Source organism: Molothrus aeneus, unplaced genomic scaffold (assembly GCF_037042795.1).
Source record: "Molothrus aeneus isolate 106 unplaced genomic scaffold, BPBGC_Maene_1.0 scaffold_57, whole genome shotgun sequence".
NCBI lineage: Eukaryota > Metazoa > Chordata > Aves > Passeriformes > Icteridae > Molothrus > Molothrus aeneus.
This window is the reverse complement of record NW_027099209.1, coordinates 378,853-522,676: the sequence shown is the minus strand read 5'-3', so window position 1 is coordinate 522,676 and position 143,824 is coordinate 378,853. Positions and strand designations below refer to the sequence as shown.

General features: G+C 46.8%; 1 protein-coding gene, 2 long non-coding RNA genes and 1 pseudogene across 9 annotated transcripts; 2 read left to right on the top strand and 2 right to left on the bottom strand.

The window, feature by feature from the left end:
* Window positions 1–4,129: 4,129 nt before the first annotated feature.
* LOC136571049 (SWI/SNF-related matrix-associated actin-dependent regulator of chromatin subfamily A member 5-like) lies at window positions 4,130–19,059 on the top strand (annotated as a pseudogene).
* A 6,296-nt stretch (window positions 19,060–25,355) lies between these two features.
* LOC136571048 (uncharacterized) lies at window positions 25,356–34,052 on the top strand. Of its 7 annotated transcripts, none has more exons than XR_010785616.1 (7): window positions 25,356–25,604; window positions 28,813–28,937; window positions 30,281–30,406; window positions 31,020–31,293; window positions 31,646–31,800; window positions 32,904–33,029; window positions 33,369–34,052. It is a non-coding gene; the product is annotated as an uncharacterized lncRNA (long non-coding RNA). The 7 variants fall into 7 exon arrangements; XR_010785615.1 differs by having other exon boundaries at window positions 30,101–30,406; XR_010785613.1 differs by having other exon boundaries at window positions 28,813–30,178.
* Window positions 34,053–60,309: 26,257 nt separating this feature from the next.
* LOC136571050 (uncharacterized) lies at window positions 60,310–61,318 on the bottom strand. Its single transcript, XR_010785619.1, has 3 exons — window positions 61,288–61,318; window positions 60,848–61,052; window positions 60,310–60,770 (listed from the first exon to the last, which is right to left on the bottom strand). It is a non-coding gene; the product is annotated as an uncharacterized lncRNA (long non-coding RNA).
* Window positions 61,319–68,302: 6,984 nt separating this feature from the next.
* Window positions 68,303–117,207, bottom strand: LOC136571046 (polypeptide N-acetylgalactosaminyltransferase 12-like). The gene is made up of 10 exons (XM_066571441.1): window positions 116,715–117,207; window positions 114,602–114,681; window positions 113,863–113,930; window positions 113,321–113,475; window positions 108,624–108,807; window positions 107,556–107,753; window positions 104,702–104,816; window positions 85,397–85,561; window positions 69,497–69,621; window positions 68,303–68,782 (listed from the first exon to the last, which is right to left on the bottom strand). The coding sequence occupies exons 1-10, from the start codon at window positions 117,205–117,207 to the stop codon at window positions 68,665–68,667; spliced, it is 1,701 nt and encodes a 566-aa protein (XP_066427538.1). The 3' UTR covers window positions 68,303–68,664.
* Between the last annotated feature and the right edge of the window lie 26,617 nt (window positions 117,208–143,824).

The following is a 143,824-nucleotide window of genomic DNA, read 5'->3' as shown; positions in this document are numbered from 1 at the left end:
AAACATCTGCAAAGTGTTTCTTATAATAGGTCAGAAGATTCTTAATACCATATTTGACAATTAGGTCAGACTTAGAGATCGGCCTGTAGTATACATTGATGCAAATTACATTAAAATATATATTCTATAATATAATAGGCATCAAGCCTGTCAGAATTCAGGAGGCATCCAGACAATGCTCCAGTCATGCTGCTTAACTTTAGGTGCTCCTGTGAGGAGCACAGAACTGGACTTGATCCTTCTGTGTCCCTTCCAATGTGAGATATTCCATGGTAACAAAATACCACGTCACATAACAGCAACCTGAGAAAGGACAATGGGTGACTGAGAGTTGAACATAATTTTTTCACATGTACAATCATATGGTTTTTAGTCCTACTACTTGAGAGAAGCAAAATTAGAGGACAATGTTTCAGTTTTATTTAAAATGCCGTGAAAATCAGTATCAGAACTGGTAAAACTAATGGCAGCTTCATGATAGGTATTACTGAAAAATAAAAATTTTTACTGATGGAAACCAGGAACATTTGAGATTTGACTTTGGATGCTTTGGAAGGTCTGTGTTGCAGGATCATGCTTTTTTCAGAATAATTCCTGTATTTTTATATGAAAGAAAAAATGTCTTTGATGTAAAATTCTGCAAATGTTCAGGTGGAGCTTTATAAATCAATCAGTAGATTATGATTATGAGCAGTAGCAAACTCACTTTCATAGCAGTGTGCTCCCTTTATAATCATGTCAGCGGGGAAAAGCTTTGCTGCTGGCCATCTGCTGTTCAGGCAGGCTGCACTAACCTTCCACCTGCCTGAAAGAATAAAGGTGTTCTTTAGAAAGAGACACCAGAATTGTATTTAAAATTATTATTCAGAGCTGCAAAAAATTGTCAAAGTCTGAACCAGCAATGGAATAGAATATAACTTAGAATTACTGAGTTATGTTGCATTGAAGAGAAATATATGATATGGTTCTCAATTTCTTACAAAATCTGTTATCCCTTATGGAACAAACAAACAAATGAACAAGCAGACCCAAGAAAACAAAAAAATTGTCTGAAAAATAGATAAATTTCTATTGAATGTTTTTTACATTGCTGATTTCACTAAATCTGTTTTAAATATGTAAGCTACTAATTATCTCTGGTTATCAAACCAGATTCAGTGGCTAGGAGCTGAAGTCCAATGTATTCAGACTTTAAATGCAAACCATGAAATTTTTACTATTCCCAGTTTGGTGAGAAACAACAAAAATCAATAAATAAATTTCAGTTGTAAGAGACTTATACAGAAGAGACTGGGGTTAGGATTTTCAAGTTTATCTGTTAGAAAGGGCAGAAAACTACAAAGGGCAGAAAACTTATTGAGCTTCACTTTTTGCTGCACATAAATATCTGATGGTTTAAATACCACTCCTCCCAAGATTCCTTGCTCCCAATGATGAAATGTATTTTTAGCTCAGCAGAACATCTCCTGGTGTGGGATAGGTAGCTGTAAACTGGACCAAGACTTAAAATAATGGCCCTGTCATTTTTAATTGTTCAGTAATAATATGAATCATTGTGAACTCATTTCGTATTAATTTGGTTGTTATAAAATGCTTCTATAGATCCTCTCAACTAATTAGCTTGACCTTCCTTTTGAAGGGTAACCAGTGACTGTCTGGTGTTCAAGCTTGACTTGGAGCAGAAGGCAGGCTGGGAGCAGATTCCTGAGCCCCAAGTTCAGCCTTTCCAAGTTTCCTTCCCACCCTTTGACAAGAACTTGGTTGGATAAATGCAACAATGACCTGGTTTGCTGATTGCATATGAATAATGAGACTTGATGTTCAAAATGAAAAGCTTTTCTGGATCTCCTTAATTGCTGTGATGTTTGAGGTAGTTAAAACTTCTCCACTCTTCTGGGAGTAATGATGCTTGTGCATCAGCACAGGAATGTTTAATGAAGAGTGTCTGGGATGCAAGCATATGCCATAACAGCAAGTTTAAAGAGAAAGAAAATAAACTGTATTTAAGATACATTTCTTCAAAAGGGGCAACATCACACCAAGAGGGAGAGACAAATAATTCCCTGAAAAAACAGTGATTTCATTTGTCCTACATGACTTCAATGAGATCATAACTTTTTTTTTTGAGAAATAGTGATGATTTTGCTAAACTGAGCTTTTAATGCAGAAGCCAGTGACCCATCCTACTGACAGAGATGGATGCTGCAAGTGCAATAATTTGATTGCCAGAATATGACACAAAGTAGATAAGGTATTTTATCTTTTTCATACACTAGATTATGCATTCTCCTTACTTTGGTATTTCTGATATATTTTCTGAGAATCAGTTTTGCCTCATGTAAATGGTTCTCTGGAGAATTTCATAACTAGAGGCAGCAGAAATAAAAAATAAAATCTGTCATTAAGGCAAAAATATTTTCCATTGTTGGCACAAAAATAATCCAAATATGCACATGGCCAGGCAAAGCAGTGGTTGAGTTTGTTCAGAAAAATGTCACGCTGTTCTGTCAAAAGCAGCACATGTATCTCATGTCATTGGGCAAGATGAGCAGTCCAAGCCGTAGACACTTGGTAAATCACTCCTGTTCTTAACCAAAGGAGTCTCAGGCTGAGAGCTGTATGCATTTTAAAATCAAGAAGCAGTAGGGGTGATGATCATTTGCTAACAGATATGGATGCATCTCAAACCCATTGAAAAGCCAAACATTCCCTGTCTGCCAAGAGTCACGAAAGAATTTTGAGCACAGTTGAAACTTTTAAAGGACAACAGCAATTAATCCTCTTCATTCATTCCCAGGTAATGGCTGGAAATAATAATTGCACTGAAAGCAGTGACCACACAGTGAATAGAGAACGTTCCACAAGTAATGACTGCTTCAGTAAATTCCTGAGTGCTTTTGGTCAGGATAAAACTAAACTCAGTCATTTCCAGCCCTCTTTCTCATTACCCAGCCAGGGCAATTTTTATCAAATCCCACCAGAGGTTCACATCCCACATCACTGTTGTGCAAACTCAGGCTGCATTGATGCAACTGATAAAATTTACTCACCACCTTCCAAGAAAGAAAGACATGAGAGATCCATGGTAGAAGGTTCCTTCCTTCTACAGAAGGTTTAGAAGAATGCAGGGGAAAAAATTACCTGACATTATATAGGGCTCACAGCATTACAGGGCTCATTCTGCTTTCTCAAAATCCAGGTTATATTTCTTGGCATCTCCTCAGACTTTTTCCGAATAGAGATTCTGACTCTGTTCTGTTCCTTTTCACTGCAGCCCAGATTTTCTCCTGTCACCACATGTACCATTGCTTTCCTGCTTTACACCTTCCCTCCCGTGGAAACTTCTCATTTCCATTTGGCATTTCTGTTCCCTGCCCTGCTTCAGAAAACCTTCCTCTTTCATCCTACTTCTGCAAAATGCTACAGTTCTGTACTTGAGCTACTTTCAGGTGGTTTTGACCACCATCAAGCCTCCACACATCTACAGCCCCAGACTAGATAGATCTCTTCTTGTGCCCGATATAGAGACAGGAACTGAAAGCAGCTGCTGTCAGGTTTGGCTTCAGGTCTGGCATTGTGACTGGAATTTAAAATCCATGTAATCCATGTTAGCAGACACTGTCAAAATTTCCTCAGATCTAGGTGTTCTGCTTTCCCCTTTCAGCTACCTTTTGTTTCCAAGGTGATACATTTTTCTAGTTAGAAACTAGTTCAGATTTCCCTGATTTGTGTTAAAATACCCAAAGAAGAGGTGCAAGTCTAGGATGTCCTTCCAGGAAATTTTAAATCTATGTGCAAGAAAGAGGAAAATACTGTCTATTTTTTTATTTTTCTAAGGTGATGTGTTAATATTAACTGTTTTCCTGTTTCTGCTGCTGTGCTTCCCCCTTCTGTGCAAATGTGTGCAGAGTTGCTGCTGTTACATAAAGAATGCAAAGCAGTAGTTTATTTTCTTCTTGCAAATTAAATATTCTGTACATTTTTTCTGGTGTTTTTTCCCCTTTCCTGAACATCCTTGTTGCTGTTATTGTAGGCAACATAACCCTGGTTGAAAAGAAATCATCTGTACAGAAACAAGAAGACTGGATTTGGGCAGAAATTGCTGCAAAGAATAAATGCTAGACTGATGTTTTCAAAAGAATAAATGCTATTTTCAACATTTTTGGCATTTTTGGTAAGTGCACAAGTAATATTCTGCTGTAACCTATTTCCAGAAATCTTTTGCTTTGTGTAAGTCACTCCTTTGAATGTCTGTGGCTGGGCAGATCACAATATTGTCAAAAGGTGTTCAAATATGATTATTATTTCAAATGTAATGGATATTTTCTGAGCAAGTGGATTCTTGAAAATCAGAGATATTAAAGATATATGAAGCCTGAACCCAGTAACCTGCATCCAGATTTTGATGTTTAGTCAGAAACATGTCATAAGTCAAGAGACATTGTAATTACCAATGGATATTCTTTACCAAGGTGCGATTATTAGTTTAATTTTTAATTTTTTCAACTTTCCTCATTCTTACTTAAAGGAGTTTAAGTCTTTTCATTTTCTTTTTGTAACTAACATTTAATATTTCACATCTGGTTGCCAAAATGGAAAATGTGTATTATTTGCTTACAGTAGAGGTGGGAATTATTCCTTGCCATAGCACTGGTATGAAGTTTGTTTTAAAACATGAAAGATCCATTTTAGATCCCTGAAAAGAGGTATTAAAATTTCTTGTTAGATATTGCTGATTGTGATTGAAAACCACTCCATTAAATTACAGTAGAGGGAGATGAAGGACATCTTGCAGCAATGAAAATGGTTGCAAATTTAATTAAAATATTAAATTATTGTTGGAATAAAGGTCATAATCATAAAACCTAATTGAAGGAAGTACATTAGCATGTACCCTAAGGTATCCTTTCCATTTCCAAATATCTATTACATATTTGACATTTGAAGAGGAAAGAGGTTCCATTTTATCTGGATGGATGAACGGCGATGGGGAGAAGTGTTATACATAATACAGTATAAGAGCCCCATTTTTCAAAACATCATTTGCTCCTTGCATAGGTGCAACACTCTGATTTTATGTCTCTGACTGAGGAAATTCCCCTTATTTATTGAGCATCATGGACCTGCATAGGGCAGAGGACATCATATCATGTACTTAGACTTCTCCCTGTGGAAAAAGTGGAACTTAACTCCCTTTAAATTTGACAAAGCCTCAGTAACCAGCTGTCACCTTGTTACCTAGGCTGCCTTTGTGAGAGATGTGTTGCTGCCTGGAGAATGGGATGTCTGTGTAACATCATATGAAATGCTTATCAAAGAGAAGTCAGTATTCAAAAAGTTCAACTGGAGATACCTTGTTATAGATGAGGCCCACAGGATTAAAAATGAAAAATCAAAGGTAATTTATTTTACACTAAGCAAGAGATCTGTGTGGGTTATTTAGGTGGTGGTGTAGGGACTAGTAATGTTTATATATATGTGTGTGATATTTGGTCATGTCTCACTGTCCTTCAGTTATCAGAAATTGTAAGGGAATTCAAGACTACCAACCGACTGCTATTAACTGGAACTCCACTTCAGAACAATTTACATGAACTCTGGGCACTTCTCAACTTCCTTTTGCCAGATGTCTTTAACTCAGCTGAAGTAAGTCTTTTGTTTCTGAATCAAATTAATTTTGCTGGTTTTCCCAATTTGAAAGTAGACCTGGATATGTATAGTTAGTGGTGTCAGTTACTGATAAGTGATAGATTGAGTTGGAAATGTTTGTTATAAAGCTTTTCATAAAATAGGCCAAATAAGGTAATTTGTTCTTTTACTTCCTGACCATATGAGAGTTGTATTTGTTCACCATTGTGATGCTATTGTACCTTGAAAGGAAGCCTCTTATAAACCAATGATTTTGTTGATACAGGCTTTTGATTCGTGGTTTGATACCAACAACTGTCTAGGGGATCAAAAACTGGTGGAGCGCCTTCATATGGTGAGTCCTTTTGCCTTTAATACAAGGGTTACATTTACCTAAGTTAAATCCCAAACAGTTCTTCTCATGCTTCCTATGATAGACTATTAGGATGAGAGAGATTATTCCACAACTTTTCAGTCAAGCAAAATTAAGTCCAAGGACACAGAACCATGTCAAAGATCATTTTGACCTAATCTTTGAGTCTTTCAAATAAAGCACATGTATATCCTATGTATAGCAAATAATTTCTCCATATAGGTTGCGCTTTTTTTTTTCAGATTGTCTAACACTAGATCATGTATCTGTGATAGAGAATATCTGCTCTTTGATTCATCTATTGACCTGATCAGTGTTTCAGTTTCCAAAATGCATTTAATGATGAACCTCTTTCAGGTGCTACGACCATTCCTTCTCCGTCGTATCAAGGCTGATGTGGAGAAAAGCTTGCCTCCAAAGAAGGAAGTTAAAATTTATGTGGGCCTCAGCAAAATGCAGCGAGAATGGTAATTAATGCATGTGCTTGACTGGGCTGTGGTTCAGGCTCAGAAGGAATGTGCTGTCTGTGACTTGGAGGTTGTGTAGAACTCAATTTATTCTCTCTGGTATACTCCCAGTTTATACCTGTTTCTTTCTGACACTGCTATGACAGAACCATGCATGTCAGGGAGATTTACCTGATTAAATGAAGGGTAGGGTGAGCTTTAGACAGTATTTGTAGCCTAAAGACTTAGGAAAGCTTGCTTAACTTCTTGCTCAAAGGAGAGGAGGTTCAGGAGGAACCTTTTTGCTCTGCACAACTCCTGGATGGGAGGGTGCAGCCGAGGGGGTCATCAGCCTCTTCTCCCAGGCAACAGAACAAGAAGAAATGGCCTCAAACTACACCAAGGGAGGTTCAGGTCAAACATCAGGAGGAATCTCTTAATGGAAAGGGTTGTCAAGCATTGGAATAGGCTGCTCAGACAGGTGGTGGATTCACCATCTCTGGAGGTATTTAGGAAACAGCTGGACGTGGCACCCAGTGGATGGTGGTGTTTAGCCTAAGGTTGGAACTGATGATCTCAGAGTTCTCTTCCAACCCAATCAATTCTGTGAGTCTGTGCTACATTTCTGACTTGCCCAGAGGCAGAAGAATGACACCCAAACCATGTCCCATGGCTGCCATGATGCTGAGGGCAGGTTCTGTCTCCCACAGGCTTTTCCTGGCTTACATGTATTCAAACCTTTCCTCCTCCTCCCCCTGCACCAGCGAAAGATGCAGCTTGTAAATCATCCCCCAGCTTCTTTTTAGACTTCATTTGAGAGTGAACAGAAGGGTTTTGTTCTTTCCCTGCTGTAGGTATACCCGAATCCTGATGAAGGATATAGATATCCTGAACTCAGCTGGGAAGCTGGACAAGATGAGACTGCTGAACATCCTGATGCAGCTGCGGAAATGCTGCAATCACCCGTACCTCTTTGATGGAGCAGAGCCTGGCCCACCTTACACAACAGACATGCATTTGGTCACTAACAGTGGCAAAATGGTAGTTCTAGACAAATTGCTACCTAAGTTGAAAGAACAAGGTATGCATCTCCTTTCTGGGGTTTTGAGAGTTTTTTGGTTCAGTAACGTTTTTGTGTATTCTGAGCAAAACCCAGCAGACTTTAGCCAGGATTACTGTTGGTTTCTAGTATGATACCAGCTTGGATCAATAGTCCATTATGGCTTTTTGTGCTGAAGTGTTTTGATTTCTTTTTTTTTCCCATTTTTTCATCCCAGCTAAGTTCACACCATAAAAACATCATTTGATTGGGGCTTTAGATTTTCTTTCATAGTTTTCTTAGCTATCTGAAATATAATTATGTAGTATTTTAGCTACACCTTTGATTTGCCATGAAGGACCATTTCAGATTCAGAGTCCTCATACATAGTTCAAGTCAAATCCTGTGTGAAACGTTGGTCTTTCTTGCTGGATGTGATTTTGAACGGTACCTGAGGTTTTTCTGTGTATTCTATAAACACTCAGACATGGGGGAACTCATGAGTTGTTTTAAAGTTATTTGAGCTTTGAAATGGGTTACTGTAAAGGTCACTTGCAACAGAGTTTTTGACACTGGAATAAATTTTTAGCTCACTATTTTTTGAGTATGCTTACAGTAGTAACTTTGCTGAAGAAGTTGGATGCAGGTTTGTGAGTGGGGACACTTTGCAGAAAAACAAAACCACGTCCAAACCTCAACCTTCTGTAGTATAGAAGTAAACTGTACTTTCTATCTAGGTATCATCCAGGCAGCTGTGACTGTATAACTCAAGACTAAAACCCAAGCAATTCAGTGGTTACTGTGCTTTTTTGATCTTGGTTTCTTCCTGATATCAGGTTTATTGATGAGGTGTTGTAATTAATACTGGACTGGTCTCAAATCAAATTAGCATCTTAAACAAGAGAGTTCAGTATTAACCCTTGAGTCCAAAGGACAAAAGGAAGTAGAAACTTTGTTATATCCTGTGTTTTACTTAAATTTCTCCAGTAGACTGGAAATGGTTGAGTGTATATGCATAAAGTACTGAACCTTTTTTTTTAAATTTAAGTTGTTCTTGGCAGGTAAGTAAACTGACAAGTACTTAAGAAGAATTCACTTTATTTCTAGAGATCTTAAATCCAAAACAATCAAATACTTCAAAATTTTATTATTTATACTTGATGATGTTTTTATGTTTGTGTTACCATCTTACTCTGCCATGTCTGGGAACTTTTTCTTGAGGAGTACAACACAAAATGAAAAGGAGAAGCCAGCCATTAATTAGACAGTGACATATCAGGGTAAGACAAAGGTGTCCTATGGCATGGATGTGCTGTGGCAGCAGCAGCTGCAGCCCTGCATTGTAGTTTGGGTCTGAAATTCAAACGACTTTTCTTCTTAGTACATGGAATTGCCCTCCTTCCTTTTCTGGTAGTGCAGACTTGGAGAGTTTGTTTAATCTTGTATTTTGGTGAAAGCATAAGAAACCTTTTTACCCAAACAGGCTCAAGGGTTCTAATCTTCAGTCAGATGACAAGAGTTCTAGATATTTTGGAAGATTACTGTATGTGGAGAAATTACGAATATTGCAGACTGGATGGACAAACTCCTCACAATGAGCGACAGGTATTTACAACTTCAGGGATTGTATTTATGTAAAAATACTACTTGTAAAACATTTTGTTTAACTGATACATTCTTTTCATTTATTTAGGCTTCCATTAATGCATTCAACGATCCTGACAGCTCAAAATTTGTGTTCATGTTGAGTACACGAGCAGGAGGTCTTGGAATCAATCTGGCTACTGCTGATGTTGTAATTCTCTATGATTCAGACTGGAATCCACAAGTAGATCTCCAGGCTATGGTAAGATTCCAGATGGAAATTATGGGGTTTTGTTTTTCTTTTTCTCACAGTACTTTGCTAGAAATGTGTACTTCCAAAATAAATTGGTATTTTCCCATTTTAGCACAGGAGCAGGATTTGTAAGACTAATTTTCAGTTCAAGTGCAGCTTCCACTGTGTGGAACCAGTAGTCCTCAGTCACATTTGGGTTATACAGTGTTTTATGTAGTGGGAAATGCTGGGTGTGTGCTACACCTCATAGTATTGTTTAATGCAAATAGCCTACTTGAGTAAGCAGAAATGAATTAAATCTAGGTTGTTAATCCCAAAACTATAAAGCTGTTGTGGGGAGTGGAGGTGAATGTGTTTTCACTGTTTTTCCTGCGATCTTGAAAATGAGATAAAGAAAAGTTGAATTAAAGTTTTCAAAAACTGCTTTTATGGTGATGGTAATGAAAGGATCTCATTTTAGCGACTATCCTTAGGGGTTTTTTTAAGTACATGTGGATGCATCTCCATCCTGGATACATGTCAAGGACATTAGTGACCACCTAAGAAAGCAAAGCTGTCTAAAAACTGCCAGTGGATTTTTGGATTTTTGGTTGGGTTTTTTTTGTTGGTTTTTTTTTTTTTGACAAATGAGGCCTTTCAGAGACAAGTCTTGGAAATGTCTTAAATTATTTCAGTTAACCTGTGGGTCTCAAGGACTCTAGCAAAAATCACTTCAAAAGAATGATGGAACTGGTGTCTAATAGCTCAAATGAGGCAGTACCAGCTACCACTACAGGTGTGTGTTGAGAATACTGATTCTCACAGTGGTTCATGTTTCACTAGTCAGGAGAGGCAGGGTATTGTATTTTTCTTGAACTATTCATGGCACTACTGAAGGATTTTGAGAAAGGCAGCTTTTGGTCAGCAGAGAGATGATTTCTTCATGCTTTGATTCTACAGAAGGTTGCTTAAGGTCAGAAGCATCCAAATCTTCTCCTCTGTGCGATTTAATGAAAAACCCCAAATCCTGCTGGTTTTTAGCTATGACACATAGAGACACACTCACTGTCAGTGTTATTGAAAAAAAAACCCCAAACCTGCAATGTAGATAAAAATGTAATATCTTGGGTAGCCATGGATGGCTGTAAACATTTAAGTAACCTGTGCTGTTGTGTTTTGTAAATTTGTGTGCTGTAAATAATGAAAATCTTAAACCTCATTATGTAGTCATGCTGGAAGGCAAGTGCTGAATTTTTTGTTACTGTTTTGGGCAGGATCGAGCGCACAGAATTGGGCAGACCAAGACTGTCCGTGTGTTCAGGTTTATTACAGACAATACCGTGGAGGAAAGGATAGTGGAGCGTGCAGAAATGAAACTGCGCCTGGATTCCATAGTCATCCAGCAAGGCAAGTATAGGAAGGCACTTCGGATCTAGGATGAAATTCCCTTCTTCTCCCATTGTAAATCATGGTGCAATCAGCCAGTAAGAACCAGTGGGAGTGTTGCTTTTGCCTCATCTGAGCTCTGAAGGGAGTTCATGTGCAAAGGCCTCATCCACTTGGAAATTTGTTTTACTGTAGGAGTAGGCATTTCCTCACTAACTTTTTGCTTACCTGCCTAGTGGGATATAGTCAGATTTGACTTTTTAAAGCACTCAGTTTCTTCTTTCACTTTAAATTTAAATGAATGCCTTTCCTTTTTCTAATAGACAGAGAAAAGTAAGGTAACCTTAGTTGACTTGCTTGGAATCAGTAATATGTAGTTTGTATGTGGAAATATAAGTGGGAGAAAATCCTGTATTGCTCCTTCCATAACATAAACTCTTTAGTGAGTTGCTATCCTCAAGCATTTTTATCTTTAGGAAGATTGGTGGATCAAAACCTGAATAAACTTGGAAAGGATGAAATGCTGTAAATGATCAGACATGGAGCAACACACGTGTTTGCTTCAAAGGATAGTGAGATTACAGATGAAGATATTGATCACATTTTGGAAAGAGGGGCAAAGAAGGTGAGAAAGTTTGAAAAGGGGAAGCTCACCTGTAGATTTAAATGTGATGGCAAGATAGTGAGTCTCTGGATGATAACTTGGTTCCAAGCTGGAGAGAAAAGGGGTTTTTGCTGTAGAGGGTTTTTGTGTTACTCAATCGTGTCTGTTTTTTCTATGTTGTCAATAAGATGTTTTATAGTCAAGTACCTTCTAGAATGGCTCCTCTTCTTTCTGGCAATGGGATGTTTTAAAATGAAGTACCTTTCAGAGTGGCTCCTTTCTGGAATGAGGTGTTTAATAATGACGTGCCTTCCAAAATGGCTCCCGTTCTATCTGGGAATGAGATGTTAAATAATGAAGTACCATCCAAATGGCTGCTATTCTTTTCTGTATCCCCTGTCCAAGACTGCGGAAATGAACGAAAAACTTTCAAAGATGGGTGAAAGCTCCCTTAGGAATTTTACTATGGATACTGAATCTAGCGTGTATAATTTTGAAGGTGAAGACTACAGAGAAAAACAGAAGGTAATGTTTTAAGTTTCTTTTGGAGGAATGCACTGAATTGCATGTTTTAGTCATACTTATTTAAGAGGTATTGGGTAAAATACAGTGTCATCTATGAAAATAGTTTAAATAACACTTATAACACTTATAATGAAGTAGATGTAGATCTAATTTTACATAAAACTTGTAGCTGGTCTCATGATCTTGCAAGACTTAATTTTTGGTTTTGGGGGTGATGGGTTTTGTTTTTATAGTTGGCATTTACAGAGTGGATTGAACCACCTAAAAGAGAAAGAAAAGCCAATTATGCTGTGGATGCTTACTTCAGAGAGGCTCTTCGAGTCAGTGAACCAAAAGCACCCAAGGTGAGTTGACTAATCAAAAGAAGTAAATTTTTTCAATATGTATGGTAAATGGCTAAAGCTCTAAGCAACAAATAGGTCTTGAGTCATAAAAACTGCTCTGTTCACTTTTATAAAGTGGAGGGACTATCTAAATTTAGAAAAAATTTCCAAAAGACTTGAGACAAACTTCTGTGAGAAAAAATAAGAACAGTATGAAACTTGTAAGACGTTAGGGAGGCTAAGATCAAGTTTTTTCTAGTTCTTATTTAAGCAGCTGTAAATTTTCCTGTGCAAGATTAATGCTTTAAACACGTGTGACTTTTTCACCAGCCACCTCCTCCCAAAAGACCTCTCTTCCCCTTCTCTCACTGCTCTTTTACTTTTAGAATTCTTTGTGGTGGTTGGTGTGTCTTGCATGGTGTGACTTTTTTCCCCCCAAGTTAAGACAGTGCATTTTTGTAACAATAATGCTTTTTGTTTGCTCATAAACTTAAATTACTTCTTACAAGCAAGCAGATTCTGTATGTGAAAGGGAGCAAATGCAAACTTTGTGTTTCAGGCTCCACGGCCTCCAAAACAGCCAAATGTACAGGACTTCCAGTTCTTTCCTCCTCGCCTGTTGAACTATTGGAAAAAGAGATTCTCTACTACAGGAAAACAATTGCAAGGTAACTGAAGAATTTCCTTGACCAGAGGGATGGAGCACCTCTCTTAAGAGCAAAGGCTGAGAGTTGGGATTGTTCAGTCTGGAGAAGCAAAGGCTCTGGAGCAACCTGATTGCAGCCTTTCAGTACCTAGAGGGGGCTTGCAGGGAAGCTGAAAAGGGACTTTTTACAAGGGAGCAGCTTTAAACTGACAGAGGGCAAGTTTAGGTTGGATATTGGAAGGAAATTCTTCACTGTGAGTGTGGTGAGGCACTGGCACAATTTGCCCAGAGAAGCTGTGGATGACCCACATTCCACTTGCTTGGAAGTGTTCAAGGCCACGTTGGATGAGCCTTTGAGCATCCTTGTCTAAGCAGAAGGTGGCCCTGCCCATAGCAGGGGCTTGGAAAAGAGGTGATCTTTAAGGTCCAGTTCCTTCTGTGTTATTCCCTAAATTCTTGCAATGGAGCAGTTTAATGCAACAGTAGGAGAATATGTACTTTTCCAGCCTTTCACAGTAATTTAAATGAAATAAAATCATGTTCAGCTGTAGAAGCTATTAGGTTATATTAACAGAAAGGTGACAATTAGTAATTATCTGTGAAAAATTAATTCAGTTTTACGAAGTGCAAAACCTTTCAGGTACCTCGTAATCCTGATCTCCCAAATGCAGCCCAAGCACAAAAGGAAGAGCAGCTTAAGATTGATGAGGCTGAACCTCTTAATGATGAAGAACTGGAAGAAAAAGAGAAACTTCTAACCCAGGTATTGTTGGGTCTTCAGTGAGACTGAAATCAGCCAAAGCTTGTTTTGTGTTTCACAGCATTATGGGAACATTTCTTGGTCACTGTGCCGTAGTTACCACATCTGCAAAGTTTGGTTCTGACTGAAAAGAGTTTCTAGCATTAGGTTTGTCATAGGCCTATGTCATAGGATATCTTTGAGGAATGTGCACCAAGGATTCTCCTGAATCCTAGTCTGGCATTCACTATAGACTGTGATGTCTTTCCATGAGACCTTGCAGAATGGCTGCAGAGCTGGGTGTGCTGCATTCCACATTATTTAATGCACATATTCTGCCTCACTTTCACACCCATATGGAAGTGAATCTTGGAGTCTGAACAGTCAATTTTCCTAAACCACATCTGGTAGTGGATAGTTCCCCTCACTGAAAGAGGGTGTGAGCTGAATAGGTATATAATTAGGAAGCCTGTATATTTAAATAATTTAAAACCAGGTGAATGCTTGATATGCCTTATTTGGATATTTTATTTACACATTGTATTTTGGCAGGGGATCGGAATTACAGGACAGGATTTCTTGCTTGCGTAGTAATGAGCTGGAACAGCTCACTGTGGAGACACCAGAATCACAGAGGTCAGGAATCAATACAGTCCAGTAAGCTGTGGCTAAATCACAACATGGCTGGCAGAACTTGCTACTTCCCACTACTTGTAAAAGCTACTGGTAATATGAAATGAACCTACTTTGGCTCATGACTTCAGCAGTGCTACTTGTGTCTCTGCTGAAAATCAGCATCACGAGATGGCTTTAGTCCTTCTGAGGGAGAGTGACCATGCAGTGGTCACTGCAATGATGCAATGGCTGAGGGTGTCTGTGAGGCACTTGGGGGGCCTTTTTGACAAAACAAAAGCCATTACACTACTTTCACTTGAGCAATTTTTTTTTCTTAGAAAGTAATCCCACAGAGAGACTATTAGGAGGAGGGATTAATTTTTCAGCTGAAAACTTACCAGAAATTACTAGGTAAATAAAGAAGTAGTGCTAGTCATTTTGCAGTATTTAAATAGGGAGACTACAGTGACTGCAGCATAAAAAGAGTTCTACTAAATTAAACTGCAGAGAAAGAAAAGGTTTAACACTGTGGAATGATGGAAGTGTTACAGGCAATTTCAAGAAACCAGTTGAATCAAATTCGGAGATGGACAAATCCTGAACCTCTGTGCAATGTTTCCTCTTGATTGCTGTATAGGGCTTCACTAACTGGAATAAGAGAGATTTCAACCAGTTCATCAAAGCCAATGAGAAATGGGGCTGTGATGACATTGAAAATATAGCACGAGAAGTCGAAGGAAAAACCCCAGAGGAAGTCATTGAGTATTCAGGTAACTTAATTCTGTACTCAGCTCTGAGAGTATCTAACTCTGCTTGGCTCATTTGAACTGCCTGAGAACATGGTAACATCCTACAGCTGACAATTTCTTACACTGCTGTTTTAAGATTTTTGGGGTAGAATTATATTGATGTATTTTGGATCTGCTGCTCTGTTTTTTACCATCATTACCCCCTGCACAACTAAGGCTGTACTAAAATGCACACATAAACTCCTGCTGAGCCATTTCACTATATCCTGAATCTAACTGGGTAGCACTGTCTTCAGTTCTTGTTAATTTTTGCAAAGGGAAATGCTGAGAAACACTGCTTAGCTGAAGAGATTTCCCTTTTCCTTGTATTCATTAATGAGAAGTTAACCTTTACCTGCTCCTCGAGAGCAGAACACAGTAGATACATCACGATTGAACCTACAGCCACCACTGGTAACCTGAGTCTTAACCTCGCATTAGAAGAGATTTTTTTTCCACTGTAGTGCAGCTGCAAAGTCCTGGCACTACATTTCTAGAGGTATAGAGCAAGTTGAAAATGTGAAAAAATCTTGTACAAAAACCCCTTATTTAAACACCTAATGGTCTTTCAGGCACTTGCTTGTCTTTGGGCACTCAGTTGCCCTCTTGCTTCTCTTGATAAAACTGTATTCTGTTACATCCGTTTTCATTTGAAGAAGCTTTGTTTTCTTTGAGGAGACTGAAACACAAAAGTCTTACTGGCCTGTATTGTACCTCACTTAAACTGAAGATTCCTATATCTACCCTCTTCAAAACAGCATTTTTACTACTGCAGCACATGGTAGCTGGAAGGGAAGGTTTCTTACCAGCTCAAGGCGTGTCTGTTGTCACACAGCAGTAAGCTCTGGTAAAAGGAAGGAACAGCTAACATCCTTTTTTTAAGGTTAAACCTCTGACTTTTACAATGCATGATAAGATACTAAGAAGTTGTTCTTTTCTTAGCTGTGTTCTGGGAAAGATGCAATGAACTCCAAGACATAGAGAAGATCATGGCTCAGATTGAAAGAGGAGAAGCTAGAATTCAGAGACGAATCAGCATAAAAAAGGCTCTCGATACAAAGGTGGGTTTGCTCAGTTTCTTTTTTTTTTTCCTGGTGCCAGTGAGGGGAGATGCATGACCCCTGTCTGGCCAGTGCTGCTGATGTATGAAGACATCTTGGGCATGACAGTGGCCTCTTTGCTTAACACTCAGCAATTTCTTCCTATGGCTTTTCCATCCCACGGAAGTGCTGTGATGACACCCTTAGCTATGGTCTACCCTGGTGTTTGTAACAGTCTTCTGTATTACAGCACACAGTTCAGAGTGCTGTGTAACTCCACATAGTACAGGCTTTGGGAGGAGCACAGTTCCTTCTGGACACATGGAACTGAAATTAAGAGAGAGAGAGAGAAATGGAGAGAGGGGGATGGAGAGAGGGAGAAATGGGGGAGATAGAGGGATGGAGAGAAAAATGGAGAGGGATGGAGAGAGAGAAATGGAGGAAGAGAAGGGAGAGAGGTAGGTGGGTAGAGCAGTGGGGGAGAGAGAAACATAGGAAAACAGGTGGAGAGAATTGGAGTAAAGTAGAAACAGGTAGAGATGGCAGAAGACAGAGGGAGTTAGAAACATGAGATTAGAGAGCACTTAAAAAAGACTAATCCAACAGAGGAAGCTTTTGTTCTTTGTGTTTCACCAAGTAGTTGGTAGTGAAGAGATTTATAGTTAATTAAGACACTTTGTCGCAATTTTCTCCCCACTTCAGGTTTGCTGAGTTAGTTGTCTTCTAGGGAAGAAGTGTCAGAGTCAATAAACCAGAAGGCAGCCAAACCACGTGCCAGCTGTCATGTACCTTTTTACTCTTACTCTGACTTTACCGGTTCCTGAAGATTTTTGTCCAAAAGGATCGTTGCCACTTGAATCCTGACCAGTCTTGCCTGTTTTTAAGTGTAGTGAAAGCCTGCCATTAGTCAGAAGATGACAAAGCTGTCTATTGTCGAAACCAGAATTTGCCTGTTTAGATAGCTTTGATAAATGCACTGTTCTGAACCTAAAGTCATTTTCTTGTGAAGACTTAGCATGGGAGATGCTTAAAGTTATAGTTTTCTGTCTTCATGTGATTTAATGCTTTTATACAAAAGACTTCCATGCTAATTCTGACCTATTTCTTAGCTTTATGTGGTCTTACTTGTTTTGTTCAGATTGGGAGATATAAAGCCCCTTTCCACCAACTAAGAATATCCTATGGTACTAATAAAGGGAAGAATTACACCGAAGAGGAGGATCGCTTCCTAATCTGTATGCTTCACAAACTAGGATTTGAAAATGTCTATGATGAATTAAGACAATGTATCCGAAACTCGCCGCAATTCAGATTTGACTGGTTTCTCAAGTCCAGAACTGCAATGGTGTGTATATATATATATATATCTACATATATATATATATATATATAGCTCCTTTTTGTTCATGAATGCCTATCACAATATTAAATTAAGTTAATTAAATTGCTGCTGAAATACTGAGGTAGGTGCATGGGAACAAGGTTTTACCTCTTAATAACTTTCTGACAACTGTACGGGTGTCAAATGTAGCCGTGGCAAATGGGAGGAGAAGTTCAAAATTCTAAGGTATGCTTTTCCAATTTGAGTTAAATATAAATGTCTTTTACAAAGCAAACATCTGCAATCAAATCCATCCCTGTGAAGCCAGCCAGGAAGTAAGTAGCATGAAACATTTAATTGTTTCTTTGTTATTCTGACAAGATCCAGCAAACTACTTACCTACTCACCAGCATTTTTAATATTCTAAGAGGATTTTTACATTAAGTGGCTGCCTAAGGTACTGATTGAATATGTTGTGTAATGCAGGAGCTACAAAGGAGGTGTAATACTTTAATCACACTCATTGAAAGAGAAAACATGGAACTGGAAGAAAAGGAAAAGGCAGAAAAGAAGAAACGTGGACCAAAACCATCTTCAGTAAGATTTAAAAAGGCATTTCTGTGAAAAAGCTCACTTGAAAACAGCGTTTTTCCAAGTGTCTAGGACAAGTGATATCTAAAGTTATTTGAAACCAGCAACTTAGAGAGCAATGTTAAAAGCTGCCTAAAGTTCATGTCAGTGTTCATCTAGTCCAGTTGAGGATGTCAAATAGAAGAAAAAAGGTTCTTAAGTGTAGCTCACATGCTTTGGAGCAGATAAACTTGTTAGGTTTTGGATCACTGGGTTGGTACACTGTATAGATTTACCCTGGTAAGTACATCAGGGATGTATTTGGCATTTTGATTTATAGAATCTGCTAAATCATCCACAGATCTATTTACAAATGGGCCTGTAGAGCTAGATTTGGGAAAATAGCACAAATGCTTGACAGCGCTCTTTGCTGACTAAATTCAAAGTATTCCTAATATGCAAATAGGCCTATTTTGTAAATAAAATATCACCTTTATGTATTTTCCTACCTCCATTTGTTCAGGTTGTTGCCTAGAGCTGTTGAAGCAAAAACTTAGAAGCACAACTTAGTTGACAGATGTGCAGAAATCAGTAAGGTTAATAGTGATGGAATATTAAGTTTCTTAGACGTGTTCACAGAATATTTAAATGGGTATTTAGAAATACCTTTTCATAATAGGAAGCTTTATACCATCCTTACTTGTTTTTTATACACTTTCTTCCAGATTTGGAGCATGAAAAACAACAGAAAAGATGTGCATATTTGCTAAATGCCACATTTGCAATTGATCATATTTTAAAGCTGCCAGGGTGTTGATCTTCTCCATCTGCTTTGTTTTGAAACACATTGCTTGCTCACAGCCTTTCTGTATGACAACAACTTAGTATAAAATCTTACCTTGCAGGCACAGAAGCGCAAAATGGATGGCACTCCTGATGGGCGTGGGAGAAAAAAGAAGCTAAAGTTGTGAATGCAGAATTTTTTTAATCTCTAAATTTAAGAAGTAGTTCTTTAATTTACGGGTCTTCATAAGATGTACTGTATAATGCTTAACTGTTTTGAAGAACATTGGGTTCATCTGTTTATTGAACTAGAACATAGTACTTAATTGTAGTTTCACTTTTTTAAATGCAACAGCTGTGCTGAATTTTTTTTACCATTAACACTTGAAGTAATAAATTGTCTTCATTTATTAATAAGGCTTCTTGTGGCCTTTTTTTCACTACTGTTTCCACTTCAATGCATAGTTATTTAGTCATCCCCCAGTTTGTTTCATCTTGGGTTGCTGTGAACATGATGATAAACAGAACTGTTTAGTGGTGTTTTCTTGGTACCAGCCGCCACTCAAACTCTATTTCTGGAAATTTTGTGGCTCTGACTTTACCTTTACTGAACTTATGGTACCAATATATTCAGTTCCTTGAAATTTGTGGAAAGGCTGGTTATTTACTTTTAGAATAATGATTGGAACAAAACTGTTAACACTTTTTGCTTAACATCTGAGCCAGAAGAAAGGTAGGTGAGTCAGGCTGAGGTCTGCATTTCATTAGAATGGCCTAAGCATGGCAGAATTGGGTCTGTTGGCAAACAACCACCAGGACAGAACAAGGAAAATGTGGGAAACAACCCCTTCTCTCACACACTCAGCTGTGGTAAGTGCAGTGACGGTTGTGACTGGAGTGAAAGGAACTGGTGCTGACTCCAGCTGTGCACAGTTGTAGTTTGCAACTCTCATTCTGCCCTGAGCCAGTCAAACAGTGCCATGCATGAGTGATCCCTACATTGTCCCTTCCTGATGCTGTATCTGGCATCTGCTGACTGAGATGCCATCATCTAACGTAGCATAATTTTGGAATCTACTAAGAAAACAAACAAACCAAAATGGAGCGAATGCTCATAAGCTCTGCTCAGTTTTGGCCTGGTAAGAACCCAAATCTAAAAGGCAGCAGCTTTGTGTAAACAGAAATTATGAAAAGTCTGTTTTGCTGAGGAGTCCCAGATGCAGCACAGTTCTTACTGGCACGAGACATGAGTTTCTGTTTGTCTGTGACTGGTTTGCAAACCTGCTGCAAACAGGATGAGTAATCACACTTGCTCTTCAAATAGTCCAACAACATGATAACGTGTAGCAGTGTTAACAGCCAGGCCACAGCATCTCACACATTGAATTGTCCTGGCAGCCCTTGAAGAAATCAGTTTACCTGCTTGCACTTAGCATACCCTAAAGAAAAATGCTTTAATGCTGAAGCCTTCCTTTAAAAGCATCCATTTTCACCAAAAAAACGCCAACCAAATACTATCAAAAAAACTCCAAAAGAAACCATGAGCATTTGTTTTAAATTAGTCTAAATAAAAACTTTAGGAGCAAACAGAAGGGAAAGATTTATTATGTAGTTAAGCAGCACTTCATTTGTAATGATTGTCAAGTTCCACATGCAGGAAGTGAAAGGAACTAAACTTTACTCTCCCAAGTGGTGTTCTACAAGTTAGAGAAAATGTGTTTGCTTTCAATAAGTAAGGAAAACAATGAAAATATTTGGCTTGTAGGTTATTTAAGTGTTTTCCGAGTGTCATCTGGAAAAAAAAACCTGCCTTTTCATAAGTATTTGCCTGTATTTTGATGTTATTGTCAAGCAAACAAACAGACATCCATCCCTATTCCTGGTGGTCTGACTGTACTTAGGCACTGCCCAGGGCAGAGGAACACCTCCGTGTTGCAGCTGAAGGAGTCACAGAGATTCTGAACTGGATCCACCCACAGATCTCAGATCCTGGTAAAGCAGATTAACACCCTTCACCTTATGCCAGTCAATCTAAAATTACTAAATCAAGTTGTTACCAAGCTGTTATCAAAAACTCTCAGGAGAGGAATTGCCTAACTTTAGGTGTATTTATTTTTGTATGTGAAAACAGTGTGTTCCATGACTATCACTACTGGTTTATCATGGGTTTTAGGCTCAGTTTTAGTCTCATTTTCTGTTACAATTCATCCTAAATTATTGCCCTTATAGTGCAGTTCTTTTTAAGCAAAGTTCTCCTCTTCACTAGAGGGCACCCCACAACCATACATATGCAACTACCAATCTGCTAACATTACAGCAAGTAAAATAAAGTTCTTGACAGGACAACTGAGTTTTAGACTGATAAATGAGGGACTAATTAAAACCAAATTATTTCTGGTCCAATACTGCCATTACCAGAAGTTTCCCTGATTACAGTTCCCATCAGTGAGTGAGTTCAGTGGCTGTGAGCACCTGCCCTGGGCCAGAATCAAACCGAGATCAAGAACTATTTTCATTTTTAGGTGAGTTATTCTGCATCCAGTCTGCAACTGAGAATAATCCAAGTCAAGGAGCCTCGGTGTACAAGTGTTCTATCCAGCAAATTCAACTGCTGCAGTTGCAGCTGAACTTGGTGGCCAAGTCTGTTCTGACAGTGTCTGGCCTGGAATGCTCAATCTCTTTTCCCCCCAGAAAGTTCCCTACTCTCTTGGTATTTCTCCTTTTATATGATCATGCTTTTGTTAAAACTTAGAGTAGCCATTCAGAAAAATCCCTTTTCCTTTTCCCTCTCTTTGGGCAGGATGTCCTCCTGAGGATGATGGGTCACCACTTGAAGACTGATCTCAGGAAGGACAAATCAATTCTGCAGTGAGTCCTGGTGCTCCTTTTAACAATCAGCATTCCTGGTTCCCAGGGCTCTTCCTTTTCAGTAAGGCCTAAACACCTCAAGTTGTTCCTGCATATTCCCTGGAGTATTTCACTGTCTCAAGACAGACGAAGGGATCTTCAAAACTTTCTGAATTGGTTCAGCATGAGGTAACAATGCACATTTTATCCCCAAAACACCACTCTAAAGGCAGTGTCTGATTGCCCATTTCTGAGGGACTCCAGGGCCACAGGGTGGGGTCACTGCCCATGTGTTGTACAGGGGCTGAGCCTGAACCATCTGATGATCCTGGGCCCAGAAAATCTCTTACTCTGCATAATCCCCGTGACCTTTTCCTGTGCCACTCACAGGGGCTGAATAATTTCAGACTCATCGGAGATGGAAATGTTTTGATAGCAAGCACTCTCACAGGGTCCAGCCACGGTCAGACAGGAAAAGTCTCCTCCTCCCACCTTACTTTTCTTTGCTCAGATATAAACCTGTCCCTCTCTCCCCATCTCTGGGAGTCAGCACCCACATTCCTTCGTGCACAGTGAAGGAAAAAGGAAAGAAAGGTCTGGTTCCCAGTCCCTCCACAGGCAGAGTTTGAGTTGTTTACATGAGGAATTCAGGGAGCAGAGATCTTCACTTCCATCAGATCTGTCCTGTCAAGAACAAGCTGACACCCTGGGCACCAAAACAGATCACAGGAGCTACAGCAAAAAGCAGAGCTCTGCCAAAGCTGCAGGCAGGAGTCTGGCAGGGAGAGTGATGGAGCAGGAGAGTGGTGTTCTAGCAGACACAGGGGGAAGGAAGGAAGGAAGGAAGGAAGGAAGGAAGGAAGGAAGGAAGGAAGGAAGGAAGGAAGGAAGGAAGGAAGGAAGGAAGGAAGGAAGGAAGGAAGGAAGGAAGGAAGGAAGGAAGGAAGGAAGGAAGGAAGGAAGGAAGGAAGGAAGGAAGGAAGGAAGGAAGGAAGGAAGGAAGGAAGGAAGGAAGGAAGGAAGGAAGGAAGGAAGGAAGGAAGGAACTGGAAGGAAGGAAGGAACTGGAAGGAAGGAAGGAACTGGAAGGAAGGAAGGAAGGAAGGAACTGGAAGGAAGGAAGGAAGGAACTGGAAGGAAGGAACTGGAAGAGACTTCAAGGGACACAACGCTGTTTAATGGGGCAGAAGCTGAGAGACAAGTGAGCTGCAGTGCAGGGTGATTTGCATTCTTCCAAGGTGATTTGTAAAAGGGGAGAAGTTGTAGATAAAATGTTTTGATTTGCCTTTATCTCACTCTGCCTGTGCACTTGTGTCATTCATTTCATGTAGTAACCTCTACTAAACAGTCAGAGGCTGCAGCATAATTTTGTTGACCCTAAATTAAGGCAAAAAGCTGCAGTTCTGGAATTTGGAGCTCATAGTACCTAATTGGCTGAAGGGCAAAATAAAGAAGCAAAGATCAATCACAGCTTTTCGTGTCACGTGAAAAGTCAAGGCTCATGCATCAGGGAACTTGAAAACAATCAGATTCATCTAAGTTCAACCTATGTCTCAATCCTAAAATTGCATTAAAATTAAACTCCCTGTTTCTAATTCTCATTCAGTGGAGCTTAGATGAGCCTCAGATTTTTGGTGTTGCCACGATGGGAGTTACGGGAATTGATTGATTTCTTTGCAATGTGAAGTGCCAAAAATGGGAAACAGTGGCATGTTTGGGGGCTCTTTCTGCTTTCTTTCCTTTCTATTCCTGTCTATCCAACATGGCAGAAATGCAATCTAATTGAGTAGCAGGAAGGGTGACCTCCATGAAGTTATCAAGTGAGGGAAAAAAAAGTTAATCTTTCAGGCTTTGAAGGAGCTGATACCAGGAGAAAAACTGTGCCTGCAATACAAAGCCAGAAGTTATCAACTATCCCGAGAGATGTTTTCACAAATCAACAAAGAGCAAAGGCCAGGAAAAAGAAAAGAGCATTGCTCTGCTCTGTGTCCCTAAGATGGGAAACTGAAAAGCTGTGAGCATAGAGCAGGTAGGAGCTGCCTGTCAGAGGAATGTCAGCTTCCAGCTGAACAGGAATAACTCAGACGTCTCGGGATGAGTCTCTGCTGCCTTGCACACTGTGCAGTGTTTCAGTCAAAGCCCAGAAGGAGCAGAGTTTCCAGGCAGCCACAGAACACCACGTCAGGCCGTGCAGGAAGAGGATTGCAGCAGAAATGGGGCTCCTCCAGATCTACCTAAGACCCAGAAGTGACACTAGATGAGGCTCAGCTGGAATAATTGTCTTAGTTCCTTCTTTTGTCCTCTCACCCCAAATATGTTTAGCTTGTATTTTGCTTCAGCATGCTTCTATAAATCTTCCAAGGATCCATCTGGGAAGCACTTCCAGGATGGAAATGCTCTGACCTTTAGATGTTGACAGGTGAGGTGCATATTCTCATGTTCTGTATTATTGACAGTAATGGCAGTGCTTCCTTTTTTTTCTGTGGGCAGTGTAAGTTTTACGTGTTTGTATGACTTCAGTATATAGTTACCCTCCTACAAAACAGAATTTATATGCCAATGCTTTTATTCCAGGGATGTAGATGCCGTTCCCCATATGGATAAGCACATGACACCATTTAAGCCAGTGTCTGCAATGGCACCCATCCAAGTCCTCTGCAGCACAAGGCCATGGATGTGCCCACAGAGGCAGGAGCCCAGGCACGGCCAGACTGCTCAGGCAGCTCCTGTCTCCTCTGCTCAGGGTGATTCCTTTTCCAGACCAGCTCTGTGCCAGACCTTGCTCCTGCAGATGTGCCCGCTGGCACCTGATGTGTGGCAGCTTTTAAGGGCGAGTCTCCACTGATGAGGGCTGCACAGCACTGCCACTCATCCCACTCAGCACTTGGACAAAATGTAGGACTGAACTCCAGAGGTAGGAACCAGTTCTTTGTTATTTCATTGTCTGAAACTTTTTCCTTGGAGCGTGTTTGGGGAAGGATGGGAGATAGACCTTTTAACCTTTCTGCTTTTGTCTCTTTCTGTGGTGCATCATATCCATCCCTTCCATAGCTGTGGGTCTGGACTTTCTGACAGGAATTCAAGAGAAATCTTTTTCAATCTTTTGAAAGAAGCAGCCCAAGTGTTTGGGGCAATTCGTCTCAAAACATTTCTGTAAAATTTCCTTTTGGTTCTTGATGCTGCTCAGGGCCATCAGACTGACACAAAACCCCCTCAGTCATGTCCCCAGCCCCGGTGGAACGGCTGAGCTCTCTGAACTCCAGCCTTGCACTGTCCCACCGTAATTACATTGCAATTGTAGATAGAATTGTGTCAGGTTCTGGGCCACTGGCTCTGAATCCTCCTGAATCCTCAGGGCTGACCATGGCATTTGTCTGTACTTTCCTGTCCCTGGGGCTGATCACTCCGTGCTTCCCAAGGGACCAAGCGCTCGCTCTGCACAGCTCCTTGGAGCTGAGGGTGCCTGCCGACACTGAGAGATGGGTGAGTGAGCGACCCTGTAATGTTCAGGTGGGTTCGGCTGATCTCGCGTTGGTTCGGCTTATCTAGTTCGGTCGGGCTTATCTAGTTCGGTCGGGCTTATCTAGTTCGGTTGGGCTGAACGCGGTTCCGTCGCGTTCCGTTCAGTTCACCTCAGCTAAGGTCGGATGGATTCGGCAAATCGCGGCCAGAGTCGGCCGTTCGGGTAGGCTCGGCTGTTATCGGCTCCACTCGGCTGTTGTCGGCTCCACTCGGCCACACTCGGCTGTTGTCGGCCACACTCGGCTGTTGTCGGCTCCACTCGGCCACACTCGGCTGTTGTCGGCCACACTCGGCCACACTCGGCCACACTCGGCTGTTGTCGGCTCCACTCGGCCACACTCGGCTCTTCGGCCCTGCCTGACTCTGCTCCGCGCTGCAATGGCGGCCGCTGGCAGGGCTCCGCTCCCCGGCCTGAGCCCCGGGAGGGGACAGAGCGCCGGGACAGCCGCCTCAGCCCGGGTCACCCTGTCCCTGCCCGCCCCCGCGTCCCCCGGAGCGCGCCCTGCAGCGCAGAACGTGGCCTTTGGGCCAGGAGCGGGGACAATGCCCTCGGCTCGGCAGCAGCGCCGGGAGGCAGCGGGCGGTGCCCTCAGGTGAGCGGCCGGAGGGGAGGGAGCTGGGCCGGGGGCACCGGGGCCGGGGGCACCCACAGGGGGCCGGGGCTGCTTTGGGCGCTGCTGCGTGGGACCCGCTGCGGGTGGCACGGCTCTGTCCCGGGCCTTGCGGCTCTCTGGGATCGTGTGCCGTGGAATAAAGCTGGGGCTCGTCCCAGCTGCGGGAACAGCGTTTTATTGGGTGAGAAACAGAGTTCACTCTCTAGAATTTTTACACGTTTGTTAAGGGATAAAAGGCAGCGCTGGGGTGCTTGGCGGTTTGCCAGGAGCACCCGGTTCCCTTAAACCGTGTTCTCTAGATTCTGTTCCATTGCAGTGGTGTGTGCATATTCATTAGAGTTTATACATATTCAAAGAGTCCTTTTCAGTTTAGATGTTCTTTTGCTTGGTTTGAACCTTCGTGCCATCTTGTGGATTACACCAATATACTTTATTTCTTCCTGTGGTGCCATCCTGTTTTATTTTCACTCCCTCGTTATTTGATAACGAGGGTCAGTAAATTTTTCCTTTTTTTTTCAGTGCTCTGGTTTCTGTTTCTGTTATCTTGTGTTTCAGATAAGATTGTCCCCAACTGTGGGAAATCACCTCATTATCTGACACCATTTTCTGAGTTCCTTACATGTAACAGCATTTGAACATTTCACAGTCTCTATGATGCTGCAGTCTAAACTAGTGTCTGTTACAGTGCTGTTTATGAAAGCTGTGCAGTGCATACACGAACTGACAGATTATCCTTGATCCAGAGCAGTAGTTACAGACTGTCCCCTCTCAGGAGTTTTGTGGTCAATAACACCGTGCCAGAGCTCAGACATGAATGGCAAGGGCAAGAACTGCATTTGTTATGTTTCATTCTGGGCTGGGCTGAGCTCTGTTTGCCGGGAAGCAGCGGGATGGCTGTCCCTGTGCCCACCCCCCTGGGTCCCAGAGAGAAGCCGCTCCTGTGGCTGCAGCTGAGGGGCACTGGGAAACCTGAACAGTCCTGATGGAAACCGATGCCAAACCGGGTTTGGTTGGGTTTGGGACTTGCCATTTTCCCCTGATCCGTGGGTTTTGCCTTAGGAAGCAGGAACTGGGCACCAGGACATTTTGTTAGCCTAGAAGGGACGAGTTTGTTTGTATTTATTTCCTGAGGCACCTGGATCGATTTGGGTCTCAGTTGGCACCCGAGAGCCTCCTCTGTGTCCTGGGCGGGGTGGTGGCTACCAAAGGGGTAAAAGCTGGAGCAGGAGGGTGGGTGGAGAGGAGAGCAGTGGCTCTGTGGGGATTTGCATCTGGAAAGGGCCCTCAGTTTCCTGGCGGGAGTCCTGGAATCAGAGCTGAGAGTCGCTGAGCAGTGAGGATCGTGCAGCTGCAGTGCCGAGAGTGCAGAGGCTGCAGTGGGCGTTGTCTGCTCGCTCTCCTGATGTCCCATCTCTCATGCTGGGCTGGCACCCAGGCACCTGCAAGGCTGCACACCCTCAGGGCAGGGGTGGTTTGTAAATGTTTTAAATGCTGCAGCAGCTCCCTCAGGCTGGATGAGTGTGAGGATATCCAGCTCTGCCTTAGGGCTTGGAGCACGGCAAGGGTGCAGGGCTCACGGTCAGTCTTGTTTAAACACTTGTAATAGCAAAATATTTTAAAGCAGAGACTGTGAGGCAATAACAAAGGCGAGTCTGTGGCAAGGATAGGTCCGAGCTGTCTTTATTAAAGATCCACACTGCTGGATGTTGTGTCAGAGCCCTCTGGGGACAGAAGGTGTCCCCAAAGCTTCATGAAGCCCTTGTTTCCTGCTGGCAGGGCAGGGTGTGAGCCCAGCCTCGGGGGCTGTGTGGCTCCTCCTGCCTGGAGCAGGGACAGCCCGCGGGGCTGAGCCCCAGAGGTTCAGTTGCTGGAGCAGGTGGGGATCTCTTTGTGCCTGGGAATTGTCGCTGCTGCGTTCCTGGCCCAGCTGCAGGGTTCCCTCAGAGCCCGTGCCCTGCAGCAGCACTGGGAGCTCCTGGGCTGGGCAGGGAGCAGCTCTGGCCTGGGGCTCTCAGTCCCATCAGTGCCCATGGAAACCCAGCGTTTGTTCTGCTGCCATCAGCCTCTCTGCTGTGCCAGCCTCGGTGCCAGGGCACAGAGCTGTGGGAAGGCTCCATCCCATCTGTGCCAAGCGCTGCCAGCGCTTCCAGCAGTGCTGCTGGGGCACCAAGGGCTGCCTTTGGAGCCTGGCTGGCACAGAGGGTGATACACTCTGCCCTGCAGCACCCAGCTGCATCCCACAGCTGCACAGTTCAGCCAGCAGGGAGCAGAGTCAGCTCTGGGCCCAAACTAGGTTTTGTCCCCCAGAGAGCCACTGAGCTTCCTGAGGCAGCACACAGATGTGCCCTGGCCTTTGGGGCTCATGGTGAGGGCTGCCAGGGGATTGTGATAAGGCTGAGCTGGAGCTTTCTTAGAAAAGCCATCAGCTGTAAGGAGAATCTCTGGCAAACAGGTGGCTGGGGCACTGGCTGGGAGCAGGTCCTGGCCTTTTCTCTTCTTTTCTTTAACCTGTTCTTAAGAGGAGCCCAAAACTGCAAAATGGAAAGGAAGGGGGCTGTGGGGGTGAAAGTTGCTTGGCATTTTTTGAAGTGTTGCTGTGGATTTTGGTGTGTCAAGTGGCACTACCAAAACAGCATTGGAATAACCAAACTTCAGGACTCTGCGCTTAATTCCTTGAATGTGTTTGTGTGGGTGCAGGAAATGCCAAATCCCAAAGCAATTCCATGTCTGTAACTTCAAGTGCAACATCTTTAAAAGCAAGTGCTCAGTGTGGGCTTTCCATGTGGGTGCAAATGGCCCAAGGCCTTTCTTGTGTCCCAAAAGCAAAGAACCTTTCCCTGGGAGGTTTTGGAGGGGATTCTCTTTGGGATTTCTTGTGGTGCAGCATCCCGGGTGTCCCTTCCTTTGTGCAAAGTCCAATGGGAAAGGATGGAATGGCTGCCACGTGGGCTCTGGGATAAAAATGGTTCTGTTCAAATGAGGCAGAGAATGCAAGATGAAAAATGAGCATCCTTTCATTGTCTGAAATAGTCAGGAATAAAAGTGCTGGCAAAGGACACGTTTGTGTTTGAATTGGTGTCACCTCTCATGGGTAAAACCCCATAGTGAGCCAGCAGAGCAGAGCTATGAGAGCTGGGATCCTTGGACTTCCACAGTGGACTTAATTTTCTTTTCTCCTCTCTTTCAGGGCAGGAAAAATCATCCAACTCCTCCCATCTTTGCCCGAAGCTTTGGTGTGGGAGCAGCCAAAGGCAAGAGGCCTCAGGAGCAGGGCTCTGCGCTGGAGGGCTCTGGTCCTGCCCACGCTGTGGGGTGAGTCAGAGGGACACAGGGCTCCCCTTTTCCTCTCTGCTGGCATGAGCTGCCATGGCAATGCCATTGCTGCCAGCCCAGCCCCAGCTGTGCCTGCTGGAGAAGGGCAGAGGTGCAGAGGCAGTGCCAGAGTTCCCTGGGGATGCTGGAGCTGTGGTGCTGGCTATGCCCTGAGGGCAGCTTGGGCACTGTCTGTGCAGCCCAGGGCTGCTCTGGGCCCTCCTTCGGGAGCTCTCAGTGCATGCCCAGCTCTGCCAGGGCTGGCAGCCGCTGCAGGGCTGGGTGACAGCCTCTGCTGGGGCTGGGGGCAGGCACGGCCCTGGCACAGGGGCAGGGGCAGGGCTGGCAGCATTTGGGAGCCATGGGAGCAGAGTGAGGGGTGGTGCTGGGCACAGGGGTCAGCCTGTGCTGGTGTCAGCACAGCCCTGCAGGGCCCTGGCATCTGGGAGCAGCTCCAGCTCTCCTGGGGCCCAGGGATGGGCTCTGAGGGACTGGGTTTGCCTGTGCCTTTCCAGGGCAGCAGGAACAAGGGCAATGTGGTGCCAGAGCTGGGGCCCAGCAGGCTGTATTTCCCTCTGGGAAAGCAGAACAGACTCTGGGCTGAGCTGAGTTTCCTGCAAGGGCTCAGAATCCAGGGAAAAGGGAGTTCAGGAATTGCATCTGCTGCTGGGAACATTGCCTTAGGCTTGCTCAGTTTGTGTCTGTGAGCAGTGGGCTCTGGGCTGGAGAGGTGCTGTTGGCAGCAAAAGATGGAGTCAATGCTCTGCAGGGATGTGCAGGGAAGGACTGAGTGGGAGGAAGTGCAGTGTTTAGAAATGAGATCAGCATTTCTCCCAGAATTGGGGTGCAGCAGTGATGGGGGTGGTTGCGTTTGCTCTGGGCCTTGTTATTCCTTGTGCAATTTGCAAATTCTGCTGCATGAGTTACTGTCCAGTATCTTTCTAACAAAAACTGACAGAAATTGAGGTTTAGGATTAGAACTGAGGTCCATTCACTGCACAATCTTGCCAAGGCTGGAGGACTGGGATGATGGCTGCTCTCAGCAAAGGTCACTTCTCAATGCTGTGTCAGATTTGCCTCAGTGCTGGGCAGGAAAGGTGAGGGTTTGGATCAGGAATTGTGCAAACAAGGCCTGGGTGTGGTTGATTTGTTTTGTTTTTCAGTGAGCTGGGGCTGGCACAGGGAATGGTGCAGGTGCTGCTCTGGCACCAGAGCTGCTGCCCTTTGGAGCCATGTTAAAGGTGTGACCATAGAACACTTTGGGGGCTGTTTTCAGCACTCTGGGTTTCAGAGCTGCTGTCCCCAGCCCGTTGCCAGCCCCGGGACATCTGCTCTGGTTCCAGGCTGTCCTTGCTGGAGCAGCCTGGTCCCTGCCGTGCCCAAGCCCTGAGACACAGAGGGAGCCCTGTGCCCAGGGGCCTTTGGCACCTTGTCAGGAACGTGGCAGCAGCCCCGGGAGCAGGCTGGAGGTGAGAACTGGGTGTTGGGAACTGAGGAGTGCTCATCTGGGCTGGGGGGAAGGGGCAGGAGTTTCGATGCCCCTGGAGCTTTCCTGCTGGCATGGGGCAGCACAGGGAGCAGAATTCATTGTGCCCCTGCCACGGGCAGTGCTGGCCTGGGTGTCTGTGCTGTGCCACCAGAGCGTGGCACTTTGCTGCTGTCACTGCCACTGCCAGCCCAGCTGGGGGCTGTGCCCTCCTGCCAGCCCCAGCCAGGAGCTCCAGGGGTGCCTCTGTGCCCTGCTGGGAGCGTTTGCTGGGAATGTGCCCCATCCCTGGGAGCGTCCCTTTGTCCCTAGGCTGCCAGCCAGAGCTTTGGGCTGCTCAGGCTCAGGCTGGGATTGCCAAAGGCACCGAGAGGGAGCAGCACAGGGAGGGGGCTCAGAGAGGGGCTGGCAGAGCCCAGCTGGCAGGCTGGGCTGGCTGCTGCAGGTGGGGCTGTGTGCCCTGCAGGCAGGGAATGTCCCCTTCCCTCAGCAGCCCTGCAGATCCCAAGGGCTCCCAGAGCAGGATTTTATTCCTTGCCTCCCTTTATGGAGATTGATTCTCCACATTGCCATGAGCAATTCTTGGATTTCTCTAGGAGCAAACCTCCCAGCAGAGCCAGATTGCAGTGGAGACCAGAGCTGTGTTTGGAGTAGGGAGTGCTGAGAGCTGCGTCTGCCTGTGCTGCCCCAGCCTGAGCACAGGCACAGGGAACAGCCTGGACAAAGGGATTGGGGCAATGGCTGATGCCCAGGGAGAAGAGCACAAACCCACAGCCATTCAGCCTGACAGTCCCCTCCACCCAGAGCTCAGCACACATCCTCACAGGGAAGCCCAGCAGCTGAAGGGAAAAAAACCCACAGAAGAAAAAGGTGAGTTATTTTGCTGTAAAGTTATTTCAAGTTGTTATTAAAGCCCAACCAACATTTGCTCTTGATTTTGGTTGGGTCAATAACAAGCAGTGGGCACAGGTGATGCCATTCATGTGGCTGAAAACCTGGTGTGATCTAGAGGGGATCCAAGAACTGTTTGTATAGGGCAATGGAATGTGAGGGGATGTCAGGGGCAGTGAGGTGGCATTTTGGAGGGAATTGCTGAGGTCATTGAAGGGAGACCAGCAGACAATTTCCCTGGGAAATCCCAGGCCCCTCGGGCCCACAGCCAGGACTCTCCAGGGCTGAGGGGGCAGCACTGGAGAGTCCCTGTGTCCTCCTTCCTTGGCAGCAGCCAGCAGGGAAGGGGGAAGAGGATCCCTGTGGGATGAGACTGCAGAGAGCAAGCAGAGGAGCAGCCTCGGGCTGGAGAAAGGCAAAGGGACCAACACGGTGGCACCAGGGCACCTGTGAGGAACAGAATGGACACTTGGAGGCCACATGGAGGTGAGGAGTGCATGGTTTGGGCAAAATGTCAGTCAATCTCCAGAGAGATAAGGAGGGGATATTTAGGAGGGAAACGCTGAGGTGATGAGTTCACCCAGCCTGGCACAAGGTGTGTTTGCACAGGCTGGGGCCAGAGGTGGAGGTCAATCCAAAGCCAGCCCTGCTCAGCCTCTAAATCCCAGGATAAGTTGTACAGGCTGCCCACTGAGGGATTAAAAATACATGAAAATGAAACCAAGAGCATTAATGAGATTCCTGGGAATCCCATTAACTTGTTGGCAGAGCTCCTGACACAGTTTTGAGCTTTGATGACAAGAATGCATTTCTTTATTTGGATTATTCACTGTGTGGGATATGGGGTTTGTTTGGATTTTAAAGCCCTCATGGTGGCTCTGACACTGCTCAGGAGCTGGTAGAGAAGCAGAGTCAGAGCTCCTGGCAGGCACAGGGTGTTTTCCCCCATAGTGGATTGTGGAGCAATTGTCTGGGACCTGGATTGTCCCTCTGGGTGATGCCACTTGCTGTGGTTTGTATCATTCCATCCATTTAATTTCCAAAACTTCTCAGCCCAGGAGTTGGAGCTGACAGGGCAGGACAAAGATTGTTCTCTGTGTGGTGCCCAGATTTGGGGTTCCCTGTCAGCTGTGCCAGTTCTGATGAGTTATACCCATAGCCCCAAATTCCCTGCTCCATTCCCGCTGCAGTAACCTCCCAGTGCCCCATGGAGTGTGGGCATTCCCATGCAGAGCTGCTGCCTTGGACAGCAGCTGTGTCAGGAGCCAGCAGAGCTTCCAAGGAAGCTCAGCAGCACAGGGACAAGGCCAGGGTTCTATTCCATAGAAGTGGCTGTTGGGAACCCTCAGCCCAATGGTGTCCCTGGGCTCACTGGCCAGAGCTGCCTGGAATGGAGCCCATTTCACCCCCCTGAGCTCCAGGACGGAGAACATCCAGTGGATGGTTTAGAGCAGGAGAAGGCAGTGGCCAGATGTGCTCCCAGCCTGAGCTGAGGCAGCCCCTGTGCCCAGGGGGGGACATCTCTCCCTGCAGAAGTTCAGCTCCTTTCAGAGCCTCAGCAGGGGCCTCTACAAATTCTTTTCTCTCAGGAAAGGGATGCACAGCTTTGTCTTCAGCACACCTCCAGTGGCACCTACCTGGGAAAGCTTTCCATCACTTCTGCACTTCCAGCTGGATCCCTGGAAAACTCCAAACTCCATCCCACTGATTTTCAGGTACCTCTGAGGGCTGCTGCCTGGGATTGAACATCTGTGGGGGAAGATGGCCTTGGCTTTGATGCTGCTGATGGCCGATGGCCTCAGGCTGGGGAGGAGGGAAGGGATTTGGGGTGGCTGGGCCACAGCTGGCAGCTGTGTGGGAGCTCTGACCCCAGAGTTGCTGCATGAGCCCCTCTGCAAAGGGCCCGTGCCTCCATTCCCAGCAATGCCAGCTGCTCCTTGGGGTCCTGCTGGGCTGCTGGTGTGGCTTTGTCCAGGCTGAAGCATTTCCAGGGGCCTGCTCAGAGCAGCCCCTGGCCCAGGAGCCACGGTGCAGGCACAGTTCCTCCCCTGCAGATGCCAAAGACACGAGGGGCTGCTGCCTTTCAGGAGCTCCTGGCCTCCTCCTGCCCTGCGCTCCCAGCCAGCTGGGACACAGCCAGGGAACACCAAGGAGCATGGCTGGCAGCCAGCAGGAGACACCGAGGCCCCTGGGCCAGAAAAACAGCCCTGGCCTCAGCAGCCAGCATCGTTTGGAGCTGGCAGCACTCACCTGCAGGCAACGCCCCCCAGCACTCTCCAGAAGAGCTTTGGCCACGGAGCAAGGTAACCCTCAGGGCTTGTCTTGTTCGCTTCTTCCTGGCGAAACAAAGGGACATTGTGGGAGCACATTTACAGCTGCTGGGGAAATCCTGGCAAGGGCAGAACAATCAGGGCTATGGGGAAGAGTTTGGTGCTGACATGTTGAGTGCCAGCCAGTTCTGCCCCACAGCTATTGCAGGGGCTGCTGTGTAAAGCAGCAGTAGCAGAAGGGAAGGAGCTGCATTTGTAGAGGAGTTCTCTTAGTGGCAGCAGTCATTCCCATCCCACACAGGGCCTTTGGAACAGCCCTGGGATTGGCTCAGGTGTTTGGAGCAGGGTGCTGAGAAGGCCAAAATTCTGGGTTTGATGCACAGCTGGGCCGGTCACTTCTCAGCATTTGACTTGATGATTCTCACGGCTCTGGAAATAAAGAACAAAGAGTTACCACTGGTTTTTTAACCCATGGGGTTTTTCCTAGCGTTTCCCTGGGGCTCCAGTCGCACCCCAGGCACAACGGGAGCGGGAGCATCAACGCCTCGGCCCCAGCGGCCGTCCCAGAGCGGCTGCTCCTGGCTGGGAAGCTGCAGCCCCCAGCAGGGGCTGCGGGCACGGAGCAGGGGCTGCGGGCGCTGTGGCTCGTAGGGGAGCGCGGCGCTCGAGGCGTTACCGGGCCGGGGGGCTGCGGGGCGGCGCCGTGTCCGCCAGGGGGCGCCCCGCGGGGCGGGCGGCGGCGCTGAGCGAGCGGCGATGCCCATGGGGTCCCGGGGCCGGTACGGGCGGTCTCGGTGTCCTTCCCGCTGCCAGCCGCGATCCAGAGGCTGCTCCGGGGAAGCGTCGTCCTCCTGGCGAGCACGGCAGCGGCACAGCACCGGCTCCCTGCTGCCGCAGCCGGAGCGTGCCTGGAGCCCCGGCGGGACCCAGCCCCGCGCTGGCCGTAGCCGGAGCGGCAGCGCCTGTCCCGGAGCGGCTTTTCCCCAGCGCGGCGGTGGTGGTCCCGATCCCAGCCCCAATCCCACCTCGATCCTCCGGCCCTGGCACTCATACCCTGCCCGCCGAGGAAGAAGCGGCTCGGCCCAGCTCCCATGGGAAATACCAGCAGGACTAGGATGCTAATCCCCAGGCCTAGATCCCGATCCCAGTCCCACCCGAGCGCCTTGGATCCCGCGCAGCACCAGCAGCAGCCCCCGATCCGGATCTCCGCACAGCGCTCCGACCGCCGCTCCCGCCGCAAGCCAAGATGAGCATCCCCCGCAGAAAACGGGACAGGCGCCGATCGGCCGGGATTTATGGGCGGGCGGGGGGCGGGGGGAAGGTGGGGCCCCGAGGGCGGGGCCGGCACAGGTGCGAGGGGCGGGGCCTGCACAGGTGTGAGGTACCCCAGTGCGGCTGCGCGGGGCGGGGCCTTGGGGGATTTAAGGCGCGGGGAGGGCACGGCGGAGCAATTTGCTCCTGGGCGTTGGGTGAGGGAGGTTGCTGCCGGCCGGGGCCCTATATCTCTTTTTCTCTGCGTTTCTTTTCTTCTGCGTTTCTGTTGTGTTGTATTTCTGTGTACTTCTCCTTTCCACCCCTCCCCCACCCCCTACACCCTCCCCCCCCCAAACCCCCCCCCTCCCTCTCCCCCCTAGCCCTCCCCTCCCTCCCCCCCTACGGCCGCCCCTCTCTCGTTCTCTACCCTACATACCCTACCCTGCTTTCCCATCCTCGGCCTCCCTCCCCAGCCGGACTCCCCCCTGCCCCCTCTCCCTGCTCCCCTTCCCCCCCACCAGTCGCTCCCCACCCGCCCTCAATCCTGCTCCTTCCTCCACCCTTCCTTTCCCCCAGCCCCGTCCCCTGCTGTCCTGCACACCCCGATTTCTCCCCAACTTCTCCTCCGTTGCCCTGTTCTCGTTCTCCATTCCCCACTCTCCTCCTTTCCTCGCAACCGCGGGGCTCGGGGTGCCGGGCAATAATAAAGCCCTGAGGGCCGGAGCCCGGCGCCCCCGGCCTCGCTGGGGTCCCCACACGGGGCCGGAGCCGCTCTGCGGGTCCCCCCATTGCAGTCCAACACACCGCCCGACACCGCCGGGGCTCCGGCTTTCCCAACATCACACTGGGGGGGTCCTGGGGCGGGGGGCCCGAGTTACAGGGGCCCCCTCATTAGGAGGGGGTCCCAGGGGGGAGGGGGGCATAGGAAGGGCCCCCTCATTAGGAGGGGGTCCCTGGGGGGAGGGGGGGGGATAGGAGGGGCCCCCTCCAGAGGAGGGGGTCCCTTGGGGGGGGTGGGGGCGGGCCCCCTCCAGAGGAGGGGGTCCAGGGGAGGGGGCGGGGCTTGGAGGGGGAATTACCCCGCCCCAAGCCCCGCCCCCTCCCCTGGACGCCCTCCTCCGGACGGAGTGCCGCCCCGGCCCCTCCAGGGACCGCCCCCCTCCTCCGGACCGGGGCCCGGTGGGGAGGGTGGGGCGGGCGGGGACAGGACGGCAGGGGACGGTCGTGTGTCTGACAATTTTTTTTTTTTTTTTTTTTTACGTGTGTTCACGCTGCACAGTGACATGCCCCCCTCGGCTTCCCCCCCCACCCCACCCGACCCTCCCTCCCCCCCGGACCCCGGTCCGGAGGAGGGGGTCCCTGGAGGGGGCCGGGGTGGGACCCCGTCCGGAGGAGGGGGTCCGGGGAAGGGGGCGGAGCCTGGAGGGGGAATCATTCCCCCCAGGCCCCGCCCCCTCCCCTGGACCCCCTCCTCCGGAGGGGGCCCTCCCCAACCCCCCCCAAGGACCCCCTCCTCCGGAGGGGGCCCCTCCTAAACCCCCCTCCCCCCTGGGACCCCCTCCTAATGAGGGGGCCCCTGTAACTCGGGCCCCCCGCCCCAGGACCCCCCCAGTGTGATGTTGGGAAAGCCGGAGCCCCGGCGGTGTCGGGCGGTGTGTTGGACTGCAATGGGGGGACCCGCAGAGCGGCTCCGGCCCCGTGTGGGGACCCCAGCGAGGCCGGGGGCGCCGGGCTCCGGCCCTCAGGGCTTTATTATTGCCCGGCACCCCGAGCCCCGCGGCTGCGAGAAAAGGAGGAAACGGGAGGACGGGGAGACAGGAGAGATGAGGGTGGTGAGGACAAGGAGGGAGAGGGGTCGGAGTGACGAGGGAAGCGGGACAGGAAGGGAAAGACCGAGGGGGGACAAGAGGGACGGTGGAAAGAGGAGGAATAGAAGGGAGTAGTGGGGAAGGGACACGACAGGAACGAGTGGGGGGAGTCAGGTTTGGGAGGAGAGGAGCGTTTTAGGGCGAGAGGGAAGGGGGAGAAAGAAACGGAATACGCGGGGAAGGAAGGAGGGGGGGTAGAGAGAGGGACAGAAGGGGAGGCCGAAGCCTCCGCGCCTTACCGGCGGAGCCCGCACACGGAGCTCCCGTCCGCACCGTGCTCTGAGTGAGCAAATGGCGGCCGAGGCGATTTCCGGGGTCTAAAACACCTCGGCCCCGCCCCGCGCAGCCGCTCTGGGGCCCCGCACACCTGAGCCGCGCCCGCCGTGCACACCTGAGCCGGCCCCGCCCCTGGTCCCGCCCTTTGTGCCGCCTGGCCCCGCCCCCGTTCTCTCAGGCCTCGTCCCTTGTGCCGCCCGGCCCCGCCCCTGTCCCCGCCCCCTGTTTTCAGGCTCCGCCCCCCACACCGCTGTCCCCCGCCAGGCGGGGGCGCCGCGCTCGCACCGCGCTCCGTGTCCGCCAGAGGGCGCCCTGCGTGGTGCCGGCCCCACACGGCGGCTCCGCACCGGGGAACGGCCGCGATCCCGCACCCGGCAGCGCCCCGTGCCCGCGGCCATCCCGGGCCCCAAACCGGTCCCGGGCCCGCTGCCGCTTCCATCCGCCCAACGGGGGAGAGGCGGCACCGCCCGGCACACCCCAGCGGCGCTCTGCCCCCCACCCCCGGCCGCGGTGGCACCGTCGCATCGCCCCGTGCCCGCGCTCCGTGGCCCCGCCCCTCGCACCTGTGCCGGCCCCGCCCCCCTGTCCCCCCCGGTCCCGGGGCTATCGCTCGGGAGCCTCGCTCGGCGCTGTGCGAGCCCCGCCCGACGGCTGCTCCCGCCGGGGACCGCTCGGAGCCCGGGGCGCTGCGGCGGGGCCGTGACCGCGGCCTGGGCTGCGGGGGCCGAGCGCTGCCTGGCTCTGCCGGGGGGCCCCGGGCGGTGCCGCCTCTCCCCCGTCGCCATCAGGACTGGCATCGCTATGGGGCGGGAGGGGCCTGGCTCTCCTGAGCCCGCAGAGCCCCGTCCCGGTGTCACCTTCCGTGTCCCGGCGCCGCGGGCGGGAGTGGCGTCCAGGGAGCGGCAACCGCCGGCCCCACCTTCCCGTCCCGCTCCGTCGGGCCCGGGCTCGCCGAGCCCCGGCCGGGACCCGCCCAGGCCCGGGGACACAGCAGCTCCCGCCCCGCCTCCTGCCCCCGGCACCTCCCCGCCCGCCCGGCAACGGCCCCGGGGCCTCCGGCACCCGAGACCGCGGCGGGGGCTGGGCCCGAGCCCCCGAACGCCGGCCCCACGCGCCCCGCAACGCCGCGCTCCCGGCTCCTCACCCCCCGCCCATCGGCACCGGGGAGAGGCCCCACGAGTGTCCCGGCTCCGGGAAGAGCCTCGGCCGCAGCTCGGCCTCCGCTGCCGAGCGCCACGAGGGAGCGCCTGAGTGCTTCTCTCAGCCCCGAAGCCGCCCCCGTCAGGCCGGGGCCGAGCCCGGGCCCCAAAATGCAGGACTCGGCCTCTGTGCTCGAGGCCTGGGCGAGCCTCGTTCTGCACCCCCGAAACACAGGGCTCAAGTCCCGGCTTCACAGCCCTCGGCCTGGCCGGCTGGGACTGGGTCCAAGTGCCAGCAGCGGAGGACTTTGTCTCTGAGCCCTCCTCACCTTCACCACCACAAAAAAAAAACCAAAAAACACAAAAAACAAAAAACAAAAAACAAAAACAAACAAAAAAAAAACCAAAAAAAACCCCCAACCAACCAAACAAACAAAAAAACAACAACAACCCAAAACAAGCAAACAACCCACAGGACTCCCGATTCTGAGACCAGAAAAATGCCCAATTTATTAGTCTCAGTTCACAGGCTCGTGGAATTGACTGCAGACATCCCCACAGATGGTCACAGGGAATGGACCTCTCACACATTTGATTCTCCTGGGAGAACTGCCTCAGGCTGGCAAAAAACCCACCCGTGGCATTAGAAGGTAGGAAGCCTGCCCTGAAAGGATGCCATAAAATGCAGCCTGTCTGCAATACCGCGTTATCCCAGCACTGTGATATCCCATTATCCCCAGCCGGGTTTGTTGCGCCGCCTCCGGCTCACGGAGCGATGCCGCTCGTGGCTCCAGGCGCTGCCGCGGCGCGGGGAGCAGCCCCGGATCCGCTCGGCCCGGGGGAACCGAAGGGGTGCCCGGTGCCCGGGCCGGAGCGGGCAGCAGCGGGTGACGATCTAGGCGCTCCTGCCCGGCTCCTGAGCTCAGGCTGAGGCAGCTCCCAGCTGCCGCCGCCGGGAAGGAGCAGCTCCCCAAGGATGGCCGCGCTCCCGGGCCATGGCAGCTGCCCCGCCTCTCTCAGGGACAGCGGCAGCTTTGGCAGAGGAAGCGGAGCCCCAGCGGCCGGGGCTCGGCAGCAGCCGGCACCGAGCCCCTTGCACTGAGCGGGAGCAGAGGGACGGGCCCGAGCCCGGGACTCGCATCCCGCCCGGGGACTCGGGGACGCGGGCTCTCTGCTCGGGCTCCGCCAGGAGGAGGAGGCGGATGGGAGTGCCCGGGAGGAGCCGGCACTGCCGGCCGACAGGGCTGCTCCTGAAGGGAGAACTCGCTCTGTGCTCCTTGGGCGGGATCAAGGCATGGCCAGAAGCTTTCATATTCATTTTACAGACTCTCGCACACCGACTGCTACCAACGTGCACTGTGCAAAGCAGCCACAATGGCTGCAGGCTCCAAAACAAAGATAAACAACGCTGTTCTCCTTTCCTTCTTAACGCAATCACACCTAGCTAAGATTCCTAACACTGATGCCATTTTCTTTTGAAAACTCTGGCCAATACCATGCCACTGACTAGGTCTCAAAAGCGGAAAGATGACAGCCATCAATTAAAGCTGATGCCAGATCTTTGCCTATTTAGCTTTCCATGACAGAAATCCCTGGATGGATCCACGTGCTCCTCTGCTCCTATCAGCTGAGCTTTTGTCTCACTCTAATCTCATTAGGATGCCCTAAATCCAACCTGTTCTGCTTCTCAGAGCAAAGCCTGCTGCCATCTCTGCTCGTGACCTTTGCATGGCACACATTGTTAGCACACTGATAATGGCAAAACAAATTGCCTCTCCTTCTTTCTGCAGTGAACAGTTCAGCTTCTGGGGAGCTGCAGCTGTGACACTCATGAGCAGCTCTCAACATGATCTCAGTGTGGAGCTGCTCTTTTCCAAGTCTGCCCCTGTAGAAAATCCACGTTGTTGGAAAATGTCACCAAAGTGGGAATTGCTGCTGAAGCTCTCTTAGCGCACAAGGGCAGAGCCATTCCTGGGGCTACAAGTGCCTCATTCCCACTTTTCACTGCTCTTGGATCAACCTATGTGTTCATTTCCATCTTCCTGAGAAGCCTTGATCTTTTGTAGTGGAATCAAAGTGAAGCAGAGCTGAGCAAAACCCCACCTGTTGCTATGATCCTTCCCACTGCTTTTATTGATGTTGTTCCAGCTGGATTTATTTCATTATGAAAAGGTAAATTCAAGAGTCTTTTTATCTCCACGGTTTACGTTGTCTTTTGCTGGCTTGGACTTTTGCTTTCTGCCCTTTGCCGGTCTGGGCACGTTCACCTTTCAGGATTCCCATCCTCTGCCCTGCCCGGGCTGCCTCTGGCTCAGCTCCCTTGGCAGCCGCTGCTTCCACCTGAGCTCTCGGCCTTTAGCTCGCGTCCCTTTCCATGGGCCACGCCTCCCAGCTGCTCCAGCCCGGGCATTCCCGCCTGGGAACAAGCAGGGATTCCCTGCCCTGGCCCAGGGAAGCCTCCGGCCCTGCAGGCATTGCCGAGGCTCAGGGGCCGCTCCAAACCTTTGGTGTCCCAGAGCTCCCGGATCAGTGCCAGGGCAGAGCTGGGAGCCTGTCCTAAGGAGCGGGACTGACGCACGCGGTGCCTGCAAAGTCCCCCATGGATATTGGATCCAGCTGGCAGGAGCAGGTGCGGCCAAGGCAGCCCATTCCATTTCCTGCCCACCGAGAGATCTCCAACACTTCAGCCTGCTAAGGCTGGCACACAAATCCCTGCCCTGGGGCATGGCACCGACTGCAGCGCACCCAGGAGAAGGCAAACGCAACGACCGGGGCTCAGTTCTGAGGCTGGGATCGAGATTCATTCTCAGCCATTTCAAACAAGGATTGCACCCCACTGCTCAGTTCTTTCTGCAGCTGGGACTCCAGGAAGAGGAGAAAGGAGGCAGTTTACTGGAGCCCCTTTCCTGCCAAACACTGAGGGTCATTCAGGTGCTGAGAGAAAGCACAGCCAGGGAGAGCTGCCCCTGCTCTGCTGGGATTGCACCCTGCACTCACGAGGGACAGGTGGCTCTGTGAAATCGGTCTCAGCATTTTTGTGCCTCATAGCTCCCACTGAAATGATTTTGACCAGAACTGAGACTGCTGAGCGTCACTGAGCAGCACAGGAGACATCCAGCAATGCCCATGAGCTGGCAGAGATGATTGCTGGCGCTGGCCTGAGCCCTGGGCTGAGAGTTCCAGTGGCAGCAGCAGTGACAGCCACCCCGGCATTGCCCAGAAACAGGAGAAACCGCCCCTGCCCTGCCTTTGGGGAGAATGTCTGCTGTGCATCTCCCAGTTACAGCCCCAGCGCTCCCTGGGCTCCTGCAGACATTAATTCCTTCTGCCTTCCTCACAAGGCATCTCCACTCATTCCATCGTCTGCCTGCTGGGCAATGCTCCCCTCCTTATTGCACAGGGGAGAGCGAGGAACTCTGCAATTGCCTGCACTGAGCTCCTCTCCCATCATCTCCCACTCCTTTCATGGCCTCACCAGCCAGGAGAAACATTCAAGGGGGAAAAAGTGTGCTGTGCTCTAGGCAAGGGCAGAAAGGGGCCTGAAGAGACAGATTTTGGATTAACTCTGGCTGGAGAAAACCAAAGTCAATCAGGATTGCCTCAAAATGAAAACAAGAAAGGAGGGGATTGTTAAAGCCATTTATAGAGTCACATTAAGGTCTGTTCCTCAAGGTTTTGGCTTTTGGCACTTCCGTAAGCAGCACGACAGACTGTGGGCAACTGTGACAGACTGCACAGAGGAGGGGGTTTTTTATAAATAATATAAATAATAAAAAATAGAGATATTATTTTTATATTGTATATTTCTTATATTTATTTGTAATACATATTTATAGATATGGGTGTATATAATATATATTTGTATATTTCTATTTCTATTTTTATATTATTTATATTATTTATAAAAAAACCCAGCCTATAACCAAATAAAATCAAAAAATCCCCAATTTATTTTAACTATATTTAAATACTTTTAGATTTACAATCTAGATTTATATGTCATTGGATATATATAAAATAGACTATCATTTATATATATTATGGTATGTTACAATAATATACTATATATTATAGTTTTACATATTTATCTATTTGTTTTCTATATTTATGTTTACCACTATCATTTAATATTTATTTTTATATTTATATTTATTTCTACTTTAATCTATATATTAGACCATATCAATTCATTGACCCAACGCATCAGAACCACAAAAATCCTGCGCCTTCGTCAGCACCGGTACGCAGCCCACGCTCATCCCATCGCAGCATATCCAAACAAAACCTATTTCTAGGACTAACAGAACAAAGACCCCACAACATTTAACCCTAAGAAAAACTCAAATCAACCGAACTGTCAAGAAATTTGAAATCCCACTATAACTAGCCCAAAAGCTCCGTACATTCTCATCATAAACTTCCTCCTAAACCAATGGCTCAAAACCCCAAAAAACTCAGATACACATTGAAAATGACAGAACTGCTAGTAAAAACAAACACCAATTAAAAAAATCAAACCAACTCACTAAACTCAAAACCCTACAACTGACCCTAAACATTACTATAAAAACCCCCAAAGCTCTACATTTATGCTAACCCACAAATAATAACCAATCATCTATAAAAATTATTTTAAAATATTAAAAAAGCATTAAAATAAAAAATCTAAACTATTAAAATACTAAAAAATATCACTACCCAAATTTAAAAACATATTGCCTATAAAAACCCACCATATAAATGCCCCTGTCTCAAAAAATAAAACTAAAAAAAAAAAATCAAACCAGAAAGAAATCGGAACTTAGGAACACTAAAACCAGAACGTTCAAGAAGTTCCACCATATCCCTGATCATACACCAACTACAAACAACGTGAAACAATACAAACAATTCTTAAAAACCGCCTTAAAACCACTACATTAAAAACCCTTTCAACAATTCAAAACTGCAGTGAACAAAAGCCATCTAATAAATTAACACCCAAAACTCCAGCAGCCCAGCTGGCCCTACCAAATCTCTCTGTTGATACATACAGTAAACAAAACCAAAATCCCAGGAATACCTGTCAGAAGTCTAGGAAAGAAACCTCTTGAAATTAATCCTACCTCAAATACAAACCAACCCGTCCAGAAAGTGAGCTTCACTCAAAAAACTATTTACACAGAGTTAATAAGACCAAGAAATAAAACAACACACCATATACCACCAACAAATACAACAGTGAAGGAAAAAAAATCTACTTTTTTTTCTTTTTTATTTTTTAAACTAACTTCTTTTATTAGCCAGAACAAAAGGTTTTGCCAGGACTGTAACATCTTCTCCTTCTCCTTCTGAAATGTCCCTTCTCCTTCCCAAATTCCTTACAACTTCTGAGTTTAAATCCAAGCCAAAAGCAAAATTCGTGCACTTGTGAGTCCAGGGCTCCTTTCAGATTCTGTGTCTCACTCCACAGCTTCTCACACTTTCAGTCTGAACGCTGTCCTGCCCTGATGAGTTTGACAGAAGAATTGGCACATGTTAAGAGAGCATTTCCCTCCCTCCCTCCCTCCCTCCCCAGAGCTGGTTTCCTTAGTGCATTTCAATCGATCCCAAGCCCGCAATGATGCGCGCTCACCTCAAGGCTCACAGCAAGCACACAGCAGCTCAGGCTGACTTGGCTCCAGGGCTCCGTGCCTTAGATAGCTGAGAAAACTTCCCATGAGCCTCTGTCCCAAGACATTGGAATGCAATTTCCCTGCGCATTTGGTGGCAGCTTTGGGTCCCTCTGGGGGACGGCACCCAGCGTGACCCCCGCCCCTCGCCCGCCCCCCACCTGCTCCTGCACCGCAGTGGGGCTCCCTCTCCTGGGCACCCCGGGGTGCCCCCAACGGCATCAGAGCCCCGAGTCTTCACCCCCTCTTTTCCTGACCCCCAAAGAAGGCTCAGAACTGCCCTGGACAGCAGCGCAGCGCTTCCCCCAAGCCCTTCCCACACGCGCATGGCCCCAGCAAGGGATTCTGCTGCAACAAGAAAGGGGGGGCAGCCCCCAGAAGGGTTGAGGTTCCTGCCCAGCCTCGCTGTCACGGGCCGGGGGCAGCGAGAGAGGGAGCGGCACAGACGGCGGGGACGGCCCGGCACAGGGCGGGGGCCGCTCTCAGCGCGATGCCGGCAAAGCCGCAGCTCCGGCGCTGTCGGCCGGGCTGCTTGAGCGGCACGGGGGGATCCGCCGAGAGCCTCCGGCCCCGCGCGGGGACTCCTGCAAGGGCCCAGCGCCGCCGGGCTCCGGCCCTCGGGCCTTTATTCTCCGGCAGCCCGAGCCCCGCGGCTGCGGGGCAAAGAAGGAAAGGGGGCACGGGAAGAGAGGAGCGAGAGCAGGGCATGAGAAAGGGCGGCGAGGGAGCTCGGGCTGCGCAGGAAAGCGGGACGGGAAGGGAAAGCCCGGGACGAGGGTACAGGGAGGCTGGGCAGAGGAAGGAGAGAGGGGGAACAGAAGGGAGTAGCGGGCTAGGGACAGGACAGGAAGGAGCCGGGTTTGTGGGGGGAGAGGGAATGGGGGAAAGGGAGCGAGAGAAGGCGAATACGGGGAGAAGGAAGGAGGGCTAGAGAGAGGGACAGGCGGGGAAGCCTCCCAGAGCCCCGGCTGCACCCCGAGCCCGGCCCGGCGCCTCGCCCTGCCCGGGATGCTGCGCTCGGCGGAGCTCGGCTCGCTCCGGAGACGCTCGGCTCGAGTCGGCTCTTGTCGCCTCAACTCGGCTCTTGGCGCCTGCATTCGCCTCTTCGGCCGAGCTCGCCTCGCTTCGGCCCAGCTCCCAGCCGCTCTGTGCCTTCGGCGCGCCTCGGCTCCGCTCGCCTCGGCTCGGCTCGCTGACGGCGGGCGGGCAAGCGCCGCCGCCTCACGTTCAGCTCGCCCGGCTCGGGGCTCTCCCGCTGCCGCGTCCCGCGGGCGGCCCGGCCATGGCGCGGACACGACCGGGAGCGCGGGCTCGGGCAGGAGCTCATTAGGCTGGGACCGCACTGGCGCTAATTAGCGCGCACGAGAGCGGCAGGCTCGCTTCGCCTGAGCTCGGCTCGCTTCGCTCCAGGCAGCCTCGGAAGCCTCGCCTCGGTTCGCTCGAGGCCGTCAGGGTCGGCCGCTCTCGCCTTGCTTCGGCCGAGCTCGTGCGATTCCCCCGAAGGCGGCGTCGTTCGGTTGTGTTTTTAGAAATATCTTTCTCTATCGATTGTATCTTTCTATAGTTAGATTTATATTTCTAGAATACTTCTATTAATCCAAATAAAAACCCCATCTCTAACCAAATAAATACAATAAATGCCTTCTTTTAAACGATATTGAAATATTTTTATTTATACTTTGTAGAATTACATTCACATTTATATTTATAGTTTCTTTTGATGCAATCTATTAATAATTATATATAATATCTATAAAATTCTAGTCATGTATTTAAATTATTATTTATATTATGTATCGTATCTACTGCTGCAACTGATTTTTTCTTCTACTTTTAAACTGTATGTATTTATGATATATTTCTAGACTTAGTTTTCTACCTTCATATTGTTTGTATTTATAATTTTTATAATCAAAACCCTGCCTATTGGCAAGTAAAAAACCCCCACTTTATTTAATAATTTAAAAAATATTTTTATATTTATAATTTTCATATTTCTATTTATAATTTGCTCTCTAGTACGTGATAACATACCTGCTCCTGCACCGCAGTGGGGCTCCCTCTCCTGGGCACCTCGGGGTGCCCCCAACGGCATCAGAGCCCCGAGTCTTCACCCCCCCTTTGCCTCTAGTTAGAAACTACACTGGAACTTTTTTCTGGAAACAAAGACACGACCTAAATCCTCTCCCCATGTCCTAGACAGATAGATGTTCAGTTCTTAGTTGACTGGGCAGCAGTTTCTTCAATAGAATGAGAAACAATATGGAAACGTTTTAGCTACAAGCAAATAGGCAAATCTGAACAAGGTCCTGGTGGCCAGCCACTGCAGTTATTTTGAAGCAATTTTTTAAACAATCAAATACTGATCCCACAAAAAATAAAGCAAAAAGCTGACTACTGGCTAAGAAAGAAGGAAAAATTAACTTTTGACGACAACAACAACATTCCAAGGACACAGGCTTTTTTCCAATCTCATACCTTATTACTACCTCTCTTGGGAATTCTCATCGTGGATCCCAAAAGGAATAAATCCCTCAGCGTGTCCTAAAGCACCAAGGAGCTACCTACAAGTGAAGGTGGCTACTTTCAGTGCAGACACAGCTGATGACACAGCAGTAGCGCAGTTCTATGCTGCCCAGGGATAATACTGTCTCCTCTTCTCCAGCAGCTGACTCTCTCCTGCCATGGTTTCTGTAAATGCATCAGAGCACGACCTTAAACACAAACAGGCAAGAAAACACCATCAGAAGTCTTGCATTAAGCACTACAAGAAGGGTTCCAAGCAGAGACCAACAGAATTTCAAGGAAGCAGTATGCAATTAAACCACCTCAGACTCGTTCAAGTATCCGGCAGGTAGATGGAACCAAAGTGGAACCATTCAGAAACGACAAAGAAAACCTCCCCAAGTATTTATACAGGAGTCCTTAACGTCAGAAATGGGATGACAGGTTATGTTCAGATAAGATGAATGTTTATTTGGATGTAGAAATAAACTTCTCTCATGGTCCTTTGCCAAAAAATAGAACCTACAAGTGAACACCTACACCTGCCTAAAAAGACCTAACGAGCCCCTGGCAGCCACCGGCATCAAAGCACAGGGGATGTTTCTAATCCAGGCTAAGGAGAACAATATCACCTTTTGTTCTCTCCAGTTTGTTTCCTCTGCAGTCCTATTTGCTTCTTATGATTTTTACACTCTCTGTATCTTCTCGGGCAGCGCTGAGTCTGACGACCGGGATACGAGAGTCCTTCCCTGCCCTACGGAGAGAACCAGGAAAAAAAGTTAAAAAAAGAACAGGGCAGTTTGAAGTTAATACTTCCGACGAGAAGCAGCACCTGACAAACAGAGTGAACAAAGCGTGACACCTCCCTGGGGACAGAAGACTTACAAACTCTCCGGGATTTACAATCCCAGTAACCAAGCCCTTCAGCACAGCAGCCAAGTGTCCCATTAGGTGGTGCTGCACCAAAGAATGATCCGAGAGGTTCCAAAGAGTGAAACGCACGTTATTTTCCAAAGACGTAAAATCGTGCAAAATAACAAAACTACCATAGATCTAAACTACAGGGCAAGAGTACAAGTGTTAACTTGAGGAGCTGGAACCATCCAGGTGAGCAACTGCTACCTGGATCCTCAACAGAGTTTGAGGAACCCTCCAGGATACAGAAGGGTTTTCCCCAGAAATTACAGAGGCCGAGTTTTGATAGAAGTACACTTGCCAGATGCTCAGAAACGTCACCCATCCTCCTCCGGGTGTCCTGAGAGAGCTGCGAATGGCTCTCACGTGGTTTGAGCTGGTTCTGTAAGGGCTCAGGGTGAATTTCACCAGATGCAACCAAACTGGGCAACACCCAGTGGGACAGAAGGAACCCAAAGCTTGTTTTACCCAAAGCTTGGGTAAGCAGAGCTCCAGCAAATACTGAGGAAACGGACAGAACAGGGTAACAAATAATAAACATACCTTTTTTTTTTTTTTTTTTTTTTTCAGATGAGCAAAACAATTAAGGAGAAGGTGAAAAACTCACCATGACTGAACATTTCATCACCTGTAAGCTGACCATCCTTAGCATAGAGGACTCCAAATTTAAAATTCACCGATCCCTGGAAAATAAAACCAAATATTATTTGGTAAACAGTCAAACAGAAGACATAACAATTTGGTTCCTCTAATCTTTGCATACATCCTACACATCAGAACATACATTTTATACTATCTCCTACTACACGATAATTTACCTTTAAACTTTGATAGTATAGCATAAAACCATTAACTTAGATTGGTGATCAATTATTATTAAGTTGGTGCTTCAAGTTATTTTTGCTGTCAGGTTCAAAAAAACATTACTTCTTTTTACTGTAACGAGCAATTGATTTAGAAGTCATCAAAAGCCCATCAAAATACAAAGCTGTACTCACCGGACGGGTCTGTGAGCAAGAAGTAGTTAGGCTTGTACTCATCTCTTGCCCTTCAAGAACCAATAAATCCTGTCAACAAAAACAGCATCTTCAGCCCACTCCTATTAAAGATTCTACAAGGATGATGGTTTTATTTGTGTTTAGAAGTTTGGATTTGAAATGGCCAGTTCAATGGATAAAGAGACAGTTTAAGTAGTATTAGATTATCATTATTCTTATTCTTATTAGCTACTGGAAGAAACAAACCAGTAGTATCTATACTTAATTACTTCTATTTCCAGGAAATCATAAAGAAAAAGAACCAAACAAAAAAAAGTCACTTCCTACCTTTTGTATCTCAGGATGAAAAACGTCTCTTGGGCTCTTCTCCAGTTTCTCCAGACTCCTGGCACTGAAATGCAAATGAACGAGTGCTTTAGAGGAGGACAAGTGCACATTCCAACCCCAAACCACCAACGGATTGCAGTTACAGCGCTTACAAAATGAATCGTTCCCAGAGCCTCTGGGAAATGGAACGGTTGGTGCAACTGCCATTTCTTCCCCAAAATACTAACTTCCAACACTTCCTAAACTTAGTTTGCATTTTAAAAACAGAAATTAGGGAGACTCAGGGTGGAGATCAGGTTGAAAGTGATTTCCTTCTAAAGCACAGGGCTCTGTTCCATCACCCTTCACTTTGGCTCCACACAGAATCACGGGGAGCATTTTAGGAGGGCTCAAGAACCAATTCTATTTCTCTCTTTTTTCTAGTTCTCTCTCTTCCTAAATCATTCAAGGCAAGTCAAATGAAAAAGGACAAGTTCAGCATCAAATTCACACTTTTTCCCTTTGTCTGCTCAAGAACAGGCTTTAAAACCACTTCTTGCTGCCTTCAACGATTAAGACTTGCAAAACAGTTTCACAAGTTTGATAGGTTTATCACAAAAACCACAGAACGCAAGCTCTGAATTACAGGAAAAGGTACACAGGCAAATATCTCAGCTGATGGTGGCTTATTTGTAAACACATACCTTAACGGAGATTGCACTGAGAATGTTTCAGTGGGACTCTAAGGGAAAACTATTTTCTGAGTACCCTGTAAACAAGAAAAGCTAGGATATATTACAGGACATACCCACTTGTTCTGCATATTCAAATAGGATTATCAATAAAAACATTTAAGAAGGAAGAAAACCAAGGTAATTTTACTCAGCTATATTTGCTGCCGATTTAGGAAAAAAAAAAAAAAAAAGTCACGGGTGCTGCAAAGAAAAAAAAAAAAGTGAACCAGAAACACCTACAGTAGAACTTTAAAACAATTGCTTGGATAAAAGCAGCTCATGGAACATGAAGTAGAAAAAAAGCGAAACCAGTATCAGACCTGCCTATTTTCTTACCATTGCACAAGAAAATCCAACAAGCGGTATAAAGTCACTGCCTAAAACCGATCCTAGGATGTAACCAAGAACAATTGAGGCATTTGCTAATCTAAACGGAAACCTTTTCCGGACCCTACTGTCAAATCACACGTTTTGTCTTGCAGCAGCTCGAGGCTGGAGAGCATTTCCCCTGGGGGTCGGGAGGGTAGGGGCACAAGGGGCTGAGTTTGCGGATCGCACCTGTGCCAGCAGAAGGATCCAGCCCGCGCGCTCCTTGCGCTCGCCATTCTCCGGGCCATCGCTGTGTTTTACTGCTCAGCGATGCCGCTCCATCTGTTTGCGTGGAAGAAAGAGCCACGAGCACTGAGGCACTCAGCAGCCGTGTCATTCCAGCGCTGTCGAGCGCTCTCTGCTCGCAAGGCTGAGCACGCCGCGGAGCCGCCTGCGCAGCCGCTCGTCCGCCCCCGCCCGCAGCAGCGGCAGCAGCCCGAGGGACACGGCTGCAGCTCGGCGGCTCCCGCGCCTCCGCCAGCCGCCGCACAGTGACCGCGGCAGCGCCCGGCGCCGCTCGCCCGGGGCGGCTCCTGCAGCTCCCGGCCCGCGGCAGCAAAGCACCACCTGGCGCTCCGCCATCGGCGGGCGGCAGCGCGCCCCGCCCGAGCTGAGCCCCCGCCACCGGGACCGCTGAGCGAGGCCGAGGCACCGGGCGGACGCCCCTTCCGCGCCGCTCGGCTCCGTGCGGGCGGCCGGCCGGAGGCTTCGCCCCTCCAGCGTCGCTGCCGCGGCTCCGTCCCGCGCGGGAGAGGCGCCGGGAGCTCCCCGCGCCCAGCCCGCTCCCCCGGCGCGCGGCCGCCTCGGCCCGCCAGCCATTCATATGGCGCGTCGGCCGTTGCGTCAGACGCCGCGCTTTACGGCCGCAGGGCCTGCCGGGAGTTGTAGTCTCGGACTGACAGCCACCGCTCCGTTTTCCGCCACCGGGAGCTGCGCTCCCGCCAGGGGATCAAACGGCTCCTTCGCTCCTGGGCGCGGAAGCACCTTAGGCAGCACCGCCCCTCCCGAATGTCCTTTCTTTTCCACTCCAACTCTTTTTTCTTTTTTTCACTCTGTTTTTTCACCCCTTTTTCCACTTTCGCTCTTTCTTTTTCACTCTCACCCTTTTCCTGTTTCATTTTTTTTTCTTCCTTTCTCTTCCTTCCTTTTTTTTTTCTTCCTTTCCTTTTTCCTTTTCTTTCTTTCTGTCTGTCTTTCTTTCTTTCTGTCTTTCTCTTTCTGTCTCCCTTTCTCTATTTCTTTCTCTCTCTCTTTCTTTCTTTCTGTCTCTCTCTCTCTTTCTCTCTCTTTCTTTCTGTCTATCTATTTCTTTCTCTCTTTCTTTCTCTCGCTCTCTTTCTGTCTCCTTCTGTCTCTCTCTATTTCTTTCTCTCTCTTTCTTTCACTCTCTGTCTCTTTCTGTCTGTCTTTCTCTATTTCTTTCTCTCTCTCTTTCTTTCTTTCTTTCTTTCTTTCTTTCTTTCTTTCTTTCTTTCTTTCTTTCTTTCTTTCTTTCTTTCTTTCTTTCTTTCTTTCTTTCTTTCGTCTTTCTGTCTTTCTCTATTTCTTTCTCTCTCTCTTTCTGTCTCTCTTTCTTTCTTTCTGTCTGTCTTTCTCTATTTCTTTCTCTCTTTATTTCTTTCTCTCGCTCTCTTTCTGTCTCTTTCTTTCTGTCTCTATTTCTTTCTCTCGCTCTCTTTCTGTCTCTCTCTTTCTGTCTGTATTTCTTTCTCTCTCTCTTTCTCTCACTCTCTTTCTGTCTCTATTTCTTTGTCTCTCTCTTTCTTTCTCTCGCTCTCTTTCTGTCTCTTTCTCTTTCTTTCTTTCTTTCTTTCTTTCTTTCTTTCTTTCTTTCTTTCTTTCTTTCTTTCTTTCTTTCTTTCTTTCTTTCTTTCTTTCTTTCTTTCTTTCTTTCTTTCTTTCTTTCTTTCTTTCTTTCTTTCTCTTTCTTTCTGTCTCTCTCTCTTTCTCTCTGTCTCTCTCTCTCTTTCTTTCTTTCTCTCTTTAATCATTTCTCTCTTTCTTTCCCTGTATTTCTAATCTTGGATTTCCATTCTAGCTTTAGAATAAAAAAGCAGCAGTAGAAACGTTCAGGCTACCGGAGAGTGCAAAAACCCCCAAAACGGTAATGATTTTAGGAAAACTATTTCCTCCATGGGAGCTGAAATTTTCTACAGCTGCAGGTGACATAGAGCTTTTATTTCTTCTTCTAGATAGTTTGTACTTAATACTCTATTTATACAGCGCCCCCTGCCGTCTGCATGGGCGCACTGCAGGCACAGCGCCCCCTGCCGTCTGCATGGGCGCACTGCAGGCACAGCGCCCCCTGCCGCCTGCTTTGGCGCGCTGCAGGCACAGCGTCCCCTGCCGTCTGCATGGGTGCACTGCAGGCACAGCGTCCCCTGCCGTCTGCATGGGCGCACTGCAGGCACAGCGTCCCCTGCCGTCTGCATGGGTGCACTGCAGGCACAGCGCCCCCTGCCGTCTGGACCGGCGAACTGCAGGCACAGCGCCCCCTGCCGTCTGCGCCGGCGAACTGCAGGCACAGCGCCCCCTGCCGTCTGGAACGGCGCACTGCAGGCAGAGTGCCGCCTAATGACGTCAGCCCGTCGACACGGCGCCCCGTCCCGGACACGCCCACTCGGGAGGCCGTCGCGATCTTGTGCGGCATTCCGTGACGGCCACGGCGCTGCCAGCCTATATGGCACAATTTTACGGCAGTCGCGCTTTACGGCACTGTTTTTTACGACAGTCGCGCTTTACGGCACTTTTTTTTTTATACGACAGTCGCGCTTTACGGCCCCTTTTGCGACAGTCGCGCTTTACGGCCCCTTTTGCGACAGTCGCGCTTTACGACCGTCGCCCTTTACGGCAGTTTTGCGACAGTCGCGCTTTGCGGCACCTTTTACGACAGTCGCGTTTTACGACAGTCGCGCTTTACGGCACCTTTTGCGACGGTCGCGCTTTACGGCGCCTTTTACAACAGTCGCGCTTTACGGCACTACCCTTTATGGAACTTTTATGGTACTTTACAGCACTTTACGGTTTTTATTTTGTTTTTAATTTATTTTAAATTTATTTTCATTTTTTAATTTTATTTTTTACTTAATATTTATTTTAAATCTTTCTATTTTTAAAGCTTTTTATTTTTAAAATTGTATTTACTTATTTTTAATTTTTCTATTTTTAAAGCATTTATTTTTTATTTTTATTTTTTATTTAAATTTTATTTTTATTTTTTCTATTTTAAAAGCTTTAATTTTATTTTTTAATTTTATTTTTTATTTTTCTATTTTTAAAGCTTTCTGTATTTTTCTAATTTTATTTTTTATTTTTAATTTTTCTATTTTTAAAGGTTTTTAGTTTTTTTTATTTAGTGCTGCCCAGACCAACTCAAGCGGGTGATTGTGGTGGTGTTTGAGGGTCTTGCATTACGGCACTACCTTTTATGGAACGATTACAGCACTTTACAGCACGTTACAGTTTTTATTTTGTTTTTAATTTATTTTAAATTAATTTTGTTTTTTTAATTTTACTTAATTTTTATTTTTAATTTATATATTTTAAAGCATTTTTATTTTTTTAATTTTATTTTTTATTTACTTATTATTTTTAATTTTTCTATTTTTAAAGCTTTTTTTTAATTTTATTTTTTATTTAATTTTTATTTTTACTTTTTCTATTTTTAAAGCTTTTATTTTATTTTTTTAATTTTTATTTTTAATTTTTCTATTTTTAAAGCTTTTATTTTATTTTTCTATTTTTTATTTACTTAGTTTTAATTTTTCTATATTTAAAGGTTTTTATTTTATTTTTTTAGTTTTATTTTTTATATACTTACTATTTTTAATTTTTCTATTTCTAAAGCTTTTTATTTTAATTTTTAATCTTATTTTTTATTTTAGTTTTAATTTTTCTATTTTTAAAGCATTTATTTTTTATTTTTATTTTTTATTTAATTTTTATTTTTAATTTTTTTATTTTTAGAGCTTTAATTTTATTTTTTAATTTTATTTCTTATTTTTCTATTTTTATAGCTTTTATTTTATTATTCTAATTTTATTTTTTATTTATTTTTTATTTTTAATTTTTCTATTTTTAAAGCATTTATTTTTTATTTTTATTTTTTATTTAAATTTTATTTTTATTTTTTCTATTTTAAAAGCTTTAATTTTATTTTTTAATTTTATTTTTTATTTTTCTATTTTTAAAGGTTTTTAGTTTTTTTTATTTAGTGCTGCCCAGACCAACTCAAGCTGGTGATTGTGGTGGTGTTTGAGGGTCTTGTATTATGGCACTACCTTTTCGGGAACTCTTACAGCACTTTACAGCACTTTACAGTTTTTGTTTTTCATTTATTTTAAATTAATTTTGTTTTTTTAAATTTTATTTAATTTTTATTTTTAATTTTTTTATTTTTAAAGCATTTTATTACATTTTATTTGGTGCTGCCCAAACCTGCTGTAGTGCATTTTTATACTTTGTAATACTTTGAAGTCATTTTGTTTTGTATCCCCATATTTTTCCCAAATGGTTTATCCCAAACTGTACCCCCCTCCCTTTACCTGTGTTATCCCTCTCCCAGGATGAGATCATCCCCAAATGCCCACCCTGCCTCTCTGTCAATCACTCAGCCTCCCATCCCCTCCATGCAGAAGTTTCGGTCCAAGTCGTCGAGTGATCAGCCAGAGGCCAGGGGTCAGCCCCCCAAGCCTTGCCCCATACGCTGTCCTGTATGTCTGGATCCCCCAGCATCCATCCCTTAGGGTCACTTAATGGTTGGTAGGATGTTATCTACTTTGGGTTTCCACCTCCCTTTAAAGGTGACCTTGGCACATCTCCCGGGGCTCTCGGCAGGAGGCCCCTGAGGTGCAGGAGCTCCTTTGGGACTCTTAATAAAACCTTGGATTAACCCCTGCTAAGAGTCAGCCCTTTATCTTCTACTGCTGTCTCTGGTGTCTCTTGTGCTGCACAGGGGCCCAGCCCAGGTGCCCTCAGCACCCTCGGGGCACACACAGAGAGTGTCTCCCCCCAGCCCAGGTGCCCTCAGCACCCGCGGGGCACAGAGAGTGTCTCCCTGCCAGCCCAGGTGCCCTCAGCACCCTCGGGGCACACACAGAGAGTGTCTCCCCCCAGCCCAGGTGCCCTCAGCACCCTCGGGGCACACACAGAGAGTGTCTCCCCCCAGCCCAGGTGCCCTCAGTACCCTCGGGGCACAGAGGGTGTCTCCCCGCTCTCGGCCGTGTCGGGGCTGCCCCCCCGGTGTCTGCTGACTCGGGACCGGCCGAGGGTTACTAAGGGGCTCGCACAAACGCGCTCGGCCGCTGATTGTGGTGATGAGGGTCCCCAAGACGAGGGAAGAGACGAGAATCTTGACTCCACCTTTCAGAAGGCTGAAATATTATTTTATGATCTCTATTATATTAAAAGAAAATGAGATAGTAGAACTATACTAAAAGAGCAAGGAGACATCAGAAAGTTGGAAAGGAATGAATAATAAAAACCTGGGACTGCTCACAGCCCCGACGCAGCTGGACCATGATTGGTCATCAAGTAGAAATAATGCACAGGAGACTAATCCAAGATGCCCCTGTTGCTAAACCATCTCCAGGCCACACTCCACAGCCAGCAGATTGTTACTGGTTCCATTTCTGTTCTGAGGCTTCTCAGGAGAAAAATCCCAGCGAAAGGATTTTCATCAAACACGTCAGTGCCAGGTGATGGCACAGGCAGCATCGGCCGGCCGAGGTCACTGTGTCATTCCTGCCAGCCCAGGTGTCACAGCAAGGAGGAGAGGGTTCACCCTGTGCTCACCCTGCAATACAGAGCAATACAACACAACACACATATTAACACAAGATGATAACCTTTTTCTATTTTCATTACATGTGGATTTATTGTTATAGGAAACCCAAACCAACAAAAGCACACAAAAAACAACACTCATCTACCATTAACACCCCCTTCAGATGACACACGAAGTCACCATCCCTCTCATCACAACTGCTAAATTACACCCCAGCAATCATTGGTCCTCGGGAACATGGTTCCCGGGAGCCTCAAAAAAATCCTTCTGCTTGACAAAAAAACCCCGGTCCCTGGACAGTCTGTGCCCAAACTTTGGTGATGAACGTCGCCTCACAGACTGACCGGGACCAAGGAAAAAAAAAAAACCAGCCGGGGGGGGGGGGAACCCAGCTGGGGATTTTTTATTCTCAATTTAAAAATGAGTTGAAAAACTTGAAAAGCAAAAGTCACACACACAAGGTTAAATCCAGTAATCCAGTCAGCATGCGCTGACACACGCGGAGACGAGCAGACGCAGACAGACACAGACACGTGCTCTCACACACGCTCACACGCTCTTCCCACTTACACGCTCGCTGCGGCCCTTACTCGAGACGCTGAAGAACGTGCTGCGACACATCTTCTGGCTGCGCTCCTTGACGTCAAATGGTAGATTCTGGGGAAATCGGCAGCCTCAGGGACCTGTGAGACGACAGGAAGCGGTCAACGAGTGGCTATCTGACAGCTAGGACTTGTCTCCACTCTGGACCAATAAGTTTTCTACCCAAAATCCCATAAAAGACAGATGAACAGTAAAGTTTTTATAACTCTTCTACCTAACTGTGACTACGTGCCCTGGCAGGGCAGCTCCAACCATAAGTGGTACAATATAAATACACACAACAATGTAAGTCGATGCATACAGTGCAAGTGTACATAGAGTGTAGGTACATACAGTATAAGCCAGCACAGGTACACACAATATAAAAGCCAGGACTTGAGATAACTCGCTGGAAGATCAATTCTTGAGTCCTATACCCTTGAGAAGATGGAACTTATAGAAGTACTGCAGTCACATGAGGAGTGTGCAAGACACTCCCTCTAGCAGTCCAAGAGAATGGCATGGAAAAAAAGGCACTACCAAAGCTGGTAGTGAGAAGGAAGATGGATGAGAACATCTTGTCCGTTTGAGACATTACTGTCTCAAAGAGTAAAAATGAAAAGATGCCAGAAGAAGGGATATCCAGAAAGGAACGTGAGTAGAACACGGCCTATATGGCACAGAATAGTGCCAATAAAGCATCGAGACGTAACAAAGGCCTATGACATGGAAGACAACGGACACAAACACGGACAACATAACATAGACATGGGTGACATAACACAGAGACAAGTGGCAACTGCCTGGCACTGTCCCCTTAGGGACCCGAGATTCCTAGTGCAAGATGAGCCAGAGGCTGATGATGCCAAAGGAAAGGAAGCCCTATGACGATGGCACGCGATGATGAAATGTAACTCGTTAAAAGAAGTTAGTGCCAAAGCAGTTAAGAGGATGCTCGAGAGGCTCAGCGAGCCTAGAGAAGGAAGCGGACTGCCGGGTGACCGTGGCGATAGCTCCGGACCTGAAGGCGAGCTCCTCAGGGGAAAGATCCGTGACGATGTTGAGTTGAGGAAGGCGGACGACACAAAGTTCACGAGAATCCTGAGATGGGTCAGAACTGCCCTGCCCGGCAAAGGCTCTGGTCAGGCTGAGGAGAAACCCTCTCCCTTTACTTCCAGAGAGCCTGTCCCACTACAGACCTCTCCACCAAGCTGACATCAAATTGCCCTCTGCGATAGTAAAGGTTTTTCCCCTTCTCCCAACCACTGGCCCCGACACTTAGCTTTTGGAAAAGGAGCAGACAAAATCCATCCTCGGTCGGACGTGGATGTTGAAACGTGCTCCGTGTGTGCCTCGGTGCTGTCCTTTCCAACCTTTGGCTACGAGGCTCCTCAGGGTACCTAAGACAAAACAGAAAAGGTGACTATTGCCCTCAAAACCAGTAATCCCCAGGGCTCCTCCGCACCCCTGCCCCGGCTCACCTCAAATCTTGATTTGACTCCAGAGGGTGCCCAGAAGATACCTGCAAAAAGAAAAGGTACACCCTTAGCATGCTGCTGTGTAACGCTCACCTATGAGTCAGCCTGCCTAAACCCCGACTCACCTGCCCTCCTCCGTTCCTTGGCATGCCTAGGGCAGTGACAGCACCTGCAAAGAAACAAAGCAGAAAAGCATGCTGAGACACTGTGAAAACACAACCTCCCAAATCTGACAAGCATGCCACACTGATACCTTAAGCTGCACACACCTGGAATGGGCATGCTCGGCCAGGATAGATGGCAAGCGGACCACCTAAAATAAAAAAAAAAGTGGAGATGCTTAGAGCTGCACCAGAAACTGAGACATCAGCAAAAACAACTGCTTCTGTACACTACTCAATGCTCACCTCGCTCACTCGGCCTTGACTGCTGCTCTCTGCTTTGACTTCCTAAAAAGTGAGACAAAGAAGACTGCTCTAACAGCCATCATTTATGCTCCCTCTGCAGAGACAAACAGTGACTGACCTGCTCGGGGGAATCCCCTCACCCGAGATGGGGGGCTCTGCCCTGGATTTTATCCTTCTGCACCTGAAAGAAAGGACAAAAATCAAAGAGCTGCAGAATAACTTAAGAGCTCCAGACATCTTGTGCCCATCTACAAATCCCACCTAGAGTCCAATTACACCCCACATTACAAACATCGAGTCCCCAGGACTTCGCCTATTGCACCAGGCTATGCGGCAGGGCAGAGCAGCTCCAGCACAAATGTGTGCGCAGATACCCGTGACACAGGACAGGACAAACAACGGGGACACAACAGGAACAGAAATCTCAGGGTAAGGAAAATGACAGCGAGCACCGAGAGGACGCAAAATTAGAAGACCAAGGTGAAACTGATGGCAGGCTGATGAAGTTCAGAGAACCCTGGAGGAAGAAGATGCTAACTGAATGATTTATTCCAAGAACTGCAAAGATGGATGCCCGAGAATCCTACGGTCAGAAGCCTCTACCTGTCCCCACATTCTTTCAAGTCCTAATCTGCCATAATGGATCCTGGCAGGGCATAGCTGTCCGTACAGCTCAGAACAAGACCTGAAAAGACATCTGACCGGATGCTTCGAAAAAGAGTTGCTATTCTGATACCTGTCTGAGCTACCAAGTTAAAAGTTCCATGGCATCGGTGCCAGGGCAAGGAACGCTGAGAGTACAGATGCTAAGACTGGTGCCAAGGTTTCTGACAGGCCCCTCAAAGGGCTATGATAAAAGACATGAGATATCCAACAACACATAATATACAAAAGACAAGTGACACAATACACACCGGGACTGCTCTGCCCCGCTCACCTCAGCACTGGGATCAAAAGTGAGATTTTGCTTTTATGGGGCCTAAGGGGCCACTTCATGGACACTCCTCACCTCCAAACCTACTCACCTCCAAAGCGGACTCAACCCCCCCCTCCCAGTAATTCCCAAACCAGCACCCTGCTTTCATCCCCCCTGGGGGTCATGGCCCTCTACTTCTCTCTCAGACATCCGGGAATGCCGGTCTCAGGTGCGAAGAAAGGAAACCTCGTCAGCTGGGAAGGTCCTGCTGGCACCGGGCTGGTGTCTCTTAGACAGCTATATTAAAGAAAACCAAACATCAGTGCCGGATCGTGGCACCACATCGGCCAAAACCCCACAAGCCTGCTACTCACCGTGCTCCTAAGAACGCTCAGCTGCTCGGGCCGCACGCTTCGGGCACGCTCGGAGACCGAGGCCGTCGCCACAGGGGATGCCTGGGTTAAGAGGAGATGAGGTGATTTGGCATGGCTGAAACCTGAGTGGACCCTCGCTCCTCCCCCCTACTTCCCTGACTCACCACAACTCCTCAGCACTTGCCGGAGGCCACCTGGATGGCACCTTTAAATAGAAAAGTTCAGGGCTTCATCACCAAGTCCTGTAATGCATCCACAGGGCTCACATTTGCAGGAAACCCGGTGCATCGGCCGGCTGGTGACGGGGGCTGGGCATACTCCGAGTGGATTGCCTAAAGCGCACAAACGAGAATGGAAGCTTAGAGCTGCACCAGAAATTGAGACCTGAGCAATAACAACTACTTCTCTCCACTGCTCACCTTGACTGCTGGTATCCACATTTGCTTCCTAAAAAGAAAGACAAAGAACAGTGCTGAAACAGAGGCATCATTTACACTTCTGCCGCAGAGACAAACGGGGCCTCACCTGCAAGGGGGAAACCCCTCACCTGGGATGGGGCCCTCTGGCACACATTTAATCCATCTGAATCTGAAAAAAAAGTTAGGACAAGACTCAAACTGTTGCAGGATAACTTAGGAGCTCCAGACATCTTGTGTCCATCTACAAATCCCATCTAGAGTCCCACTACACCCCACATTACAAACTCCCAGGGACTTCTCCTACTGCACCAGGCTATGCGGCAGGGCAGAGCAGCTCTGGCACAAATGTGTGCGCTGACACCCGTGACACGGGACAGGACGTGACAGACAGGGGGGACACAACAGGGACAGAAAGCTCCTGGCAAGGAAAGTGGCTGCAAGGACTGAGAGAATGCAAAAGGAGATGACCGAGGTGAGACAGATGGCAAACTGATGAGGCTCAGAGAACCCTGGAGGAAGATGCTGGCTGAAGGATTTATTCCAAGAACTGCAAAGATGGATACCCAGGAATCCTACGGTCAGAATCCTCTCCCTAACCTCGCATTCTTACAAAGCCTAATCCGTTGAAATGGAGCATTGAGGAGCACGGCTGTCCGTGCAGCTCAGAACAAGACCAGAAAAGCCACCTGACTGGATGCTTCCAAAGAGAGATGCAATTCTGATGCCTGTCGGAGCTCCCGAGTCAAAAGTTCAATGGCCTGGGTACCAGGCTGAGGAACACTGAGATCACAGATTCTAAGAATGGCGCCAAGGTTTCCGACAGGCCCTTCACAGGGCTAAGATAAAAGACATGAGATACCCAAATATCACATAATACACAAAAGACAAGGGACACGATACACACCGGCACTGCTCTGCCCTGCGCACCTCAGCACTGTGATCAAAAGTGAGACTTTGCTTTTATTTCCCCCCCAGGCCTAAGGGGCCGCTTCGTGGACACCCCCGTCTCCAAAGCGGACTCAGAAACCCCTCCCGGTGGGTCCCTGCCCTGCGCCCTGGTTTCATCCCCTCTGTGGGTCGTAGCCCTCTACTTATCTCTCAGGCATCTGGGGATGCCGGTCTGTGTCAGGTGCAAGGGAAGGCTGCCTCGACAGCTGGGAAGGTCCTGCTGGCACTCTTGTTAAACAACTTCCTGTTGTTTCTTTGTCCGCTCCAATAAAGAAAACGAAATATCAATGCATAACCTCAGCAGAACATTGGCCAAAACCCAACAATTCTGCCACTCACTCTTTTCCCAAGAATGCCCGGCTCCTGGGGCCGCACGCTTCAGCCGCACTCGGAGGCTGACGCCATCGTCGTGGGGCACGCCTGGGCTAAGAGGAGACGAGGTGATGTGGCGCTGCTGAAACCTGAGCGGAGCCTCGCTCCTCCTCCCTACTTCCCTGACTCAACGCAACTCCTCGGCCATTGCTGAAGGCTGCCCTGGTGACACCTTTAAATAGAAAAGGCAGAGGCTTCATCGCCGAGTCCCGTGATACTTCCCCAGGGCTCGGGAGAGCGGCAAACCCGGCGCGTCGGCCGGTTGGTGACTGGGGCTCGGCGTACTCCGAGTGGATTGCCTAAAGCGCAGAAACAGGAACAGATGCTTAGAGCTGCACCGGAAAGTGAGACTGGAGCAATAACAACTGCTTCTGTACGCTACTCAGTGCTCACCTTGCCCACCTCACCTTGACTGCTGATGTCCAGCTTTACTTCCTAAAAAGAAAAAGAACAGAGCTGTAACAGAGTCACACTTTACACTGCCCCTGCAGAGACAAACGGTGACTGACCTGCTCGGGGGAACCTCCTCACCTGGGATGGGTGGATGGATTTTGCCCTGGATTTTATCCTTCTGCGTCTGAAAGAAAGCGAGGACAAACGTCAAAGGGCTGCAAGATATCTTCACAGCTCCAAACATCTTGTGTCTATCTAGGAATATCATCTAGAGTCCGGCGACACCCCACAAACTGCGTGTCCCTGAGCCTTGTCCTATTGCAGCAGCCTCTGCGGCAGGGCAGAGCAGCTCCGGCACAAACATGTGCAGACACCCGTGACACAGAACGTGACAAACGGGGGGACGTTAAACACGACACATTATGCTTGTGGTGAGGGCCTCGAGGGGAAAAGGCAAAAGGGACCCCAAAGACACAGTAGGTAACACGGTACGCCGGACAACACGACGTGGACCGGAACTGCTCTGCCCTGCCCGCCTGCACGCTGCCATCAAATGTGGAGTTTCTCCCTTGAGCTGTCCTAAGAGGCCCCTTGGAGAAGATTGCTTTTCCCTCTGCTAATTTTTCAATCCGTCCCAAGAACTCCCAACCTGCTGCTCTCCCATCTCCAGGCCGTGACCCAGACTTATCTTTTGGATGATCGGTGATGTGAATCCACGTTGCACCTGAAATGAGTCTGCCTCGGAGGGCCCCGTGATCGCCTGTTAGCCTCTCGGTCAGCTACAATAAAGAAAACCAAAACCAACGTATGAGTTCAGAGTTATGTGGGCCAAATCCCAGCAAGTCAGCTACTTGCCCTCTCCTGAGTGTGCCTGGCTCCTTCAGGCTCCACCTTCATCCTGATTCCAAAGGTGTGACCTTTATTATGAGTGGCACCTGGGTTAGAGAAAAGCAAAGTTAAATGGCATTCCTGTGAGTGCACTGGATGACCTTGTGTGAGGAAGACATGGGAATGCCTCTGCTATGCTTCTGAAAAGCCTTGTGTGCGGGGGCCCTCAGATAAACACCCTTTCTCACCCTGCTGCCTGCAAACCCCCCTGCCCCCCAATAACTCCTAACTGGATACCTGCTCACCCTCCCTCTCCCAGTCACAAACCTCAACTCACCTGAAGCCTCAATCTCAAACATCATTTTTGACACTGGGCAGATGCCTCCTGTGACATGATGAATCTGCTGAAAGAAGTGCTGTGCTTGACACAACCTGGGATCTCTGGAAGCTGTGCACCTCCTAAAAACAATAAAAACACAAAACAAGAACAAAACCAGAAGTTGCAAATGCGCTTTATCACCCCTAAACACAAAATCTGAAATCGTCACCTTAAATACTCCCTGTATTCCATGCCATTTTCTTCACAGTATCTTCCAAGCCTCTATTGCTTTAAATGCTCAGAGACACCTGCTGAAAGCAAGCTGAGATAAGCTGAAAGAGCCTCTTCACTGAAATGACAAGAGAGCCCTCACCCCAGCACATCCCAGAGAAGGAATGAAAGCCCTCAGCAAAGGCTGGGGTTAATATACCCCTGATGGTGCCCGCCTCCCATTCCCATGATGCCTGGGAAAAGGGAGGGGGCTAATCCCACTGAATATAAAAGCCCTCAGAGCAGCTGCAGCTGTTTGGCTCCTCTGACTCAAATTCAAAGGGAGTAATGGCCTTGTTAAAGAAGAAAGCTCTTCAGAAAAATAACAGCGCTTTCTTTTTTGACACAACTACTTGGAGCAGAACAACAGAAAAATGGTAACACATAAAGCATTGTGTTTAGGTAGCATACCTAGATAAATTGGGTAATTTGCTGTTAACTTACATAATTATTCTGTGTTTAACAAAAGCCATCTAATAAATTAACACCCAAAACTCCAGCAGCCCAGCTGGCCCTACCAAATCTCTCTGTTGATACATACAGTAAACAAAACCAAAATCCCAGGAATACCTATCAGAAGTCTAGGAAAGAAACCTCTTGAAATTAATCCTACCTCAAATACAAACCAACCCGTCCAGAAAGTTAGCTTCATTCAAAAAAACTATTTACACAGAGTTAATAAGACCAAGAAATAAAACAACACACCATCTACCACCAACGAATACAACAGTGAAGGAAAAAAACCCATGTTTTTTTCTTTTTTTTTATTTCAACTAACTTCCTTTATTAGCTAGAACCAAAGATTTTGCCAGGGCTGTCAAAAAAAACAACAACTTCTTTTTCTTCTTCTCCTTCTGAAATGTCCCTTCTCCTTCCCAAATTCCTTACAACTTCTGAGTTTAAATCCAAGCCAAAAGCAAAATACGTGCACGTGTGAGTCCGGTGCTCCTGTCAGATTCTCTGTCTCATTCCACAGCTTCTCACACTTTCAGTCTGAACGCTGTCCTGCCCTGATGAGTTTGACAGAAGCATTGGCACATGTTAAGAGAGCATTTCCCTCCCTCCCTCCCTCCCCAGAGCTGGTTTCCTTAGTGCATTTCAATCGATCCCAAGCCCGCAATGATGCGCGCTCACCTCAAGGCTCACAGCAAGCACACAGCAGCTCAGGCTCCAGGGCTCCAGGGCTCCGTGCCTTGGATAGCTGAGAAAACTTCCCATGAGCCTCTGTCCCAAGACATTGGAATGCAATTTCCCTGCGCATTTGGTGGCAGCTTTGGGTCCCTCTGGGGGACGGCACCCAGCGTGACCCCCGCCCCTCGCCCGCCCCCCACCGGCTCCTGCACCGCAGTGGGGCTCCCTCTCCTGGGCACCTTGGGGTGCCCCCAACGGCATCAGAGCCCCGAGTCTTCACCCCCCCCCCCCCCTTTTCCTGACCCCCAAAGAAGGCTGAGAACGAGTCCGACTGCCCTGGACAGCAGCGCAGCGCTTCCCCCAAGCCCTTTCCCAGATGATGAAATCTCCATGTGATTCAATCTCTCCTAGGAAAATTCAGTCAAGGGTTTAATATCTGAAAGCTTTACTCTCAAGAAGAATTATTTAAATTTGCCATCCTTGACAGGAGTTGTGATTGTGAGACCAAGTAGAGGAAGTCATGCTACGGAACAATAAAATGATTTAAATATGAACTGGTTCAAGCCTGAACTGACACTTTGAACGCTTCTGTCTCTCTGCTAAAAAAACTGGGTGTAAGAGAGGGGTTTTTCTTTAACTTTGTTCATTGCTAAATACACAGAAATCTAACATTGAAGTGCCTAGGCACAATACACACAGGTTAGAAAAATGGAGGTGGTACACATTACATTCAGCTGCAGGCAGAAGGATTAGCTATCTCACACATACCCAATGTGCCTTCCAAGATATTCAACTGAACTTTGGACTCTGATTTCTAAGAACAGGAAAGTGAGGCAGATTAGGAAAGTGATGCCTGCCAGAAATGTAAAGCTAGCTTTGATACAGGTTTGGTGGTTTTGTGGTGTTTTTTTCCCTCCTGCAATGCATGCCCAGGTAAAAGGTGTTCAATAGCAAAGCATGTGAGGCACACTAAAAGTCAAGGCAATTCACTTCTTTAGTGTGATGATCTTTCTTCATCTCTTAATAAAAGAAGCTCTCTCTGAATGGCTGCCAGATCTGATGAGATATGGTCAGCAAAAATGCCTAAAGCACGAGACCTGTTTTGGAAAGTGCTGCCCATGCACAGCTTTTGATTCTTGTCTTTGCACTGCTTGTGTTGTACTTTTTCTACTGTTTAGAAAGGTCTCAGCATCCAATATTGGTGGCAAGGTCCTTTTTGTGCAACAGGATGCTTTTTGTGGTTGTCAGTGCTTCTTCAAGGTGATCTGTCCACAAGTTTGGGACATATTTTTAGAATCTCCTCTTTAATTGTGAGTATTTCCAGAGCATTTAACTCAAGTGATACTTCTTGTGTTAACAGCTGAACAATGTCTATGAGAATACAGAAAACTATAAAATAATGGTAAATCACAAAAATATGATGCACAGAAAACCCTTATTAACAGATGCTGAAAATAAGAATGTAACCTTTGGTGGCTTGTTTTGAATTTGAACGAGTGCTCTTGTCATCTGCAGCAAAATATTCCTAACTGGTATGAGAATAACTGGCATTTATGGGCACTTAAATATGGTTATTTACTATCTGTGTTTGCAGAAAATGGGCAGATCTTCCTGAGGTTACCTGTTGGTATGCCACTTCTGGAGCAGATGGGGAAATAAAACACTGAAATCAAGTGATTTTAGCAATGAGAGAAGGTAAGGGACTATCAGTCCAAATGACAAGCTGGAGCTCACAACATTCTTTGTGTGTGCTTACAGGAGCTTTGGTTCTCTAGGAGTAAGAAAGAGTCTCTACGTTAAAATGTTTGCCTGCTATTGTTCGTTAAAGAAACCCCAAAACTGCCACCCACACAGACTTCTGATCAAGAATGTCAGCAGAGTTTAAAGGCTGAACTCTTCATACTTTTAGGCCTGAGCAGTCACTACCTTCTAAACTGTGGTCTAGTTTATTTAGACTACTCAGTTTCTTTCCTTTTAAAATTTGAATTAAAATTTCATGCACCTTTGGCCTTTTGAACTAATATATATTTGTTGTTTTCATATCCTAAGATTATATTCTTCAATTGAAAAACTATCCTATCATATATGCACCTCAAATGAGACTACTTCACTGGAAACAATATATTATCATGAAAAGTATGTTTTTGTAGTGCTAAACAGTTTTCAGCTGGTTTATCACAAAAATCCCCTCAGACTGTTCAGAACAAGACTGAATTCAGGTAAAACTGTCATTTCATGTGACAATGCAAAGCTCATGTTAGCCAGTAAACAACAATACATTGCTTTGCTGTTAAAATGTAGCCATGAAGGACAGACCTGAGACTCAACTTTTGCACTTTTAAGTATTTTTAAAGCAAGGTGTGCAGCAGGGGGAAAATTTAGAAAATCAGTAGAAAATGCACTGTTAGATAAAAGCCTTGCTAATTGCCTCCAGAGCCTCTGTGTGAACACATATTTTGTATTCTGGTTGGAGAAGTTATTGTGGAAAACTTCTAACATTCAGTTGAAAAAATGTTGAAAAAGGATCACGTGTTCTGCATTTTTTGTCAGCATTAAAAATAGCTGCAGTGCAGAAGGTGATCTGTGTAGCAGTGATGTACTTGTGAACCAAAGCTGACATTTTGGTCTCTTATCTGCACGTCTCAAAAGGCTGTAGTTGGAGAAAGTGCACTTTAATGTAATTCTGCTTCTGTTGTGGTTGGCCAGTGAGCTGTCTGTGTACATGCATGCTGATGTTTTAAATATAAATTTACATGTATTTGATGATGTAGAGATATACACACACAAATACACATAATTTAGGTCTGCAAGCAAAATTGTGCAAGCAAAATGATGCTTACAGACACATTTTTACATTGATTGTAAAATGTAAGTATGACCTAAAATCTGTTTCCCTTTATATCTCCAGCTAAATAAGTATTCAGTGCTACCCAGTATAAAATGACATATGACAGCTACTTGCTTAATTATAATTTTTGCAACTACCTCTTGATTACCATACACAAAAAGGCTCAGTGATTAGTTTTGACTGATTAACTTCTGTTTATAAAAGACACAGAAAAAGACACATGGTGTTGGAGGATGAAATTCTGGTCCTTCAGAAAGATGAAGCCAAAGAACCTTCCCCAGCAAAAGAGGACAATCCTAAACCATGCCCTGCACAGTCACTCCCAGCAGATGTTGGCCAGCCTGGAAAGATCAGGCAGGCAAGGATAATCAGGAATTCTCCTGTCAGAGTTCCAGCTGGGAATGACTGGGTATGGTGTCAGTAATCTGTGCTCCTGAAACCTGTAGCTTTGTAAAAATAAGTATATAAACATATCAATGAATAAATTCCCGGAACCTGGATCCCTTCTGAACAGCCCATCTTCAAAAGTATTACCCAGGGTCTCTGATAGCAACCAAGCCCTAACAGCTTTTCCCTGAGGATGTGGAGATGCTCTGCAGGCTCTCCTCACATCACCAGCACAACTTTTTCCTCCTTGGTGCTGGTGGCTTGCCCCAAGTGCAAATGTGGTGAGAGAACACACAGTGGGAGGGAGACCTTGGGAAAGCACCCTAGGTGATATCCTGGCACAAGGGATGATACCTGACAAGATATTTGCTGTCCATAAATATTTAAGCAAGTACTGTAGGAAGGCGGCTTGGGGTGTCTTGCCATGTTCTATTTCCTTTAATTGTCAGTATCTCCTTATCAGCTGGTAGATGTGGTAGGTGTACTGTTATTGTCAAGAAAAACTGATCAAAATATGGGGGAATTTACATACAAATAAAAGCTGCTGGAAATGAACTCTAGTAATCCCAGTGCTCTGGTTTACCTCATCAAATTTCCTCTCCTCACCAGTCTGAGAAGAGATGAAGTGATATGGAATTGCATTCACACCTCCTTCAAGGCAGGAAGAAAAGCAGAGTGAATTCATCCCTTTTTCTCTTGGATGGAGCCACTTTTGCCCAAGTCTGCAGCACCCAGGGAACAACTGCATTAAAAAAAAAAAGACTTGTAAGAACAATGAAGAATTGGAAGGAAGGTTCAGCCACTGAAATGGAGACCAGCCCACTGTGAAATGTCAGGGTTTATATTTTACTTTTCTTCCAGTAGCTGCTGCTTTTCTCTTGGGATATTTTTTCCCTTCTTTTTAATAAATTCTCTTCCCTGCCTCACTTGAGCCCTGGAGCTTTCTCTGGGGTTTTATTAAGTGGTACTGGAGAGGAAAAATACTTGGGGACATAACACCTCCACACCCCAGACCTTTCCCCTGTATTTGCACACCGGTACCTACCGTGGCCTAGACAGATCTCTGGAGGGAGAATGGAGAAAATCCTCCCTTGCTGTAGCTGTTGGTGTGCAGGTAGAACTCTTTATCCAAAGTCTGCAGAATTCTGATGCTCTGCAGCAACATGCCAGGATCAGGCTTGGGTTAATGAAGCAATGAAACCAGCACTTAGCTTCCAAATTGATTTCCATGGAGACACCTACCCAGTAACAGTGTTTGGGCTTTTTTATTCAATAAAAGTTTGAGATATAAATATTCTCCATTTGCTTAATGTTTACAGTTGTAAAATATTTTAGGATAGCCTACCCGTCACCTGTCATTCAGCATCTCTATAAATGTCGTGAAAACATCATTGTGAAATAAAAACTTCTTATTTCCAGCCCACAAACCCTATTTCCACACACTCACAAAATCAAATCAGAGACAAAAAGGGGAGAGAAGGAGCTGGGGGGACGGGGAGCGGGAGGGATACAGTACAGCAGGCGACAATGCAGTACTTGCTACACAGTAGCAAAAGAAATGGGTACAAAATTTAGTCTGCTATAATGACAAGCTTCTCAGGACATTTGTTATGGACCAGCGTTGTCCCGTGCACTTCTGAAGGACCACTTGAAATCCAAATTCATTTTCATTGTTCTCCTGCAATTCCAGGCAGCGCTTGGATTTTCGGTTCTGGATAGGACCTCCCTGTAGAGATTGGGGCAAAAAGAAAAAGAAGAAGAAAAAGAGGGGTTTGTGTTAAACACTGACCTTGTTGCATTGCTCCTGCGGGGTAACAGAAGTTATAGAACATTCCAGTGTCCATCTACTGTGAAAACCTTTACAGTTAGAGACAAGGTAAGGATTTGCTGGATTTGGAATGAGGGTTCCTTTGTTGGAGGCTGCTTTAATCTCTGATGCAGTTTGCAATAGTCTCAATTGCCTGGTTTCCATTTCAGCAAATGGGATTTCTGGAATTGAGCTGTGTTTCTACCCATGCATTTTAACCATAAAAAAGCCAAAAGCTTTCCTGTTTGCTTGAGTTCCCTGATTTTGTGGTTCTGCTGCACTTCTGAACACCAAAATAAGGCAAAACACAGCCATGGTAGGCTGCGTAAATGATAAAATGCAAAAACTCTTTTTTCCTTGAATACTGAAATGTCTTTTATAATCTTTTCTTGCTAATTCTCAGTATTGATTCTGTTCAATTCCCAGCTTAATGCTGCCTTATTAAAGCCTTGCCTTCATTTTTGAGTTGCATCAAGCTTTAAATCTCTGCTATCACACAAAAACCTATAGACCTCAATTACAATTAAATTGTCATGCAGGTGACATAAATTACATTTCCCCCTCTTTAAATCTATTTTCAGTTGGTTCTCTCCTCCTCTCTCCTGTCTAAGGAAGGCAACAGATAATGCGTACACATCAGTGTCTGGGAGGTTTCTTCCAAGATACATGGAGATAGAGTAGAGTAAATTGCACACAGGTCTGAAAGTGGCTTTCTCTAAAAAGGACCTTGGGCTTGTGTAGAGAATCACTGGCTGAATCTGTAAATCAAAGAAAGGATTTGGTGCAGATTAGTACACCTGAAGTATGGAAGGAGCAGAAGCATTCAAATCGCTTATAGGTACGATGGGAAAAAAGAGTTTCTGTAAAAAACCCAAACTGAATACCCAATTCCATACAAAAGCCCACCACCTCATAGCTCTGTTCAAGTCTGTGTTGTACCTTGTATTATAAAGTCATTACAAAGTGGAAGGACATTGGCACAAACCCCACAGAAAGGCTGTGTGCTGTTCCCCAGCCAGGGGCAGCTTGTGCCACTCAGGGCAGGTTCTGCTTCATGCACACAGGTGGCTGAGGGTCCCCTCCTATCCCACCAGTAATGCTTAGCGAGAACCTTCTCTGAGATGGGACTTCTAAAATAGCATTTTGGACCTGGTTAATGAAATACAGAATTAGGTTTGAAAGCTCCACATTTTAAATATAGCTTTGGACAAGAGGGAAATTTCTAGAATAATCCACAAAAATTTGAAACATGTGGCTCCCATAAATCCTCCTGGTAGGCCTATGTACAGCCTTGATAAAACTCCCACTGATTACTTTACCAGACAGACAGGCTTGCAGAGGCATTTTAATACGCCTCCATAATGAAATGCTGAATGAACTGTATTTTCCCACTGCTGTGTAACTGTTATTGACATTTGTATTAATAACAGTAGTTAAATTTGGCTTCCTGGTGGGAAAATAAACTCCAAACTATCCAAAAGTAATAACACTGCATGACATACAAGAAATTTGAAGAAACTAGGATGAAAATTTTTTCAGTTCTGTATTAGATGCCATTTCTTGTCTTATCCTAGACACTCACACTTTATCCCTGCCCCTCCACTCATCTCATTCCCCCATTCCCTTTGTTACTTTGGCCTTCTGGAGATGACTGTAGTGAGGTTGATTTTTTTTTCTCCAAGTTAATTTAATGAGCTCTGAACCAGATTATTCACATGTGAAACTCTGAGGTAATGGATATTTTCTCACTGTGAAAGGAACAGTTATCCTGTTTTCTTCCAGAATAACATTTCCATCCTTGATGAAAGCTGTAGAGTGTGGTTTTCCACTGGGGAGACTCAGTGTTGCATGGCACCCAGGCTCAGCTCTCTTGGCTTAAACTGGCAGTTGGGAATTACACCTTACAAGTGTTTCTGCCTAAAGCCAAAATCAAGATGAACTTCCCTGTGTTCTCAGCTGATGCTGGAGGTGCTTGTGTCGCTGTTAGCTATGTAAAGCAGTTTTGCATCTTCCATTTATTGGTTGTCTCTCATCCGACTTCTGGTGCTTGAGACATTCTCAGCTCGGAACCTGCACTGGAAGCTGAGGAAAGTTGTCCCAGTTTGTCTTGTTAGAAAACTACCTTAGTTGGGGTCCATTATTTGCCTGATTTCTGGACTTGGGATATGACTCTGTGCATGGCACTCTTAGGCTTCTCCTGTCATTTCTAATTTACTGGCGTAAGAACAGGAACAGAATTCCCTCTCTCCATGTTTTTGTGAAGTACAGCACTTGGAGCTCTGTTAGGTAGAGGAAGGCACAGGGTTAAAACTTAAAGACTGCCATGAGGAGTTGGAATTTTTCTGCTTAATTCCCATTTGTGTCAGTGGTTAAGGGTTTCTTTCACTTGAATGGGCTGAAATGCCATGTGGATTTGGGGGTGGAGGAAGGAGGATGTTCACTGTGGAGACAACGTTTTTTCCTTTTTTCTAAATTTTGTAGAGCAGACCTAGGTGTTATAGTAAATGTGTTCATGAGAAACACTAATACAGGCAGCTACACAAACTAAGTGTAAACCATTCCTAAGGAAAAACAAAACAAACAAGCAACCAAAAAACCATATTAAAAGCCCCCTCACACTCCTTCACTCTCTCTGAAGTGCCCTCATGTAAAATCTGGCTTTTATTTAACAGAAACAAGTGAGGTGGGAGATAAAAAGCCAAGGAAGCTCTTTTTGATGTGGGGAAAGTGCTCTGCATTGGCTACTGAAAACCAGCCTGCTGAGTACATTGGAGCTGCTGTATGGAATACACAGAGACACCAAAATTAAGTAGTGGTTCATGTGTGTGAATTGAGTATTGCAGGGAGCACAGATGCTTCTAGCAAGATGTGCCTTTTTTAACCACAAAAGGGAAATGTGAAGGCTCAAGCCCTGTGAGGAGCTAAGCTGTTCTGTTTCCAAGAGATGAGAGGCCTGTGCAGAGCCACTGCCTCAGCCTTCAGAGTGGGTGCAGTGCACACTTTACTCAGAGTCATTAAGAAAATTCAATCCTCCCCAAAGAGTTAGGCCCAAACATTCTGCAAGTGTTTTGAAAGCCAGTGGCTGCACTCTGCCCCGGGGGCTCTGGTGAAATCCAGCTGTGGTGAACGTGTGAGGACGGGGCTGCAGCACAGCTGGATGAGCACTCCCAGCTCACCTGCACCGCAGCTCTTCAGGGAACTGGGCAGATCATTTAAACCCCCACAGAGCCACTTGTTCTCCTCTGCACGGGGCCTTGAATGTGTCCTACAGCAATGGCCTGGGGTGCAGCAAGGAAGAAAGGCAGGATGAGCACTGCTGGCTCTCAGATCCACAGAGACAGGGAGGAACAAGAGCAGAGCCTGGTTCAGCTCTGCCTCTGCTTTGGCTTTAGAACTGCTCTGAAGTACAGGGAGGAAGGTTTCTATACTCAATTCACACACATTACTTAAAATTTCCTGTTATTTTTCTACTTACTGTGTTTGTTTTCACCCCTTCATATGCCCAATCCAAGCCTGGGACAGTGGTACTGTCCTGTCAGCTCTGGACTGCTGACAGTGCACCTAATACAGGTTGCAAAGCCTGAACTAGTGAGCTGTGTAAGGATTAAAGCACACAAACTGAGTAAGTCCAGGAAAAAAATGAGCAGGCAGGACTGAGGCATCAAAAGCTAACACTGTCTTGTGCTCCTCTAACTGGCCTGGCCTCCAAATTCCAGCATTCCTGAATGGTTTCTGCAGTCTGTTGTCATCATTAGCATTTGGAACCCTAAAGCCAAATGCAGGCAAAGGTGCCCTTTAAGTTAATTATTTTTTTGCCTTTTTTTATAGTAAGCAGTTATCCAAACTTGTATAAAACTCTCATAATTGGATTTACTGCATGCTTGGCAAAAGGGTTTATTGTGTTACTACACTTCATGCTCACTGAAAGGAGAGATGCCCATCTGGGTTCCTTCCCCCATTCTAGGCAAGATCTCTACTTTCCAATTTAAAGGCAAAAATTGATAGCCTAGAGTAATGTCTTTAATCATGAAACATTAAACACAATTCTGTAGACTGAAAGAAGTTTCAAGAGGCATTGTGGGCAATTGAACAGAATTAGGATTAAGATCACTGATGATGAGAGACAGCTCAATGGCAGTAGGAGTCTCAAGAGGATAAATAAGCATCCAGGTCAACTCTTCTGTAAAAAATGGACTGAACGTGTCAGCACTAACAGGTTTGACTGGGAACTGCATGGTTTTTGCAAAGCAAATTGAAGCAATTCCTGTGAGAAACACAAATGCTCTCAGCTCCTGCTGGTACCCAGACACACAGAAGGCTGACTGGGTGATTTGTAAGTGTACTGTTAATGCCAACACTGTCCCAAGTCAACATCCTGGTACACAGAGTGGAAAGCAACGCTTCTGACTTCCTTCAGAGTTACTGCACTTTCTGCATTTCTACTGGATGGAAGGGGTTTCCTTCCCAGTCCTTCACTAAAGCAGAATTTATCCAGTACCATGGCATTTAAGGACACCATCTGCTGTGCCTGCAAACCCTTGCAGTACAAAGTTGTGCAAAGCAATCAGACAGTTTAGACATGCTAGTTTTTGCTGAACTGTTCTATGGGATCTTTTTTGGTTTACTGGGGGTGGTGGATGCACAGTTACCAAACCTGATCACTCTGTCAGACCCGGTCACTTGCAGAGAAGAAGGATGAGGGCTGGAGGTTGTCAGCACTACTGCAAATCAGACTGAGGCTGTTTTTAAGGACTTACTCTAAAGCGAACACTTTTCCTTTCAGAGTTTACACCTGCTTTTTGCTCATCATATTAAAGCTCCTGTTATTCTGCCTGAAAGAGAAAAAACATGCTTGCCTAAACATGGGTTTTTCAGAAAAAGGTCCTTAAAGGTTAATAAGTATATCCAGCCTCCTATCACATACACTGTATAGATCACTGCATTCTCTAGTCTATTAATTTTCTATGTGGACCTCAACCAGTGACCTCAAATATTTACATGTTCACTCTGCCTTTGAGGCAGAAACTCTAATCTTTGCTGTTGCTTTGATACATTTGAATCAAAGAATTATGGTGAGGTGTATGAGACAATCTCCACTTCAAACAGAACACTTGATCTCCTTGTGCATTTCCCAGGAATACTGGGCTACATTTTCAGTGACTCTTAGTACACCAAATTTAAACCTAAAGAAAATTACTCAAATTATACAAAAAATATATATATATTTTTTTTCCTCCGTGTGATTCACCTCTGTATGGATGTGGAAGCAATAAGAAAATGTTCACAGGAAGAAGGGAATAATTTATCCCATCCAGTAATTTATGCATTTTCAGTATTGCCCATTTCTTAGAAATATTGGCTGATGTTATTCAGTTTAGATTTTCTGCTTTTTAGCTGTATAAAGGACACAGATATATATAACATAGAGGAAATGAATTAACTTCTTCTTGAATGCAAAGAAATATGACAAATTTTCCAACTCTTTGTCTAACAGGTGTGCTGGAAGTAAAGCAGGCTCTTTAACATATCTTTTCCTGTTCAAATGTTTCATCAATTAACTTGAACTATTTTAATTCAAATATTTCTCACTGAAGTATATTGATAGCTGCCCTTACTCAAACACATGCTTCCTAATATATTTTAGATGAGTACTGTGAAAATGAGGTGCATTTAACTGCTTTTATGTATATGAAGTATCATATACAGCAGGTTCATATATTAAAAATATATTGTTATCTGTTCAGCTATTTGGATCTTTATTTAAAGGGTAGCTAAGCACATGAGAATTTTTACAAGACTCACTTAAAATCTGAATTCATTTTTCCAGTACTAAACAAAACTAATTATGATGTACAATGAAAACTTAAGTAGTGTTATAGTAGGGATCAGCCAAACCATTTCTTAAGGGAAATGTAAACTCTTTCCCTCCTCCTGCACTCAAGTTCTGTTGTCAGGTAGCCACCCAAGCACTGACATCCACTTGCTGGTACTCAGTGTGTAAATACTGTGAAACATCCTCTGACAGAGGGATCAGGCACACCATTCAACAGTTACACAGCTTCAATGTCTACATCACAATTTTGTCTCATTCCTTTCCCAAGACATCTGAGTGTTCAGGTTTTACATGATCATAAATGCTACATTTTCCTAATGCTGCACTAAATTTTTAATACTGCAGCTGTGACAAATCAAATGAAGCAGCCTCATCTGCATGTCCAGAGCAGGATTTAATAACTAGACATCTGTGCAATCATTTTCTGTTTTCTTTACTCTAGATTGGATGGTCTGATTTGCTTACTCTCTCCAGGATGTAGAAATACACTATACTGTTAATTGAGGTATTAAAATAAAAGCAATTAAACCTGGTACAAGGAAATGCAGCTTCAATCAGAGAATGTAATTGGAATAGAAAAAAAATTAGAGAGATGCGGCATAAAAATCAGAAATGGAACACGTGGATCTATACCTATCACTAACATTTCTCCACATATAAAAAAAAATATCACAGATTTCTAACAGGTTGCAGTCCTGGTAATAGCAAGATTAGGAAAATAATAACTTGGAAATAATTAAATTCAAGCCTTTACTGAAATACCAAGAAGCTCTTCAGGATATCACAGCTGGAAATGTGTTTCACTACAGAAAATTGGGATAAGACTACAAAACCAGAAGTTTTGGAGAAGAATACATTAGCCAGACTAAGATATTTTACAGAAAGTAAACATGAATTATTATTCTATCAGCAGTGGCCAGGAAATCTTCCTGACATGCTAGAAAAACACGCAGAAACAGCTATTCTAGGTCTATGATGAGATTTTTGTAATTAATTATTGAACACTGTCTCAGGGCTGGGGGGTGGCTGTGGCAGAGTGGAAAGCAGATTAAAAAGGGAATCCTTTATCCCTACATGGCCCTGATAACGATGGGAAATGCAGAACTTAGAGCTGCATGCATTGTTTGGTTTTTATGTGGCAGCAAACCCAGATGATGCTGTGTTGTGTTGATGTTCTGAGAGCCAGGGTTACCTGGCAAGCCATTTCTGAAAAGGAAGGACTGGCTTGATGCCCTGCAGCTGAGGATGCTGTGCTGGGCTTTTCTGACCACAGCTGTCCTGAGTAACCCCTACCAGCACTCAGGAAGAACTGCCTGTTTGGGAACTTGAAGGAGTAAGCTGCAGAGATGCATGCTGATGAGGGATGATTCACAGATGGGTATTTCTGATTTTATTTTCCTCATCACTAAAGGGGATGATGTTCACACTTGTCTTTTGTGTCTTCCCTTGCCCTAATCTGCCTGCTTATGCTACTGGGCAGCACTCAGAAACCTCCATATGCAGAACCCACCACATTCAGTGCTCACTGGCTACTTCGTGCTCCAGCTCTGACACTCAAGCACTAAACGAGAACTTAAGATGTGTTTCTAAACCATGTCAGCTCACAGCAACAACTGCTACATTTTATACTCCCTCTAGTACAAGAGTTGGATATAGGCAAATCCTGCATTTTAAACACTTCTGGAGTCATATCTGAGACTTAACCTATGGAAAATATCCAAAGTTAATGCTTTGCCCAATGTTTTCTGCAGGGTAATTCTTCTCTAACTAAATCCAGAATTCTTTCCTATCTTTTCATTTATTGTGCCATGCAACAGCTGCTTTTGTAGTGAAACAATACCTTGATACAACCAAGAAAAAAACAGGAGTGCTGGAGACATTTGCTTTATTTGTTTTAGTACTGCATTTTGTGAAACTCTCAGAAAAGTTACCTTTTTCATTCTGAGATTACACAAATTATTTCTGCAAACAACTCAGGCTTGATTTATCTGCTGTGATCTAGGCTGGCTTCAAGATGTTCAAAGTGTAAGCCAGAGGAAGGCAACAAAGCTGTTTTGAAGTGTGATGGACTGTTCAGATGGTGGGGAATTACAAAATACAGTAACGTGAAATAAAACCAGGACTTTGCTTAGTAGGGGAATGGACATTAGTGGGACCTGCCTTTAGTGTTCCAAAGTATGCATACCTGTGAATAGCAGTGAGGAACTGGTGAACAAAGCTTCTAAGGAAAAAATAAGTGTTAGGTTAAAAATTTGCTACAGCTATGGTGATTTATCAGAGTACAGGAAACCTGTTGAATTCCCTGTCTCAGACATCAGTGCTCAGTGACTGACTAGATGTTTTTGATGGCTGAGTTAATTTTAAGAGTGCTGATAACTCTTTTTAGGCATGCTGAGATGATCATTCAGACAAACCAAGCCTCAATCTTCTCGAAGAGAGCAAATCAGGGGTCAAGAAGGAAATCCTCCTCTTGGACTTACAGTGACTTGCTGGCTCACAACAGCTCATTTCTGTGAAACAGCAAGCACTGCCCATTGCCTGGGACAGTCTTCTGGAGTAGGTAAATAATCCACTTAATTAATTTTGTGATCTGTGATGCAGCAAATTGTATATTCCTAGGTTTTGCCTTCCTATTTGGTTTTAATAAAAGTAGTATCACTGTGGTACCTAGAATTACAGAAGTGTCCTTTTAGATCACTGAGTTCAACTATTAATTCAACACTATCAATTTCATAACCAAACCAAGCCATGTCCCTAAGTGCCACTTTTAGGTGTCTTTTCAATATCCAGGAATGGGGACTGCACCACTTCCCTGGGCAGCCTATTCCCCTGCCTGACAACCCTTCCCTGATATCCAATCTAAACCTCCTCTGGCACAGCTCGAGGCCATTTCCTCTCCTCCTAGCACTGAGAAAAGATACCAACACCCACCTGGCTACAGCCTCCCCTCACAAAGAGCAATGAGGGCCCCAGGAGCCTCCTTTTCTTCTGACTATACACCCTCATGCCACCATGGCATTTTTTGAAAAATCCTCTTTGCCCAGGATTTTCTCCTGGGAAGCTGAGAAGCCTCAGGGAGGAATGAAAACAATAATTATCTGATGGCTGCTCCTGTGTTTGCTGCTTTGGAATGTGGCTTGGGCATTGTTTACCAACAGGTGAATGTTTGATTGGTTCCATGTGAATTGTTTTAATTTAATGACCAATCATGGTCCAGCTGTGTTGAGGCTCTGAGGAGTCTCAAGATTTTATTATTATTCATTCTTGTGAAGCCTTCTGATATATCCTTTCTCTTTCTTTAGTATAGTTTTAGTATAGCATTCTAGAATAGAATAGAGTAGAATAGAGTAACAGCATAGCATATCATAATAAATCAGCCCTCTGAGAACATGGAGTCAGATTTTCATCTCTCACCTCGTCCTGGGGACCCTCACAAACACCACATCCCCATCTCCCTCAGCCTCGTGCTCCAGACCTGTCACCAGCTCTGCTGCCCTTCTCTGGACACCTCCCAGCATCTCAGTGTCCTGCTGACAGTGAGGGGTCCAAACCTATTCACATTCACATCTTGCAGCTGCAGCTCATGCCTAGGAGCACCTCACTGCCTTGTTCTTTCTCTTTTTCTCTCCATGGATGAAAATATTGTTCTAATATAGCACAAGTGATGTGAAGAACACAACTTCACATTGCTATTTACCAGCCTTAGCATAGGTTATACCTAGTTACTCTTCTTCAGCCAGATAAATGAGAAACTCCTTTCAGCACAACTAGGAAACCCAAGATTTTTATATTTTTCCCAGACATGTTAATGGACTTGCAAAGGTTTATGGGGTTTAGATGAGATTATTTGTGAGAAATAACTCCCTTGGAAAACAAAAATACTGAATGATGATTTTATCTCCTTTGTGTGGGTGTTGTATTTAATTAATCTAAGTTTTCTAATCTGAATGCTTCATAAGAAGGAGGCTTAATGCATTTTAACCCAGAAACTGAACTACTTGCAAAGATTCAAACTTTCTGCTAGAAAATTACTCCAAATAGAAAACTGAACTGATACAATGAAATTTGGGTTACCACTAGCTATGGCAATAATTAACAAGTAAATTTAGCATCAGTTGGTAAGCATCAGTTGGTAACTGCCAAGCAAATCTAACATCAGTTTTTAAAACACAATATTGTATAGTAATATTTCTATTCCATATTTTTGCATGTTTTTAGCATTTACATTTGCAGTCAAGTACTGGTCAAGTTGCAGTCAAAATGGAGAAAGCCTGTATGCATTTAAATTTTTGTACTTCTCCATTCCATTCTGCATAAATGGTACTAAAAATGTTTATAGGTTTTTAGTTAGTCCATGATGAATAAAAAAGAAATATTTTAATGCACCTTTTTTAAAATTCATATTGTCATATTGAAATATGACAAGAATATTAAGTTACACATTTAGGGACCAATTTATGAGAGAAAAATGCAAATTGAAATATGAACTACAGTTTTGTCATGTCTAAGCAGAACAATGGTTCAGCTTCCTCATCCTCCAGCCATCATTCCTTCTGCTGTTATCCAGTTAGTTCAAATATGAAGTACAGGCAAGCTGGGGTAGTATTTGAGAAAAAAAATCAGCAAAGAAGACCTAAATTTAGAAATGCTGCTGATGCACGGGACCTCTACACCAACACTGAGCCATGGGGTTTGTGGAAGTGCTCTTTTATGTCTGAGGTTCAAAACTCCACACTTGGCAACACTGGTTACTTAAAAATCAGATTGCCTCACTAAAATACAGGGCTTAACCTGGTCTGTTGGCTCATTGAATGGAATAATTAGGTTCTGTTTTTCTTTATATTTCTCCTGCAGGATCCAAGTCTGAATTTCTTTTAACAGGATCACCATCCCTTTCTGTTCTGAGCTGCCAGGCAAACAGCACTGCCTAATCACACAGCTCTGTAGCAGTACAGCATGGCTTAAGCTACAGAGACATACTGAGAGTATTAGAAATACCACATTAATACAGATTCCTTGTAAATCAATGATGCTGCTTTGCCAGCCTGTGGCTCTCATAGTGGAAGAATCTGATGAAGGGGATGGGGGCCACTGTTCCCTTAGACACACAGAGCTCTGCTGAGATGAATCCCTCTTGTATGCTGGTGTCCTTGGCTAATGGATGGGATGCAAACAGGAGTGGACATCACAATTTGGCTGCTCTGTAATGGTGTTGGGCTCTGCTTCTGCATGCTGTGTGCTCAGCAAGGGGGCATCTGAAATTGGTACAGAGATCCTCTGCTTGCTCCCCAGCCCACCAGATTCATCTGGCTGTGCAGCTGCATTCCTCTGCTTCTCTGGGCTGTGGCACTGGGTAACCTAGCACTGCACTACCTTTATTTTCATTAGATAAAGGTGGGTAAGAGAAATTTAAAGGCAAAAGCCTTTAGGAGGAACGAGACGTAAATTCAGTCATTTTAAGGTCTATTGTTTCTTTATACAGCTAAACAGACCTCCTTATCTAACACCTATTTAAGTAAGATCTAAATCATCATATTTATCTGAGGAATACCTGTAACAACTCAGTAATTAATATGCTTGTCTGTCTTCCCTTTTCCTTCCCAAGCAGTTCCTACTATGACATTTAGGAAATACATTTTGTAACTACAGCCATCAGCAACAAATTTCATTTACAATTTCTGCCCATAGCATAAACCACTCCCTCCAGGCATTTATGAATGGGAAGACATCCTGTGGAAACCTTCAGCAGTGACTAGAATCACAGTCCTCCACACCATGCACAAGCAATGTTATCAGAAGATATGGGAACAGGAGGGTGCTGAGAGCAGGCCCTGCACATCTTCTCCCTCCCAGGAGGGATGTGGTGAGTGCCCATCCCTAGAGATGCAGATTCTTCCTACCTTTCTATGGCAACCACACTGGAAGTGGAATTACTGAAATTAACTAAGTATGAAACAGCTGTATAGGATTGACCCCAAGTTTGTAGCTCAGCCTGGTGTCCTTTCTTTTGCCTCTTTTTACACAGAGCTCTCCCCTGTTGCATTTCTCACAACAGCAGAAATTGAGAGCGTGGCTTGTCTGGTTAGAATGGAATGGTCACATCCCTGTCCAACTGAACAGAAACAGGACAGCTCATGATAAAGAGTAATTAAAGAAAAACTTCCCCTTTTGCCTTTGCTATGCCTCTGGAGGAGCCCTAACGAGGTAAATGAACTTTCCAACTAATCTACTGCCACCCAGGTGAGGTACATAGAGACAAATTTCACTTGTAGGGCAGGCAACTGACTCTGCATCAGCAACAAAGCTGGAAAATCAGATTGGAGACTGAGAGACTTCTTAAAATCCTGCAAATTTGGGATTTGTTCTCTGAAAAACCTGGCTGCAGCACTGAGAATGTACTGCTTCTCCAGAACATCAACAAACCTAATCCTATCAGAGGACTGATATGATGGCCACAAGCAGTTTCTACCAACAGATGTCCTGAGGCCTCACCTGCCCAGGTGCTCTGGCCTTCATTTCCCACAGCCCCTTCTCTGCCACCGACCAGACCCTGTAGCACCATCACTGCAGCAGTCCCAGCAGCTTCACTGAGCTCTGGGGACAGTGACACTGAGCTCTGGGGACAGTGACACTGAGCTCTGGGGACAGAGACACTGAGCACTGGGCACAGTGACACTGAGCTCTGGGGACAGTGACACTGAGCACTGGGGACAGTGACACTGAGCACTGGGGACAGTGACACTGCACAATGGGGACAGTGACACTGAGCACTGGGCACTGGGGACAGCGACACTGAGCTCTGGGGACAGTGACACTGAGCACTGGGCACTGGGCACAGTGACACTGAGCACTGGGGACAGTGACACTGAGCTCTGGGGACAGTGACACTGAGCACTGGGGACAGCGACACTGAGCACTGGGCACTGGGGACAGTGACACTGAGCACTGGGCACTGGGCACAGTGACACTGAGCTCTGGGCACTGGGGACAGTGACACTGAGCACTGGGCACTGGGGACAGTGACACTGAGCACTGGGGACAGTGACACTGAGCAATGGGTACAGAGACACTGTACAATGGATACAGCTTCACTGAGCTCTGGGGACAGTGACACTGAGCACTGGGGACAGTGACACTGAGCACTGGGCACAGTGAGAAATGCTGCTGAGCTGGTGCTTTGTCCCAGCCCTTGGTTCCATGGGAGCTGCTGCTGCTGCCAGCAGTGGCTGCACCTGCTCCTGGCCAAAACCTGCTGACAGCCTGAGGTTTTGCTTTCCTCATGCTTCATGATGACAAAGCAGCTTCCTTGAGACCATGTTTCAAATCTTATTTTACTAAAATTCTGACCTTTTTCTACCAAATAATTCTTGCCTCTATCTCCTCTGCCTTATGTAATTTCTGATCACTTACTGGGCTTTTTGCTGGAAGCTCTGGCTTGGTTCTGATTAAATGAAAAAGTGATGAGACAGACTGAACTAGGTGAGCTATCAAACACCTAGAAAACATTCCAGCATAAAAGTATTTCCAAAACAAACATTTCTCTAAGAGAAGACTTGACAAACAGCCTGAACAATCAAATTCTTGAACACCACCCAGTTGATGGGACTCTTTTCTGGGCTAATTTACATAATTTGACATAATTACTGTTGTAAACACTTGAAGATGCTTTGCAAGCAAGAATGCCACCAAAGCCTGCATTTTATTGGGTCTCATTGCATTTGGCAGCTGTACAAAACTGTGGAGCATGGAAATGTGCTCAGAGAGATCCTGATTATACAAACACACACTACAAGCTTTGAATGCTCAATGCACGTTTCTGTACAGGACAAAGACACCAGAGGCAGTGATTCCCTCCAAGTGCTTGCCCATCAAACCACAGTTTTGTCCACAAAGTAGCAGTGGACACCTGGCTGCCTGACTCCAACTGCCTGCAACTGAAGATAGCCAGGGAATTTAAAATTTTAAAACCAAAGTAAAAGATAAAATAAAAAAAAAAAAAATTTGATATATATGCACAACATATATATATGTAGGTGTGTATACACATATTTCTGATCTAAAAGATGTGACTTAATAATTAATTAAATAGTTCTGTAATAGATCTACAGAAGCAAGGAGTCCCCTAACTGAGGGTAACCCATCTTCTACTTTTGCCATATGGAATTCACTCATCATAACATAGTACAAAGGAGGATCAAAGTGTTACCTGAAGGATATTTTTTTTTAAAAGCTGTGCAGTTTTCTATCAACCAGACTGCTGTACATGTCCCATCACAGATTGTTGTGGGGCCTCTCAGACTGTAGTGCTTCCTCATTCAAACTAATTTACCATAAATGTCTGTCAGGAAAAATGTAGTTTTTTGTGCTGGTCAGGGAAATCTAGTTCAGCTGGTTTATCCTACTTTGGGTGCTCAGTCTGTTTCCTGTTCCCCTTCTCACACAGTTCCCCACTTGCCCTGCTGTATTTTTACATACCTACACCATCAGACATTCCCATGGAATGGCCCAAGAGCCCAGAGAAGTCAAAGCACAGCTCCAGCTAAAACAAAGTGCTACAAAAGGCTACAACCAGCATCTACATTTTAATTAATGGTTCACAAATTTCAAGGCAATATAAGCATCAGTATGATACTCACAGTAGTCCTGCTCACTGCACATATGGAAAAGAAAAACCAGAGCTTTAAAGATGTAATGAAAAGTCTTTTTAGAGAGAACTTCCAAGATGGCCACACAAATACATCTGTTCACCAGGCTAAATGGGTGCACTGCAAATGGAGTTCATCAGTGATCTTGGCAAGCCCTGATTACATTCATTAACTTTCTTCTAACTTACAGAAGGTACCCCATTGAGCAATAATGACATTTTAATTGCATTGGGCTTAGCAAAATCCTTTCTGAACAGAAAACTTTTAATTCTTTCATTTGTCTCTTAATTTATCATGAACAAACAACTAACTAGCTTTCACTTCTCTCAGGGAGATGTTCCTTTGCAGAAGGAAGAGGGAGGCCACAGAGTTGAGTTTACCAGTGCTGCACCTTCCTTGAGAGATTGTAGCTGGAACACGGAATTGCAACAGTCCTGATACTGCTGAATCCCATTTTTAAAGATTTTAACAGCTAAATTATCAAGGCCTTCTGCTGCTGTCCCCTGCCCCCACAGTAAGATCTAACATAATCAGTATTATGAAATAGCAGTAGTATCCTGGCGTAGAAACCATTAATTGTCACCAAAACCTTGGGGTATACAGTGCAATCACTGGAGAGGTGAACCATGCTAAAATGTTACTGAAATACTCTTCAATTTTAATTATACTTTTTAGAATTGGTATAAAAAAATCAGAGATGGATACAGTGAGGCTCCCCTCATGAAAAGACTAGTGTTAAAATTTGTGACAAAATATAATTGAAACTTTGCCCTTGAGTGGCCAACTTAGGGATTTAAGATCTATTGCTTGAGAGTTACCTCCTACAGACCTAGACAACTTTCAAGTATAAATACAAAATAAGCTAATACTATGCTTTAATGATTAATGTCCAGATGCTTTCTGCACCAAGATTGATACTAACTGTATTACAAATGTCCTAAAGGATATGGATAATGGCTATTAAAGAAATTATTGAGTTGACAGAAAAGATATTTGCAAATCCACATGGATGTTACAGAAAAATTAAACGTAGGAAAAAAATTGCTTTTAATGGTGAGCCTCAGCCTGTGGGCTGGAGTACCCAACTAGATTTGTTGACTCAAAACTGCAGAGGAGCAACTATGATACCAGCAAACTCACACTAGACATGTAATGACTTAGTAATGTCATTTCATTTCATTGAGTCACCAGCATGCCAGCACCTGACATGGCAAAGTTCCACTGTGTTAAACTTACCTTAGGAAAAACTCATCTTTCTTTGAAAAACAGAATTTGACTGTCTTTGGCTTCCAACCATTGGAACCTGTTTTGTCCTCAGGGTATAGGTTAGCCTGAAGCCAAAACAGGTTCCAGTGGTTGGAAGTGTTCCACTGTGGAAGCACTGAGATGCCTTGAGTCACCCTGCTGTTTCCTCTTAGCTAAACCAGAGTGATCTCCCTAAGTGTTGGAGCACCTTTTCCAGCCCCAGAACTTCTGGGGCTTGTTTATTCTCCCTCATGTTTCTAAATCAGTTAGGAATGCAGACACCAGGCCCGGCCTTAGTGTCCTATCAGCATTCTCATCCCTGTGAAAGCACCTCTCAGCCTTTCCTCGAGCCTCTTTCTGCCTCTCTCACACTCATGTGTAAAAGCCTGAGCCTTTTTACAAAAGAAACTGCAGAACTAGCTCATTATGAGGCTGTTAGCACCAATGATCCACTACCACCATTTGTGACAGCTACTTCTAAAAGAAAACCATACAGATTTCTGTTCCTCTTTCCGAAATAGGTTATTTTGCATTTGACTCCACTGAAATAACCTTTTTTTCCCACTCCCCATAACAGTGCTGTGCCTTAGGAGTTATTCATGGTGAACTCAGAAAATATAATACAAGTTTTGTACCCTACTGAGGTAGCTGACATTGGGATCAAAACTAAACCTGCACAGAGCTTCCTGGCTCTGTGCAAAGCAAGCGAGGATAAATCTGGTTCTGTTCTGCTAATAAACAGATTACTCACACTTCAACACAGAAACAGAGCTTTAAAACTTTCTGAAATGGCTGCTGGGCAAAAATTACCTGAGTAAATTGCCAGTAAAGCTTCATTCTCTTGGCTTTGGCATAATTGCATTCAATGAGCCTGGGCCTGCTGTTGACATCCACCAGGCATCTGTTGTCATCGTCGCCGATGGTGGGGCTCAGAACACCCACGTGGAGCTGCTGACTGCTTGTGTAATGAACATTCTGCAACAGGAAGCACAAACAGGATTTGTGGCCTCTACACAGAAGCAGCACTTTCACCCAAAAGCTAATGGCAAAGAGAAATATGCTGAATAGGCTGACCCCATGGTGGCTTTGAAAGGATCTCCTTTCATGCAGGAAGCAACACAACATTTTAAAAGTTGGTCTAAATTAACAATTAATTGCTTAAATATTGGTTAAGTATTGAAGAGGAAATATGCAAATACAACTGATTATTGTCTCATCATGTGACTTTTTCCTTCTGTTTTTCCTTCTGTTTCTGAGGGTCTTCAAAGAGGAAGATAGACACCCTGGGATTGGCTTGAATATGGCCATCAGCTCTGATTAGACTGTTTCATCTGTGGATAACACCTCACTGGAGAGCTAAAAAAAGAGAACAGCAGCACAGGAGTTCAGAGCATCTCAGTCTTTTATAGGACAGATAGAAAGATAAATTAAGGTTTTCTGCAAACAAATGCTAAAATCCACACTTGAAGCAGATGCTATATAGAAAGAAAAAGTTGTTAGCAACTGGTGACAGATACAGGCATGAGAGAGAACAGAATGGCCACATTGCAAGGCATTTGTTCTCATTTTACATTTCCTAAGTCAATACACACAGATACAAGAGACAAAGAAGAGGGACAGACACTGGCTGCTCTGTATTTCTAGCAGAGAAGGGCCCTCAAAGGCCTCAGGGATTACACCTGGGACCAAAGACATGAGTTTATTATGTTATACAAATTCTTTCTACTCTGTTTGACTACAGAGATATGTGGAAGGTTTCTCTGGAAGAAAGGAAAGAAGGGGAAGGATGGAGGGGATATGTCCCCTTTCAGATTGGCAGGTTACGTGTAAGCCCAGGAAGGTAACACAGGATTATACCAGGATTGCCTGATTGCTAATCACAAATAGAATTTATTTTGCTACAATCAGACCTTTTTCTTGGAAGGACCATGAGAAAGATTAAAGGGAAACATCGTGCTCCAGGTTTTAAGTCTGTGGTAACTCAGTGGTGGCAGAGTCACAACAGACAAGAGTGGACAGAAGCACCAAATTAATGCCCCTGCCATTTACTGTAGCTATTCTATTCGTCTGTAACAAAAGGGAAACTGGAAATTCTGCTGGGTGTATTTGGGAATCTTTTTGGTGCCCAGATTTTCCTGGTATTTGTTCATTGTTGGTGTTGTGAACTGTTTTATGTGTGAGTGTTCTCCTTTGTGAACACTCTGGTAAAATAAGAGAGAAAGCAGAAAAGCAGAACAAGCCAGGTCTGATGAAAGATTTTGGAGCTTCATGTAATAAATAAAATTTAAAAAAAAATGGAATGCTGTAAGTAGTCAATTCAGGGATTGAATACAACCACAACAAATGGTGGTGTTCTGGGCAAGACTGTGTCCCCAGTTTACCCTCCTGTAGCACTGCCAGGGCAGATGTAACCTGCCAGAGCTGCACTAAAGTTAATTACGTTACCATTAATGGTTTAGACTAAGCCAAGGTTTTGCCCCCTTAATGAAGTTTCATTGTTTTCACCCCACAGAAACAGTAACAAGCTTGAGCTGGCTGAAGTGAGGTGAGTGGAAGTTTTAAGAGGTTGAACAGAGAAAAGCTCAATAGTTTAGTTATGCCCTACAGGAGGAGAGCAGGGTAATAAAGGAACTGGCAGAGCACATTTCCAGAATGGATGGTTATGACTGAAGTAAACTCTAAGAACTATAACAAGATCACTCTGCATCCACAAGTCAGGTTATTAACATTCCAGCAAACAAAACTGATGCCTTAGAAAACTGTTAAACATGAAGAATGCACTTTCTAGACAGGCCCAGAGCAACTATTTTAGACATGTATATGATCTATTTAGACATTTTTTTTGGAGAAACTGAGGTAGTGACCAAGCAAGGCTAAAAGATCAAGATGATCTTACAAAGGGATTGTTAGGACACCCTACAGATGAACTTTTTGTCACAGCTCGTTTACCTCTTACCTGAAATTACGACTAGAAAACATAAAGGGAAATTGTTGGTTATTTAAATTTTTAACTAACATGAAGGGATATTCCATTTCAGCATGTTGTCACTACAGAAAACATGATGTAAGAACATAAAGGGGGGTTGCATTTTTTTCTTATTTACACGTATCAGTGGCTGGAAACCGATGAGCAGGCTTGGCTGTAACTCTGAGAAGTGCATTCTGTGGCCTGAGGTCTGCACAGAGAAGGCAGTGTGCCTGCAAACCCTCGTGGCTGAGCTGTTTTTATCAGCTCACACACCTCAGCCTTTGGCAGCAAAGGCTGCAGGTAATCATTTCACCTTCTGGAGGGACAGAACCAACCCAGTTCACACTACAGCTCTGCCAGCTGCTTCTGGTGTCAATGCAGCCATGGCTCAGCCCGAGCCTCCTTCTGGGCAGGAGCAGAACCATGGCTCTGGCTGGAGGAACTGCTCAATTGCTTGTTGGCAACACTGTACAGAAGCAGAACAATCAAACACAGAGTTAATTAGCAGGCTGCTAATTGAGAGAGCCTACCTGCTAATATAACTGCGTTTTTCATTGTGGGCCAGGTGGAAACAGAGGTGAGAAATCCTGAATTCTCACCCAGTGTTGGAAAGGCACCTTTCAGCTTGGTAAGTGGCACAAGCTCAAACTAAAACAGAACGTGGGAGGGGGGCAGCCTGTCCAGCAAGGCTCTTCCAAGATGTTGCTTTGCTTATCCAGTAACGTGGACAATATTTAACTGTTCTATGTATCATTACAAACATTTTAGTCTCTTATACAATAAATCCATTTCTTATTTCACTTCAGAATTTAACACGTTGCACAACCTCGCAGCTTGACTGCTGTCCTTTTCTACTGGAGCAATCAAATTAAAACCACACAACTTCTAAAAATTCAATTTGAGCAGCATGTTAGCCAATAGGAAGGCATTGGTTTATGTTGCACTTAGCCAGAAAACTTTTCTTAAAACCTACCAACAGCCCCTGGTTCCTGTCCCCCACTCTGAGACTTGAACAGCGCCTGCACAGAGAGAACACAGTAATAACCCTGTTGGGATGAAGGGAGGAGATCCATTTGGTAAAAGAGAGTTCACTATCACTGATTACTGTTCCAGTCTGAAACCTAAAGCTACTAAACATGAAACCATGGTAAAGCATCCCTTTAAACAGTTTCATATATTCAGAATACTTTAATTGCTTTCATACAAGACCTTCCTGTTTCTATTTGCTTATTTACATTTTCCAAAATACTTTTTGAAGGCTTGTTTTGTTTTGGGGTTTTGTTTGGTTTTTTGGGGTTTGTTTTGTTTTGTTTGAGGTTTTTTTGTTTAAGGATGGTACACAAATTAGTTGTCTGGAGCAGGCCATAGGAGATGACCTGAGTTACATGAACTGAATTACCCTCTCAAAATGTACATGTCAGCCATGCACACTCTGCCTTTTTTTTTAACATATTTTAACTTGACCTTCAGGTAAAGTTTGGCCTTACAGATTAAAACCATGCTCATGCTTTAAGATCCTGCAGCTGTATAAACACACAGCTTGCACTTGTCATTTAAACAAGCTGTTACATACATCCTCCTTCCTTAGGAGGATGCTTTTAAGAAGCATCAACAAGCACACAAGCTGTTTTGCAGTGCACTTCAGCACAAAATGGACAATTGAGACACTCTCGTTTAAAACACTTGAAAAGATACAGGTGAAATGCATTTCACTGGCACATTTGTTCTACAATACTGCAAACATCGCCATCAACCAACACAACAGGACAGAAATTCTGCAGTAATTCAGGGCAGTGATTTGTTGAACAACCACTCCAGAACTGCCCTAGAAGTCCAAATGACTGAACACTAAATATGAGCTTCTGAATTGTTGCGTTAACTGTGAAATTTTTACTTGGAACTTGGAGTTTTCATTTGAGCTACAACAGCAAATGTCACAGCAGTGTTTGTTCAAGGGACTAAGCCTTAGACAAAAATTTATTTTGATCCACTGCAGTCAAGACACTTGCTGTATGCTGATTTAAAGCATTCATTCCAAGTTCCTTAGCAAAACAAGCACAGATTTTCACATCACCATCAAACACATACTCCCGGAGGAGCTACTGAATTTCCACAGGAAGAATCCTGCTTGAATATTGGTACCAAAGCACCAGGTAACAACTCTCTTTGTCTGTAACAAAATAAGCCTCCTTACATTTCATTAGTCTGTTCTAGCCCACAGCATTTTACCATCTTGTTTTCTCACTACAGCAGCATTGACGTACAACTGTGTCTCCTGGGCACCTGGCAGGGAGCACTTCTGTTCAGGAAATCACTTAGGTTTGACAAAAGGCACTCACCTTCTCAACAAGTGAAGGTGCAAGGACTCAGCATTGCTGTCAGTGAGAAACTCTGTGAAACCTTGGGTAGGATTTGTGACCCACAAAGTGTCAATGTGTGCCCTGAGCCTTTGGCACTGCCCCTCTCCTCCCAGCACTGTCCCAGCAGGTGGGTGAGTGCCCCGCACACAGGATGACTGGAGGCTGCCTCCCTTCCCTGCAGGTCCAGCTGCATTCAGGGACCTCAGGAAACGCTCCCTGCAGGCCTGGGGCTCGCAGCAGACTGAAGGGATGGGAAAGGAATTCTTCAAAACAAAACCCTGGGTTATCAACCTAAAGGTTTGCAGCAAGCAAACAAATAAATAACAGAGGTTTCCTCCCTGGGTGTGAAGAGAAGCACACTGGCTGCCTCAAAGCAGGACAGAGGTGTCTGCCACAAGGCTTCTGCTCCAGTCTCTCTTGTGTTCTCAAAGACCAGCCTCATAACTAAACTCTTCATAGATAATCTTCCCCCAGACTGTAAAACGTGGGGGTTTCTTGTAAACTGTTGCCAGTATTTTTAATATCTGCTGAGAAACTTGGCTTGCAAATACCCTTTTATCCAACCGAAGGAACAATCAGTCTGCAGCTTTCTTGAATTTATTTTACTAGAAGTGTCCTATCCAAAGCCATCACTTAACTTCCGTTTGCTCTACCCAATAATCTGTCTATTCACATTAGGACAAGCAAAGTGAGATTGGTATCACATAATTAAAACTAATTAAATGGTTCCCCAAATCCTCATATGAGGTGACAATGTGTGGTTTAGTCAAGGCATACTTGTTTTCGTTAAACAATTTATCTTTTTTTCTTAAGAAAAACATTTATTTGTCCTGAAAAAAGATAGCTAAAGGATATTGAAAGGATTCATGAGAACATGAATGAGTGGTAGTTGAGAACTGCACAGGATTCTCAGGAAATCATCATAATGACTAGGAACTATTAGAGAAAATTGGGTGTTTTAAATGTTCTTCAGACATGCATTTCAGATGAACTTTTGCTAAATGTTATTTTTTTCTATTTAATATTCTAAGCTTAACATTTTCTAAGAGTTTGCTGCACTATCAAGAAAGCTTACAATATTGCCAAGAGCTGTATTCAGTACTGCTACTCAGACCAACTCCAGAAGTAAGGAGAAGCAGCTTCACTCTTTATTTGTCATTGCACCAAGACACACCCTTGCTCATTTTTGGGGAATGCCAGGACTCCCCTCTCTCCTGATGCAATCTCATGTAGCAAATCAGCAGGGAAGAGGGAAAATTGAGAGTTCATGCTTGGAGTCACAGTCTCCTCTAAATCTCAGTAGTTAAATTCAGAACAAAGGGTCTTTTGATCCTTCTTTCCCACCCATCTCCTCCGAGACAAATTCTGCTTTCAGCTGTAATCTTGAACTATCACTTGCACAGCCCTCTCACTGCCAAAGAGCTCATCCTCTGCTCAGCTGCTGCTCCCTGAAAAGCCCTGCAGAGTGCACCCACAGGTGCCAGGGGGCAGGGAAGGAGCACAGCACAGAGCAGAGCTGAGCAAGGAGGCCCAAAATCAGCAAATAACAGTTAGGGATGTAGAAAGGTTTAGAGCTGAGACAATGTAAATGGAACTACACATGCATGTAGAGTACTTCCTTGCTGATATTAAAGATCTGTGACAAGGTTTGGTTGCCTCTGTTTCACACAGGGGGATGATGCTAAGCACCATCCACAGAACGTCCTCCTGTACTTCAGCTCTGGCCCAGCCTGGTCAGACAGAGCCAGACCAGAAGGCTGGGCCAGACCTCACTGTACAGATCAGCCACTCAGTCAGGGCCTGCCAAAGTGAAAGGTGCTGCTGCTCTTTCTGAAAATCACCAACTCAATCACCTTGGCAGGCTTCCTGAGGGCTGGAAGGATAATCTTGGTGCAACACTCACATTTCGTGTAGCTGCGTTGCAGTGGCACAGTGCAGAACACACCTAAGCCTGCCATGGCAGAAATTACACCCAAGGTAATCCAGCCAACATTTTTTTGCCCAGTGAAAATATTTCAAACACTTACCCAAGATAAAATCTGCACAACCCCCCATGATGCTGTAGAGTACAGGGAAGGGTAAATGAGCTCTGCTTACTTGGACACAAATGCACAGCTTTGGCCTTTTCAATGCTGTCATGCAGAACTTCTGTCCTTGAGAAGTTTGCCCTGAAAGGTCAAATTGTGATTCCCGTTGCAATTAACACTGAAATTCCACTGACTTTGAGTGTGATGGGAGTCTTGGATCCAAGTTTGTTATTAAACTTTGAAAAGCCACCAGACTTCATAAAGACTTCAGAGCTGAAGTGGGTTGCCAGTTGCAGTAAATTATTCATGGGAGCTGGTTTATCATGTTGCAAAAAATTACACTTAGATGTTCAACTTAACACAAGATGATTATCTGAAGGATAAATTGCCAACTCCCCACTGTAAGCTTAGAGCAATACATACCAATTTTCAGGCTGAAAGCCATTTGTAATCCTTGTGGCAACGTTCCCAGATGAAATCACGCTGGAGACTGGGACACGTCTCTGCATTTATAATGAGCAAACTTAATGCTCACCACCAGCAGTATTTATTTGCTACTTTGCCTTTGGCATAGTAACTGAGGGATAAGAAGCCTGATTCACCACTGCTTTATTCCATCTTTGAACCATATTTTTTTCCAAATGAATCCATGAAGTCATTTATTGTCAGGATTAATATATTAACATACTAGGTCCAAAGTCTCAAAGCAGATTCATACTTGACTGTAACTCCAGCCAAGGAGCAGTCTGATGGATTCCAGTAAATCCAGACTTAGCTCCCATTGCCTTTATTTGGCTGTTTGTATTGTTCCTAATTCCTATTCTGGCACTTCTTGCTCCATAAATACATCAGAAAGAAAGAGCTTTCCAACCCTGATTAGAAAATGCCCAACAGAATCCAAGGTCATTCTGAACAACACAAACATATACATCACTAAGATGAAAATCAAGTGTTTTCCCATTTATTATTCATGTAGGAAGTGGCAGAGGAGAGAGGCTGTGCTGTCCTGTAGCAACAGCATCTCTCTGTCCTGTGCTGCCCTAAAACACTGCTGAGGAAGGAAATACATGAGAACATGGGCTGAGAATTACAGAAAGTTATTCCCAAGCCACAGGTCAACCCTCAGAAGATTCATGCTGCTTTTGGAGGCAGGTTTTCAGCCTGATGGTTCAACTTTAGAACCATTATGATGATACTGTACCCATGCTGAGGATCAATTAACTTGGAATCTTGCCTTCGTGAAGAGCTGACAGACAGCTCTGGTACACCAAGTGTAGCCACACCTTAACTTGGATTTTAATGGTAATAAAGTGAGATTCACTATTTCACTTCAGTGTTTAGATTTGAATCTACTGAATTAAGGCACCAGCATACTGATTATTTGACCTACTTGCTCTTCTTCATGTCCATGCACTAATTAGGACCTGAACTCCAAGCAACAATATTTGATAGTAGTAAAACCAAGGTGCTCAGAAACCTTCAATAATACACTGTGGTGCTAGAAATACATGCTTAAAATCACAAATATGTTAACATTTTGATAGAAAATAGACAGGTACTAAATGCCAGATCTTTTCTTTTGAATTTAAATTCATGAACTCATATTGCAGTGGAATACTTAATTCTGGTTTTGCCTACTTTGGTATTCTGCATTGGTTTTATTTTAAACAAGCAGACAAAAATCCTATTAACTTAAGCTCTGCTTTTTAAATTGAATAAAGCTGTCAATCATGGGTTTTATATATGCTCTCAGTATTTACTGCCATAGTTCTCCTAATTCTGGTAAGTACTGAATGTTTATTGGCACATCGTTATAGCTGTGGCCCTAAATCTGGGAGTATTTCTGTTTACCAAGGTTCGAGCAGCACCTCAGAGCAACAGAAAACAGGGGCTCCACACTGGGAGAGTCAGGAGAGCAACTTAGAACCACGGAGAGGACACAGGTGGTGGCACACCTGTGCTGGAGGGGGACAGGAGCTGAGCACGGGGCAGTGCAGGGGGATGGCTGGCACAGGGGAGGCAGCTACAGGGGCAGGAGCACACCGAGTGGCTGCTCAGAGCAACTCGTGAAGTCCTGAAACCCCTGTCAGCCCTCACTCGCTCCCACCAGGCATCCCACAGCACTGCAGAGCCACGTGTCACTCACACTTCCTTACAAATACCCACATCCATCTGCTAACAAGGTGTTTTAAGCAAATTCCATTCACATCTGGAAAACATCTTGCACTACATTATTTAGTAAATCCTCTCCAATTTCATTTAAATGTATTTGAATTTGCATATTTAATCCAAACAATTGCAACTCAGAAGTTGATCCCTTTCTCAAATATTTAATATATACTTCATTATAAAATGATATAACACTTCTTCATTAGAAGTTTCTTTTTATCTCTTTAATCACTGAGTGTTCTTTTTATGTTCTAGAACCTTAATCTAATAACAAAACCAAAAACCTACAAGTCACGGAGCAGTTGATTAGCATGCACTGCATTCATTAAATTTACACAGAGCGTGCAGCTCCTCCAAGAGCTGATGTGACCTTGTTTGATACCATCACCTCATTTGGACTGCAAACAAAAACCTCTTCATAATTAAGTGATTTCTCAAAAAGCTGAAGTAATTTCTAGCTTCTGTGAAGGTTGCAAACTACAAAATTAGAAGTACTCATTAAAGATGCCCCAAAGTTAAAAAAACAGTCAGTGTAAATTAATTACTACTGTGGATACAAACTAATTAGTTACCAGTATCTTTGAAATATATTTTTGGGAACAATTTATTGTAAAAACTACTTGCAAATCTTGTCATCCTTTGTCATTACCATTAATTGTTTACTGATAAAAGTAATGAGCCTGATGTTCTACAGACAAGTATGAATAAGCTATTTGCATTTAATACCATAATCATTTTGAATCTGCATTTTTATTTTGGTATCTGGACAGGTGACTGCAGAAAGGACAGAGTGTCAGACACAAAGATCACTGAAATCAAGGTTCATATTTCTAGTTGCTATCAGTGGCTTTTCTATCACACCCTGGAAGTTTTTGGATTGTTGTGCACATTTGTTGGGTATCTGCCTCTGCAGAGCTAGAAACTATACCCACTGGATGGAATATGTTAATATTTATTTAGGTAATATCTCCACTGAATTCAGATAACCTTTACTAAATATGTCTGATCATCACACAATCCGGTCATACTTTCATGACCGGTAAACTTATTTATTTGTATGGAAGAACAGCCTTTTTCATAACCAAGCTGATAGATTAATGTGAAACTCTAAGTAACCGACAAAAACACCCCCTCACAATCTAAAAGGCTTTTTTAAAGAAAAATAAAAGACTTGAACATAACTAGAGCTACTCTTCAGTTTTAATATGTAAATTATCCCTTAAATCTAACTTTTGAAGTCATCATTAATTGCCTCACAGGCCTCATTTTACATTAATTGTGCCTTCATAGAACACTCTTATTGAAAACCTAATACATGTAAAGATTCTTCACAAATTAAATTGTCATTACTTTTCTTCCTCTTTTAGCTAATTGCTTCATTATGTACTTTTTAAATTGTTTTGTTCTGCAGGGATTAATTTTGCATGTATCTTCATGAGCTGTGAAACTGTTAGAGTGTACTGTTAAACTATGCATGGTGTGCTGCTGCTTTGAACTGCAGGAACCACTCTCCACCTGTGTTACTTGGAGGTAACACATGGCAAGGGTCACTTATGGCCCCATCCAGTTCTCTGCCAAGTGTGTCCATCTCATTGCCAGGCACAGATAATAACCCACACATCAATCACTGCGTTGCCAAGTTGATGTTATCAACAGGAAGTAAAAGAAATCACTTTTTGTCTTAAAAAGCACAAAAGGAGACTGAAAAACAGGATTGCCACTGGTTTAGTATTCATGGAGCAATGTACTGTGCTGGCCATCTTTTATGGCTTTACCTTTCTCTCCTTACCACAGCTACACTTAGCCTGATCAGTCTTGTTAATCTTGCACTGTGCCTAAAGCCTGATCATAGAATACAACATGCTGGGGTGGGAGGGACCCACAAGGATCATCAAAGTTCAATCACTGGCCCTGCACAGGACACCACAAGAGTCACACCACGTGTCTGAGAGCATTGCCCAAACACTTCCTCAACTCTGTCAGACTCGGTGTGGTGGCCACTTCCCTGGGGAGCCTGTTCCAGTGCCCAGCCACCTCTGTTGTCACGGTTATATTTTATGAAACATCCCTTCACCAGGATTTTCTCCTGAGAAGCTGAGAAGCCTCAGAAAAGAAATGCAAACAATAATTATCTGATTGCTTGGAATGTGGTCTGGAGGTTGCTTATCAACAAGTGCATCTTTGATTGGTGCCATGTGAATTGTTTTTAATTAATGACCAATCACAGCCAGCTGTGTCAAGACTCTAGTCAGTCATGGTTTTTTATTATTCATTCTTTGCTAGCCTTCTGATGTCTTTCTCTTTCTTTAGTATAGTTTTAATATATCATTCTCATATCACATAACATAACATCATAATATAATAAATCAACCTTCTAAAATATATAGAGTCAGATTAATGTCTCACCTCATCCTGGAAACCCTCACACCTGATGCCCTCAGGACAGGCCTGGCCCTCCTGGCTGTGCCTGATGCCTTCAGGACAGGCCTGGCCCTCCTGGCTGTGCCTCATGTCCTCAGGACAGGCCTGGCCCTCCTGGCTGTGCCTGATATCCCCAGGACAGGCCTGGCTCTCCTGGCTGTGCCTCAGGACAGGCCTGGCCCTCCTGGCTGTGCCTGATGCCCTCAGGACAGGCCTGGCCCTCCTGGCTGTGCCTGATGCCCTCAGGACAGGCCTGGCCCTTCTGGCTGTGCCTCAGGACAGGCCTGGCCCTCCTGGCTGTGCCTGATATCCCCAGGACAGGCCTGGCCCTCCTGGCTGTGCCTGTGCCTCAGGACAGGCCTGGCCCTCCTGGCTGTGCCTGATATCCCCAGGACAGGCCTGGCCCTCCTGGCTGTGCCTGATGTCCCCAGGACAGGCCTGGCTCTCCTGGCTGTGCCTCAGGACAGGCCTGGCCCTCCTGGCTGTGCCTCAGGACAGGCCTGGCCCTCCTGCCTGTGCCTGATGTCCTCAGGACAGGCCTGGCTCTCCTGCCTGTGCCTCAGGACAGGCCTGGCCCTCCTGCCTGTGCCTGATGCCCTCAGGACAGGCCTGGCTCTCCTGGCTGTGCCTGATGTCCTCAGGACAGGCCTGGCCCTCCTGGCTGTGCCTCAGGACAGGCCTGGCCCTCCTGACTGTGCCTGATGCCCTCAGGACAGGCCTGGCTCTCCTGGCTGTGCCTCAGGACAGGCCTGGCTCTCCTGGCTGTGCCTCAGGACAGGCCTGGCCCTCCTGGCTGCAGGGCACTGCTGACCCACATTCAGTTTGCTGTTGGCAGGACCCCCAGGTCCCTTTCCACAGCACAGTAGCCCAAATTCTATCAGTACTATTAGAGACTGAGGCAAGAGCTCCTGAAGAATTCCCTGTTCAGCCAGGCTGGTCTTTTGTCTCACTGCCTTGCCTTACAATATAAGGTGCTGTCACACACATAAAGGTGTCTGGCCTTCACACCTGTGACCTGAACATGCTGCATCCATCCTGGTGAACCCATCTCAGTCATCTACTCACTTCTGTACTACCACAACAACCCCTTGCTCTCCCTCACTGGTCTTCCTCTAATCTTTGTTAGATTACTAAATCAGTCTTGCAATATTAAAATATCTCAATGAAATTAAATACTAGAGGAAAGCCACAAATATGGAATCTTCCCAGCTTAGGCCGTGAAGACTTGGAATATAAGAAGGTACAATGGCAATTACACTATGACTTGAAAGTGCAGGAGAGCATTAAACATGAGGCTAATAATGCACTAATTAACTTGCATCTCACCTGAGTCCATTGATGTGTAAGTGTATATTGAGTTAAACTGTTTTACTATTTCCCATACCACTCTAAATAACACTTTCCTCTCATAAAACATAAATATATCTATATTACTTCCCAGTTGGTAATGTGCAACTACACATGCACGGTTGGTGAAAAAACACTTGTGAGAAATCTCCAAGTGCCTCCTCATCCTTCCTTGTAGGGTATAGTGATGGCCCATGTTAGCTGCTGCTGTAATACTTTTCTTTCCTGTGGGAGCAGCTAATAAAATGTTCTCTCCCCAGAAATAGCAAAACCACAAAACTGATTCACTAGTAATGTATAATTACACACGCTGTAGCTGCAGATTACCTGCTGAGGCATTCATAAGAACAGAGGGAAAAACAATTATTCCAATGTAGGAGTGACTGAAACCAGACCAAGCCAAAAAACTCAGTAGCGTCATGACTGGCAGAATTTGGAGGCATGGCAATTACTTGTTTTGTTCTCAATAGAGCCTTTCTTTTTTTAACCTGTTGGAATTACAATCCTGTAAATAGAGAATTTTAGCCTGTGTCATCTTGGGATTCAAATTGTTGACACAGTGAGGTACTTTGCAAAACAAAATTAACCTCAGGAATAATCCTGTGCACACAGATAAGCCACTGCTGGTTACACAGGGTGCTAGGCAAGTGCTTATGCCACACTTGCACTGCTAAGGAATTATTTTCGTCTTGGTGAAAGTGTGAGCTATGAAAATCATTGGCTACATCTTGTAAGAAGCAACATTTGGTCAATCTTTACAATCTTTTTCTTTCAGGCTTCAATCTAGAAATTGTCTCCTCTTAATTTCACAAAATGGATAAAAGCAAAATAAACTTCTCTCTATTTAAAGCTTTAATGCAAATTTAAAGAGAAATCATTATATGAAAAAGCAGTATTTAAAAGTTACCTCAGAGTAACAACTAAGGCTATTTCTATTTTTGGACTTCTCAGCCCTTTGCCTTTACACATCACCAACCTTGTACTGTTGAGCAGCACTTGTGATCACGTACTGAGGATGTTTTCTGGAGAGCAAATCATTCCCTAGTGGCAAAGGATATTGGCCTTCTTACTGAAAACAAGCTAAAAACATGGCTTTAAGACTACAAGAAGTGATGATAGCTGCAAGTGCGAAAATGGGGAACATCTTGATTAATTTTCCTGAGGCATATTTGGGGAAGATCTCCATTGCTCAGTGGAGTGCAAGGGAGGTAAGCCCAGCAACAAGGACAGAAAGGGACACCAGGCACACATGGCACAGCCCACTACTCCCTCTCCATGCAAACAGTCCCACAACACAGCAGTTTGGTGAAAAATCCCTTCATCTTCTTTGTTCCTTTGCTGACATTTCTTCTACCTCTTGGTGTGAGAAATGAAACCCTGGAGATGAGAGCTCTTTTTCAGAGAAGTAATTGCTAGTTGATGTTAATGACGTTGATAGGGTCTTAATTTGAAGTGTCGGTCTGTTGTTAAACATTGAATGTTAGAGTTCTAGGACTTGCCTTGAGTTGCTGTTGTTCTATGTTACCATTTTACCCTGTATTTGTATCTCTCTCTGTCATACTCTGTATTTGTGCCCCTTTCCATCTCACCTTAGATTTGTATCCATTCCTGTCAGGAACCACTTCCCCTGCTCCCAGGAGGCCTTGCATCTGGACTGAATTTAAATGAGAGGCCATGGGAACTATATGAACCCTCTCAAAACAACCAACATGAACTCTGACTTTAACCCACCAGAACCACACTAAATCACCCACCCTTGACCAGAGCCGGATTCCGTCCTGCCACCATAATTTTAATAGTGCTCAGCTTGGATGATACCCCTGGACTACAAGCCAACATCATCTTCCTAAGGACTCTCTTGAGGGTGGAAGCCCCAGCTCTGCCAAGAGACAAAGCTGCACGCACCCTCCTGCTGCACTCCTCCTCCTCCTCAGCATCGTGCTGTGGGAGCAGCGGCGCTGTGCGCGACCCCTCGGGTAATAAAGGCCTTTTTAAAGGAGTCTCCTGGCCATATTTATCACACTGGCACGCCAGCCTGTCAATCTGCCTAACAAAACAGTTTGTGAGGCAGCAGGGCAAATCACTAACTGATTAGCATTAAAATTAACCCTGTATTTGAAAGACAATAAAAGTTTACTGAAGCAGAGGTGTTCAGAGGCAGCAGTGTGGGGCAGACCACTGTGCTGGCAGGGCCAAAGCACTGGTGAGCTGCTGCAGGAACTAGAACAAGAGCATGGCAAGGAGAAGGAGAAAATGTAACCCAGTGTAGCCTATGTGCTGTGAAACTTCACTTGAGCTTGAACACTGTTGGTGCAGTTTAACATTATCCTCATCCTAAACCCAAAACACAGCACTGTACCAGCTTCTAGGAACGAAATTATCTCCACTCCAGCCATGGCCAGGACAGCTGTGCAAAGGCTTTCCTTAATTAAGTCAGACATCTATTTACATGCAATATAGTCCCAGTTTCGTGTCATTTATGGCCTGTGTTAGGAACACCGACAGGTAAAATTGCTGGAAACTTCCAGGTAAAGAGGAAAAAGGGTGAAATGTTTCCCCATAAATATGGAGATTTGGGGCCAAGTGTAAGTACCTTCACTTGCCTGTGATTAACAAAAAGAACACTATCCCAAGGGCAATATTGTAAGAAAGATCTCAGGTGAGAAACAATCAGGATACACACACACTGTGGACTGGAAATGGCTGGAACATGTAAGCAGCCATCAGTTTCTAGGTACCAAATGGGAGAGACTCACTTAACTAAGAAGCAGTGAAAAATCACGATCCCAGAAGCATGTTGTGGGGAGGAGGTTAAAGAAAAGACAAGATAGGTAAGACCCAAAAACACATTAATAAACCCCAAACAAACAACAAACCAAGACCCAGCCCAAAACTAACAAACAAATAATAACTTCTGGAATTCAAAAACAATAGATCAGAGAGAGCCATGACAGACTTCACATCTGCTTGCTTTGCCACAGAGGGACCCTCATGTATGGAAAATACCCCAAAGAACCCTAGGACTATATTTTGCTCAAGTAACTAATTTCTCCATCTCTATTCATTAACTGCATTCCTCCAGTTCTCCACCATCAGAAACAGCATGAGATTCACAAAAGGTCTGCAGACAAACCACCAGACTAGCAAGAAATGAAGCAATTAATTTCACTACAGAAATATACTACACAAAAGTAGTGCGCCACACTCAGTCTAACTATAAATGCAATTTTCCTCCTGGGTCAGCCGATGTAAAGTCCTGATATAGCATTTAGTTGGAACAAGACCCAATCCCTTAAAGAGCTTTTACCTTCTAATAAATTTTCCTCTTACCCACTTAAGAGGGCCATTATATCCTAGTGAACACAAATTCATCTGCAAGCACAAAGTCTTTGTGACACACAGAATTACTCTAAGTCAAAGCCTGGGCTTGCATTCCCATGACTCTGATGATGACTTAGTCTGGGACCTGAGGCAGATCACTGAGTATTTGTTAGGGCATCCCTAAAAGTGGCACAAATAACTTCTTGTAACAGATATTCCAGAGCTTTATCAAGCATGTAGGCTGCTTTAAAAGACAAAAGAATTGCTACAGGGTTGCTTTTGATAGAAAATCTTCTTCTGACTTCAGTAGGAATTGGAAGAGGCCTTTAAGAAGCCTACTGCAAACCAGACCTGAACCACGCAAAGCAGAATCTGGCTGAATGAATGCAACTGATTGCAGAGGATTTGTAGGGTCTTCCACGGCCACAGGAACTGCTTGTGCAGGCCCAAGCCAGAAGCTGAGCCCAAATGACACTGAGAAACACCAGCCTTACACTCACATTCTTTTAAGGCAGTTACCAACACAGTTCCTGCTTGGTCACATGGATGAAAATGTGATTCCAATCTGCCCTCTAAATGCAACCTGGTAATTTAAAAGCACACTTAAGTCCATTCAATTGGGAATGACTGAACAAAAAAGAAGCACCACTCATTCTAACTTGATTTTATAAATATGATGCTTCTTCACAGTAAATGAATCTTTCTAAACCCCAGTTAAAATGATTGAACTGCTCAAAGAGGATTCTATTAAGTCTTGCATCAACCAGCCGGCCTTTTTTGTCTTATGAGGCAAATAAACAGATTTACAAGAAAACATTTGGTTGAAGCGTAAAGAGTTTCTTCTAAGAATCAAATCCATTCGTGTTTTGAACTCATCTGCCAGCTTCTAGCTCAAGGCAAAAGATTTCTATTAATATTTATTTAATAATAGATGTTTAGTATTTTACAAATGCTGTTACAAATCCATAGACAAGGGTAAAAATCTTAGTAGTTAAAACAGTATTCCAAATCAGAGACCAACAGAGCTGAGTAGCAGCTCTGAAGCAAATTCAGAATCAAGAGAACAATCCTCCAAAGTCCTGCTCTCTGTGGCTTGTAATGGTTTGCCAGCAATGGATCCTTCAAATACAGTTTCCAAGAGTTGGTGATTTTCTTGCACTCCTATATCATAAATAACTAGATATTTGTGCAGATGATGAGGTGACAAACATAACTCCTGGGTGAGGATAGTGGGAAAAGTCTCCATTTGTCAGGGTCTAATTCCTCACAGAAGTTTTACATCCTCTGGAACAAAATCAGTGATATATGGACATGGGACCATGTTCTACCCACTGTGTTTAAGATAAACAGGTAGCTCAAATGATTCTAACATGTGCTATTTCTGCAGTCAAAAATAAACTCTCCAGTTCCTCTAGATGTTTGCTCTTACAAGCTTTTGCATAAAATTTCCCTAGCAGGCCATTTTGGACAGTGTCTGCTTGTCCATTATCCTGAATGATAATGCTTTTCACACAGCAGAATAGTAAAAAAATCTAGATACTTCTTTAAAAAAAGGAAAATGACAATGAAAGAGGAGGTGCAGTGAGCCTACATAGTCACAGATTGGAGAGCAGCATTTTAAAAGGCAAACATTATTCATTGCACTAATACTGTAATTACAATGTCGTTTTTGTAGAACAATGACTATTTTGATTAAGGCGTTCATCAGCAGCCCCACAGCTGAAAGCACCACAAGTACTGTAGAGATGTTCCAGCGCCCAACCACCCCTGTGAGTGAAAAACCTTTTCCTGATATCCAACCTAAACCTTCTGTGACACAACTGGAGGCCGTTCCCTTGGGTCCTGCCCCTGGCCACCCGAGTGAAGAGATCAGTGCCTGCACCTCTACCTCCCTTGGTGAGGATATTGAAGACCACACTGAGGTCTCCCCTCACTGAGTCTCACCCTTGTATGATCTCAGACACACTGAGGATTGTGAGAAGAGCATTAATAAACTGTTAAACAATCTGTAATTTATTACAGCTCGGTAATTTGTTTTCATACAGGCAGATCCAAGCCAGCATAAATTCAGATAAGGAAGCATGTATTATGTTACCTTGCACACTACAATCTGTTACAGATGAGAGTATTTTATGTAGGTCAGGCACTGCTTCCCTGGAGACAGAGAAAAAGCCATAAGGAAATCAGAGCAGTGTCAGGCCTTATTTCAGTGATCCAGCATACTCCAAAATTTCAATTATGCAGAGATTGTGTCTCTCTGGCCTTGTCTACCAACATACCAACATCAACTCCTCCAAGGCTAAGTGCTGTAGCCCAGACAGGATACATCTCATGATGCAAACCAAGAGACAACTCCTTGCACTCATGAGGAAACAATAATGTTTTGTCAGTTGGAAAAAGAACAGAAAAATCAAAGTGATGGTAATTTTCAACTCATTGCAACACTGAGCTGCAAAATAAGTTTTTGGGAGCAGAAGGCAGCTCTCTGGCCCTTACAGTGAGAAGAACAATGTTATTAAAAGAAGCAGTCTTGCATTTCTCTCTCCCTTTCCTTAAAAAAGTGAAACAGGGAGAGAGAAAGCTGAAAGAGGGTCTGTGCTTCACTCTGGCTGAAAAACCTCTTTATCTCTAACAGGCAGAAGAAAAAGAATTTCAAGTAACCCAAAATAAAAAATGAGTATTTTTTGTTATATCTTGCTGTCTCAGGAAATAATTATATATTCTTACAGTAAGTTCCCCTTTTTTTGCTATTGTACAACGGTATGCTTATATTCTGGCAGCTAAAAGGCTCAAAACACAATGTTACCTCTCCCTTACATTTCCTAGCAGGGCTCAGAATTTAGTTTTATAACACACCACCCCATTTTTCACTACCATTATCTACCTAGGAATTCCACTCTTATCAAAAACCTGAGAGATTCTCAAAGAGAACACAAAGGTGTTTAACTGTGAAGAGATACAGAAAGAAGTACACAAATCACACACAATACTGCATTATAGTAAACAGGTGAAGAGTGTACAATGGAAAAAGAAAACATATGCACTCACAATATATTCACATTATGAATACCTTAATTCCCTTATGTCTGGAAGGCAGCATAAATGCCCCTATATTCTACTTTGCTCCACAGTGATTTTCCTAATTCAAATAAACCAAATAAACTAGAAAGGTTTTTCTCATCACACCTGCGAGAAACTTTTCTTACTGAGTCTGGGACCACAGGTAAGCAGGGAAATTTAGCTATCAACTCTGCAAAACTCTGTTGAAAGAACAATCCTAAATTCTACACATCTACTCTTGTCCCAGATTAAGTTCTGTAAAGAGAGCTATTGCTCTTTTTTCCCTCCTCTCTCCTCAAATAAATGTACATGTCTGCAGAGCTGTGGATCTCCTTTTCACGCCATCATCCATGGTTTGGACTGCTTTCCCCCTCTGCAATAAGAAGTAAGCTATATTTTAAATGTAAGCCACCAGTATGGGCTAATTGTTTTCCTTACTTACCCTGATTCCAAGCTCCACATTCTCTCCTCCATATACTTCCATGCCTTCATCCAGCAATCCAATCTCTTGGAAGTATTCTCTGTCTACTATGAAGCATCCAATCAGTGCAGGACTTCTGGAAGAATAAATCATCAGCAACCAAAATTAGCAGATAAATTATGAAGAATTTTATTTTTCAGGCACAGATTGTATTTATCATTGCTAGGTAAAATGATGCAGCAAAACAGATTCTTAAGAAAGTATTTCTCAAAGAGCTTTATTGAGCCTTGCCTTCTGACATTCCTAATTCTAAAGTGAAATGAGCACCATTGAAAGAAATTAGAGACAAATTATCGGACATAAATATTCACCAGAGCAGTAAGGATTTCAGCGCTAGTAGTGTGAGATCCAGGTGCCCCAGTTTTGTTTCTGGGGCACCAGCCAGTGTAGTCTCTGTCCTTGCTAAGTCCTCAAGGCTCTTGTCTGTGACAATTGCAAATGATGTGCAGTTCTGTGTGTTTAGCCAGAAGCCAGGTTCAGCTAGAGCTAAAAACTTGTGTCTGTAAGCTTACCTAAAGAAAGAGATTATTTCTTGAATAGGACCATCCAGATAAATTTTTTTAATACAGAATCAAGCAAAGCCTGCCTTTACCAGCATAACATTAGTCCATTATCCTGAGCCAAACCTAAACAAATCACATCGCTTTACTGGATCAGTAAACTCTACTTATGTCATGGTGGGAACCAACCAGTTTTTACTACACAGAGCAAATTTTAGTCAGGTAAGAGTTCAGCCACAGAGGGTACAATTTCACCTTATGAGTAGAGAAGGATACAGAGTCATTTAGCCTTTTCATTTTTCTCCTACCTTATAATCCACAATTGCAAGAAATAAATATGTGTTTTCAGATTATTATGCTGGCACTCTGGTAATGACAAGATATTAATTAGCAGTACAGGAGAAATCACCCTGCTTTTATGGAGAACACTCAAGCTACAGCTAGTGGACACATCTGCTTTCAAACAGATCATAGGCTGTCAATCACAAATTGTACAGTTCTACAGAAATCTATATATTAATGCCTCCAAGTGCTATAGTACCCGTTTTATAACAATGAAAGACCATCTTTGATGTATTTATTCATGAAGAAAACATCAATACAAAACTTATGCTTCTTTTATGATAAGGTCCTTTTGCCTTTGTTGTTGTTTTTAAGTGTTTCTCAGTGCATCTGCTTCCCTTTGCTATAATTCTAAAAGAATAATGGAGGCACGATAGAAACCATCGATCAAGACACATGGCTTTGTTTGTTGGCGTGTTTGTTTCAATTATCCAACACACACATGCAGCATATTGCACTGAATTAAAAAATGTGCCAGGGAAAGAGCTAGGGAACAAACCTGAAATTCATAAAGTACACGCACTGCCCAGTCCTCATATGGAACAGAGTTTGGGGGTAAAATGGAAAAGTGTATTCGCTCATTACTTTGTGTTTCACTACTTTTAATTTTAAAAATCATAATGGTTACTCCCTATAATTAATCCCAGGATCATAGAATGGCTTGGGCTGGAAAGGACTTTAAAGATCATCTCATTCCAAACCCCAGCCATGAGCAGGTACATCTTCAAACAGATGAGGTTGCTCAGAGCCCCATTCAGCCTGGCTTTGAACACCTCCATGAACGGACATCCATAACCTCCCTGGCAACCTGTTCCAGTGCCTCACCACACTCACAGAGAGAATTTCATCTCAATATCTAACATAACCCTGCCTTCTGTCACTTTAGAGCTGTTCCCTCTTGCCCTATCACTACCTACTTTTGTCCCTTACCAGTTTTCTTGGAATCACCATTTAAGTACTGGAAGGTGCTGTAAATCTCCCTGGAGCCTTTTCTTCTCCAGGCTGGACAACCCAAACTCTCTCAACCTGTCTTCACAGGAACATTTTTATCGTGTCAACAGAGTTCATTAACAGCAATAACTATTTCTAATGCTGTGGAAATTAACCCCTTTTTACGTTTGTCTTTGGCAAACCTGTTAATTTTTATCTCCTGCTTTCCAATTCTAGGTTCTGTTCATAGGTCAGTGCAGTTCAGAGTGTGTTAAACTGACAGAACCTGAGAAAAGTGCCTGCCTGCAAAGATAGCTGCTGGATGAAAAACAGCTGCCAGTGCTGTTTGAGGTTCTGCTTTCAGGAGGTAAGAACAGCATTCACACTTTCTTTCTGCAGGGAGCTGGAGCACAGGTACCAGTGCCCTCCTTGGAATGAATGTGTGTCTACAAGCAAGGCCTGTACTCTCAGCAGAGCTGCTCAGTGGGTTCAGAGGGTACTACTCCCCTCCCTGAGACAAAGGTATTGTTCTGTACCAGTCTGACAACACTCTGGACATGGGAACAAAGTACAGACCCAGACTGTCCCAAAGCAAGGACCCAATACAGCCTTTGCTCACAGTGTCAGTGACCAGACATTAACTCCTGGCACACAGCACAGCTGTGCACCTATGTGACAACACTATAGAGAATACAGCTGTCAGGCCAGCTCTGCTTATGCAATGTAACTGCAAAGAAAATTCCATTTCTGGCCTGTAAGCACTAAATTAGCAGGCAAGACATTTGGAGAATGGAGTGCTGCTGAGCAGCCCTGCCTACCATTCCACTTGGGCAGGAAACCTGTTTAAAAAGATCTACTGAAAACAAAAGTTTCCTTTAAAAACATCTACTGAAAACAGGAGTTTTCTTGATGACTGTGTAGGCATCAAGGACATTTAAGTATTTGAAGTTTACAGTCAGTAAAACCTATCACACAGCTGAGCCCACTTGCCCCCTGTCACACCCAGGAGAGCTTTTAGACACTGTAATTTAGTTATTTATTACCTTATTGGAGCAGTTGTGTTCTCCAGTTTCCACCAGGACTTAGGAGGGTTCAGATACCTGCACCACAGCTCCCAGTCAAAGCCTTGTGCTGAGAGGGGATACTCCTCTATTTCAAAATTATCGTACTTAATGCTATCGAATGATGGAGAAATTACTCTTTTTCTGTTTTCTTTTATCCTGGTGAGCACTGGTTCAGCCCTAAAAAAAAAAGAAATACACTGTTAAGATTATACCAATGCAAGCATAGCACTGATGGAAATCATGGAGTAGTTTGGTTTGGAAGGAGCCCTTAAAGAGTATTTAGTCCACCACCAAATAAACAATATAGCAGCTAATGCTGTATTTTTCAGAAGGAGCAAAGTCTAAAGCTGTTACCCATTCAGAGCCCTTTCTGCCCCAAAATAATACACGGCAACATATTCTCTAGGACGCTCTGTTGTTAACCTTGATTTGAGCTGGTGGATGGAAGAAATGAGTATCTGCATATCATAGAGCATTTATATCCTTGCTACCAAGTAATGATAACTTCAGGCTCTCAACACTACCAAGGACATCAGGAGCAGAGTTAATAATAGATCTATCCTAGAGACAGAAGCTCTTGCCTTTTTACCTCACTTTTACTTAAGGAGCAAGGGAGATATTAAATCCAGACTGAACATGTTAAAATACATTATTTTAGTTATGTTTACTTTTGCAGAGTGGCCAAAATAACCAAAATAGCGCTTCTTTGTTTACATTGCAGAATGTAAAAGAAACATAATATTTTTTAATGAAGATACATTCACCCTCATGGGCAAAGGGCTACATTACTGGAGCAGATTTTTAATGTGCAGTTTTCTAATGTGATTTAACTACCTTGTAATTAGATCAGCAGATTACTCAAACCATAAAAATGTATCTAGATCATATTACACAGCACAAACACATTTTTCCTGCTTGTGTCCATGATTATGTCTGAATTTTCATTAAAAAGCTCAAAATTCTAACTCACCCTCTAAATGCACGTCAGTAATTTACCACCAGTGCTTGGAAAAGGTCCCTGGGTGAGAGAATGGAAGGGGCACATACCAACCCACGTTGAATTCCACATGGGCATCGAAGAGAGTGACGACTGGTGCTGTGGCTGCTCTCCAGCCGCTGACTCGGGAGCGGATCAGCCCCTCCTGCCTGCTGTGCCGGACAACCTCGATGAAACCTGGCTTGTGGGCATTCACCTCATCAACATACTGCTGCAGCTTCTCCTTGAGCTCCTCTGTAGAAGGGCAAGAATCGGGCGTCAGCAAGAGATGTCAGCTTGACAAGGTGTAAAAATCCGCGCTTTCTGTTGTAGATGAGCAATCCCCATCCGGGGAATGATGTGCTCTGACTCCATGATTCCAGAAGGCTGAACAAATGCTTTATTAAGCTTTATTAAGCTGTATTATATTACACTAATACCATATTAAAACTACACTAAAGAGATACCAAATACTACTAAAGAAAAACACATGACTCTCTGGAGACAGTCACAACACAGCTTTGCCCCAATTGGCCAATCAATCCAAACAACCCTCGCTGGTGTCCAGCTCACAAATCACTTCTGGTAAACCATCTCCATGACACATTCCACATGTTCCAAACAGGAGCAGCAAGTAGAGATAAGAATTGTTTTCTCTTCTTCTCTGAGGTTTCTCACTGCCTTCCCCAGGAAAAATCCTGGGAGAGAGAATTAAATCTCTCTTTGTTCAGAGAATGCCAATACCACACTTTCAGTAAAACGGGAGTAGCCTTCACACGGCTACTCAGAACTCTCAAATAGTCAGTTTAAAAGGAGGCAAACAAAAAGGAGAAGGACCATGAAGTATTTAGCAATAAAAAAATTTCAGACATAACTATTTAGCCTACATGACTGCCATCAGAATCCTGGCACTGTTTACCAGTAACAAGCCACAAAATGAAGTTTCATAGCTACATAAGAGTATATTATTTTACTGTAACAAAAAACAAGGCACCTGTCTTATATTTCCAGGAAAAAAAATAAAAAGCCTAAGTATTTTCCATGAATATTCTCTACCAATATTGCGAGAAAAAAAGAGAACTAAGAGTAAAAAGGCATTATTTTTCTCTTTCCATTTTTCTTTCTAAACTTTGACAACTGGTTTCTGTCTTGACTAAAAAGTTCAACAACTTTCGCTCTTAGAACAAAGACAAGTAAGAGCTCTAGAGAAGAATCATTCCTAATTAAAGTATAATAACTCTTAGATCAACAGCTATTATCTCTCTGGTTTGAAGACCACTGCATGAGAAAATACAATATGTGGAGTATAAATATTGTGTTCACAATTATTATTAACTGAAAGCAATGTTCACTTCATTCTTTATTAGCATTCCTATGTTCTATTTACATTATGGTATCGCTCAGAATTCCCTTTGGGACAATAAATTCCCTTTATTCTGGATCTCTCCACAAATCCAGGAATGTCTTTGCTCTGATGCAGAATAATGCTCCTGTGGCTATTATGCTGTACTGGGCATTATCAAATCTGCATTAAAGCTCAATGCTGACTGTGAAAACCCTAGCAAGCCATTTAACTTCTCCTGAGGAACGGGTTCCCCAGGGAAGCAGTCACAGCACCAAACCTGCCCGAGTGCAGGAAGCATTTGGACAACCTGAGATACATTCTCAAGTGAATTTGGGGGTGTCCTGCCATTGAGCCCCAGGCAGTTTGAGAATCTGAGAAATCAGCCTTTCACTCTGGGAGCTGCTCACCTCCAACAGATCTGGACAAGCAGCATGCTGGAATGGGTAATGGCACCGAAAATTAAAAGCAAGCACACTTTGTGAGCCATATTAAATATTCATCCTTGGAAAGGAGGGGGGTGCGTGCTCTCTTGAGCTGACAGAACAACAGAGCTCATCAATTACAAGTTCATCCTAAAGTTCATCCCTGTTTGTGCAGACTCTTGGACATCCACCAGGTGTGATGCAGCTGTTTCTCAGGCCTTGCAGGACTCTGCATGCCATGTACCTTTGAATCAATGAACTCTGCATGAACCGAGAATATCACAGAAAAATCCTGATTCTTGCAGGTTTTCAGACAAACAAGAATTAAAAAGAAACAGTCTGCTGATCATGTCCCTCACAACATTTAAACTGCAGCAATATTTTAGGAATTGACTGGATATACTCCCAAAATTTTCAACATTACATTGCCAATATCTATTCAATTTGTTTGTCTGCGACTGCATCACCTGGAATAAACAATATGAGCCACTTACATAGCATAGAGCACTCTTCTGTTTCGGATTTGACTTGCTGCTTATTGATCAATACACTTGTTCTCCTTTATGAAGTCAAAAAACCCACATTAATTTCCTTCACGCTTGTGCCAAACTCCATGTTCTTACTGCTCACCCCCTAACACACAGAGATTTGTAGCAAGCACAGAACTATCAAACCAACCACTAGCTAACAGCACATTAAATTGAAAAGAAGACATTTATGTTACTGTAATTCCATGCACCTAAAAATAGCACAAACCCGTTCTCTATTCCCAAAATGCAGCAGGATGACTATCAAAAGATTAAAGCTTTGTTCTTGGTCTAAGTGGCTGCTCACAGCTCTGCAATACCAGAGGCTTTATTTGCCACAACAATGCAGCATCACCACGGAGGACAGAACTGCGAAAGGAAAGCAGGCTCTAATGGAGGACTCGGAAATCAGTAGCCTGGACAGAGTCATTGCTCTCTCAGTCACTGCATTTCAGTAAGTGGGCTACTCTTACTCCTGCCTTACGCATTTCCTAACGTGGACTGACTTTAGAAGCTTGAGTAAACATAAAATCTATTTCATAGCTGTTGTAGTGCATTTCTATACTTTGTAATACTTTGAAGTAGTTTTGTTTTGTATCCCCATATTTTTCCCAAATGGTTTATCCCAGACTGTACCCCCCTCCTTCTACCTGTGTTATCCCTTTCCCGGGATGAGATCATCCCCAAATGCCCACCCTGCCTCTCTGTCAATCACTCAGCCTCCCATCCCCTCCATGCAGAAGTTTCGGTCCAAGTCGTCGAGTGATGAGCCAGAGGCCAGGGGTCAGCCCCCCAAGCCTTGCCCCATACGCTGTCCTGTATGTCTGGATCCCCCAGCATCCATCCCTTAGGGTCACTTAATGGTTGGTAAGAAGTTATCTACTTTCGGTTTCCACCTCCCTTTAAAGGTGACCTTGGCACATCTCCCTGGGGCTCTCGGCAGGAGGCCCCTGAGGTGCAGGAGCTCCTTTGGGATCCTAATAAAGCCTTGGATTAACCCCTGTTAAGAGTCAGCCCTTTCTCTTCTACTGCTGTCTCTGGTGTCTCTTGTGCTGCACAGGGGCCCAGCCCAGGTGCCCTCAGTACCCTCGGGGCACAGAGAGTGTCTCCCCCCAGCCCAGGTGCCCTCAGCACCCTCGGGGCACAGAGAGTGTCTCCCTGCCAGCCCAGGTGCCCTCAATGCCCTCGGGGCACACACAGAGAGTGTCTCCCCCCAGCCCAGGTGCCCTCAGCACCCTCGGGGCACAGAGAGTGTCTCCCCCCAGCCCAGGTGCCCTCAGCACCCTCGGGGCACAGAGGGTGTCTCCCCGCTCTCGGCCGTGTCGGGGCTGCCCCCCCGGTGTCTGCTGACTTGGGACCGGCCGAGGGCTACTGAGAGGCTCGCAGAGAAACAGAGACAACTTAGGAGCTCCAGACATCTTGTGTCCATCTACAAATCCCATCTAGAGTCCAACTACACCCCACATTACAAACTCCCAGGGACTTCTCCTACTGCACCAGGCTATGCGGCAGGGCAGAGCAGCTCCTACACAAATGTGTGTGCTGACACCCGTGACACGGGACAGGACGTGACAGACGGGGGGACACAACAGGAACAGAAATCTCCTGGCAAGGAAAGTGGCTGCAAGGTCTGAGAGAATGCAAAAGGAGATGACCGAGGTGAGACAGATGGCAAACTGATGAGGCTCAGAGAACCCTGGAGGAAGATGCTGGCTGAAGGATTTATTCCAAGAACTGCAAAGATGGATACCCAGGAATCCTACGGTCAGAATCCTCTCCCTAACCTCGCATTCTTACAAAGCCTAATCCATTGAAATGGAGCATTGAGGAGCACGGCTGTCCGTGCAGCTCAGAACAAGACCAGAAAAGCCACCTGACTGGATGCTTCCAAAGAGAGATGCAATTCTGATGCCTGTCGGAGCTCCCGAGTCAAAAGTTCAATGGCCTGGGTACCAGGCTGAGGAACACTGAGATCACAGATTCTAAGAATGGCGCCAAGGTTTCCGACAGGCCCTTCACAGGGCTAAGATAAAAGACATGAGATACCCAAATATCACATAATACACAAAAGACAAGGGACACGATACACACCGGCACTGCTCTGCCCTGCGCACCTCAGCACTGTGATCAAAAGTGAGACTTTGCTTTTATTTCCCCCCCAGGCCTAAGGGGCCGCTTCGTGGACACCCCCGTTTCCAAAGCGGACTCAGAAACCCCTCCCGGTGGGTCCCTGCCCTGCGCCCTGGTTTCATCCCCTCTGTGGGTCGTAGCCCTCTACTTATCTCTCAGGCATCTGGGGATGCCGGTCTGTGTCAGGTGCAAGGGAAGGCTGCCTCGACAGCTGGGAAGGTCCTGCTGGCACTCTTGTTAAACAACTTCCTGTTGTTTCTTTGTCCGCTCCAATAAAGAAAACGAAATATCAATGCATAACCTCAGCAGAACATTGGCCAAAACCCAACAATTCTGCCACTCACTCTTTTCCCAAGAATGCCCGGCTCCTGGGGCCGCACGCTTCAGCCGCACTCGGAGGCTGACGCCATCGTCGTGGGGCACGCCTGGGCTAAGAGGAGACGAGGTGATGTGGCGCTGCTGAAACCTGAGCGGAGCCTCGCTCCTCCTCCCTACTTCCCTGACTCAACGCAACTCCTCGGCCATTGCTGAAGGCTGCCCTGGTGACACCTTTAAACAGAAAAGGCAGAGGCTTCATCGCCGAGTCCCGTGATACTTCCCCAGGGCTCGGGAGAGCGGCAAACCCGGCGCGTCGGCCGGTTGGTGACTGGGGCTTGGCGTACTCCGAGTGGATTGCCTAAAGCGCAGAAACAGGAAGGGATGCTTAGAGCTGCACCGGAAAGTGAGACTTGAGCAATAACAACTGCTTCTGTACGCTACTCAATGCTCACCTTGCCCACCTCACCTTGACTGCTGATGTCCAGCTTTACTTCCTAAAAAGAAAAAGAACAGAGCTGTAACAGAGTCACACTTTACACTCCCCTTGCAGAGACAAACGGTGACTGACCTGCTCGGGGAAACCTCTTCACTCAGGATGGGTGGATGGATTTTGCCCTGGATTTTATCCTTCTGCATCTGAAAGAAAGCGAGGACAAACGTCAAAGGGCTGCAAGATATCTTCACAGCTCCAAACATCTTCTGTCTATCTAGGAATATCATCTAGAGTCTGGCGACACCCCACAAACTGCGTGTCCCTGAGCCTTGTCCTATTGCAGCAGCCTCTGCGGCAGGGCAGAGCAGCTCCGGCACAAACATGTGCAGACACCCGTGACACAGAACGTGACAAACGGGGGGAAGTTAAACACGACACATTATGCTTGTGGTGAGGGCCTCGAGGGGAAAAGGCAAAAGGGACCCCAAAGACACAGTAGGTAACACGGTACACCGGACAACATGACGCGGACTGGAACTGCTCTGCCCTGCCCGCCTGCACGCTGCCATCAAATGTGGAGTCTCTCCCTTGAGCTGTCCTAAGAGGCCCCTTGGAGAAGATTGCTTTTCCCTCTGTTAATTTTTCAATCTGTCCCAGGAACTCCCAACCCGCTGCTCTCCCATCTCCAGGCCGTGACCCAGACTTATCTTTTGGATGATCGGTGATGTGAATCCACGTTGCACCTGAAATGAGTCTGCCTCGGAGGGCCCCATGATCGCCTGTTAGCCTCTCAGTCAGCTACAATAAAGAAAACCAAAACCAACGTATGAGTTCAGAGTTATGTGGGCCAAATCCCAGCAAGTCAGCTACTTGCCCTCTCCTGAGTGTGCCTGGCTCCTTCAGGCTCCACCTTCATCCTGATTCCAAGGCTGTGGGCATTATTATTAGTGACACCTGGGTTAGAGAAAAGCAAAGTTAAATGGCATTCCTGTGAGTGCACTGGATGACCTTGTGTGAGGAAGACATGGGAATGCCTCTGCTATGCTTCTGAAAAGCCTTGTGTGGGGGGCCCTCAAATAAACACCCTTTCTCACCCTGCTGCCTGCAAGGAAATGTATGTACATACACACTCTTACAAATGTACCTACGGTTTTGGGGTTTTTTTCCTTCTGAAGCTCCAAGAATGATTTCCCATCTTGAGTCATTCAGAAGAAAGGGCCCCTGTGACTCAGGTCAGAAGGGCGCCTGCGTTTTTTGATCACGACAGCTTTTGGGTTTACCCTGTGAGCAGGAGCAGCCAGAGCTGAGGCTCAGCAGAGGCTGACCCCGGCCAGCCCCTTCCTCCCTTCCCTGTGTCACAATGACTTCCAGGCAGAAGGGTGCAAAGCAGGTTTGTGTCTTTTCTCTTCAGTGCCAATAGGTAAAAGATGTAGGCTTTAAAATAACTAATGACCCTCTCTTTGAACTCTCCCAAGGACAGTTTTAAAGAAAAGACAGAAGATTGCTGCTAAATCCATATGGGATAAGGACGAGAGCAGCAAGGAGGGCAGGTGCGTCCCCCACCCCCCGAGGGTGCACCCAGAGCCCCGGGCAGGGACGGAGTCACTGGCTGCTCTCTGGGGACGAGACCCTCCCTGCAGGTGACACTGGCTTGTCCTCTCCCTGTGGCACAGGGACCTCCAGGCTCTATGACCAGCCTCATTTTGTCAGCAACCAGGTGCTGTGCTAGAGCCAGAGGGGTCAAGGCTTTCCAGAACCATAGGATCCTTGCGGTTGGAAAAGCCTTCTAAGGACATCGAGCCCAGCTGCTGCCCCAGCACTGCCAAGCTGCCCCCCCAAATCAGGTCCCTAAACACCACATCTTGACATCCTTGACATGTCTCCAGGCACGGGGACTTCTCTGGGCAGCCTGCTCCTATGCCTGACCACCCTTTCAGTGAAGAAATTGTCCCTCCAATCCAATCTAAGCCTTCCCTGCTGCAAGTCGAGGCCATTTCCTTTTGCCGTGTCACTTCTTACCTGGGAGATCTTGGTACTTCAACCTTACCTGCTCCTTCCCTAGGCGGTCTCTGGCTTGGCTGGATGAGAGGAGAAACACTCCCACCACCAGGAATGGCAGCTCAGGAGGTCCCACACCAAGGCCAGGGGGAGCAGCCGTCCTCGCCAGAGCTCGCACGTCCCTTCTCAGAGATTGGCTCTGCTTTTCCTCCCGGGCAGATCTCTGCTGAGTGCTTCACAATTGCCTGTTTGGAGGAGGGGGGGAAAAGAGGTTAGCCAAGTTTTTTATCCAGACTTAGCTGGTGGCTTTGCCTCCTCCTGACTTCCTTCTGCTACAAAAACAGCTGCCTTTGGACTTCTAGGGGCAACTTGCACGTCATGCCTGAAAAGGAACTACAGCTGGCAGGCACCAGGCCAGCTCTGCTCCTCCTTCAAGTTGTTCCCAAATCTGCTGGAAGAACTGAAGGCTACTTTGGCCTTCCATTGCTCTGCTTGTCCCGAGAAAGAGCTTTGAGTGTTGTTACCCCTCCAGAAAGGAAGGGCCTTTCTGTCTCACACGCTCGGTGACACAAGGCTACGCCAAGCTGCAGCAGCCTCTGCTCCAGGTGGGAAGGGCTTCCTTCCTCCTCTGGCACCTGGCTGGCACAGGGCATGCTCTATGGAAGCACGTCCCTGCCCACGGCGGCAGCAGCCTTGGAATGAGGTGATCTTTAGAGCCCCTTGCAACCTGAATTATTCCACAATTCTGTGAACTGAAAAAAGCGGGGAAAGAAATCTGTAAAGGTCACTAAATGCATCAAAGCCCATCCCCATGGATCCAATCCTCAGCAGCCCATCCGGCCAAGGTCAGAGCTCTCTGCCCACCGAGGACACGGCAAGCAGCAGGGACCTTTCTCCCACTCTCCAGCACGGAGAAGTGGGAAGCCAGAGGGAAGTTTACAGACACCGGGAGGCGGCGGCACAGGGCGGGACGGGGCGGGCGGTCTTACCTTGCAAAGCTGGTGGCACAAAGGGCGGGCAGCGCCGCCGCCACGCCGGGATTTTCCGGCCCGCCGTCGCTTCCAGCACCTGGAGAGGGGCGTGCGCGGGCTCGGGGGGTGCAGCCCCGTTCCGACAGCGCTCGCCCGCCCCCGGCCCGCGGAGCGCTGCGACCGCGCCTCCGCCACCCGCCGAAAGCGGCCCCGCCGGGCCACCCCCCGCCCGGCCATTCTTCTCAGCCATCGTGTCCCTTTTGCACTCCTGAACGTCTTTCACCCCTCCCGGCCATTTACCGAGCCCGCCCCACCCGCCGCTCGCTCCTGCCCCTCGCCCTTGCCTCGCTCGGCAGCCGCGTCCTTGCCCCGTGCCAGCGGCGAGGGGCAGGGCGCTGGCTCGGGGGGCTGCAGTACCGCTCTCTGGCCACAGGGCGGCAGACTCCCGGGTCCGCGATTTTCCCGCGCTTTTGGCCGCCATTTTGAGAAGGTCAATGAAGCTCCGCGACATTGGCGACGCGCCGCTCCCATGATGGCGGCCGAGAAAGGACCCCCCCCCCCACCCCCCCTCCGCCGAGAGAGGCGATTACTCAGATGCCGGTCAGAAACCCGCTAAAATACGCCCACCCGCGGCGCCGCTGACCCCACAGCCCGTGCCGGCTACACCTGAAACGCAAGAGAAAATCCCCTCGGGACCGCGCCGGCGTCGGTGTTCCGTGCAGGCAGTCCGCATAGACACACCGGGGTCCTCCGGTTTCCCGCCCTTTAGGCAGCCATTTTTAGAAGGTCAAACCAACTCCGCCACGCGCCACGCCCAAGAGGGCTGCCTGGCGGCGGCGGGCTGCAGTACCGCGCTCTGCCCACAAGGCGGCAGCACTGCCGCCCACCCCAGCCGGGGGCGCCGCGCGCCTTGGGGCTGCGGGCAGCCAAGGCGGCAAAAAAGAACAGGGGCGATTCCCCCCCGCAAAAAACTCCTCTAAAAATAAATGCCAAAAACCTGCCTCTTACCAAACAAGAACCAAATAAGCCCCCTTTCTTTCAAGCCTTCTTGAAATAAATTTTATAGTTCTAGTTTTCCTAGTTCTATTCACACGCATATTTATACCGGACATTGATGTGTTACGTCGTTTATACAATCTATTATGCCTATTCCTATTATCTGTATTTATTCATATTTTGTGGTTTTATCAATATCATTATATATTGATTGTATATTTCTATACTTCGATTTAGGTTTCTATCATACTTTTATTATTCCAAAAAAAATCCCTGCTCTAACCAAACAAATACCAAAAAACCCTTCTTTTAAACTATATTGAAATAGTTTTATATTTATAGCTTGCATAATTATATTCACATTTATAGTCACAGTTTATACTGATGCATTCTATTCATAATTACATATCACATATATATTATTCACATCATAGAGATAAATTATTATTTTTATTATGTACCATATCTACTGCTACAAATTATTTTTTCTAATGTTTTCAATTTTTATATCCATCTTGATGTATTCATGAGATATTTTTACAATTAGATTTCTACCTTTCTATCATTTGTATTTGTAGTTTTTATAATAAAACCCCTGCTTTTGCCAAATAAAAAACAAAACCATCCTTTCTTTTAAACTACTTTTAATAATATTGTTGTATTTATATTTACCATATCTCTAATGTTTTAGATATTATATCATAGTGATGTACTATAACTATTTTATAGCTACTTCCTATAATATAAAAGAAGATATATACAGTATCACTTGTATTATGTGTTGTATGGATTTATGTCACTTTAGATTTACAATCCTTTAATAATTTTATATATATATCTGCATAGATTCCCAATACATTTCTATATTTAAAATTTCGTTTGAGTTGTGTTTATATTTATCATCTCTATTGATATATCTATAAACATACACAATGCTCTATTAAAAAATACAATATCTTATTGGAATATATCAAGACTTATGTTACCTGTTAAATTTTAAATATAGACCGAATAGATCAAAATAAAAGTTTATTCCCATTTCTACACATCTACTTGTTTTGTTTAAAGATAGCTATCCTTAGAATTTTACATTTAAAATCCAATTCCTAAATACAAGGACAAAACAAACAGCATCGAATTCCCACCAATGTCTTCCAAAACCATCAAGATACCTCCACCAGCCAAACAACTGCCAGCGAAAAAAACACACAACACTCTTTTCACTGACAGTTTTCATCACATCAGAAAAATGGAACCAAACGAAAAGAAAACCCTGGAGAAACACACGCAGCAAATCACAAAAACCTCTAAAAAAAACCAAACCAACTCGCTCAACTCCAATCAGTGCCACTGACCCTGAACGTCATTTTAAAAACTAACCAAAATTCTACATCTACACTAACTCAAAGAATAACCAATACTCTGTCAAAAGAACTTTAGAAAGCGAATTAACTAACGAAATAGAAAAAAAAACCCTCAACCACTAAAAAATAAGAAAATAACTATCCAAATAAAAAAAAAACTACTTAAAAAGACCCACCATATAAATACCCACGTTCCCAAAAATAAAACTGATCAACAACCACCAAATACGTCAAAGGACAACAAAAAAACGAAAAGAAAAAAAAGAAAATACATTTGTAAAACAAAAGTCCCCCAAACCAAATCAACTTTAATTTACGACAAAAAAAATATTCCCAACTGAAGAATAAACGCATAGAGCCTCATTCGATCAAAATAAAAATACCACCCAGAAATAAACACAAAGCCTAAAGAGAAACGTAACCATTAAAATATCTCCCAAATGATCCCGTAACAATACAACATACACTACAATCAAACAAACCAAATCAATAAAAGCCCTGGAAGACGATAAACACGAACGCAATTAGAGAGATTTTAAAAACCCTGCTGCTATTAACGACACGACGCCACCTCGAACCCACCGAAACAAACGCTACACGCCCACGCTAATAAAAGCCACCGCGACAGAATTAAAATCCGAGCCGCTGCTTCGCGTAACGACCCGTAGAAACCATTGCACGCCTTTAAAAACAGAATAGCCCGGCAAAAAAAATATCCGACTACAGAACTCGATTCAAACCAAACCTTTATCGTCACCACCTGAACCGAGAACCGTACCGGTCAGGAAGAACGCCATAGCCCTTAGCGCACACCCACTGCGACCCACACAAAACCGTGCGATCGATCCCTACAGAGCACCTCTGAACCACGACACCCAAGAACTTGCGGCAGCCGAACCCCGCGCTGCCGGCCCCGGACGGAGCGTGGCTCCCGGCGGCAAAGCGGCTCCTCCGGCGCGCAGGGGCGGCGCCGCCCCGGAGACCCCCCCGCCCCCGCCCGCTCCCCCTGCCCGGGGGACCCCGGCGGCGCCCGAGCCCCTCGCCCGGAGCGGACAGAGCGGCCGGCGCCGGCCGGGCCGGCGCAGCAGCGCCCGCGCCGCCTCTGCCGCCCTCGGCCGGCCCGGCGCCAGCCGCCCTCGGCTCCGCACGGCGGCTCGCACCGGCAGAGCGGCTCCGCCACTGCCGCGCCAAATTCCCCATGCGCCTCGGCAACCGCCCGGCCCGGGCCGGCAGCGCTCCCGAGCGGCAACGCTCCGGGCCGGGCCGCGGCCACAAGAAGCGCCCTCAAATGCAGCGGCACAGCCCCGACTGCAGCCCTGCAAACGCTGCCAGAGCTGCGGCTTCCCGCAACTGAACCCCGAAACTGACGCCGCGGGCGGCGCTCACCTCGCTTCAAAAAGGGCAAAGAAATGGGTTCTCCCCTTCAAGTTCATCCCCTGGGAGAGCAGAAAAGAAGGGGCTTTCCTCCAATGAAATCCTTCAAGCCGTGTGGAAAGGGGGATTTGGACCTCAATTCAAACCCTCGCAGAGGAGGGACACCAGCGCTGTCCCCTCCATTTAAACCTTAGGATGATGAAAATGGGCTGGCTGCCTTCAAATCAAACCCATCAGATGACAACAATACTTGGCCCATTCCCGTTCAAATGGAACGCAGGGATTCCCTGTCACCCCTGGGATACCCCTAACAGCCGGGAAAAGGCAGGTTTTCCTTCAATCAACACCCTTCGAACGGCAGGTGAAGGCGGATCCCTCCCAGTTCGAACACAGACAATATTAGGAGAGTAGTTGCTTGCCTCTCCTTCTTTTGTCTTCACAAGCTCCGTTTTTGGTCCTGGGGAACCGGGGAGGGGGGACTGCCAAGATCAAATCGAAAAGGGAAAGGACCAAAGTCCCCGCTCCAAATCCACACGCGCTCACCCGTTCGGCTGCTGCTTCCCGGCACAAAGATTCGTCCCTCGGCACCTCCTTGAAGCGATGCTCCGCGTCTCCAAGCGCGCATCCAGGTGTTCGCCCAGATGCTGCGAGAAGCTCTCGCAGTCCTTCCATGAGACAGCCCCGGGAGCTCCCCATGAACCCCTCTTCTCAGCAGCTCCATGCAAAAGGGAGCTGAGGCAAAGCCTCCCCCTAAAACAGCCTCGCCCCCGCCCCCCCCGCCCCCGGCAGGAGCCGGCCCCTCATCATCCTCACAGCTCACACCTGGCGCTGATGCCACTCTCCAACAGCGCCTCTCCCCGTCCAGCACACAGCCCGCTTCTCACAGACACAGAGCCAACAGAAATCTGCTCCGGGTGCTGGCTGTTCTTAGTCCGTCTGCTTCCACAATTCAGACACGGACGTGCGCTGATGGCACTGAGGGAAAGCTTTCCAGTGCACAAAACTGTCATTCTGGTAGCACGCTTTGAGACGCCTTCAGAAAAAGCAGAATCAGCGCCACCGCCTAAGAGCCCTGCTGAGGAACCCCGCCCTCCTTGGGACACCCAATGCAGCAGAGCTCGAAAAACAAAGGGAAAAGTCAAGCTTGGAGTGGAAAAAGACAATAGAAATACAGCAGCCTTTCAAGAAAGCCTTCACACAGCAATAGTGGGACCCGGTCACATTTCTTCTTTCCTTGCTCTCTGGAATGACATCAATACGAAGTACAAAAGCCACACGAAACCCAAGGCAGAGCTGGGATTTTACACGTCTTCCTTTTGGCTCTCGGGATGACAAGCGCCTCTTCCGGGACTGCGACACGATTTGGGCGCTGGCAGAGAACGGAGGCAAAAGGTGCCAGAGAGCCCCTTCTATCGCCTTCAGCCCCTGCAGCTGTTCTGAGGGTTCCAGGGCACAGCTCGGTCCGTTCCTAGATCAAAACCTCACGGCAATATCTTCAGAACTACTACCCATCTCCAGTCGGAACCTTCTACATTCCTGGAAACAAATGAGTGCGTAGAGAGGGTTTCTCCCCAGCTGAGTTTAGAGACCAATTCCTATTCTTTAGCAATACCTAGAAAACCGAACGCCTTGCCAGGTTTTAGCATCCTACACCCACTCACCCCTCCCTGTGCATTTGGTGGCAGCTTTGGGTCCCTCTGGGGGACGGCACCCAGCGTGACCCCCGCCCCTCGCCCGCCCCCCACCTGCTCCTGCACCGCAGTGGGGCTCCCTCTCCTGGGCACCTTGGGGTGCCCCCAACGGCATCAGAGCCCCGAGTCTTCACCCCCCCTTTTCCTGACCCCCAAAGAAGGCTCAGAACGAATCCGACTGCCCTGGACAGCAGCGCAGCGCTTCCCCCAAGCCCTTCCCACACGTGAATGGCCCCAGCAAGGGATTCTGCTGCAACAAGAAAGCGGGGGCAGCCCCCAGAAGGCTTGAGGTTCCTGCCCAGCCTCGCTGTCACGGGCCGGGGGCAGCGAGAGAGGGAGCGGCACAGACGGCGGGGACGGCCCGGCACAGGGCGGGGGCCGCTCTCAGCGCGATGCCGGCAAAGCCGCAGCTCCGGCGCTGTCGGCCGGGCTGCTTGAGCGGCACGGGGGGATCCGCCGAGAGCCTCCAGCCCCGCGCGGGGACTCCTGCAAGGGCCCAGGGCCGCCGGGCTCCGGCCCTCGGGCCTTTATTCTCCGGCAGCCCGAGCCCCGCGGCTGCGGGGCAAAGAAGGTAAGGGGGCACGGGAAGAGAGGAGCGAGAGCAGGGCATGAGAAAGGGCGGCGAGGGAGCTCGGGCTGCGCAGGAAAGCGGGACGGGAAGGGAAAGCCCGGGACGAGGGTACAGGGAGGCTGGGCAGAGGAAGGAGAGAGGGGGAATAGAAGGGAGTAGCGGGCTAGGGACAGGACAGGAAGGAGCCGGGTTTGTGGGGGGAGAGGGAATGGGGGAAATGGAGCGAGAGAAGGCGAATACGGGGAGAAGGAAGGAGGGCTAGAGAGAGGGACAGGCGGGGAAGCCTCCCAGAGCCCCGGCTGCACCCCGAGCCCGGCCCGGCGCCTCGCCCTGCCCGGGATGCTGCGCTCGGCGGAGCTCGGCTCGCTCCGGAGACGCTCGGCTCGAGTCGGCTCTTGTCGCCTCAACTCGGCTCTTGGCGCCTGCATTCGCCTCTTCGGCAGAGCTCGCCTCGCTTCGGCCCAACTCCCAGCCGCTCTGTGCCTTGGGCGCGCCTCGGCTCGGCTCGCCTCGGCTCGGCTCGCTGACAGCGGGCGGGCAAGCGCCGCCGCCTCACGTTCAGCTCGCCCGGCTTGGGGCTCTCCCGCTGCCGCGTCCCGCGGGCGGCCCGGCCATGGCGCGGACACGACCGGGAGCGCGGGCTCGGGCAGGAGCTCATTAGGCTGGGACCGCACTGGCGCTAATTAGCGCGCACGAGAGCAGCAGGCTCGCTTCGCCTGAGCTCGGCTCGCTTCGCTCCAGGCAGCCTCGGAAGCCTCGCCTCGGTTCGCTCGAGGCCGTCAGGGTCGGCCGCTCTCGCCTTGCTTCGGCCGAGCTCGTGCGATTCCCCCGAAGGCGGCGTCGTTCGGTTGTGTTTTTAGAAATATCTTTCTCTATCGATTGTATCTTTCTATAGTTAGATTTATATTTCTAGAATACTTCTATTAATCCAAATAAAAACCCCATCTCTAACCAAAAAAATACACGAAAACACCTTCTTTTAAACGGTATCGAAATATTTTTATACTTTGTATAGTTATACTCACATTTATATATATAGTTTCTTTTGATGCAATCTATTAATAATTATCTATAATATCTATAAAATTCTAGACATGTATTTAAAGTACTATTTATATTATGTATCGTATCTACTGCTGCAACTGATTTTTTCTTCTAGTTTTAAACTTTATCTGCACGTATTTATGATATATTTCTAGACTTAGATTTCTACCTTCATATTCTTTGTATTTATCATTTTTATCATCAAAACCCTGCCTACTGACAAGTAAAAAAAAACGCTTTCTTTAACGGTTTAAAAAATATTTTTATATTTATAATTTTCCTATTTCTATTTATAATTTGCTCTCTAGTACGTGATAACATACCTGCTCCTGCACCGCAGTGGGGCTCCCTCTCCTGGGCACCTCGGGGTGCCCCCAACGGCATCAGAGCCCCGAGTCTTCACCCCCCCTTTGCCTCTAGTTAGAAACTACACTGGAACTTTTTTCTGGAAACAAAGACACGACCTAAATCCTCTCCCCATGTCCTAGACAGATAGATGTTCAGTTCTTAGTTGACTGGGCAGCAGTTTCTTCAATAGAACGAGAAACAATATGGAAACGTTTTAGCTACAAGCAAATAGGCAAATCTGAACAAGGTCCTGGTGGCCAGCCACTGCAGTTATTTTGAAGCAATTTTTTAAACAATCAAGTACTGATCCCACAAAAAATAAAGCAAAAAGCTGACTACTGGCTAAGAAAGAAGGAAAAATTAACTTTTGACGACAACAACAACATTCCAAGGACACAGGCTTTTTTCCAGTCTCATACCTTATTACTACCTCTCTTGGGAATTCTCATCGTGGATCCCAAAAGGAATAAATCCCTCAGAGTGTCCTAAAGCACCAAGGAGCTACCTACAAGTGAAGGTGGCTACTTTCAGTGCAGACACAGCTGATGACACAGCAGTAGCGCAGTTCTATGCTGCCCAGGGATAATACTGTCTCCTCTTCTCCAGCAGCTGACTCTCTCCTGCCATGGTTTCTGTAAATGCATCAGAGCACGACCTTAAACACAAACAGGCAAGAAAACACCATCAGAAGTCTTGCATTAAGCACTACAAGAAGGGTTCCAAGCAGAGACCAACAGAATTTCAAGGAAGCAGTATGCAATTAAACCACCTCAGACTCGTTCAAGTATCCGGCAGGTAGATGGAACCAAAGTGGAACCATTCAGAAACGACAAAGAAAACCTCCCCAAGTATTTATACAGGAGTCCTTAACGTCAGAAATGGGATGACAGGTTATGTTCAGATAAGATGAATGTTTATTTGGATGTAGAAATAAACTTCTCTCATGGTCCTTTGCCAAAAAATAGAACCTACAAGTGAACACCTACACCTGCCTAAAAAGACCTAACGAGCCCCTGGCAGCCACCGGCATCAAAGCACAGGGGATGTTTCTAATCCAGGCTAAGGAGAACAATATCACCTTTTGTTCTCTCCAGTTTGTTTCCTCTGCAGTCCTATTTGCTTCTTATGATTTTTACACTCTCTGTATCTTCTCGGGCAGCGCTGAGTCTGACGACCGGGATACGAGAGTCCTTCCCTGCCCTACGGAGAGAACCAGGAAAAAAAGTTAAAAAAAGAACAGGGCAGTTTGAAGTTAATACTTCCGACGAGAAGCAGCACCTGACAAACAGAGTGAACAAAGCGTGATACCTCCCTGGGGACAGAAGACTTACAAACTCTCCGGGATTTACAATCCTAGTAACCAAGCCCTTCAGCACAGCAGCCAAGTGTCCCATTAGGTGGTGCTGCACCAAAGAATGATCCGAGAGGTTCCAAAGAGTGAAACGCACGTTATTTTCCAAAGATGTAAAATCGTGCAAAATAACAAAACTACAATAGATCTAAACTACAGGGCAAGAGTACAAGTGTTAACTTGAGGAGCTGGAACCATCCAGGTGAGCAACTGCTAACTGGATCCTCAACAGAGTCTGAGGAACCCTCCAGGATACAGAAGGGTTTTCCCCAGAAATTACACAGGCCGAGTTTTGATAGAAGTACACTTGCCAGATGCTCAGAAACGTCACCCATCCTCCTCCGGGTGTCCTGAGAGAGCTGCGAATGGCTCTCACGTGGTTTGAGCTGGTTCTGTAAGGGCTCAGGGTGAATTTCACCAGATGCAACCAAACTGGGCAACACCCAGTGGGACAGAAGGAACCCAAAGCTTGTTTTACCCAAAGCTTGGGTAAGCAGAGCTCCAGCAAATACTGAGGAAACGGACAGAACAGGGTAACAAATAATAAACATACCTTTTTTTTTTTTTTTTTTTTTCAGATGAGCAAAACAATTAAGGAGAAGGTGGAAAACTCACCATGACTGAACATTTCATCACCTGTAAGCTGACCATCCTTAGTATAGAGGACTCCAAATTTAAAATTCACCGATCCCTGGAAAATAAAACCAAATATTATTTGGTAAACAGTCAAACAGAAGACATAACAATTTGGTTCCTCTAATCTTTGCATACATCCTACACATCAGAACATACATTTTATACTATCTCCTACTACACGATAATTTACCTTTAAACTTTGATAGTATAGCATAAAACCATTAACTTAGATGGGTGATCAATTATTATTAAGTTGGTGCTTCAAGTTATTTTTGCTGTCAGGTTCAAAAAAACATTACTTCTTTTTACTGTAACGAGCAATTGATTTAGAAGTCATCAAAAGCCCATCAAAATACAAAGCTGTACTCACCGGACGGGTCTGTGAGCAAGAAGTAGTTAGGCTTGTACTCATCTCTTGCCCTTCAAGAACCAATAAATCCTGTCAACAAAAACAGCATCTTCAGCCCACTCCTATTAAAGATTCTACAAGGATGATGGTTTTATTTGTGTTTAGAAGTTTGGATTTGAAATGGCCAGTTCAATGGATAAAGAGACAGTTTAAGTAGTATTAGATTATTATTATTCTTATTCTTATTAGCTACTGGAAGAAACAAACCAGTAGTATCTATACTTAATTACTTCTATTTCCAGGAAATCATAAAGAAAAAGAACCAAACAAAAAAAAGTCACTTCCTACCTTTTGTATCTCAGGATGAAAAATGTCTCTTGGGCTCTTCTCCAGTTTCTCCAGACTCCTGGCACTGAAATGCAAATGAACGAGTGCTTTAGAGGAGGGCAAGTGCACATTCCAACCCCGAACCACCAACCGATTGCAGTTACAGCGCTTACAAAATGAATCGTTCCCAGAGCCTCTGGGAAATGGAACGGTTGGTGCAACTGCCATTTCTTCCCCAAAATACTAACTTCCAACACTTCCTAAACTTAGTTTGCATTTTAAAAACAGAAATTAGGGAGACTCAGGGTGGAGATCAGGTTGAAAGTGATTTCCTTCTAAAGCACAGGGCTCTGTTCCATCACCCTTCACTTTGGCTCCACACAGAATCACGGGGAGCATTTTAGGAGGGCCCAAGAACCAATTCTATTTCTCTCTTTTTTCTAGTTCTCTCTCTTCCTAAATCATTCAAGGCAAGTCAAATGAAAAAGGACAAGTTCAGCATCAAATTCACACTTTTTCCCTTTGTCTGCTCAAGAACAGGCTTTAAAACCACTTCTTGCTGCCTTCAACGATTAAGACTTGCAAAACAGTTTCACAAGTTTGATAGGTTTATCACAAAAACCACAGAACGCAAGCTCTGAATTACAGGAAAAGGTACACAGGCAAATATCTCAGCTGATGGTGGCTTATTTATAAACACATACCTTAACGGAGATTGCACTGAGAATGTTTCAGTGGGACTCTAAGGGAAAAGTATTTTCTGAGTACCCTGTAAACAAGAAAAGCTAGGATATATTACAGGACATACCCACTTGTTCTGCATATTCAAATAGGATTATCAATAAAAACATTTAAGAAGGAAGAAAACCAAGGTAATTTTACTCAGCTATATTTGCTGCCGATTTAGAGAAAAAAAAAAAAAAAAGTCACGGGTGCTGCAAAGAAAAAAAAAAAAAGTGAACCAGAAACGCCTACAGTAGAACTTTAAACCAATTGCTTGGATAAAAGCAGCTCATGGAACATGAAGTAGAAAAAAAGCGAAACCAGTATCAGACCTGCCTATTTTCTTACCATTGCACAAGAAAAATCCGACAAGCGGTATAAAGTCACTGCCTAAAACCGATCCTAGGATGTAACCAAGAACAATTGAGGCATTTGCTAATCTAAACGGAAACCTTTTCCGGACCCTAGTGTCAAATCACACGTTTTGTCTTGCAGCAGCTCGAGGCTGGAGAGCATTTCCCCTGGGGGTCGGGAGGGTAGGGGCACAAGGGGCTGAGTTTGCGGATCGCACCTGTGCCAGCAGAAGGATCCAGCCCGCGCGCTCCTTGCGCTCGCCATTCTCCGGGCCATCGCTGTGTTTTACTGCTCAGCGATGCCGCTCCATCTGTTTGCGTGGAAGAAAGAGCCACGAGCACTGAGGCACTCAGCAGCTGTGTCATTCCAGCGTTGTCGAGCGCTCTCTGCTCGCAAGGCTGAGCACGCCGCGGAGCAGCCTGCGCAGCCTCTCGTCCGCCCCCGCCCGCAGCAGCGGCAGCAGCCCGAGGGACACGGCTGCAGCTCGGCGGCTCCCGCGCCTCCGCCAGCCGCCGCAGAGTGACCGCGGCAGCGCCCGGCGCCGCTCGCCCGGGGCGGCTCCTGCAGCTCCCGGCCCGCGGCAGCAAAGCACCGCCTGGCGCTCCGCCATCGGCGGGCGGCAGCGCGCCCCGCCCGAGCTGAGCCCCCACCACCGGGACCGCTGAGCGAGGCCGAGGCACCGGGCGGACGCCCCTTCCGCGCCGCTCGGCTCCGTGCGGGCGGCCGGACGGAGGCTTCGCCCCTCCAGCGTCGCTGCCGCGGCTCCGTCCCGCGCGGGAGAGGCGCCGGGAGCTCCCCGCGCCCAGCCCGCTCCCCCGGCGCGCGGCCGCCTCGGCCCGCCAGCCACTCCTACGGCGCGTCGGCCGTTGCGTCAGACGCCGCGCTTTACGGCCGCAGGGCCCTGCCGGGAGTTGTAGTCTCGGACTGACAGCCACCGCTCCGTTTTCCGCCACCGGGAGCTGCGCTCCCGCCAGGGGATCAAACGGCTCCTTCGCTCCTGGGCGCGGAAGCACCTTAGGCAGCACCGCCCCTCCCGAATGTCCTTTCTTTTCCACTCCAACTCTTTTTTCTTTTTTTCACTCTGTTTTTTCACCCCTTTTTCCACTTTCGCTCTTTCTTTTTCACTCTCACCCTTTTCCTGTTTCATTTTTTTTTCTTCCTTTCTCTTCCTTCCTTTTTTTTTTCTTCCTTTCCTTTTTCCTTTTCTTTCTTTCTGTCTGTCTTTCTTTCTGTCTTTCTCTTTCTGTCTCCCTTTCTCTATTTCTTTCTCTCTCTCTTTCTTTCTTTCTGTCTCTCTCTCTCTTTTTCTCTCTTTCTTTCTGTCTATCTATTTCTTTCTCTCTTTCTTTCTTTCTCTCGCTCTCTTTCTGTCTCCTTCTTTCTGTCTCTATTTCTTTCTCTTTCTTTCTCTCGCTCTCTTTCTCTCTCTTTCTTTCTGTCTCTCTCTATTTCTTTCTCTCTCTTTCTCTCGCTCTCTCTCTCTCTCTTTCTTTCTGTCTCTCTCTATTTCTTTCTCTCTCTTTCTCTCGCTCTCTTTCTGTCTCTATTTCTTTCTCTCTCTTTCTTTCGCTCTCTTTCTATCTCTATTTCTTTCTCTTTCTTTCGCTCTCTTTCTGTCTTTCAGGCCCTTCTCAGCATGCTGGTTTTCAGTTCAGACGGGCCGTGGAGGATCCACATCAAATCAGATCACACGGGGGCGGTGCTGGTTGTCTCCTGCGGCCATGGCTTCATTTCCCCTCGGTGGCCGCTGTCCCAGCCCGTTTCTTCGCAGGTCATCCAGCTCTCTCCGGGGACGCTGGCGGGGCACAGGGCTTGGGGCCCTGTCCCCATCAGCCAGTCTGCGGCGCCGGCCACCTCCAGGAGCCGCATCCTCCTGCACCTCCTGCTGCTGCCGCTGGCGCCAGCGCACCACGAAGGGATGGATGGAGGCGGCGGCGGGGGCGGCGCGGGACCAGCCCGGCGTGGCTCTCCTGATCCTGCAGCACGCGGATGCTCCCGATGGGCCCTTGGCAGGTCGGGCAGGTGGCGGCGGCATCAGGGGCAGCCTGGGGCTGGATGCAGGCGTGGCAGAACACGTGTCCGCAGGGCTCCACGGCAGCAGCGGGGCCGTGCAGAAAATCCACGCAGATGCGGAACACCCGGACGGCTCGGGGCGCTGGTGGCTCCTCCCTGGCCTCCGACATTGCTGCTCCCGGAATTGACTGCTCTCAGCCGCTGGCAGGACTCGAAGGCTTGGCTTCCACTCGGGGCACTCGGAGGTTCCTCAACCTCTCGTGGGACTCAGAGATTCCTCAGTCTCTGGCAGGACTCAGAGGTTCCTCAGTCGCTGGAAGGACTTGAAGGTTCCTCTTCACTCACTGGCAGGACTCAGATGGTCGTCTTCACTCACTGGAGTAATTCAGAAGCTCCTCGGTCACTGGCAGGACTCGAAGGCTCCTCGGTCACTGGAGTAACTCGAAGGCTCCTCGGTCACTGGCAGGACTCAGAGGCTCCTCGGTCACTGGCAGCAGTCAGGTTCCTCAGTCACTGGCAGCACACAGAAGACGCTCGCTCGCTGGTAGCACAGAGGCTCCTCAGATGCTGGCAGCGCTTGGAAGCTCCTCAGCTGCTGTGGATCACAAGCTGAGTGTGCTGGCACTACCCAACGCTGGCGGTTATAGTTACGCAGGTGGCGTCATAATGACCATGAGTGACACGGCCTGACATCACAGGGCTCTGAGGGCCACACCCAGGAGCTCCCCATCCACAGACAGATCCTGTGGCACAAGGCCCACCTGGCAGTGGGCTGCACACCTCAGTGTTTGCCCAGATCCCTTCCAGGCGGTCCCTCCTGGTTTCCATGCCATGTGTTGGGGTCTGGGGCTGCACCTCCCCAGCGGGAGGACTCTGTTCAGCCCTTGGTTGAACTTCAGGAGGTTCCGTCAGCCCATTTCTCCAGCCTGTTGAGGTCCTTGTGGGTGCAGAGTCACCTTCTGGTGTCTCAGCAGCTCCTCCCACTGTAGGAAATTCAGCAAACTTGCTGAGGGTGCCCTGGACCCCTTTATTCAGGCCACTATCAAGAAGGAAGAGGACTGGTCCCAGTGCTGATGCCTGGGCTACACTGCTGATGATCAGCCTCTATCTCAGCTTCATGCTGCTGATCAACATCCTCGACTTAAAATCCAGTGTCAACAGTTAAAATCACTTCCTCACAGGGCAGAGCTTATTTGCAAAGTTCTGCTTCCGCCAAGCCTCCTGCTTTCTCCAAACTCATGAGAAATGTCTGGCTGATCCTTTATCAGCCCCAGTGAGCATTTTCCCCTTCAAATACAGCAGCTCTGGAATACAGCAAAGGATCTGTTGAATCATTTGCCTCTTCCACCACTTTTCCTGAAATATACCTGAAACATACCTGGTATTTTCCTGAAAATACCATTGTAGCACTACACACCGACACCAGCTCTCGGAATCTTTTTGTGCCCTTTGCAAAGAGACTGAGGTTGTTTGGCAGAGACTCTCCAGGACCAGGCAATACAACAAGGCACCTCTAGGGCCCTGCTGCTGCTGCCACCATAGCCCTGCTGTGGATGGAATGGAAGAGGCTGTGATGGCAGCAGGCCACCCCAGCACAGTTATCCACCTGTAGCTGGGCAGCCTGTGCTCACAGCTCAGTCTGTCCCTGGGATTTCACCCCTCAGAGTGCTGGCTGTTTGTCCCACCTTTCCTATCACAAGGCTGGAATTGGCCTAGTGCCAGCTTTTTGTGGCCTTTATGTGCAGGGCTGTAGAACTCCCCTTGGGCTCAAAGCCAAGCTCCCTGTTACATCTCATTAACCCCTTCTTTCCAAGTTCCCTTGTGCGTCCTCCTAGTACCCAGTGCAGGTGGTGGGGCACTGTCCCACTCCTCAGCTGTGATGTCCCCATCACTATCTGCTTACCCATCCCACTCAGGACAGATTTCCATTGTGGCAGCCTTGCAAGGGACCAGTTAATCCTCATGAAATGTCTTTTTAGCTGCCAGGCTCCACTCTCAGTTACACTGCAGGCACTTCTTCCCAGACCTGAGTGGCACCTTGGCCACCAAGGACACAGCTTCACCTCCCCACCATGGCCCAGCCAAGCCAAAGGGTTCACCAGCTTTGCAGTGCCTCAGCCACATGATCCCTGCACACAGAAACATTCACCGGAGGAATTAGAAACATCAGTAGCTCCATGCCAGCCGATGGGAAGCAGCCCCTGGGATGAGGATGCTGGAGCCCAGGACAAAGCTCAGGATAAGAGCAGAGGACACAGTGCCTCTGTCCAGGGACACTGGGTGCTGCCCTGGCAGCATGGCCTGGCCTCTGCTTGTCCCCAGGGCATGGCCACATTCCATCCACCATCCATCCTGGCTCCCAGCAGGTCTCTCTGCTGCCCTGGCTCAGCAGAGGAGGACAGAGCCAGTCACAAGTGGGGTTTCAGGAAGAGGAACTCGCTTGCAGGGGTCTCCCATCCCTGATAGGTTTGGAGACATCACCCCTTAGTGCCAGTGGGAGCACTCAGGGAACCCAAAATGAATTTACTGGTCCCAGTCCCAGGGCAGGAAGGGGACTGGACCCTCGTGCAGGGGAAAGGCAGTTCAAAAGGATTTAGCACCAGCTGTCCCTGGATGTTGCTGGCCCTCAAAGTCCTCATAGCTTTCCCTGTACCTTTGGTGGGCAGAGACACCATGGGTCCTTTGGGCCAGCAAAAGCAGGACCCCTATCAGCACTTTCCCTTCTCTTTACTGGGCTCCACGGTTCATCCTCCATGCCCAAGGGGACTCCAGCCAGACGGGGATCTCTTTGGATCATCACCTCCGTGCCGAGCACACCCGGACACGCCGCTCCCGGCACCGCCCCCGGCTCCTGCCGGGCAGCACCGAGCGCAGCCCCTGCCCGGACACAGCGAGGGAGAGCAACGCCCAGAGAGCCTGGCAGGGCCAGTCCCTTTGTTCCTCCCACCCCAGCCTCTTCTGGCATAGCCTGGGACGATCTGGATCAAAAGTCACCTGCGAGTCCTGCCCTTGGGGCGTGCTGGCAGCAGCCAGGGCTCCCGGCCCTTCAGCTCCCCAGCTCAGCCTGGAGCAGCCGTGCTGAGCTCCACAAACGTGCACAGGGAGAGTTTTATCCCAGCCAGGGCTCTTTCAGCTCTCCAGCTCAGCAGGAGCAGGCAAGGAAAGTCAGGGGAGACCAGAACACCACTCTGATCCCAGTGGCCTTTCCTCTCCCTCTCCTTATTTGTCTCTGAAGGGGATTTTCAAACCCTTCAAGATGGCCTCAAGTGGTTTCCAAGGCGACGGTGCTAGAGTCATCACTGCCAGAGTCATCACTGCCACGGAAACCCTCTCTTTGGCATCATATAAATATTTCCCTTGAAGGAGGCTGGATGAGTGGGCAATGCACTATTTTCTAGCACTCCCTGGCTGCAACAGGACAACCTCCAGGAGATGGGAGGGAGCTTGGGAGGTTAAAATTAGCTTGCCATGCTGGCCAGCAATGGAAAGAGGTGATTGCTGATGTTTCAGCCCAAAACCTGGGGTTATTTGTGTCAGCAGGATCCAAATGAAATAGATTTACTCTGTAGGGAGACAAAAATGAGAAAAAAAAAGGCAGGGAGGAAGTAAGGTTGAAAACTTGTGCTTTTTTTGCTGTTCTTCAGAAAAACTTCTTAAAGTTTTCCCTTTAATGCCAATCCCACATTCTCTTGGGTCAGAGGGGACTGAAAACACCGTCGACCTCCACGCTGGGAGCTCCTGGGGCAGCTCAGAAATCCCTGCTGGCTGCTGAGAGCTGGCATGGGGGGTGACAGCCACGTGCTGGGCTGGTGTCCATGCAGGGCACTGGGAATGCTGCTGGCAGCCCCTCCAGAGCTGTGCCCTGGGGCTGGGCACAGCCAGAGCTGGGCTGCTGTCCATGCAGGGCACTGGCAATGCTGCTGGCAGCCCCTCCAGAGCTGTGCCCTGGGGCTCAGCATCCTGGCTGGGCAGAGCTGGAGGGGATGCTGGGCTGCAGCCCTTGGCAGAACCAGTGGCCCTTAGGGGACAGCACAGCTCCAGAGAGTGTTTTGGGGTTCCTGTCCCACTGCCTACGCTCAGGGTGCAGGCAGATGGGGGTCCTGGAGTACTTCACCCTCTCCTGGCAGCATATTCAAGGCTGAGGTGTTTTGCTTTGCTTTTAATTGCCTCCCTTCTGTCTCATCAACTCACCAGCACCTTTACAGGAGCACAGGGAGAGGTGTCTGCCTGCACCGGGGCCAAGCTCCGAGCAGGGACAGGCTCTGCAGAGGGCGTCTGCGCCCGGGCTGCTGCTGTAAACACCTCCTGTCCCCGAGCAGATGGCTCCTCTCACATCCCTGCTGCAGGCACATACCAAAGGGCTTTCCTGACAAACAAAGCACGGCCGCCTGCAGCCCTGGAGCGCTTCTGGCTTTCCTGGAAGAAGGGGATGCTCCCTCCTTGTCGCACTGCCCAGGCTATTTTTAGACCTGCATAGCAACCAGAGGATGGGGAGACACGGTGTCCCCCTGCCACCCTCTCACCTGCTGGCTGCTGGCCTTTGGCAGGGGCTGGGGATGAGTGTGGGGTGCTGGCTGGGCTGGAGGAGAGGGGTTCCAGCTGATCGCCCCCCAGCACCACCCCAAAAAGTCTCCCAGGAGGCACAGAGCTGCTCCAAGACCCACTTGCTTTCCCCACTCCAGAAGGTGCTGCCAAGGAAATCTGGAGACCAGCAAGGTCAGGCCGCAGCACCTGCTTTCCTCTTTCTCCCTTTAGAAAAAAATAACAACCCACCCTAAATCCAGAGCAAACAATTAAAATGTTCCAGTTGCTGGCTCAGAGCAGCGATCCCAGATAAAACCCCAAGGATCCGCCAGCTAAAAATAGCCTGAGCCCCATAAATTAAACAAAAGCTTTTTGCTGGGCTCTTGGAAAGCCAGTTCCAGTGCAGTTTTCTCTATGTAAGGTATAACTCTAATGGTATTTGTTATTATTAGCCCTACCTCCCCCGTGGCACCGACCTTCCCAGCACCATTGTTTAGGAATGGGAATTTTACAGAGCCAGACTTCTTCCTCCTGGCAGCTCCTCTGCTGGAGTGGGATCCCACCTCAGCCACTTTCCTGCCTTTTTATTTTAGTTTAAACCTTTTTTTTTCCCTTGCGGGCAACTGATTATTTGATACTAAGACATTCTATGTTTTGTAGGGCCACCCTCATTTAAGGCCTGTCTCAAACATCTGCTTAATTTCTATCCCTATCAGCTGTCCTGGGAGCTGTGGACCCTTAAATAAATTCCTGCTTGGAAGGCAAATGTATTGGGCAGCCTTTGGTGGACACTGTGCAAGCCAGCATGCATGTAGGGGCTTGTCTCACCTCCTTTCTGGCATCAAGCCCATTAACAATATTTCCTCATATTATATTTTATATATCTGTGATGTTAGACAGCCAATGACTTACAGCTTTCTGGGAGATTTCTCCTCCAACCCTTTAAAGAGCTGCCAGCATCCCACTGCCTCAAGCACACGTGGCCAGCTCATGAGGATGAGTTCTCTCCAGTCCTTCTCCAATGCTTTTTCCCAGCACTCCATGTTGGCTGTGAGGAGCACATCCAACACCTGCTATCCCAGCCCAGATATTTAGGCTTCGTTGCTTTTTCTATTGGCTTTTACAAAAGTATTTCACTTACTGCACTGGGAGCAGCTGCATCCCAAAGCCCAGCTGAGATCCCTTGCTCCATCCTCGTGCTGGACTTCAATTGTTTTGCTTCATTTGCCAGTAGTTCTGTGGCTCGGGCCGGACAGCACCCGCCACATCCTGCGGCACCAAGGCCGCCCCTGCTGCCCCCGGCCGGGACACCTCGCGGCCTCGCGCCGCGGGCGAGGCGGAGCCGCACCACAGCCGCGCCCCCGGGACGAGGAGAGGCGGCCGCTCCTCGTTCCCTCCCCGCCTTCCAGCCGCTCCCCTCCCGCCGGCTCCTCCCTTCCAGCCGCTCCTCTCCCCGCCTCACCGGAGGCTTCTCCTCCGACATGGCGGGGGGGGGAGCAAGGGGGTCGCGCTGGGGGCGTGGCCAACGGCCAAGGGGCGTGGGGGGGCCGCGTGCAGGCGCGTCCTCGCTGAACGTCACGGGGGCGCTGTGCTCCAGAGGGGGAGCGGCGTGAGGGGAGAGCCCGGGACACCCCGAAACAGCCCCTGGATACCCCAGGGATACCCCGAAGCAGCCCTTGGATAGCCCAAAACAGCCCCTGGACACGCCCGGGACCGCACCTTCCCGGTGACACGGCAGCTCCTGGGTGAGGGAAAACGGGAGGAGAAGCCTTCCATCAAAACACCCAGTGTCTCCAGTCCAGCCCAGACCGGTGCTGGGGTGTTCAGATCCCCCTTAAGGGGAGGAGAGGCAAGTTTGCCTCGATCCACAATTGAGGAAAGAATTAGATTCTAAACATACCCGAAAGCGAGATTTAAAACACAAACGAGGTTAAATATTGGGATCCAAAGCGATATTTCAACCTTTATTTTTTTTTCATAAAAGAGAAAAGAAAGAAGGTAGAAAAGTGGGGATAGCCAAGAATAATTACGTGAAGCAGAGGGAAGGTGTTACCACCACCGTGGGTCCAGCGCCGCCTCACAGAGTGCGGTGGGTGTTTCACAGCAGTTATTGCTGTTTGTTTGCCTTATTAATGTTTGTTTGCCTTGTTATGCATTCATGGCAGTCACTCTAATCGTTGTGTGTGTTTGTATTAACTGTTACAGTTGTTGCAGCACTTTGGGCTGGAAAATGAAGGATTGGGACTTGCCTAAAAGAGACAGTCTTAAGAAAAGGGGGGACTTGATAAATAACACAGAGACTAGAAATTTTCAGTTCCCCTGAAGATGCTGAATAGAGCTTTAGGGCTAACTAGCAAAAAAGATTAAAGGTACGCATGAAGGAGGATAAATGTAGCTGGAACCAGTGGAGAAAAAGATAGGGGACTACAGAGGGGTTTTTGCAAGTTACGCAACAACAACCAATAGTGCATACCAAAGAAAAAGTTCAAAGAAAGGTCACCAGTAATACTGAAGCATTCAGTGAATATGACCACGAGACCCCCCCCCCCCCGTTAGATGACCTCCAGGACCAAAAAAGGACTTCCAGTTACAGGTGAACGCATGCAAATTAGTTCTAGGGAAGTGGTGTTAGCATATGAGCTAGGAGACACATTGTAATGAATATGTATGATCAGGATGGAATAAATACCCTCTTGTGAATTTTCACCACACACATCAGATTAAAGGAGATAGATACACTTCTGTGTGTCCAGCGCTGATAAAGAATGACTGCTTTCTAACGCTTTAAATTGAAAAAACGTTTATTTCATAACGAACATCCTAACAAACATCCTAACAAACATCCTTAACATCCTAACAAACGTCCTAACATCCTAATATCCTAATCTTCTAATAGCAACATCGAACTCTATCCCCAAGTTTCTACAACTACATGCTTTCCCTCCCACAGTTCCCACTCTCCTAGTCTTGAAGTAAACGGGAAGAAGAAATCAGACGAGGCCCTTCTCAGCATGCTGGTTTTCAGTTCCGACGGGCCGTGGAGGATCCACATCAAATCAGATCACACGGGGGCGGTGCTGGTTGTCTCCTGCGGCCATGGCTTCATTTCCCCTCGGTGGCCGCTGTCCCAGCCCGTTTCTTCGCAGGTCATCCAGCTCTCTCCGGGGACGCTGGCGGGGCACAGGGCTTGGGGCCCTGTCCCCATCAGCCAGTCTGCGGCGCCGGCCACCTCCAGGAGCCGCATCCTCCCGCGCCTCCTGCTGCTGCCGCTGGCGCCAGCGCACCACGAAGGGATGGATGGAGGCGGCGGCGGGGGCGGCGCGGGACCAGCCCGGCGCGGCTCTCCTGATCCTGCAGCACGCGGATGCTCCCGATGGGCCCTTGGCAGGTCGGGCAGGTGGCGGCGGCATCAGGGGCAGCCTGGGGCTGGATGCAGGCGTGGCAGAACACGTGTCCGCAGGGCTCCACGGCAGCAGCGGGGCCGTGCAGGAAATCCACGCAGATGCGGCACACCCGGACGGCTCGGGGCGCTGGTGGCTCCTCCCTGGCCTCCGACATTGCTGCTCCCGGAATTGACTGCTCTCAGCCGCTGGCAGGACTCGAAGGCTTGGCTTCCACTCGGGGCACTCGGAGGTTCCTCAACCTCTCGTGGGACTCAGAGATTCCTCAGTCTCTGGCAGGACTCAGAGGTTCCTCAGTCGCTGGAAGGACTTGAAGGTTCCTCTTCACTCACTGGCAGGACTCAGATGGTCGTCTTCACTCACTGGAGTAATTCAGAAGCTCCTCGGTCACTGGCAGGACTCGAAGGCTCCTCGGTCACTGGAGTAACTCGAAGGCTCCTCGGTCACTGGCAGGACTCAGAGGCTCCTCGGTCACTGGCAGCAGTCAGGTTCCTCAGTCACTGGCAGCACACAGAAGACGCTCGCTCGCTGGTAGCACAGAGGCTCCTCAGATGCTGGCAGCGCTTGGAAGCTCCTCAGCTGCTGTGGATCACAAGCTGAGTGTGCTGGCACTACCCAACGCTGGCGGTTATAGTTACGCAGGTGGCGTCATAATGACCATGAGTGACACGGCCTGACATCACAGGGCTCTGAGGGCCACACCCAGGAGCTCCCCATCCACAGACAGATCCTGTGGCACAAGGCCCACCTGGCAGTGGGCTGCACACCTCAGTGTTTGCCCAGATCCCTTCCAGGCGGTCCCTCCTGGTTTCCATGCCATGTGTTGGGGTCTGGGGCTGCACCTCCCCAGCGGGAGGACTCTGTTCAGCCCTTGGTTGAACTTCAGGAGGTTCCGTCAGCCCATTTCTCCAGCCTGTTGAGGTCCTTGTGGGTGCAGAGTCACCTTCTGGTGTCTCAGCAGCTCCTCCCACTGTAGGAAATTCAGCAAACTTGCTGAGGGTGCCCTGGACCCCTTTATTCAGGCCACTATCAAGAAGGAAGAGGACTGGTCCCAGTGCTGATGCCTGGGCTACACTGCTGATGATCAGCCTCTATCTCAGCTTCATGCTGCTGATCAACATCCTCGACTTAAAATCCAGTGTCAACAGTTAAAATCACTTCCTCACAGGGCAGAGCTTATTTGCAAAGTTCTGCTTCCGCCAAGCCTCCTGCTTTCTCCAAACTCATGAGAAATGTCTGGCTGATCCTTTATCAGCCCCAGTGAGCATTTTCCCCTTCAAATACAGCAGCTCTGGAATACAGCAAAGGATCTGTTGAATCATTTGCCTCTTCCACCACTTTTCCTGAAATATACCTGAAACATACCTGGTATTTTCCTGAAAATACCATTGTAGCACTACACACCGACACCAGCTCTCGGAATCTTTTTGTGCCCTTTGCAAAGAGACTGAGGTTGTTTGGCAGAGACTCTCCAGGACCAGGCAATACAACAAGGCACCTCTAGGGCCCTGCTGCTGCTGCCACCATAGCCCTGCTGTGGATGGAATGGAAGAGGCTGTGATGGCAGCAGGCCACCCCAGCACAGTTATCCACCTGTAGCTGGGCAGCCTGTGCTCACAGCTCAGTCTGTCCCTGGGATTTCACCCCTCAGAGTGCTGGCTGTTTGTCCCACCTTTCCTATCACAAGGCTGGAATTGGCCTAGTGCCAGCTTTTTGTGGCCTTTATGTGCAGGGCTGTAGAACTCCCCTTGGGCTCAAAGCCAAGCTCCCTGTTACATCTCATTAACCCCTTCTTTCCAAGTTCCCTTGTGCGTCCTCCTAGTACCCAGTGCAGGTGGTGGGGCACTGTCCCACTCCTCAGCTGTGATGTCCCCATCACTATCTGCTTACCCATCCCACTCAGGACAGATTTCCATTGTGGCAGCCTTGCAAGGGACCAGTTAATCCTCATGAAATGTCTTTTTAGCTGCCAGGCTCCACTCTCAGTTACACTGCAGGCACTTCTTCCCAGACCTGAGTGGGACCTTGGCCACCCAAGGACACAGCTTCACCTCCCGACCATGGCCCAGCCAAGCCAAAGGGTTCACCAGCTTTGCAGTGCCTCAGCCACATGATCCCTGCACACAGAAACATTCACCGGAGGAATTAGAAACATCAGTAGCTCCATGCCAGCCGATGGGAAGCAGCCCCTGGGATGAGGATGCTGGAGCCCAGGACAAAGCTCAGGATAAGAGCAGAGGACACAGTGCCTCTGTCCAGGGACACTGGGTGCTGCCCTGGCAGCATGGCCTGGCCTCTGCTTGTCCCCAGGGCATGGCCACATTCCATCCACCATCCATCCTGGCTCCCAGCAGGTCTCTCTGCTGCCCTGGCTCAGCAGAGGAGGACAGAGCCAGTCACAAGTGGGGTTTCAGGAAGAGGAACTCGCTTGCAGGGGTCTCCCATCCCTGATAGGTTTGAAGACATCACCCCTTAGTGCCAGTGGGAGCACTCAGGGAACCCAAAATGAATTTACTGGTCCCAGTCCCAGGGCAGGAAGGGGACTGGACCCTCGTGCAGGGGAAAGGCAGTTCAAAAGGATTTAGCACCAGCTGTCCCTGGATGTTGCTGGCCCTCAAAGTCCTCATAGCTTTCCCTGTACCTTTGGTGGGCAGAGACACCATGGGTCCTTTGGGCCAGCAAAAGCAGGACCCCTATCAGCACTTTCCCTTCTCTTTACTGGGCTCCACGGTTCATCCTCCATGCCCAAGGGGACTCCAGCCAGACGGGGATCTCTTTGGATCATCACCTCCGTGCCGAGCACACCCGGACACGCCGCTCCCGGCACCGCCCCCGGCTCCTGCCGGGCAGCACCGAGCGCAGCCCCTGCCCGGACACAGCGAGGGAGAGCAACGCCCAGAGAGCCTGGCAGGGCCAGTCCCTTTGTTCCTCCCACCCCAGCCTCTTCTGGCATAGCCTGGGACGATCTGGATCAAAAGTCACCTGCGAGTCCTGCCCTTGGGGCGTGCTGGCAGCAGCCAGGGCTCCCGGCCCTTCAGCTCCCCAGCTCAGCCTGGAGCAGCCGTGCTGAGCTCCACAAACGTGCACAGGGAGAGTTTTATCCCAGCCAGGGCTCTTTCAGCTCTCCAGCTCAGCAGGAGCAGGCAAGGAAAGTCAGGGGAGACCAGAACACCACTCTGATCCCAGTGGCCTTTCCTCTCCCTCTCCTTATTTGTCTCTGAAGGGGATTTTCAAACCCTTCAAGATGGCCTCAAGTGGTTTCCAAGGCGACGGTGCTAGAGTCATCACTGCCACGGAAACCCTCTCTTTGGCATCATATAACTATTTCCCTTGAAGGAGGCTGGATGAGTGGGCAATGCACTATTTTCTAGCACTCCCTGGCTGCAACAGGACAACCTCCAGGAGATGGGAGGGAGCTTGGGAGGTTAAAATTAGCTTGCCATGCTGGCCAGCAATGGAAAGAGGTGATTGCTGATGTTTCAGCCCAAAACCTGGGGTTATTTGTGTCAGCAGGATCCAAATGAAATAGATTTACTCTGTAGGGAGACAAAAACGAGAAAAAAAAAGGCAGGGAGGAAGTAAGGTTGAAAACTTGTGCTTTTTTTGCTGTTCTTCAGAAAAACTTCTTAAAGTTTTCCCTTTAATGCCAATCCCACATTCTCTTGGGTCAGAGGGGACTGAAAACACCGTCTCCTCCACGCTGGGAGCTCCTGGGGCAGCTCAGAAATCCCTGCTGGCTGCTGAGAGCTGGCATGGGGGGTGACAGCCACGTGCTGGGCTGGTGTCCATGCAGGGCACTGGGAATGCTGCTGGCAGCCCCTCCAGAGCTGTGCCCTGGGGCTGGGCACAGCCAGAGCTGGGCTGCTGTCCATGCAGGGCACTGGGAATGCTGCTGGCAGCCCCTCCAGAGCTGTGCCCTGGGGCTGGGCACAGCCAGAGCTGGGCTGCTGTCCATGCAGGGCACTGGCAATGCTGCTGGCAGCCCCTCCAGAGCTGTGCCCTGGGGCTCAGCATCCTGGCTGGGCAGAGCTGGAGGGGATGCTGGGCTGCAGCCCTTGGCAGAACCAGTGGCCCTTAGGGGACAGCACAGCTCCAGAGAGTGTTTTGGGGTTCCTGTCCCACTGCCTACGCTCAGGGTGCAGGCAGATGGGGGTCCTGGAGTACTTCACCCTCTCCTGGCAGCATATTCAAGGCTGAGGTGTTTTGCTTTGCTTTTAATTGCCTCCCTTCTGTCTCATCAACTCACCAGCACCTTTACAGGAGCACAGGGAGAGGTGTCTGCCTGCACCGGGGCCAAGCTCCGAGCAGGGACAGGCTCTGCAGAGGGCGTCTGCGCCCGGGCTGCTGCTGTAAACACCTCCTGTCCCCGAGCAGATGGCTCCTCTCACATCCCTGCTGCAGGCACATACCAAAGGGCTTTCCTGACAAACAAAGCACGGCCGCCTGCAGCCCTGGAGCGCTTCTGGCTTTCCTGGAAGAAGGGGATGCTCCCTCCTTGTCGCACTGCCCAGGCTATTTTTAGACCTGCATAGCAACCAGAGGATGGGGAGACACGGTGTCCCCCTGCCACCCTCTCACCTGCTGGCTGCTGGCCTTTGGCAGGGGCTGGGGATGAGTGTGGGGTGCTGGCTGGGCTGGAGGAGAGGGGTTCCAGCTGATCGCCCCCCAGCACCACCCCAAAAAGTCTCCCAGGAGGCACAGAGCTGCTCCAAGACCCACTTGCTTTCCCCACTCCAGAAGGTGCTGCCAAGGAAATCTGGAGACCAGCAAGGTCAGGCTGCAGCACCTGCTTTCCTCTTTCTCCCTTTAGAAAAAAATAACAACCCACCCTAAATCCAGAGCAAACAATTAAAATGTTCCAGTTGCTGGCTCAGAGCAGCGATCCCAGATAAAACCCCAAGGATCCGCCAGCTAAAAATAGCCTGAGCCCCATAAATTAAACAAAAGCTTTTTGCTGGGCTCTTGGAAAGCCAGTTCCAGTGCAGTTTTCTCTATGTAAGGTATAACTCTAATGGTATTTGTTATTATTAGCCCTACCTCCCCCGTGGCACCGACCTTCCCAGCACCATTGTTTAGGAATGGGAATTTTACAGAGCCAGACTTCTTCCTCCTGGCAGCTCCTCTGCTGGAGTGGGATCCCACCTCAGCCACTTTCCTGCCTTTTTATTTTAGTTTAAACCTTTTTTTTTCCCTTGCGGGCAACTGATTATTTGATACTAAGACATTCTATGTTTTGTAGGGCCACCCTCATTTAAGGCCTGTCTCAAACATCTGCTTAATTTCTATCCCTATCAGCTGTCCTGGGAGCTGTGGACCCTTAAATAAATTCCTGCTTGGAAGGCAAATGTATTGGGCAGCCTTTGGTGGACACTGTGCAAGCCAGCATGCATGTAGGGGCTTGTCTCACCTCCTTTCTGGCATCAAGCCCATTAACAATATTTCCTCATATTATATTTTATATATCTGTGATGTTAGACAGCCAATGACTTACAGCTTTCTGGGAGATTTCTCCTCCAACCCTTTAAAGAGCTGCCAGCATCCCACTGCCTCAAGCACACGTGGCCAGCTCATGAGGATGAGTTCTCTCCAGTCCTTCTCCAATGCTTTTTCCCAGCACTCCATGTTGGCTGTGAGGAGCACATCCAACACCTGCTATCCCAGCCCAGATATTTAGGCTTCGTTGCTTTTTCTATTGGCTTTTACAAAAGTATTTCACTTACTGCACTGGGAGCAGCTGCATCCCAAAGCCCAGCTGAGATCCCTTGCTCCATCCTCGTGCTGGACTTCAATTGTTTTGCTTCATTTGCCAGTAGTTCTGTGGCTCGGGCCGGACAGCACCCGCCACATCCTGCGGCACCAAGGCCGCCCCTGCTGCCCCCGGCCGGGACACCTCGCGGCCTCGCGCCGCGGGCGAGGCGGAGCCGCACCACAGCCGCGCCCCCGGGACGAGGAGAGGCGGCCGCTCCTCGTTCCCTCCCCGCCTTCCAGCCGCTCCCCTCCCGCCGGCTCCTCCCTTCCAGCCGCTCCTCTCCCCGCCTCACCGGAGGCTTCTCCTCCGACAT

What these genes read in the sequence shown, in the direction of transcription:
- LOC136571046 (XM_066571441.1), bottom strand. Translation starts at nt 117,207, where the DNA reads ATGTCGCGGAGCTTCATTGACCTTCTCAAAATGGCGGCCAAAAGCGCG. An exon ending in GAAGAGGTTTCCCCGAGCAG is followed by an intron (nt 113,476 to 113,862) that starts GTCAGTCACCGT and finishes GCGTTGAGTCAG; the next exon opens with GGAAGTAGGGAGGAGGAGCG. An exon ending in AACCTCCCAGACACTGATGT is followed by an intron (nt 68,783 to 69,496) that starts GTACGCATTATC and finishes CAATCTCTACAG; the next exon opens with GGAGGTCCTATCCAGAACCG.